This window comes from Physella acuta, unplaced genomic scaffold, assembly GCF_028476545.2.
Source record: "Physella acuta isolate Inbredline_101_S28 unplaced genomic scaffold, ASM2847654v3 ptg000540l, whole genome shotgun sequence".
In the NCBI taxonomy this organism is placed as follows: Eukaryota; Metazoa; Mollusca; class Gastropoda; family Physidae; genus Physella; species Physella acuta.
Genome location: NW_026732059.1, coordinates 77,238 through 221,416, shown reverse-complemented (window position 1 = coordinate 221,416; position 144,179 = coordinate 77,238). Strand labels below are relative to the sequence as shown.

The 144,179-nt window shown below is 34.4% G+C and overlaps 5 protein-coding genes, 3 long non-coding RNA genes and 1 other non-coding gene across 10 annotated transcripts; 5 read left to right on the top strand and 4 right to left on the bottom strand.

Annotated features, from left to right (window-relative positions):
• Positions 1–12,825: 12,825 nt before the first annotated feature.
• On the bottom strand, positions 12,826–15,649 carry LOC131945923 (ficolin-2-like). Its single transcript, XM_059306556.1, has 4 exons — positions 15,601–15,649; positions 14,723–14,908; positions 14,373–14,516; positions 12,826–13,424 (listed from the first exon to the last, which is right to left on the bottom strand). Exons 1-4 carry the CDS (start codon positions 15,647–15,649, stop codon positions 12,826–12,828), a joined length of 978 nt encoding a protein of 325 aa, XP_059162539.1.
• An 8,183-nt stretch (positions 15,650–23,832) lies between these two features.
• LOC131945922 (tenascin-R-like) lies at positions 23,833–29,618 on the bottom strand. The gene is made up of 6 exons (XM_059306555.1): positions 29,609–29,618; positions 29,306–29,491; positions 28,894–29,037; positions 26,729–26,884; positions 24,651–25,175; positions 23,833–24,062 (listed from the first exon to the last, which is right to left on the bottom strand). Exons 1-6 carry the CDS (start codon positions 29,616–29,618, stop codon positions 23,833–23,835), a joined length of 1,251 nt encoding a protein of 416 aa, XP_059162538.1.
• Positions 29,619–40,268: 10,650 nt separating this feature from the next.
• LOC131945921 (allene oxide synthase-lipoxygenase protein-like) lies at positions 40,269–49,369 on the top strand. The gene is made up of 15 exons (XM_059306554.1): positions 40,269–40,778; positions 41,230–41,274; positions 41,487–41,612; positions 41,960–42,057; positions 42,297–42,429; positions 43,003–43,098; positions 43,370–43,466; positions 43,901–44,018; positions 44,238–44,330; positions 44,666–44,726; positions 46,611–46,716; positions 47,280–47,377; positions 48,157–48,307; positions 48,813–48,996; positions 49,255–49,369. The coding sequence occupies exons 1-15, from the start codon at positions 40,269–40,271 to the stop codon at positions 49,367–49,369; spliced, it is 2,031 nt and encodes a 676-aa protein (XP_059162537.1).
• A 19,747-nt stretch (positions 49,370–69,116) lies between these two features.
• Positions 69,117–73,533, top strand: LOC131945915 (uncharacterized). Its single transcript, XM_059306551.1, has 5 exons — positions 69,117–69,184; positions 71,234–71,294; positions 71,760–71,876; positions 71,979–72,128; positions 72,370–73,533. Exons 4-5 carry the CDS (start codon positions 72,014–72,016, stop codon positions 73,305–73,307), a joined length of 1,053 nt encoding a protein of 350 aa, XP_059162534.1. The 5' UTR covers positions 69,117–69,184; positions 71,234–71,294; positions 71,760–71,876; positions 71,979–72,013; the 3' UTR covers positions 73,308–73,533.
• Positions 73,534–76,616: 3,083 nt separating this feature from the next.
• Positions 76,617–78,718, top strand: LOC131945933 (uncharacterized). 2 transcript variants are annotated; one of them, XR_009387644.1, is made up of 6 exons: positions 76,617–76,694; positions 77,033–77,131; positions 77,316–77,439; positions 77,545–77,679; positions 77,931–78,385; positions 78,650–78,718. It is a non-coding gene; the product is annotated as an uncharacterized LOC131945933 (long non-coding RNA). The 2 variants fall into 2 exon arrangements; XR_009387645.1 differs by lacking the exon at positions 76,617–76,694 and adding an exon at positions 76,705–76,854.
• An 8,003-nt stretch (positions 78,719–86,721) lies between these two features.
• Positions 86,722–87,561, top strand: LOC131945918 (uncharacterized). Its single transcript, XR_009387642.1, has 3 exons — positions 86,722–86,781; positions 86,949–87,047; positions 87,216–87,561. It is a non-coding gene; the product is annotated as an uncharacterized LOC131945918 (long non-coding RNA).
• A 5,123-nt stretch (positions 87,562–92,684) lies between these two features.
• Positions 92,685–95,355, bottom strand: LOC131945919 (uncharacterized). The gene is made up of 4 exons (XR_009387643.1): positions 95,319–95,355; positions 93,123–93,181; positions 92,934–92,983; positions 92,685–92,812 (listed from the first exon to the last, which is right to left on the bottom strand). It is a non-coding gene; the product is annotated as an uncharacterized LOC131945919 (long non-coding RNA).
• A 1,153-nt stretch (positions 95,356–96,508) lies between these two features.
• Positions 96,509–124,070, bottom strand: LOC131945920 (uncharacterized). Its single transcript, XM_059306553.1, has 7 exons — positions 124,034–124,070; positions 115,763–115,812; positions 104,084–104,301; positions 100,759–100,873; positions 100,012–100,157; positions 96,854–96,930; positions 96,509–96,617 (listed from the first exon to the last, which is right to left on the bottom strand). Coding segments are annotated over exons 1-7 (717 nt in total). The 5' UTR covers positions 124,036–124,070.
• Trnah-gug (transfer RNA histidin (anticodon GUG)) lies at positions 111,850–111,921 on the top strand. The gene has a single exon. It is a non-coding gene; the product is annotated as a tRNA-His (tRNA).
• Positions 124,071–144,179: the final 20,109 nt, after the last annotated feature.

Genomic DNA, 144,179 nt, shown 5'->3' with positions numbered 1-144,179 from the left:
TCGTTTAAAATCTTGAAGGTCGGGACTGTGTTAGGTTTGTGTACTGGTATGTCTTGCTGTAGGAGAGCTTTGTATGGGTGAGACGGTGCGTGTAAGCGTGTGTTTCAGAGTGTGTGTTTCAGAGGATGTGTTTCTTGGTGTATGTGTTTTGTTAAGTGTATTCCACAATGTATGTGTTTCAGAGTGTTCCAGAGTGTTCGTGTTTCATATTGTGTAAGTTTAATAGTGTGTGTGTTTCAGAGTGTGTGAGTCAGTGTGTGTGTTTCAAAGTGTGTGTGTTTTAGAGTGTGTGTGTTTCAAAGTATGTCTTAAGAATGTGTGTGTGTTTCAGAATGTGTTTCTGAGTGCTTGTTTCTTAGTGTATGTGTTTCTGAGTGTGTGTGTTTCAGAGTGTGTGTGTTTCAAAGTATGTCTGTGTTTCTGTTTCTCTGTGTGTGTGTTTATGTATGCACACAGGATATATATGTGGAGAACGCTTGAATGCCCACGCTTACACAATGTAACCCTCTAGGGTTCCTACAATGGCTGGCGAAGTTGTGTAGGTGCTAGTAACGTGTGGAGATTCGTGTAACGCACCTTGACACCAGCCGTCTACATTCCATTGCCTACGTTACAAGCCTGGCGACTCTTTATAAATATATGATGTTTTAAATACAAGAATTGAGTATACGTTGTGCGTCATTACGTCTAATTAACTACACACCCATTTATATAAGGTAAGTAAAAATTTATGTTTTCTTAGTTTTCATTCCAATACTTTGTTAGGTATACAACACGTTTGTTGAGAAGCTGAGAAATCATTAAGACTCATTAATAAAATTGTATCGGTTAATTTAAAAATGTATTAGAGGCTTAGCGACCTTTCTCGGCGTCTGGGACGTAATTTCAATCCCTTCCCTCCCATTTCTATATTTAGTTATTCCAGTCTGTGAAAAAGCGTCCCTTCCGACCCTCCCTAGTGGTGAAGGTTTGTGTCGCTCCCTACCAATGACAATGCTATAACATTTTAGTGTCACACCATTGCAAAATCAGCGTGTGAAGCCATGTAGTCGTTTATTTTCGTAACTTTGACTGTAGCTAATTCCAGACTTCAGTTTAAAGTTGTGATAGATTGATGTTTCTATTAAGGATACACTGACGATAGAGCCACGCTGATGTTTATCTAGCTTTTATTCAGCCACCATGACAGAACAGGAAGTCACATGACATAACATATACAAGGGACATCACTCATAACAACATTATAAATATAAGACTAATACACGAAGAGTGAGTTCCCTTGACTTCACAATTCTCAATATATTACATCCCTTTACCCTTAGTAAACAACAACACAGCTCTCAATAGAACAAATGATAGTATCCTAAAATCACCAAATATATTGCAACATGAATATTATATGATTTGAATCATTTGGTAGATTACATCCTTACAAACAAATGCACAATATGCCACAACATAATTAAGATACAAAACAATGATGTCACAGTCCTCTTAACCTTTAACTTCAAAGGTCTAACTTATTTGGGACTTTGATTGTCCTGTTTGACCTTCTCAGTGGCTGTTGATTTGGTGACTCAAGATTCTTCCCATCTGGACTCTCTAGCTCAGGAAGTCCAGGATCTAAATCATTAATTCCAGAATTTACATTTTCTGACTCTAGAGTACTTGGTTCACTCATATCAACAGAACTTGGTTGTGGAACAAACTGAGTTGATGTGAGCTGGTCAGATCTGGTGGGATTGACAGATTCACACTTATTATCTTTATAAGTTATTTTTAAATGGTCTGCATGTCTACGGACAATAAGTCCATCATTTGTTTTTACTTTATAAGACACAGGTCCTGTATATTAAACAATTTGACCTGGCATCCATTTTTCCCTTCTCCCATAATTTCTCAGATACACGTTATCGTTAACTCCAAATTCTCTTTCAATGGATGTTTTGTCATGATTTACTTTTTGTGTATGTTGATGTTGGGAAACAGACATTTGAACAGTTGGATGTAGTAGGTCAAGGTGAGTTTTAATTTTCCTACCACACAGCAATTCGCATGGTGCAACACCTGTTGTTATATGAGGAGTTGTGTGGTATTTGGCTAAGAACCTGTTTACTCTTTCCTGGTCACATTTAGCTTCGTCTGTTTGGTATTTACTTTTGATTTCCAAATACCTAGAAGTTTAAGAAGTATTTGGCTTGTTAATCAATTTTACATGTTTATCCTGGGATGTTTTTTCCTGATATAATGGAACTATTTTTGAATTGGCATCTGAAAGTATTATGCTATTATTCAGATCCTTAACTGACATAGATTTCTTTGATTGATCGATTTTCTCAGGTAATCTAATAGTGCTTTTTGGTAACCAAAAATACTGTTTAAAAGTAATATCCTGGACCATATCAATTTGCAACTGTGATCCAGTATTTGAAGTGGGTGTATTAAATGGCAAAAATCTTTTTTCTTTTGATGTTACCCTTTTAGTTTCTGTAAGTGCTAATGATGTTAGCAAAGTTGTTTGATGATCACATTCCTTCTTATTTAATGTATTCTCTTTTAAAGCATTTGAAATTGCCATACCAACGTAATCATTTATCAAGTTACAAATACTTTGTTTAGGCAACTCTGACTGATAATGGACTGCATCTTCTCCATCTTTTATATTATCTTCACAAAGGTTTTTATTTCTCATTTTATATGGCCTTAAATCATCATTCACTGACTTTTCAGGCCAACCATTCTTACAGTACTCATATACTTTTAACAAGCACTCATCTTTTTGTGTTTCTCTCTGAACAGCATTCACATTTATATTGGAGTTATCCATGATAGTGAAAAGAACAAATACATCTTCTGATACATAACTAAGGCTTTGGTTTTTTAAAGGCAAACGACTAAGACTATCTGCACTATTCTCAGATCCAGGTTTGTATTTCAATTCATAACTGTATACGGCTAGTGTGATAGCCCATCTTTGAATCCTTGGTTAGGCATGCTCAGGCAGGGGTTTGTTTTTCCCAAATAAACCCAGCAATGGCTTATGATCTGTAAAGATGGTGAACTCCCTACCAAACAAAAACTTGTGAAATTTCTTAACACCAAAAATGATGCCTAGGCCTTCCCTATCTAACTGAGAATAATTTTTCTCAGCCTGGTTCAAAGATATACTGGCAAAAGCAATGGGTCTGTCACCCGTTTCATCTATGTGGGATAAAAATGCTCCTACACCGTCTAGTGAAGCATCACATGTTAAGATAAGTCTTTTCCCTGGGTAATAGTGAGTTAGTAAGGTGTCAGAAGACAAAGCTTCTTTTGCTGCATTAAAAGCAGCATCTTGTTGTTTACCCCAGTGCCAAGTTGCATTTTTCTGCAGCAGCTTTTACAGTGGTGATAGTTTACCAGACAGATTCCCTATGAACTTCGCATAGTAATTTATCAAGCCCAAAAAAGCTCTTAGCTGTTGGGTATTTTCACGTTTGGGTGCTTCTTTAATGGCTTTTGTTTTCTCAGGTTGAGGTCTGAGACTTTGCTTGCTTAAAATATAACCAAGAAAACTAATATCTGTCAGCATGAATTGACATTTATCTTTGTTTATCTTTAAACCCTTTTCACCAACTATTTTCAAGACTTTATCAAGTGTTTTAAGATGTTCAGTGTCATTCTTACCAGTTATGTACACATTGTCAAAGTAAACACAAACATTTGGAATATCCTTAAAAGTACTGTCCATGACAACCTGAAAAATTCCAGGGCTAGATGATATACCAAAACATAGTATTTCATATTGGTAGAGTCCTTTATGTGTGTTTATTGTCGTATAGACTTTTGAATCTGGATGCAGTTCTAGTTGAGTGTAAGCATGACTAAAGTCTAATTCAGTTAATGTGTCTCCTCCTGCTAAATTCAAAGAAATGTCCTCAATGTTAGGAATAGGGTACCTATTTAGCTCTATTTGCTTATTCAGTGTAGCTTTATAGTCTCCACAAATTCTTACAGAACCATCCTTCTTTAACACTGGCACAATGGGCGTTGCCCAATCGGAATAGTCTACCTTCTTTATGATGCCATTAGATTCCAATCTATTTAGCTCATTTTCAATTTTATCCCTCATTGCATAAGGTGGAACTCTAGCTTTGCAGTATCTTGGATTTGTGTCTTTAATGCTTATCTTCACTGTCCTATCATTTAGTAACCCTGAACTACCAAAGACACCTTCATTTTCAGATACAACTTTCTCTGTTGAGGTAAAACTAGATTCTCTTGCTTTGTTCACTGAAAATATACTCCCCCAGTCTAACTTAAGATCAACCAACCAGTTCCTACCTAGTAATGGTGGTCCATTTCCTTCAACCACAAGAAGAGGAAGTTTAACACTTTGACCATTATAGCTTACATGAACCATACACTCTCCTATCACCGGAACATTGTCACCTGTGTATGTTGTTAGGCACTTGTGACATGGTTGTAGAGGCACTGATCCTCCTGTGACAGCGTCAAAGTCCTTCTTAGTGATGACGGTTAGAGATGCTCCAGTGTCAAGTTGGAAGATGATGCTCTTACCGTTGATACAAATTAGTACATTGATGGGAGCATGACTTGAATTCACAGAGAACAGGTTGAACTCCGGCTGCGAATCAGTTTGAGCATTTTCACTGGTAGAGTGGTTCATTGGTTGGGTTAGGTTGTCTTGGTGAGAGTTAACATAGTGTTGCCTTTGGTTGCGGTACTGTCCTGACTGGCTAGATCTAGCAACAGACGAAGACTTTGCAAAGCAGGCCTTGGCAATGTGACCTTGCTTACTGCACTTATAGCAAGTTGCTGACTTGAACTTGCATTGATGAGATGCATGGGGACCGTTGCATCGATGACATTTTTGATAATTATTACTAGATTTAGATATAGGATTTGAACGTGCAGGCTGTTTAGCAAGTTGAAATGCTCTGATGGGGTTGGTGTTTGTTGACTAACCTGCTGTTTACTGCATGGATCCCTGAGGGTGCTAGAGATCTCGCCGCATCGGATGACTGCTGGAATGAAGTTGCAAGTTGTATTGCTTTTTCCAATGTTAGATCTGACTCGAGAAGCAACTTTCTTTGAACATCAGGGTTGTTTACACCTGTCACAAACTTTTCACATAGTCTGTCGGACAGCGTGTCCCCGAATTCACAAAATTCACTTAGATGACGTAAAGCAGCAACATATTCTGATATTGATTCGTTTGGTTGACGAGTCCTACCGTCAAATCTGGCTCTACACAGGAACTTTTATGGTGCGGGCGCATGGTGGTCTGTTAGCAGTTTACTCAGCTCGTTAAAGCTCTTGGTAGCTGGACTAGCTGGTGCGCATAAGTCCTTTAATAGCCTAAATTGTTGAGGCCCTATGACTGTTAACAAAACAGCTCTCTTTTTGGCTTCTATCGTCACGTCGTTAGCTTCAAGGTAAAAGCTTAACCTATCTAGATAATCATGAATAGTTTCGTCATTCGAATTAAATTCTTTTATCTGGCCATACAGCGCCATTATCCTAGAAATACTTAGCCAATATGCTCTAGCAAGCTTCTTTTTAAGTAAGCATGTGCTCTTTCTAGTGGATTGATTTATCCTCGTCGCCAATTGTGATAGATTGATGTTTCTATTAAGGATACACTGACGATAGAGCCACGTTGATGTTTATCTAGCTTTTTTTATTCAGCCACCATGACAGAACAGGAAGTCACATGACATAACATATACAAGGGACATCACTCATAACAACATTATAAATATAAGACTAATACAAGAAGAGTGAGTTCCCTTGACTTCACAATTCTCAATATATTACAAAAGTGAGCTTTTAAATTAATTTTTCTACGCCTTTAAGGTTCGGCGCCCAGAACGGCCGCCCCACCGCCCTCCTCTAGCGACGCCACTGAGTTATGCATTGCCTAATTTTCAAGCCTGTATTTCATTACTTAGTCAGTGAATACATAAATACTATTTTCAGCTAAAACCTTTCATAATAGTATGAATATTCGCAATTGTTGAAACTGATGATGTTCATACTGTTCAGATTTTTATACGGAGGAATACCGTTATACGAATGTAAAAAAAGTGTGAAATATTAAACAATTTTTGCCACATCTTCACTATCTGTAAATAAATTGGGCCTTCGTCCTATCACATATGTTAGTCCTTAGACTGACACACCAACCTTGTTGTCTCACACTCACTTAAATATTGATGTAGTCTGCTTTTTGTCTTCTTAGATTGTTTGATTTAAACAAAAAACAATGTTACATAATGTTAAAATCATTTGAATATACCATATATTCTTATAACTACAATAGAAGTGATAAATCAGTTCCTTTGGTACTAAACATGGGATAACTATTACAACAATAACATTTTTGCGATCAATTTTTTTCCTTTTCGTGCGCGAAACACGCAGGTGGGTGAAGTAGATTTTATCTGTTTTCAAAATTATGCCCAAGCTACTTGGTTCCCTAACGTAAGTCAGGTATCGGTTTGAGCAATGTGGATTATTGACTCGCTGGATCCGAACTCGATACCTTCGTGTTGACCACCTTTAGCGATAAACTAATTTAATATTCAATAAAAAGCAGGGATGATATAACCATGTTCTTCTTACTTTTACTTACATTTCAAGGTGCCGATACAATATTTCTCGCCTGTGTTTTGAATGTTTGACCGCTTCCGGTTACACCATACACCTTTGTAAGTACTTTATTTAATTGTAAGAAACATATTGTGTTCTTCTTTAATTAAATAAATGTTGTCCTTCTCTAGTTCTATTCTAATGACAGTTCCATCATAAATATTGTCATTATGTAGTTTTACGCTAATGACAGTTTTATCATAAATGGTGTAATTCTGTAGTTCTATTTGAATGACGGATCCGTAAGAAACGCAATTATTGTGCAGTAGCTCTATAGTAATTTTAGCGTCGAAACACTAAAACAGAAACCCCTAAGACTAACCTGATGGCCAGCAAAGATATGTCTGACCAATGTACAGGTAAGTTTGTTAATTATCTGCTACTCTTAAAGAAATATTGGCATGAATGTTTCTTATAAGAGGATATGCTCAATACAAAAACACTAAAATTCCAAGTTTTTTGTCACAGTGGATTTCTTGCACTTTTGGATACTTTGTTCATTTTGTATTTTGAAAATAATAACTTTAATGAGAATTTTTTTAAAATAGGATTTAAAATACCATTTTTATGACCCATATGTAAAAACAGTTTGTGTTATTTTATCTGCAGGAAACGTCCTAGATAATTCAGATGACCACAACAGTATGTTCAGTGATGAAGACTTATCAACATATTTCACAGGTAATGTCCTCTTATTTCTGTTTTATGTACAAAAAAAAAATCAAAATGAAAAGATATTTGAATGTGGCTGCTCAATAGTTTGGTGCTAATGAAATGCTTATGTTGAAACATTTTGTGGTTTTTGTTTTTAATTCAATATGGTGATGGTTGAGATAGTTGTGACATTTGGAGGTTTTAGATAGTTTTCACATTATTCTATGTTTTCGATGTTTAACAGCTGACAAATTATTTGTAGTAAATGATTGTATGTATCTGCCTTATCAGGTACGCATGAAGTACAAGAATGTCTTGAAGGTCAAGTTGAGTCTGACCTACACACTCTCAAGACAAACTGCAAGAAAAATCCTGGCCACGACAAGTTCATACCTGTTAAAAATTTATCGGTTCAACATTTTCCTCCCGGTTACCATGCCAACGACATGTTTGACCTCACAAAAGCAATTGCTGACCTAACGGTTAGGCTAGCTGTTAACTTCACCAGTCCAGACAGACCAGAGTTTCTACCAGGCACTAACGATCCATATCCTTGCTACAACACAAGGGGACAGAACTCACTGAGGACAGGGACTGGGATGGTGAGGGACGTTGCCAAGTACACAGAGGGAATGAAAAATGCAGAGTTGAACTACAAAACTTGTCCATGTCCTGAATGTGACCACTCGGACACACCCAGCAAAGTGTGGTGGCTGGTTAATGTGCAGACAGCCAGACATGTGGTTTTTGATGAGAGTGAGGCGAGAGAGTCCAGCTGTAGGTTGTGGTTTGATGATGATAAAAGTTCAGTGGTCAAGATTTATGGGTGGAGGGAGTGGGGCTCAACCACTGAGAATGATTGGTGTTTGCTGTATTATGTAACACATGACGTACATGTAGGAAATAAGCTGGAGGAGATGTTTGGCAGGTTTGTTGGTCTATGTGATAAAGTAAGGGACAAATATTGGAGTAATAGAGATGTGGACAAGCTGACCATTATAGTGTCACATCCTCATGGCTGTTCTAAGCAGGTCTCTTTAGGTCACTGGGTACACAGGCAGGAGGTTATGTATAGAGGGAACAGGTACGCGTACACAACTTGTACCTGTCCAGGTAGCAGTGGGGCTCCGGTATGTAGACCTGTGCTTCGCTGGCCTTACCACCCACACAGTGGCTCTAACTCTAGTGGATTAAATTACAGTGGGGTGTGGTGGGATTAACTCTAGTGGATTAAATAAAAGTGGGGTGAGGTGGGATTAACTCTAGTGGATTAAATTACAGTGGGGTGTGGTGGGATTAACTCTAGTGGATTAAATAACAGTGGGGTGAAGTGGGATTAAGACTATAGAACACAAGTGACTTTACTGGTGTCACATGAGGATATGTATATATGTATATATATATATATATATATATATATATATATATCAGAGGAGTCGCGAGGTGGGGGCGGTAGGTAGTGATCGCACTGGGTGACACCATTTAGGGCTGATACCAAGACAAGAATGTTGCAAAATAAATAGAAAAAAATGCTTTTTGCCAGTGTAAGGAATGATTAAATAGATTTATGAGTATTTAAGTAAAAAATATAGGATCCCGATAAGGTTGGTGATGAATCAATGACACAAAGCTGCTAACCAGAGGCGTAGCTAGGGGGGGGGAGGGTGCGGACCGCACCGGGTGACACCATTTAGGGGGGTGACACCAAGGCAAAAAATAGCAAAATATATAGAGAAATACTTGAGGGGGGGGGTGCAAATCGAAAACTTGAGGGAGGTGCAAATCGAAAGTTTGAGGGGGTGCAAATCGAAAATTTGTCCCCGGGAAGGGTCGCTACGCCTCTGGGGGTGACACCATTAAGTGCCGCACTGGGTGACACCCGACCTCGCTACGCCACTGCTGCTAACTATGTAGAAAATAATGTATAACGAAATATTTATTTAAACGAATGCTATGCATTGTGGTTTTTCGTTTTTCTATGAAATAGTAGACAAATTATTTAAAAATTATTACCTTAATAAGTTACCTCGCCTGTATATAGACCGAACGACGTATTCTTTGTTTACTTGTTCACAAAAAATGTTTTATATAAGAAAATATCGCATCTGGACAAATCTAACAACAGTAACTGTTTTTGTTCCCTTCAGTGTCGGTCAACGACCTCACAAAATATTAGGGGGAGCGTTCGTCAATTTATATATATATATATATATATATATATATATATATATATATATATATATATATATATATATATATATATATATATATATATATATACATCTCATAAAATGAGAATTTTACTCGCGGTCATTTTTTATCCCTAGGTATTTAACCACTGTACATCTGGCTATTTAAATAACTAAAAATAAAAACCCAGGTAACTTTTTACATTGTAAAAAAAAGTGTTCAGCACATAATATTTCGACATTATTACCATCAAGCTTAATCAATCTATATGGAATATTTTCTAATTGCATCTTTTAGACCGCCTTATTTGAAGTTTAAAATGAACATATTACAGTCGAAAAAAAGTATTAGATATATCCTTCAAATGTAAGCTACCACTTACAGTCATTCATGATTTGTAGTACTAGAACTTGATAAAGCTTGACTGTTCTTGTAAGTCAGTAAAAAAAAAGTTCAGAATAACCATGTTGATAGTTAGCGAAAAGGAAAGCAATGTAAAACATAAACAGGGTCAACTAGTGTGTCAGGTCACAACACATCATGAATCTCGTGTGTCACAACACACCATGAGGGGACGGCGTGGTCGAGTCGGTAAAGCTCATGGTTGCTAAACCGAAAAGGCTCGAGTTCGAACCCTCGGGCAGATGAGGCTCGTTAGCTGGGGACAGCTACTCTTCTAGGAGGGACAATTCCAAAATTAAACAACTGCTGCCTTGTAGTTTGTCCTTGGTTGGACAAAGGCTATGTAAGCAAATCCAAAAAGAAAAGCAGGCTGAAATCGGAGTCAATGGCCTCAATGTCGCATAATGAGTTGATACTTAATCCTTAATTGTGATGGAGGCGTGGAGGTAAAAGTTCATGGTTGATACATTAAAAAAAGTATCGAGTTCAAACCCTCTCGCAGATAAGGCTAGACCCCTTCCAATACTAAAAATTAAGAACGAAAGAAGAAGAAGACAACTGTTACGGAACAGTTGTAGGTCAGATTAGAATAGGTTAGAATAGTCTAGAACTAGGGGAGAGTGCGTGCGTGAGTGGAATTCACCCTACTATGTAGTTACCCTTGTATGTTTATGTATTGTAATCCCAAGGTCGAATGTAGGAGGTCAGTCAGCGGGTTAGTTGCTAGCGATTAGGACGAGGGCTACGCTTGAATGTATTTGAGACGGAATAAAAGTAGCAAACGAAGTCACGAGGCGTCGTTGTTTGTCAGAGACCAACCAGAACGTAACAACTGGTGGCCAGAATGAAATAGTAATAAAGGACTTGGGGGACGTTTGGCGGATGCTGTCCTGACGTTTGCCGGATGATGTCCTGACGAACGCAAAGCCAGAGAGCGCAAAGGGTAGACTCAAATTTCTGTGATGTTAAAGGTTTGAGATAGGTGCAGGAGTCACAAACAAGTGTAGCCAGAGAGCGCACAGGGTGGACTCAAATTTTTGTGATGTAGAATGGGTGAGATATAGGTAGGAGTCGTAAACCAGTGTAGCTATAGAGCGCAGGTTGACTCAAATTTAGATGTAGAATGGTTGAGATATGGGTAGGAGCTATAAACCAGTGTAGCCAGAGAGCGCACAGGGTAGACTCAACAATTGTGGTGTGGAAAGTTCTTAGACTTGGTACGATGCAACTGGGTGTGTATAATTTTTGTTTGTTTGTTACTTACACGAATGTAATGTGTGTGAAAGATTTATTGTGCAATACCTTATTACTTGGCAAAATGCCAGTGGCTTATGAAGATTTCAATAATATTACACTTAAAACATTCGTCTCTTTTAACGTCTCCTAATATTTGTCCTTGATCTTTTACATAGTAGCTTTGAAAGAAAGAAAAATATCCATTAAGAAGTTACAATTTTGTTTTTGTTTACCTTAACTACAGTTGTTACCATGTAAACAAATTGGTTAATTTAAATGTAGGCGACTGTTGACGTTTAAGGTGTCTAACCTAATTTGGCATTAACGAAAGCATAGTTCTGTAAGAGCGATCGATTAATTGATTTTTTTTTCTTTTAAAACAACTGTGACATCATCTTCGATCACAAGAACTTATTTCTACTTGAAACGATAGACCGTAAATTTCGAGTTCAATTTCCATTGCATTGTATTACCGACTCATGTACCGTAGTTACTAGTTTTATGTAGTTATCATTATTTTCAAACGTTAAATGTTGGTGATTTTAGAAATTAAAATTTTAGATAGGTTTATAGAAAAGTATAAAATATAATTTGACATTTTTATTTCCATTATCATAAAATATAAAAACATCCATTGATGAAAAACTTAATCAGTAGTGCTGATGAAATAGAGATCACACGTTTCTTGACCTCGATATATGTAGGGATGGTATAGAGGGCAAGATGCCCAGACGTCTTTACTTTCCTTAAAGTCAGGTGGTAATCCTCAGATCTTGGTGGACTCAGGGTCGTCATAAATTCAAGTACCTGCACCCAGATCTAGTTACAAGACCATTGGGCTACGGTCGAGCGCTGCACCGCTCCGTTAAGAATACATGCCACAGATGACCTTTATCTTTTTTTAAACATATTTCAGGTGTTTAATTAATGCAATGTTACAAGTGTCTATAGTATACACAATTTTAATAAAACTTTACCACTAGCAGTTGTGGTTGGTTATGGACATTTTTTTTAAAAGGTTTGACAATTCACATCTTTTTAAACCTCTATAAATTTTCTCATAAAAAATACATAAAAACGTACTATTGATTTATGTTTTTCATTGCAAGTTCTGCATTTCTACGTTGTTTTTTTTTAGCTTGATAGCTAGGATTTCTTTTTTAATACACATTTTTACTTTACACAATGTCAAAACTTAAGGGGTGGTACTACACTATCATTAATATATCCTAAAGCATTGCAGTAAACTAAATAAGTATCTAAATAAAATTAAAGAAACTAAATTGATTATCTTCAATGATCGTGATATATAGTGTTATAGTCACCCTAGCATAGTTATGTTATTTATAATCAATACTCAGGTTCATCTTAATTCTACGTGTAAGACCAGACAAATTTGATGTTTTGTCACACATGACAGTGATGATAACAATTAATGAAAAGTAGAAATCGATGTTCTTAAGGTCACACACTCGGATCAGCATTGCCAGATTGACAAACTAGCAGTTATTGTTTTCATTAATGTATTAATTAGATAGATATAATAATTTATTATGTAAACAAAATGAAGCAGTTGAATTTACAAGAACGACGAGGACAGAATTCTAATAATACAATAGTACAATAGTTACAGACACATTTGAATGTGTTAAACATTTCTAAATCATGTAAAAAATACATGCCAATATATCAAACATTTCTATACTTCATTTCGCTGAACGTTGCAACGTAGAGGGTTAACCATCTCATACCAGTGTCGTCGTTAACACCCCAATAGCCATTAAGATTACTGGTATGGCAGCCGTTATACCACCACGCTCCATGATATACTACGGCACAGTTACTGGTCAGGTTGTCATTATCCCGGTCAAATGTAGAGAACATCATACCATTGTGTATGGCTAGACCTTCCCCCGCATCTCCTGTGTAGCCACCAACATGTAGCCTGTAGCCGTCTGCCTCGCTAGAAATGTTGAAGCTGGAATACTTGGCGAAATAATTCTGCCCGTTAACGAACACATCCACTCTTAGTTCTGTTAGACGGTTTGACGTTAAGAGATAAATGTTTTCATTGCCCAGGTAAAAATTACCTGAACTAAAATCACCAAACCCATTTTTGTATTCCGCCCAGTTCCTGTAAAAATCTATAGTCCCAGAAACACGTCTTTGGAAAATGGTCCATCCTCCACCGTCTGTCACTGTGTCACACATGACTTGAAGTAGAGAGGTAAGGGTCACCACAGGTCGGGGGTCACTGCTGTTTATTCCAAGACATGTTTCAACCTTACCTGTTAAACAAAAAGACAATACGTATGTCACCATGTTTACTTAGTTCAGTTTTAACACTACGTTGTTTTGGTGAAAAGAAGGGGTGAGGGCTGCTTTTTGTTCAACAACAGTGGTCAAGAATTGTATGCGTACCGAGTGTATGCACATGTAATATATTAGTTATTATATATCCCTACCTGATAAAAAATAAAACAAAATAAAAATGTATACAATAGTTCGTATATTGTATCTGTCTCTTCAAGTTTCACGAACGCTTTGTAAAATATTCCGGAACGCACATACTCAAAACAGTTCAAAACTGCTAGAAATGTATAATTCTCATGGCAGTAGAGGTAGTTAAATAGTTAGTGTTTTCTTGTAATACCCAATTGGCGTAGTTAAACTTTAAGCGTGTGTGTGTATTATAAGTAAGCGTAGAAGTCTGTGGAGTTTTAGGTGAAGGTATAGGTTGGAAGTAAACGTAGGTTTTAGCGTAGTTTTAAAGTTATTTGTAGTTTTTAGTTTGTATGTACATGTAAGTTTATCTGTAGGTGTTAGCTTATCTGCAACTGTAATTTTACCTATAAGTGTACATTTATGCAGGTGTAATATATATGTAAGTATAGTCATATGCATTTGTAATTTTATCTATAAGTGAAAGTAAATGTGTAGGTTTTACGAAGGTGTATTTTTATCTGTGGGTGTAATTTTATGTAAGTTTTCGTTTTTCTCTGCAGCACATCAGTATATGTTCTGTTATCTTTTTTGCAATCACGCATTAAACAGAACTTAACTTAATCACAAGCTTTAACAAAACGTTGATTTATTATGTTATCACATGCTATCTCATACATTATACGTTTTAATATTTAAAAAAAATGATGTATCCGACACACGCTCATGTAATCATTGTGCAACGACGTACTTAGAAATTACAAAAATACAAAGAAATAAACCAAATATCTCACCCAAACAAAACATCAAGTCTCTATCTGAGATGGAACCATCAGACAGGACCGTGATGTTTCTGGTTGTGTTACAGAACTTTCCACTAGAGAAAATTTTTCCTTGAACTTTTTGTTGTGAAGTTTTCAATGGTACTAGCCAGGAACCTGTAAGATAAATTATGTAATGTATTATGTATATAATATTTATAATTGCATGTAGTCATATATATATATATATATATATATATATGTAGATTTATATTTAGATTATATTCATATATTGATATATACAAATGTATATAAATAATATTTAACTTAATTTGTACCATACTTTTCTCTACATTATTTTACTGCAAAACATGTGAACGTACCCAAGCTACAATGCCTTGTGGTTTTGTTGTAGATGTAGCTGTAGCACGTTTTCTTGGAACTTGAACAAAGATGGGCGCAGGACAAAAGGCTGACTTGGTCAAACTCTACATCGATGGGCAGCATGGTTACGTTTGTGTCATCAACAGCTTTATACTGGGTTTGTTGTATGCCAACAACACTATAAGCTATTTGTCAAAAATAAAATAGAAAAATCTACAAATACACGATTGAAATATGCAAATTATATATATATATATATATATATATATATATATATATATATATATATATATATATATATATATATATATATATATATATATGTTACGGTCAAAGCCCGAATTGCGGCCAAAGCCCGCATTGGCCGACCAGTGTGCGCATTGGCCGGATCTCATGACCAAATCTCAAAGAGCTTAGCACTGAGAGGGTATTTCGTACATTTGCCGGCCAATGCGCAGATTCCCCGCCCAAAGGACAAAATCAAGTTAAGTTTCGGACTTTGACCGGGCAATGGGAGGCGATATTTGCCAATGCGTGCTTTGGCCGTAATATATATATATATATATATATATATATATATATATATATATATATATATATATGTTGATTTTGCATAGCAGCTCCAATCATAATGACGTCCCAAAATTAGTACACCATCCATTCAAATGTCCATATTACAGATCTAGATGAACTCTACGTCCTCTGCGTTACGAATATTCACATCTAAAAAAGTAACTTGACAACACGTCAGTCAGGCTGTCGCTTATCATTGCTACCTTTATCGGACGATCCAACAAGTAATCGTAACAAAACTAACCTTGTGTGATGATTCATCAAGTTATTGTAATAAAACTAAGATTGTATTAACAAAACTAACCTTGTGCTACAATACACAGTGTAGTCATGACACATCTTGCCAACATCATGATGAAAGAGTGTTAGGATATCGATTTACCTCCCTTGTTCGTCTAATTCTGTATCAGCACCTAGAATTTAATTTGTATCATGCGATAATTGTATGATGCCTAAATAATAGAATCACCGTCTAACGTAGACAATCACAATAAAAATTAAAGAAGACAACCATTAATTGTTAACAATTTTAATTAGTACTCTGCAGAACATCATGTTTTATATAAATAATATATATATATATATATATATATATATATATATATATATATATATATATATATATATATATATATATATATATATACTGCGTTAGTAGCACGTACACTACGTAATGGCATTAACTGATAGTGTACATGACGTCTAGCTAAAGATAGAAGCGATTCATCGAGATGTAAACAAGAAAATCGTGTTTACTTTAAACAGAACACATACAAATGAGATAGTATCTGACTATAAATCCCGCGGTGTAGGGCTTTATTAAAAAAGATTACCCAGATTGTCCTTTGTCAGCTGGCTCGTGTAAAATGATTTTCCCCTCGGCCCACTGTTTTCCCCAACTACCTGTTTAAACTTAAGATGACCTTAGCTCATCTCATCCGTCTGGTCTCAATAATTGATCAGATTAGCATAGAACAAGAACCAAAGAGCTTATTCCTTTAGGCACTAAATGTTTGGATTATGTTAATATTACATTTACAATTATAAAATAAATTTAAAAAATAGGTCTCTTTCTATAAAACCAAGTTTTTTTTTCAATTAAATTATGATATTCATTTAAATGTGTATTTCTGATAAAGAACTATTAACAATGGAAAATGAAATAAGAAATCTGTATAAAATCTATTATTACACAATCCCAAATTGTATCCTTTGACTTACCGAGCGTCCGCGCTGCTTTTCTCGTGGGTGTCCGTGACGCGTGACTTATTTAATCGTTTAATTAGTGTGGATATGAATTTTCAATTAGTATTTTTTAAAATGGAAAACCAACGTTCAAATCCAAATCCGTCATTCACTTCATCTGAGAGTCATTTTAATTATCAGGTGATTTATTTTTAGTCAGTACACCGTCCCTTAGTCCACCCAACTCTGATGGGTACCTAACTCATGTTAGGGTAAGTAACGCGGCTGGGCATAGTGCTGACCACATATGCCGAGGTCACAGAAACAAGTGAACTCTATTTCACTTGCACCATAGACTGTCAGTTTTATAAGGGAACTTTACTTCTTTCAAGCACGAAGCTTATATGAATAATAAATTAATTAATTTCTGAGTTGGAAAATTAAAACAAAAAAGTTTTAATAACTGCCAAGGTTATGAACCCTTACCACTTGAGTAAATAGCTTGCGCGTTATCAACTTGGCTAGGAACTCTCTATAGTTTCTGGAAAATATTATGTAATATTTAAAAATACTATCCGTAATTACAGAATAAAATTTCGTTTTAATTAAATTGTATCCCAATTTAACCTATTACATTATAAACTAATAGAAATATCAAATCTTGTACCATTAAATCTATGGCCGAAAGCTAATCATGCATTAAAACTCAATTATTTATTGTGGTTTTTTTTAAATACAGTAGGCCTATTCTCCGAAATATAAGTCAATAAGCCGTTAAATTAAAAGACGAAAGCTCGTAATAGATTCAATCTTTCTCTAACAGCTGATACTTATCATAGCTGAATGAATCAGCAAATATAATTGCAATACATTGAAATCCTAAATTGTTTGATCAACTCAGTCATCGAGATAATCCTGTCTGATGATCAAAGATTAAATTCAATTATTTCCACACAATTTTTTTTAAGGGAATAGTTGAACATGAGATTGTATCCACCTCACCAAAACGGTAATCCAGCTATGGGGTTCACGAACATATACACATAGAGTCAGACACACTGACAAGCTTGTAAATCTGGGTTTCTTACCTACACCGGAGTGCATCAAACATCGATGTCTGTCAAAACGACTATATTTCTTTCTCTATACTCTGAATACGCGCAAGTAGGGAAACGAATTACAAAAAGCGTAGATCGAACTACTTTTACATTATGTAGCATTTGGGCTACAGTACGTAGTATTGTATTTAACGCTTAAAAAGCTGTCTTTGAGTTTCTTATTCACGCTGGAACCTATTTTCTTACGAACATGTTAAAAGATGTTCATGCAAAATTCAAGAGAATTTTTAATGGTACGCTCTGGATTAATTCGGTCTGAGAATCGATACAGTGTCGACTAGTGGATAAAAGAAAACACTCAAACATTCTACTGTGTTGGGTTCCCGTTGTTAACGTTTGTCTTGACGTCTTCTGACCCAGATATATTTTATTATGTTGTTAGACATTAATCCACTACTACGGGGTAGTTTTAATTTCATTTTTTTCTACACGTTTTAAATTGGTTCCAGTGAATGAACGAATGTGGTTATTCATAGTTAATACAAACGGCAACTCTCTCTTGACTTTAGAACTTGGACGGGCGTGGTTCAGTCAATACTAACATTAGCAATAAATAATTAAAAAAGAAAGAGGAATACATGTTGATTTAAATCGCGACGTATTGGTGGGATGGGTTCAGTGAGGAGTGATTATGGTTATGGTTATGGTTATGGTTATGGTTATGGTTACGGTTACGGTTATGGTTACGGTTACGGTTACGGTTACGGTTACGGTTACGGTTACGGTTACGGTTACGGTTACGGTTACGGTTACGGTTACGGTTACGGTTACGGTTACGGTTACGGTTACGGTTACGGTTACGGTTACGGTTACGGTTACGGTTGCGGTTACGGTTACGGTTACGGTTACGGTTACGGTTACGGTTACGGTTACGGTTACGGTTACGGTTACGGTTACGGTTACGGTTACGGTTGCGGTTACGGTTACGGTTACGGTTACGGCTACGGCTACGGCTACGGCTACGGCTACGGCTACGGCTACGGCTACGGTTACGGTTACGGTTACGGTTACGGTTACGGTTACGGCTACGGCTATGGCTACGGCTATGGTTATGGCTATGGTCTACGGGGCAAGTGAAGTGGAGTTCACTTGTTTCTCGGCATATGAAGAGATAGTGTGGTCAGCACTATGCCCAGCCGCCTTTACTTTCCCTAACGTGAGTTAGGTACCCATCAGAGTTGGGTGGACTTAGGGTCGGTCTACTGACTTGAACCTGGATTCTAACTCGAGAATTACGAGTTAGCAGTCTAGCTCTCTACCGCTAGACCACTCCGCATGTTTACCACTGTTATTTGAAGCGATTTGGCATACAATGAGACAGGTCAAATCAACCCATCACGTAACCAGAGAATCATGTGACATGAAATTAAATGTTGCATTTTAACAATCGATTTAACCATAGACATATAATTAAAGATCAAATTATTTCAATGTGTTAAACATATTTGCACTATTGTCATTAAACATAAATTAACTCGAATGTAGCTATTGATAAATCCAAATGTTACAATAGACGACAATAAGACCAACTGCGTATTTAGACGGTTGTAAAAGACAAACTAGAGTTAACTAAATACCTCAATGTTTGAATATATTTGTTAATCACATTTAGAGATCTACCAATAATTAGCTCAATGTTACAATTATTTTGTCACCACAAGCAGAACTCGGATGTTTGAAACCAATATTTATACCGAGACATGCAGCATTAAACAAAAGCTACACCTTGATGTTTGCATCAAACGGGTGTTTAAATTCAGACTTGTAACATTAGATTTCCTGGTTTGTCAAACATCTCTCCACCACAAATAATTGAGCCCTTGGGAACAACTTCTCTTCTGATGGCCTGTTACTCCATCACGATACAATTTGCCAGTTACGTTAATATTTTAAAACCAACCAACATTAGCCAGTGGCAGAACTAAAAAAACCAACACCCCAACCCGCAAAAACATATTTCGCACCCACTTTTCATATTAATTAATTAATTAATTAATTAATTAATTAAAGAAATAAAGAAATAAAGAAATGAATAAATGAATGAATGAATGAATGAATGAATGAATGAATGAATGAATGAATGAATGAATGAATGAATGAATGAATGAATGAATGAATGAATGAATGAATGAATGAATGAATGAATGAATGAATGAATGAATGAATGAATGAATGAATGAATGAATGAATGAATGAATGAATGAATGAATGAATGAATGAATGAATGAATGAATGAATGAATGAATGAATGAATGAATGAATGAATGAATGAATGAATGAATGAATGAATGAATGAATGAATGAATGAATGAATGAATGAATGAATGAATGAATGAATGAATGAATGAATGAATGAATGAATGAATGAATGAATGAATGAATGAATGAATGAATGAATGAATGAATGAATGAATGAATGAATGAATGAATGAATGAATGAATGAATGAATGAATGAATGAATGAATGAATGAATGAATGAATGAATGAATGAATGAATGAATGAATGAATGAATGAATGAATGAATGAATGAATGAATGAATGAATGAATGAATGAATGAATGAATGAATGAATGAATGAATGAATGAATGAATGAATGAATGAATGAATGAATGAGCGAGTGAGCGAGTGAGCGTGTGAGCGAGTGAGCGAGTAAGCGAGTGAGCGAGTGAGCGAGTGAGTGAGTGATTGATTGATTGATTGATTGATTGATTGATTGATTGATTGATTGATTGATTGATTGATTGATTGATTGATTAAGTAATTAAGTAATTAAGTAATTAAGTAATTAAGTAATTAAGTAATTAAGTAATTAAGTAATTAATCAATCTATCAATCAATCAAATCAATCAAATCAATCAAATCAATCAAATCAATCGTAAGAGTTTATTAATGTTATTTAGAATATTAGGATTGTAAGTTAGGGTGTTATATATTATATCTCCGCTCCAAACTTCTGTCAAACATACTTTAACCATTACAACGCGTTTTATCGGTGTAATTTAATAACAAGCGTAATCATTTCAAGTAATAATATAGTTGCTTGTGAAACGTGAACATGATATCGCAACATTAGACCCCACTATGAGACCACAAAACGATACTTTATTGTACACAACATAATGAAACAAAACTATTTTACACGATGAACATAATGACACAACAGAAGCAATACAACGAATAAAAGAACAGCGGCTATTTAAGATGAAACAAAATATGATAGCATTTGAATATTTAATTAAAATGCCAACATTCATTGATCGGGGAACAATTCATTTCTTCTAACAATTGTTTTATGCTTAAGAAACTAGACGATTGTGACACAATCAATCAATATTGAGACGCCACTAGAGATTTAAGGTCCTTTTTAAATGGAAATTTCTGTTAGTCAGCAATAAATTTTTGCCTCTAATTTGTCTCCTGCGTTCTCAAAACGCGTAATGTCCGCCTGCGAAAAAAATAGTTAATGCTCTACCTATCTTACACTATCAAAAATATATCATTGATATAACAATGAATACACGATTACGTATATTTATTACTTAGTAACTTAGAAAAGAACACTAAAGGGTAGACGTCATATAATAACTGTAGTGTGACATCGTGTGGACCAGAGAATTATGGGAGCTAGGCTGAGCCAGATCTTAGTGACCATATAAATATGTTGGCTGAGCTGATACGTATCTGATAAACAAGATGTGTTGACAGATCTGAGTTAAGCACATAAATGTGTGGGATATGATTTCCAAGATCTAATTGACCAGATAAGTGTTAGCAACACTTTGGCAGAAAGAGTGACCATTTAAATGTGTGGGATATGTTTAGGCTGATGTGAGTTTACCAAGCACATTTTTGAGCTGAGTTGATAAAGGCCTCGCCAACTATAATTTTCTCTTTTGAGGTTATGAACTGAAAACAAATCGTATTTAAGAAATTTAGAACATCGATGATTGGCGCATCGGTTCACTCAACCGTATTGGCTCCAGCGGAAACACATACTGCTGTTTGAATGGCAATAAAACTACTACCCCAGACTCGCTACAGCAGGATGCCCAACCAACGAATGACATCAGCTGCTAAACAAACAACAGTCTTACAATGTAGCATGAGTTTTGTATGTAAGTCATAGTACCTCATTCAATGCAGGTTTTTAATATTTTTATATGTATGTAAATCATTAATAAACTATTCACATTCTCATGTTAAACAGCTCCCTTAAAATTATTCATAGCATCCGGATAAACTGTTATAGTTCTTCAACTTTGCTGGTTCCACTAAAGTCTTTTAAAATCTTCCAAATTACCCCAGTAACTGTTGCATAGAAAAAAAAACCCATTAGATTTGAAAGACAGGCAAACATTCAAACAACTTCAATGACTTATTGCCCCACTATAGTCTAATAGTGTTGCACACAAAGGTCATTAAATAATTCTATACTCTGCAGATTCTTTTTTAAAAAGCAATTTATGTGTATAATTGTTATTAAAATAAAGCAAACTATAGAAGATCTTATCTATAATAAGTAATTTTTCGGGATGAATAATAAAAGTTTTGTTATGTCATTCGCAGAGACACTAATGTGGGTTTAAGACAATGTCTGTTGTGGGCTTGTCTGGAAGATTTTGTTGTCAAAGGGTGGACTGGCTGTGGCTAAGAGGCCTAGGAGATTTAAAAACGTGCCGTCAACAACAGGATTAAAATGTTCAATTTTAATGTGTTTTTATAAAAATGGTTTAATAGCAATTACTATTATACGCGCGTACTTTAAAATAATACAAATAAAATAAACAGTGCATGAAAAGTTTACTTTTTCCAAAACATATAAAAAATATGAAAAAAATGTAAAGATAATATAAAATACATATATGACATTTGAATTTTTTTTTAATAATAAACATATCAGAGTAGTTAGTGAGAAAGTCTTACATTATATAAAATGACACTATACTTTTAAATACATGTTCTTACTTTATATAAAATGACACTATACTTTTAAATACATGTAGGCCTATTGGGTAAAACAAAAAAACAAATATATTTAGTAAAAATTACGAAGTTGTTAAATTAAGTTACCATCAAAAAATACATCGATTTGCTTTTTATTTGGAAAAACATAAATACATTTCAAAATTTCAAATTTTAGTTCTTATTAAGTTAAATAGTTTACTTTTATATTTTTAGACGATGACATTTAAAAAAAAATCTAATTCATATTTTAATCATGTAGCCTACTATAATGTAAGAGGATATAGATATCCTATATAACATATATAAGTGTAATATATGATTATAACTATGCAAGATTTTATACCAGTAGATTTTCTAACATTTCAGAGGATACACCATAAAAATGTTGTTATAAAATTAATCAAGACATACACATGGCAAACACTACACTAGTAGTTATTTTTCACACGTTTTCTTTAAATTGCTTTCGCGTCTGTTTGTTTTTCCAATCAAATCTTGCGATCGAAATTTTGGGCATTTTCCAGTTAGCTAGCGCGCTGAAATTTTCAGGGAAGCTTTGTTTCCGATGACAATATAATATTCAATTATTATTATTACTAAATTGATCCATGGAAAACTTTTATTGATCATTTTTCACTCCTATTGATTTGTACCAAAAAAGGGACTTAACCCAGCAATTGTAATTTGATGAAAACAAGGTTCGGTACTTTCCTTCTTCAGGCTTACTGAAGGAGCGAGCACGCGATTGGCTGAGTAGTGGTCAAGCGGTGTTTGTGTACAAACCTATGCAAATCTGACTGATCAGGAAGTAGGATGTTGATGGTCGAATGGTTTGCACGCGAGGGCAAAATGGTGAAGGAAACGGCAACACAGAAGAAACGTCGATTTCATTTTTTGTCTTTTTAGTTTAATCAGAAAACGTGGGTTTTTAAAAACTTTTTTTATGATAATTATTTACTTTTGACAAAATATAAACTATAGTGCAATATAGAGCTATTTATACTTATCACTTTGTTTTTTATTGGTCAAATAAAATTATAAAACAAGCAGTTACACACTTCGACACAAGTATACTGAAGTTAAAATTCTGTCCGTGAAAATTAATAAACGTTGTCTTTAACAAAAGGACTAATGCGATCTCAGAACAATTGTTATTGATGATGTATTTTTTTTAGACCCGTGACCTAAGTTTCTGTCTATGCTTATTACTGTCGTTGATGTAATAAATGTTGTATTTTGAATGAATAAGAAAACACAAAATACATTCAGTGTACCATAATCACATTTAGCAAGGCTGAGGTAGAATACCCCACGTCAACAATGGGGATCTCATTTTGGATCTCAATGGGGATCTCAATGGGGATCTCAATGGGTATCTCAATGGGGATCTCAATGGGGATCTCATTGGGGCCACCGTTAGAAATACCACATTGCTTTTCTGTTTGCGTTTGGTAATATATTCTAATGGCCTGCCAAATTTCTCGTTTACAGCCTTCTTTATAACAAAAAATAGATACAATTGTTAGTCACACGACCGCGTGGATGGCGTGTATCCTGATACAGTTTGCAACCTGCCCCATTTTGCTGGGCGACCAATCAACTGGTACCAGTTACTATGGTAGACGCACCTGAAGCTCGGGTCAACCAACAGAAAAACACCTCAGGCAGAAGTTCTTTCAGGCATGTTTTCTAGGCAACTTCCCCCCATCTCTCCTCTATTGAATTACATTTACGAAGTGAAAAAATGAAGAAAAATATAATTTATTTTAGAAATTACAGAGTTTATCAATGTACCCCTCAAAAATGTCTCAAAGTAATAGTTCGACGTTTCTGATGCCTAATGTTTTAATGGACAAAGGGAAAAAAATATGGTTATAAATTATTTTTTTCAGTTAAAATAACGTGAAAATTATTACAACCATAAAATAAATATTACTAAGCCTGTATATTTTTTATACAAAATGATAAAAAAGGAACAGTATAATTAATGTATCAAAAATAAATAAATGATGTTAAATTGATCTAAATTTCATTTCACTGAATGATAGATCATTTTTGGGATACCAGAACATATCAGCTGTACCCCAAAGGCCGTTAAGATTAGATTCGCAGCAATCGTTAAACCACCAAGCTCCATTAATTTCAACAGCATAGTTTCTCATACTGTTATTGTCATTATCCCGGTCAAATGTTGTGAACTTCATACGATTGTGATAAGCTAGATTGTCCCTTGCATCTCCTGTGTAGCCACCAACATGTAGCCTGTAGCCGTCTGCCTCGCTAGAAATGTTGAAACTGGAATACTTGGCGAAATAATTTGCTCCATAGAAGACCATATCCACTCTCAGTTCTGTTTGACGGTTTGATGTTAAGAGATAAATGTTCTCATTACCCAGGTAAAAATTACCTGAACTAAAATCACCAAACCCATTTTTGTACTCCGTCCAGTTCCTGTAAAAATCTACAGTCCCAGAAACACGTCTTTGGAAAATGGTCCATCCTCCACCGTCTGTCACTGTGTCACACATGACCTGAAGTCCAGAGGTTAGGGTCACCACAGGTCGAGTGACAGCGCTGTTGACACCCTTGCAAGAGTCAAGCTGCTGGACTGTAGAATCAATACAATTAGTTTATAGTATAGTTTAAATATTCAGTCTCCAACTTTCTGTAATGATGTGTATGAGACGTAGCGACCCTTCCTGGCGCCCGAGAACAAACTTTAAATTTGGCGCCACCCCCCCCCCCCCTTAATTATTTTTTATATTTAAAATGCACAAATGCAGCTAAACTGAGCTTTTAATTTCTTTAACCCATTTCGGCACTCCCCAGGGTCGGCGCCCGGGGACATATGTACCCCCCCTCTCCACCACCCCTCGCTACGCCTATGCTATGTATATAATTTAATATGTAGATAGAATTTCGTTGACAATACCTTTGAAAACGTCGTCATCATTAAAATTAATTACGTTAGACTATTTTTTACCACATAGTTTCTAGACAGTTGTGTAGACAGTTGTGTGCTTAAAATTTTCATTGGATTACACAAGCAAAAGATAATGTATTATTTTTACTATCTCGCATCGAAGTCAAAGAGAAGATATTCTAAGCGTGCTATAAATTCAAATTGAAATGTTAGTAAACAGTTGTTTCAAGGCAATAAATACAAACCGGTGCTGAATAGGAAAAATATCGCGTTATAGCTAATATGTTGAAAAAATACTATTAAAATAAAAATGTTAAAACACTACGGTTTATTGAAATAAATAGAATGACACTTTTTTAATTCAATCCGTACACCTTGGTAGTATATACTTTTACAGTTTTTTTTGGCCAAATAAACTTCGAACGAAGGGTTTTTGGGGTTTTGTCGCATTCGAGCAGATGCCCGTTCTGGCATTTGTCCTTCTTGCAAGCGGCTCCCGGGCAAGTATCTTCCGGGAATTTAACGAAGCCCTGTTGTCGCCCCCTCCTGTTCCCTCCGCACACATCCAGTGGTTTAAAGCTTTAAACTGAGTACAGTTAATAATAACGATGTTTATCAAGAGTCGGTTACTAATACTAAGTAGCTTTGTTTTCTCTATAGCAGTGGTTCCCAAACTGTTCTCGATTGGCAACCCCTTTTAATACAAAGTAAGTGATCCGCGAACCACATAGAATTGAAAATTTGAAATTAGTAAGTAAATTAATTAACACTAAAATAAGATGTATAGTATAATTTTAATTTTGATTATTTTGATAACTGTTTTAATGCGATGGGAGGTACTGAATGATATTTACTAGCCTCAACATCCGCGATTGTGTTTTTGTTAACGCCAACCTCATGTCATTTTCAATATTTAATATATTTTTTTGTTTTGTTTTTAATTGGTTAAATGTTGAAAATCTATTCAACGAAAGATAAGTAGAAACAAAAAAAAAACAACTAAATCTCGAAAGGCAATCAATTACACTTTTGGGTATGATTGAATGGTGCATACTACACCAAAACGGTGCGCATTTAACACGGCACGTGACGCGGAATCATTTCCTAAATTTAAGAATTCATATTGTAACTGATCGGCAATGCTGGCAACCACAAGGCAAGCAAAAAATGTGACCTTTGTTATTACTTCATGTGTGTATTGTATGTATTTTAAAACTTTAAATCATAAATATATTTACCTGAGGCTGTATTAGAGGTGCTCGAAGGCGTTAAAGTCGAGGTTGTTGTTGTTGGTGTATAAGTCGAGGTTGTTGTTGTTGGTGTTGAAGTCGAGGTTGTTATTGGTGTTGTTGTTGTTGGTGGTGGTGTTGTTGTAGACATCGACGAAGTGTTAACTGCAATGATATTTTTAAGTATAAAATGCTCATCTGATGTAATTATCGCTGTATATATAAATCAGATTAACATGTTCCATATTATTAGAACATGTGTATAATTATGTAACACATATTTATTTATTCTGTGATCTTTATTCATGTCTTTGCACAGTTCTTTAAACAGTCGGGTGTTAAGGGCTCCATATTTAATATAATTTACTACTTTTATTAGCAATGGAGTCGGAAGAGTCTTGCTGGCTAGGGCATACAGTAGAATCATGCAGTTAATCAACTCCCCAAAGTTTGATATCGATCGGATGAATGGTGTGAAACTGCAATCGACTTTTATTTTTTATATACGGTACATGGAGAAAAATCGCAACCTCCCGCGGCGCACCCTTGCGAAATTAAAAAGAATGTTTTTTACAGAACCCTTTTCTGGAGTGTTTTAATAAACTCCCCAAAGTTTGATATCGATTGGATGAATGCTGACTGCAATCAACTTTTATTTTTTATATACCGTATATCGAGAAAAAAAACAGATCGCGCCCTGCCGGGGCGCCACCCCTGCGAATTTGATTTTTTTTTGCAGAAACCTCCCCAGGAATATTCTCAACAACTTCCCAAGATAAGAGGTGTGGGGTTCGTGCGCGGACCTTTGACCACAGGTGCTTTGACCATAGGGGGTTTGACCATAGGGGGTTTGACCACAGATGTTTTCGCAGCAGAGGGCCTTTGATCACAGGCGGTTTGTCAACGGGTGTTTGATCACAAGCGATGTGTCCGCCATTAAACACAGGTAATTTTTCCATAAAGGGTCTTTGATCACAGGTGGTTTGTCCAATGCTGGCGTTTGATAATAAGCGCTTTATCCATATATTGTAATGATTTATTTTAAATGTTGTGTAATTATATTTTAAATTGCGGCAGGATATAATAATATGTTAATTCATTATATATAAATACAAGTCATCTAAACCATACAAGTATTACTTCTTTGACTGCACTGTTGGCATGTTTTTTTTTTATCCTTTCTATTTATGTATTTTCAAGTACATCTACATTTTTTATATGTGAAACTTGTTATATGTCGCATTATTTATGTTCCATTTATATTTAAAATAAATTCTATGAGGCCTAGCACCAGCCTTTATGTGGAGACTAAAATATCGTTCTTAAATTTTTTTAGTACGTTAAATTCTATTAATAGACTCCCAGAAAACATGTATAAAATCGTATTAATCGTATCACAAATTTAAATCAAATAACAATTTATAATATCTATTTTAAAAGTATATATTATGGTTAACCCCCCCCCCCCCCCTCTGTGGTCAAAGCCACGCTGTGGTCAAACTCCCTATGGTCAAAGCACCTAGGACCGTGGGGTTGCATAAAAGACACACACACATAGACACACATACATAACTTTATATATATATATATATATATATATATATATATATATATATATATATATATATATATATATATATATATATATTACACTGAGGTAACACGTTTTGTCTCTAAAGGCTCGATCAGCTGATCTTGTTACAAAAATAGCATAATAAACAGAACTATATATCATTGTTTGTTTATATGATATGATAAAAATGAAAGAAAGAGTATAAAATATGCATGTGTATACGTATCCGTATCTATATGCGTATATGTTTTCGTATCCGTATCAGGGGTAGACGAAGCTATGTGTATATGTATCCGTATCAGGGGTAGACGTAGCTATGTGTATATGTGTCCGTATCCCTATCAAGAGGAGACGCAGCTAAATGCGAAGGTTTAAGATTATTTGTAGGCGCAATCAAACTAGAAGCTAATTTTTTTTGTTGTACTGTTTCCTTAATTCTATTAAACTGCTGTCGATAGAATTATAACCTGTTTTAATATAATTCGAGTTTTTGTGTACATCATTTTAAGTAACTAAGCGAATTTGTAAGTATACATATTTTATTCCGTGTTTAATGTTTAAAATTTAAATATACCACCCGTACAACTATCTAACTTCTCACCTGTACAAAACAGCAAGTCTGAATCTGAAATTGAACCATCAGACAGAACCGTGATGTTTCTGGTTGTGTTACAGAACTTTCCAGTAGAGAAAATTTTTCCCTGAACTTTTTGTTGTGAAGCTTTTAGTGGGACTAGCCAGGAACCTGTTACATCAAAGTTAAAATATATGTTACCATGTATTTTCATCTTCACCAACCGCACGCGATTAGTTGGGTCGATGTAGACAAACACATTTAAAATTTATTAAATTTTTCGCAATATTTTATGTTAAAACATGTAAACATGAAAAATATACGTTTTCCCTGTTCCTTACTGGAAACACATAATTCTGCTCTGATTTATTTTAATAAATCTAGGCATACGACAAATATCAACTCTTTACAAAAGCCAGTATAAAACATGTTAACTCACCCAAGCTACAGTGTTTTGTAGTTTTGTTGTAGATGTAGCTGTAGCACGTTTTGTTGGAACTTGAACAACGTGAGGCGCAGGACAAAAGACTGACTTGGTCAAACTCTACATTGATGGGCAGTGTGGTCAGGTTTGTGTCATCAACAGCTTTATATTGAATTTCTTTTATACCGATGACAAATTGAGCTATGGAAGAAAAGCAAACTATTAAAAAGACATATACCGTGTGTGATGATACACAATGAATTCAAAATACATCTAATATTGTGTAAATATATAAAGTATATTTGTAATACGTCTTACCTTGTATCATGATACACAGTGAACTCAAAATACATCTAATCCACATGATGAAAATGTATGTAAAGTTATGAATTTTCCGCTTTTTCAATGATCGTTCATCCACTATTGTAGTAGCACTTGCACGAGATTTGTATCACAATGAGTTATCTATTCAAAGTATAAAAAAATTATAATAAGCTAAAATAGAGTTAATAAATAATTAATTGCAATACAACATTACTTTGTATTTGTCTTATACACGTTAAAATTATATACCTAACTAATACCTGACTAAAATGACTTTAAATGTAACATGAGTGCAATCGATAGAGCGCAGGACTCTGTTGAATGTATTGATACATCATAATCGTGAAGGGTTTATAGCTTATGTTAACCCTTTTAGGACCACAAGGAATGCACGCATAATTTCAAATATCTGTGCACATATTTAGTAGTAACATGACACGTAGATTTAAAAAATGTTAAAGGTTTTCTGATATCTTAAATAGTTTTTGAGATTTAGCATGGGAAATATATGTCTCTATGGTCGTCAAGGGAAAGTTATCGAAAATAGGTTGTGTTAGTTGTTATATAAAAATGTTAATTCGAAAGGTGATCAAACGTGTGTTTGTTGTTCTGGTACATTGGAAACTAAGAACATCAGTAATTAGAATATATGTATGTCTTTTATGAGTGTATAGTCATCTATGAATGAAGGTTTTAGAAGCAGTTACATGATGTTATGTAATATACGCGAATATGGCAGACATCACACGTATTGTTAGTGATGTTCTCAATCTTTTCCCTTGCCCATTGTGCATAACTACTGCGTTTTTCTACATTTAATTCATCAACTAGTGTTCAGGTTGGGAGGTTGAAGTGGACTTCTAGCCTCAACAACCAGGTCTTGAAGTGATATTTCTTTCATGTAATCCCGACATGGAAGCTCTCGCTATCATTTGCATATATTCAAGCTTTTTTTTGCATTATAGCCAGGCTTGAATTCTTGTTAAGTGTGCGTATAAAACGCTTTTTGTACTTGAAATCTATATCTTGGCATCACATTATCAACATATGAAACATGGAGATCAGGTTCCGTGAACTAGTAGTCTTCCAATTTAGAAGTGCATGGTATCCCATCACAAGTTTCAATCTAAAAAATCTACAGGTCTCTTGCGAATGAGTTTGAAAATGAATCACTTACTGTTTACTATTATCAATAATCAGAGCTACCAAACACTCAAAATATGCCAAATAACATTGGGATCTTCATTACAATCAACATCTATTGTAAATTTCCCATAACCATAGTCAATAACTTATATTTGAAAGTGTGTATCCAGAAGCTTCTAGTTGAAAACAATGTCTTGCTCCAGTCTCCTTTTTCAAATCTCACGGTGACGTTTGATTGTTCGTTGGGCAAATGATGTTCTATTGATGATAATGTAAAGTGTCAGCTTTGGGACTAGTACATCATCCCTCCCCCGTCAAATACCCACCCTGCCCTTACTTTGAGTAACACTAGGGTTAAAGTAACACGCCGTCTAAACTGGCCCAAGGGCTGTGTATCTTGTTTAAAAAGTATTTTTTTTTTTTAAATTCTACCTTAAGCGTTTTTTTCCAATAGGATAGGGCTAATCAAGTAAAATTATTTATTGATTTTGATAAGTGTTTGTTCACATTGTATACTTTTCACAACAGCAACTACCGTATAATAAGCTTTAATTATAAGAAGCGTGAATTCAAGTTAATAAAAAACATCATAACTTACCTTTACAGAACAAAGAAAAGATGAACCATAAGTAAACAATAAAAGAATTTTCTCCCCAGTCATTAAACATGAGCTTAGCAGTCCCAGAGACGTACTGTAGACACAGTGAGGGTGTTGTGTGGTGTATAAGGCTGGTGTTAGACGATTAGATATTAGTATGCTAAGGTAGGCGGGACACCGGCGGTTGGGTGCTCCAGCCACGTGACAAACGTATCTACGTGTTTCTCTAACGGGTGATTTTCTGTCGTAATATTTTCTTTGTTGAATTATCAATAACAGTAGGCGGGACATTCATGGCACGCATTTATACCGTGGGAGTTAAGACTATTTCTACTCTTTAGAATAGATTTGCATGTAATTTCGATGGTGTGGGAGTGTTGGTCAAATAATGTGTGGGCTTGTTATAATTAGAGTGTGTTACGTAAAGTGCGTCGTTGGGTGTGGTGTATGGAGTTTGATTTGACTTAATACATGTATTATAACAGAGCCACTTAGATGCCTGATCAACATGACGAGGCTTATTTGTCCTATCATGTGACTTGATCCTCAACATAACCTCATATATTTAGCTGATCACGTGATTCAACCACCTAGATAATTACCATCCCCGCCTACACATTGTATATTGTAGGATCTTTTATATTCAATTCAATGACCCTGGCCTTTGTGTGACGCCTCAAGTCGCAAAATTTGCTTCCTACTTTTGGCCGCTAAACCTCAGTCATGCAGATGTTTCATTTTTTTCCGGAAGTGGGGGCATTTTAATTTTTCCGGGGTGGGATGGGAAGTGGGGGCTGACACTGGTAAAAGTATATATTTTCTACATAAATTATTTCGTTCGGGGAGGGGGGACCGTAGGCGTTCTTTTGTGGGAAGGGGAGGTAGGGCTCTGCCAGCCTGCCCAAAGAGATGCCTGAAAGAAACTTTGCATGCAGCTCACTTTTAAAATTAGACGAACAAATTGCGTGGTAATGTTAGTGTCTGTATTTTTAAGTACGAGCCGACCCGCGGCGTATCATACGCAGCTATTTAGTTGTTTTATTTTCTACTTTTCAGTAATTCATTACTTGTGAATTCGACAGTACCAATGCTACCACTGAAAATATTTGCTATAAAATACTATCAGTTGGTCGTTAAGGACGATAATCCCCCCCACCCACATTTCCCCAACCCCTACCCTACCCTAACCCCCCCCCCCCCCCCCCCGTGAAAGCAGCCTCCTCTTAATTACCTCCCCTAAGTTTAAAACAGTTTCAAACTAAATTATCTGCCCCTAATAGGCGTCACTAAACCGGGCTGTACAATTGTAAACATTTAGCGTGAACCACAGCTCACCAGACCATGTGGGGGTTGGGAAGGTTGATTTGTGTCTAGTGAAGAACAGATGGGACTGCAAGGCGCGCTTGCAGCTTGTTTCCTAGGGTCTCCAAGAAGAGAATTTTATATATATATATATAGATATGTCGTCATTATTATTGTGTATTTCTTTGGGCATTGGCTTTTTAATTCAGTGGCGTCATTATATTGTGTCTTCTTTTCCAGCTTTAGATATGTCCATATTTCGTTTCGTTTTGAAACAGAATAGCCAAACAAATTATAGAGACGAGATAAATGGCCCGTTGAGGTTGAGGGGAGCAATACAACGGGCTCTAGGTTGACAGTGTCCGCAACAATTTCAATCCTCGCATCCTAAAAGGAGAAAAAATTCTGAAAGAAACATAATCTGCATGATTGAGATTTAGCAGCAAAAAGTAGGAAATGTGACTAGATTATAGAAGTTGGGTCTATGTTTAGTCTGTATGATCTACAAATGCGACCATTGTTCGTTTATATATATATATATATATATATATATATATATATATATATATATATATATATATATATATATATATATATAACAACAGTTTATTTTTCTAACAAAAAAAATCGTCTATTATTATTATTTTACGTACCTTAATATGAACTTCTAATGTTATCAAATTTATCCGAATTTCATTTTATTGAATGCCGACGTAGAATGTTCTTCCCTTATGATTATAGTTACAGCATTTGAATGTGTTTACATTTTATAAATATCTAAATTTCATTTCACTGAACGAGGCACAGTACATTAAACACCAAGTGATGCCAGCGCCATCTGTGTTGTGTCATTTACCTTAAGAAAATATTGATTTACACTACTCTCCATTTAACCAATAATTTTATATGTATAGACCCTAAGCTAACAAAGAAATGTTACAGTCCAATAATAATGAACGAGAAAAATTTCCAAACAAGATAAATTTCTTTAAGACCTGTTAAAGCGGCGTGTTTCTATAAACTAAAACAATCAATTGCTTACGATTATTGCAGATGAAACTGCATAGTAACATATATATATATATATATATATATATATATATATATATATATATATATATATATATATATATATATATATATATGTATTAAACTTTGATGTAACAGGTTTCTGGCTAGTTCCACTACACATTAAAAAGTTCAGGTAAAAAAGGTTATGTAACACAACTAGAAACATCATAGTCTTTTCTGATGGTGTGGTAAATTTGCTCTTTCAAGCCATACCACACATAATATATAGCCGCAGTAAGTTAAGTAAGAAGGGACCTCTTGCCCAACGAGACAACGCCTGCTTCCACCCCCTCTACACCTTTACATACACCTTGGACTATATTCTGCACCTTTGTCTACCCTTGGCGTTGAAATATCTCTTTCTGTTTATATTGCTATTTCAGTTGCAACGCCTGCTTTCATCCCCTCTACACCTTTACATACCATGCAGTTTGTCATAGTTAATTAACTGCGGAAGCACGTTTTACTTCTAAATTAAACAATAATCAAGGAAATCAAACGCGTTTACACTGCAAAAAGTAATACATTTTAACTACATATATAAGTAGGCCTATTATAAATGTAAGACAACTATGTCCCAGAGAAATTGTGGATGGTATAACTATATTGCAAAGTGTTTACTTGGTACATTCAATTGAATAGCTGTGCATAATATACCATATATTGAAAGTGGGTGTTTTATGAAACAAATGCAAAAACATGTAAAACAAGTATGCATTCATCATGTTAACTAATTTATCAAACTGAAATCAAACAAGATAACAAATGCACTATATGTATATACACATTTATATCGCATTGTCTATCTAGCGCCGTATTGTGACCGTTCTGACCACCTACATTTCTGTAAGTCTGTTGTTACAGCGTTGGTTCAGATTTAATTGTCAGGCTGTTCCTGTTTTTAGTAAGGTGGCCTATAGGCTTTATGTTATATTTTGTATAGCTTTCATACGCAACGTTATTGTTCATTTGAGCAATATTTGATTTGTTTACAGAATAAGTAATAGCTGTAGCTTTTAGTTTTATTGCACTGGTATTTAATCTGTCTATATATGAGTCCAAGTATTTATGATTGTCATGCGTTTTATTTTTGTGATCAGTGTCTGCGCTCACCTTAGGTTTCGTGTGGGTTTGACAAACATTGCAAGTCTTGTAATGGTAGGATACTTAGATACACCAGGCCACAAAAATGCTTTAAGATTTGAGCTTTCATTTTGGCCACGCCCACATGAGCTGACCGCTTGTTGCTGTGGGTCAGGTCAAGTACCACCTGCCGCAGCGGTTTAGGTACAGCCAATTGGTCCCACTCGACGCCCTGCCCGTCAGCGTACCGTCTCATAAACAGTCCATCGCTGTTAAAATAAAACTGAGAGGGTCCGTTTTGGTCCAGTTGAGTCTGAGAGTAGCGTTCAGCCTGCTGTCTGCATTTGTTTGAACTGATCAACAGACTTAATGTTTTGGACAGGTAGGCCTACAAATATTTAGTTTAATTTGCCTTCAAGTCATTTCACCGTATGATTCTGCTGTTAAATGATACTGTTAATTACATTTAATTACTTAATATAATGTACACTAAAACTTGAGTTATTTCAAAGCATGAATTAACATGATTAACTGTTTAATAGTGCACCTTCAAAACTGCCCGAGACTACACGACCCCGTCAATCCAACCCTACCAAATAGACCCCCGACAAAACAGCCTCGACAAAATAGCCCCGTCAAAAGGGCCCCGTCAAATGGGCCCCGTCAAATGGCTTCCGTCATATTGACTCGCGACGTATAGGCACCCAATAAATGGGCCCCACATATTAAACCTCCAGACAAACGGACTCTCGACATATTGGCTCGCGACAAAATGACCCCCGGCATCGTGGCTCCAGACAAATGAATCGTATGAGTACTAATGGCATAGAAGAAAACATTTTGTCCTACCTCCACAACCACTGTTTTGTCGGGTGCCAAAATCACGGGAGACTATTTGCCGAAGTTCGTTATTACAGGAGCCATTTTGTCGAGAGCTAAATTGACTGGAGCCTATATGTAAGGAGCTTAAATGACGGGAGCCTATTTGTCGGTGGCCTTATTGACTGGAGCCCTTCTGTCGGGAACAAAAAAATCCAAAAATAGAGACAATAACAACCAGTAGGCCTATTCATTGAAGAATCCTCAAACTCAAGAATCGGCCCAAGAACTTCAATTTAAGAAAAACTACAAGAGAAACATTGAAGAAATGAAAATTGTTTTCATTTTAATGTACCAATTGTATGTGATACTACGTATTTCATGTATTTTAATGTATTAACGTGCAACCTATCCACACAGAAAGTTCCGGACTCGAATCGAGAAAACTGTGTGGAAGGAAATTTGTAAAAAGTAAAATTAAAAAAAAAAATAGAATTGAGCTTTAGTATAAGATTTCCTTGTTTGTCAAAGCCCGTGATACTCAACATGGCGTCTCTTATTTCCCAATCAAGGGATGCCTACTTGTTTGCCCTATCACATGATACAGCCACTTAGGTAATTAGCATCCTCGCCTACACATTGTATGTTGTACAATCTTTTAGATTCAACGGCCCTTGAACTTTAACAGTCACATTGTGTCAATAAAAGATTGACTAATTAGCATGCAGTTATAATTAAAATGGATGAGTTTGAATACATAATAGTGATGCCTGAGCGGGGTATGAATAGTACTGAATTTGTAGAGCTTTAAAGCGAATTGAATCAATAAGCAAATATGTGAAAAGTGCAAAGAGCCTTAGTCGAAGTAATTTAGGATTTTTTTCACTCACACTACCATGTTTTAGTTGTAGGCCTATGTACACACACTGTTATGTTTAGTTGTAGGCCTATGTACACACACTGCTATATTTTAGTTGTAGGCCTATGTACACACACTGCTATGTTTTAGTTGTAGGCCTATGTACACACACTGTTATGTTTAGTTGTAGGCCTATGTACACACACTGCTATATTTTAGTTGTAGGCCTATGTACACACACTGTTATGTTTAGTTGTAGGCCTATGTACACACACTGCTATATTTTAGTTGTAGGCCTATGTACACACACTGCTATGTTTTAGTTGTAGGCCTATGTACACACACTGCTATGTTTTAGTTGTAGGCCTATGTACACACACTGCTATTTTCTAGCTACATATACACACTTTACAGTCTGGAAGAAACAATGCGGTGGAGAATTGTGGGATGGGACAGGGGGGGATAGATAGTGGAGTTGTTTCGACTGTACGTCTGATGTGGTGTGTTAGTGGGTTTAGATGTTGTGAATAAGAGTGTCCAGTTTGTTGTGAGATATCTGATTGGAGGGTAGTCAATGGGTAATGATATGAGGGTTCTTTTCCGTTGGATGTGGGCGTGTGGGGTGGGTTCTCATGTAGTGTGTGCGGCGGTAGTGTGGTGTTGTGATCATGATGTTAGGTTGTGTTGCCCAGGACGTGTTGGATACAGTTGTGTGGGGTTTTGTTAAACTCTGTGTGTGTGCTGTGTGATCCAACTATGTCGTTGGGTATGGTGTATGGTGTGAATGTATACATGTATTATAAAAGAGTCTACTCAACATGACTAGGTTTATTTGTCCTATCACGTGACGTGATGCTAAATATGGATTCATTTATTCACTTTGCGTGTAGTTGGATCTTGAATATTTAATGACCCTGACCTTTATATGACACCTTTAGTCAACATAGTTCGTTGCATTATTCACGGACATTATTATCAGATACATTAGCATCTTTCCTAAGCGTTCCCACGCAGTCATCACACTATCTCTGCACGATCAGTTTCAGAAGGCTGTTGCCGTTAGTCAGGTAATCGGATTACTAAAGCCAAATAACCTTGTGTATGTTACAATGTTACATTGCAATTGAGTATGTATGTTTGTTTAAGTATACACTGTAGGCAATGTAGACTTTCAAGGGTTATTGTTATGTGTGTGTTAGAGAGCTTTTGTATTTTGTTAATATCTGATTAGCTTATATATATATATATATATATATATACATATATATATATATATATATATATATATATATATATATATATATATATATATATATATATATATATATATATATATATATATATATATATATATATACGAACTGAACCGCGACGTATTATACGCCGCTATTAAGTTGGTTCTTTTTCTATTTTTAATATTTTGTGAATTTGACGCTACCAATGCTGCGACTGAAAATATTTTGCTGTTAAAACACTATCAGTAGCTAGTGAAGGACGACAATCCTCACCCTCACTTTCCGCTCCTTTTCCGCCTCCCCCGTGAAACAGCCATCCATGACGACAGTTTACGTCTTAGTGGTGTCTCGCATGGCCCCTGTGAAGAGAATTATATATATATATATATATATATATATATATATATATATATATATATATATATATATATATATATATATATATATATATATATATATATGGTACTGCCTGTTCGAGTGTATTTTATGCGTTCTTTCAATGTGCGATAAGTTTTTTACCCGTATGCGGTAATGGTCTTCATTTGTAGACGGCACATTCCAATCGACTTAAACGAACTTCCAACTCCACCCCCTCCAATTCCAACCGCACAAACCGTCTTGTAATTTGACTCCAACTGGCGCTAAGGTAAGCTGCTAGTAACCGGTAGTTGTACATTGTGCAGCGGAGGGTGGCCGAGGTATTTGGCTGACACGGTTGGTAGACTCACGAGGTCACAAGCCCGTCCTACCTTCCTGCACTGGTTAGTGTCAGGCCTTGTATCAAGTGCAGTTAGATCAGTTTCAAGGTTGTGTTTTTTATAAATCGTCTTGGTATTTCTTTTACAACGAATATATAGTCAATTGAAGCTAAAAGTCGTACATTGATAAATGATCAAACACTTCAATTGTCTTTGTTTTTTATCAATATTAAAAGTACAACGTGACATGCAACATTGTAGACGTAGGCCTACTGCTGAGGAATAGATTGATTAGAAACGACAACATGAGGAGGGAGAAGTCCTGTTATGTGTGGATGGGACTTTCTAGTTGTAATGCAGGGAGGATTAATAAATGCTACTACATAATTAAAAAAATTTGAATCTAATATGTGGGGCATACATTATACGGAAACAACGTATACTTGTGTGGTGCTGTTTAGAAAGGTGCATTGAATATTTAAAACGACATTTTAACATAAAAAAAATTTAAGGAATCACAGGTAGGCCTACAATGTCTCTAGTGCAAACCCAATCAGCGCTTCATACTACACATGCTGCTAGCACCGCTTGCTGATGCTGCTAGAAATATTAATAACAAATCTAGCTAAAACGCATTTAGCTAAAATAGTGATAATACCTCCAGCTACAAATACAGTTCACACATTGAGCACACATATTAATGCCTCAACCTCTAGATAAGTATATCGTCAATCTCTAAATAAGTACCTATATCATCAATTTCTAGATATGTATATCATTAATTTATAGAAACGTATATCATTAATCAATAGATACGCATATTTTCAATCTCTAAATAAGTATATCATCAATCTCTTGATATTATATCATCGTGTGCTAGATGTAAAATGAGCTGAATATCCGTAACGTTATACCTACTAGTTCAGTTATCCGTATCAACTGTGCGATCTTTAATCAATCCAACCGTAACGGTTACACGAGTTTTAATCGTCTGGTCTCAGTTGTTCTTGTCAGATAGCTGGCGTCTCTAGTGTGTAAATTACTGTAGGTCAGGGTCTTTCAATACTAAAAAAATCGATTTAAATGTTACAGTCATACTTTCAATACTAAAAGACATCGATCAGAATCTCGGATCATTCCTGTGTTAATACGACTAATGACATTTCATCTCAACAGTATTTATTTACATAAAATGAAATGACCAAATAAAGAAATATTTCTTTCGACTTTGTTTGGTCATTTTGAGGCTATCTACAGTTTTTTCCATTGTTTCAATTATTGTTGTCATCAAACTTTCGTTGTGGATTAAAAGGAAGAATAAAAAAAAATTATTAAACAGAAACAACATCCGAGTGGTACTGTTAAAAAATATTCCCTGTTTTTACGAGAGTTTACCGTAACTGTACACATGACTTTGGGTAAAGGTATGACCTCGTACCGATGAAACTGGGAGACATAAGGTGGGCGATCGATTCCACCGCCCACACCAACTAAGACTTGTGTATGTGCATCGCTGATTTTCTACCTCGTGATATAGTATGCTACCCCCCTCCCCCCAAATACACCCACGCATTAAACATGAACACTGTATGCTTCGCTTGGTCTTATCATCCAGACTATATAAGCGTCAAACAGTCTGCTGAAGGTGACATCTAAAAGATATTTGGTGCAACACGGTCACTAAACCAGTCTTCTCGTCTCTCGTTGATATAATTTTCTACACTGAGGTCCTAGCAACTGTTACAACAGTTTGTTAGACAATTGTTTAAAAACAAATCTGTTTCTCAGTCGCACCGATTGATTTTCCAAGATTCAAAGTGTCCACCTGTGACAAAACGCCAAGATGGAACGTGATAACAAGCCTCTCTTTGTCGTCATCACCTACACCGGAAACAGAGACCTGGCTGGCACCGATGCTACTGTAAAACTCCAACTCTTCGATGACCGCAATAACTCAACGCCACCCATTGACCTCAGCCACACATTTGTCGACGATTTTGAGCGTGGGAAAATTGACACGTTTAAACTCCGCGGCCAGGACACGGCCCAGCTATCGAGAACATCGAAGATCACAGAACTAGAGCTGCGTATAGAAAACTGTGGGGTGCTCTCAGATTGGTACGTTGATAAGGTTGAGGTCCAGAATCTTGAGACGAATGAGACTTTCCTGTTTCCGGTGTTTCGCTGGATCAGGAAAGGCGTTGTGTACAGGATCCAGCACCTGGATACAAGCCTGCCGCAGGGTCAGCCCAAACCTGTGGGGGATGCCAGGAAGGCGGAGCTCAGGGTCACGAGGAGTCTGTACGAACTGGACCAGAAGCTCCCTGCCCAGTTCCCTGGTGGGCCGTGCCAGGTAATCTCTTTGTGTGGTTAACATTCCTCGTACATTTGTGCTTAGTTACCCATTAGTAAACCTCCTTACGTTTTCACAATATAGTGAATATTCTGACGTGATCAACATTAATTATGTCGTAAGCTTAATCACAATTGATAGTTCTGTACTTGGTCACCATTTAGTGAACCTTTTTACGTGGGTACCCTATAGTGAAAATTCTTAAGCGGTCATCCATTAGTGAATATTCTGACGTGGTCAACATTAATTATGTCTTATGTTTAATCACAATTGATAGTTCTGTACTTGGTCACCATTGATTATGGCCATTATTTTGTCAGCATTGATTTTAATGATCACACTAGCAAGATCTAACCAAAAAAATATCAAAATTATTATTATTTAATAACCTTTACAATTTGCACATAATCGAGTTTAATATTAATTGGTAGCTTTATGAACTTTTTTGTAGGTCAAGAAAGTCCCACAAGAAGAACATTTTCAATTGGAAGAAATGGTAAGTATTTCAATATGAGTAAACACTAAACACACTGAAATAATTAAGGAGTTGTTAGTTACTTAAATAATGACACTATTTCTTATTTTAATCCTATACGTTAACATCCTACAGAAAATACGTATTTGTTTTATTTAATTCGAACCGTGGTCTATATCTTTTGCGTAAAGCCAAAGCTGTTTCAAATAATCTCTTATATTTCTATATTTTAGCTAACCATTGGAAAACAAGCGATTAAGCTGAAAAAGACAGCAGACTACACTAAAGCGCTTAAACTTGACATCAAGTGTTTGGATGATATCAAGAAAATTTACTCTGGAGATTTCAACATACCAGAGGTAATGTGTTTAAAATGTGTTTATTCTGTTTATATTTATAAACTTTTTTTTTACTGTGGGGTATGTGAGGTGTAGTTAAAGCTATTCAAACCTGGTGCTATCACTAACTAGCGTAAACTCCAGACTTTAGTGAATTGCCATTGTAACCATAGCTTCTTCCAGGCATCTGAAAAGTCAACCCCCCCCCCTTCCCCCGCCCACGCTCCGAGAGAAAGAAATTTGGAAGAAACACTTTATTGAAAATACCTAGAAATATACTTTTACAATTTTAGGGAATTCTTAGTGTCTCATTGTTTTATTCATTAGTTAGTAAAAGTTATTGCATTTAGCTTAATTTTTTATTCAAGCGAGCCTCGTTCTGGAGAAGCGACGAATATTTCGCCATGCAAAGAGTGGCGGGATTAAATCATTCAATAATTGAACTGGTCACGTCCATTCCTTCAAAGTAAATAAACATCACATGTTTTAAAATAATCTTCATGTTTTAATATTAGATGTCGTAAGAGCCACTGCTAAAAGTATTTAATAAAAAAGAAACGGAGAACACATTTCTAATATTTATTATTGTTATTTGAATACGATTTTTTATAGCATTAAAAAAAAGCACAATTAAGTAATGATGTATCTTACACTCTGATGTTTAATGTTTATCCCCCCCCCCTCCGCTCCCACTTTACTCAACAGGTTCCCAGTAACAGATGACCTACTTCAACCATTCCTGGAGGGTCTAACTTTAGCTCAAGCTCTGGAGAAGAAACGACTTTTTATGTGTGACCTACATCTTATGGATGGCTTACTGTTGAAAGAAAATAGAAAAGTGAGGTCGATATAATGGTTACAACATGCATCGTTTTAGACAAAGAAATTAGATAAACGTTCAGACACAAATCTTACATCATGTTATGTCAGACACAAGTATTATCACCTGTATTTTATTTTAAAACATGCTCCTAATATTACGTAGATAGTACTCTAGCTGTGCGCACCGATTTAAAACTTACATTACATTATGACTTCATAATGACTTTAAATATTAAGAGAATCATGTTTACATTTTTTAATGTTCTATTTTATTTTTTATTGTTAATATTATATGTATTATATACATTTCAAGTCAAGTTCCCTTTACAAACCTGACGGTCTATAGGGCAAAGTGAAGTAGTTCACTTGTTTATGAAGAGATAGCGTGGTCAGCACTATGCTCAACAGCCTTTACTTTCCATAACGTGAGTTAGGTACCCATCAGAGTTGGGTGGACTCAGGGACGGTCTACTGACTTGAACCCGGATTCGAACTCGAGACTTAGCTGACTTACAGGTTAGCAGTCCAGCTAAATTATATATATTTATTATTTATATATTGTTTTTTATATCACAATCGACTGCTGTAGCTGTGCGCGCCAATTGCCCTCTTCTTCCTAAACACCAAGAACACACTCAGACCTGTGGCCATTCAACTGAATCAGAGACCTGGAATTGACAATCCGGTAAGTGGCGTCATTTTACGTTTCATTCGGAAAGTTGTGGCTGTTATAGACGTAAAAGTGTTAACGATCGCTAACGACCACTGCAGAGTTAATTTACAAGCGATGAGATTTAAAATTCATTACATAATAACTTCAAAAGTTAAGAGAATCACATAACATGTTTTTAAAACTTTCACTTTTTAATACACTAAGCAATACACAGCACCACGTACACGTTACCCAAGTTTTCTAGCCTGGCTGTAATTTTAATGTGTGCATGATGTTTGCTTAGATTTTCACACCAGGATGCCCAACTTGGACATGGACACTGGTCAAGATGTGGTTCAACCACGCGGACGCGCTGTACCACCAGGCACTGACACATCTGGGTAAGTTTTGATTGGCCTGCATCTCTAGATCTACAGGTGATACATAGGTAAGTTTTGATTGGCCTGCATCTCTAGATCTACAGGTGACACATAGGTAAGTTTTGATTGGCCTGCATCTCTAGATCTACAGGTGATACATAGGTAAGTTTTGATTGGCCTGCATCTCTAGATGTACAGGTGATACATAGGTAAGTTTTGATTTACCTTCATCCCATCACAAGTCATACAGGTGACACAGGTAAGTTTTGATATACCTGCTTTACTAGATTTGGAGATGACACGTGTTCTATTGACATGTATTTATAACATATATTATATATTTTTGGTAAAATATATTTACATTGTGTGTGTACCCCAATATACCCCCTGTGTGCTGCAATATTCACCCACCTGTTGATTGTGTGTGTACCCCAATATACCCCTGTGTGTTGCAGGCTTCACCCACTTGTTGATGGAAGGATTCTCTCTGGCGACACATCGTCAACTGTCTGTATCACATCCGGTCTTTAAGATCTTAGCTCCACACTTCCTGTACTTGCATGCCATCAACAGGTACAAAGAGTTAAACAACTTGCACTTTAAATATTTTTTATAAAACATGGCGTAAATGTTATCTTTTTTTAAATTAGTCATCATTAAGTAACGATGAAAGGATATTTATTTTAGTTAATTTTCAAATATCGTTCAAAGATAAGTCTCAAACATGAATTGATTACCATGACCGTTAACTGACTAATGACTTCACCTGTCTGTTCTGTTACTCTGATTTAGCCTAGCACTGTCTGAGCTACTGGATGATGGTGGGTGGGTGGACAAGACAACAAGCTACGGCAACACGGGGATGTACCAGCTCGTTGAAAGAGGGTCGGTGCTACAGATCTCATCTATACATACTTTATATATATATATATATATATATATATATATATATATATATATATATATATATATATATATAAGCACGACAACAGTTAGCTACGTGCTTTAACTTCGCACAGAGGCTTAACACATTAATGCTTTTTAAATGGGTTTTATTACCTAATTTTTACACACACTTCCATTTGATGATTTTTTTTTAGCACAACCACAACAGAAACAACTTTTAATTAGAGAGCGTGGGGTTTCATTACTAATATAAAAAGTATTATCGCAAAAGTTTATCAATAATTATTCTATTCGTTGATTTGTTTTGATTTCAGCTTCCAGCAGTGGTCAGTTGAACAACACGGGCTGTTACATAACGATTTGAGACGTAGAGGGGTCAGTTGTATGATACATTTCTAGTCATCATTTGATCATATATATGTATGTAATAATTTATCTGGGCTTTAGAGATGGAAGTAACTATCCTAATATATAAAAGCCCATGTGCGCACTTCTCTCTGTCAGCAATATTTTTGGCAACGTCGTCAGCCTGTTCAGCGATAATTGGAGAACTTTGAGATACGGACTTTTTTTTAGAATAATATAGTGGACAGTATAAATGTATAAATTAAATTTTAATTAAAGAAGGATAATAAAAATAAAGACATATTTGAATGTAAATCAGATTTAACTAAAGCGTTTATTGTCGTTGCAGATAATATGAAACAATGCTGTCACATAAAAGAAAGTACACAAAACTAATGTGTCATCTTCCAATTTTAAATAATATAAAGAAATGAACGATTTGATTCAAATTTGATTTAGGTCTACTTAACGAGACGTACGCCAATAATGAGTTTATACACTAAACTATTTCAGGCCTTGATTATTTTATATAAATCTTTGTTTGCTTGGCTAGTATTTGGCTAATTTCATTTGAAATAATAGGGCCTATTCGCGTAACTGAAGTTTCCTAAATACCCATTTTATTCATAAACTAAGCTAAGGTGCCTAAATAGCTGAGATAATAGTATGATAGTTACCATGCAGGTGGTACGGGTTCGAAGCACACTGAGTCAATCTTAAATTTTTTTTTTCAATTTAGATGTGAATGATAAAGTTGCCTATCGGAACATGGCGGGACAAGGGACAGGTGAAGTAGAGTTCACCTGTTCCTGTATTCTCAGCATATAAGCTATTGTGTGGTCAGACCCATGCTAGGCCGAAATAGGTGTTTTTAAAAGACAAAAAAACGTAACTACAATTGAACAGCCGGGTTTTTAACGACATCACTTAAATTTCTTAATTTTAAGTTTCTATTTTAAAATGTGACTGATTTTTTGGCTATTTAGTTATTTCTTTGCTTTGCCATTATTATCGTTCAACGTGTAGTAAAGCACATTGCGTTTCGACCAATACATTTTTTTATAAATAATTATAAAATATATTTCTCAAACAAGTTTAACATTTTTAAACAAGTGAGTTTAAAGATATCAATTGAGGGTTACCGATGAAGAAATGAAATATTTAATTTAAATATATAGATCTAAAACTAAATATAGAAAAACCAGTATCCGCCATTCCCCCCCCCCCTCCACTCTTCACCCGAAAGTTTTAAGTGCCGCTTCCCTAAGATAAATATTTAAATGATAAACTGGGCATCCTATACGTATGGAAAGAGCGGAGAGCTAAAATTCACTAGAATAGCCCGTGTAACGGGTACCGATGGCTAGTATGTAATAATTTATCAAGGTTTTAGAGATGGAAGTAACAATATTTTCTTTTTGTTTTTTTGTTTAATAATGTATTCTTTTCTTATGTCTATTCAAAAAACTTATTGTCCACAAGTCTGTATTGATACTCAAACTATGTGGGGCCTGTTGCATTACATATAAGTTAGTTCTTGTTGCAGTACATTAAATTAGAAAACATGCAATCTGAAGTATTTTATCATAAAATTACGAACGCGCCAATTGCAGTCTTTCATGATAAATACCAAACTCGCTAACTGAAGAATCGCATCATAAAAATACGAACTCGATAACTGAAGTATTTTATCATGTAGAGGGGGGTGGAAGCAGGCGTTGTAACAGAAATAGCAATATAAACAGAAAGTGATATTTCAACATTTTATCATAAAAATACAAACACGCTAAAGGACGTAATATATTATAAAATACGACCACGTTAACTGAAGTGTTTTATCATAAAAATACGACCACGTTAACTGAAGTGTTTTATCATAAAAATACGACCACGTTAACTGAAATATTTTATCAGGTGGATGACCCTGAGGTCCTACCTAACTACCCCTACAGGGACGACGCCACATTGTTGTACGACGCCATCAGTGAATATGTCAACAGCTACATAGACCTTTATTACAGTAATAGTTTTTTTTTTCAACAATGGATAAATGTGTTTTCTTAAATTATATTTTAATAAGTAGGCTTACGTATATTGTATTTGTATTATAAATATATACATATATATATATATATATATATATATATATATATATATATATATATATATATATATATATATAAATTAAAAAAAAATATATATATATATATATATATATATATATATATATATATAAATTTATATATATATATATATATATATATATATATATATATATATATATATATATATATATATATATATATATATATATATATATATATGTGTGTGTGTGTGTGTTTATATATATATATATATATATATATATATATATATATATATATATATATATTTGTATTCTAGTATGCTGGTGTGTTTGTCTATGGTTCACTATTTATTTTGTACCCTATCTAACTCTATAAAGAAGTTATTTAAATGCAATATTCACACTTGGAACTTATTTTGTTTAGCGACAAATCTCTACATACCCATTTTAAAAACTTATTTTCACTTTTTTTTTCTTCTTATACGTATCTTCACTAGAGGATAACGAGACACTCCAGGCTGACTATGAAGTTCAACACTGGGTTAAGGAATTGGCTGAAGAACGAAATTTTTCTGAAGGAGGAATCGGAATACTTGTATGTTCTCACCGAGTGTCATGTCTATGTATTGTTACACCATTAACGATTACATTTGCATTGATATTTGCCCATTCGTGGTCAAACATATGTACAAACCAGACCAACTTGCTCTATGAGGGGAGCAGGACGTTTTAACGAAAGACACTTGCCCAAATGGGACTAATATTCCGGCGAGGCATTTTTCGCATTCGGGCTAAACTGCCTTCAGTATATAGGGATAGGCAAAGTCAGAGCGATAAAGATCACGGGTGTATTACCTAAATGATGCTGGATTGCATGAAGTATGAAAATTAGTTTTAATTAAGAATGTTCATTTTTTTAGTCTAAAGATTAATTTCATAATTTAATTAGTTATAGCATTAATGTTTATGCTGCTGTTAGGTTTAGTGAGTACCTTTATAAATAAAATACACTACATTTTAACGAGTGTCTAATTATATTTCTTTTCACGTTTGTGCCCAAGACACATTGGGCAGATGGCGTAGAATTAATCTATTTCAATGACCTCGGAATACGAGGGAAAAATATGGCCAACGCTCTACCAAGTCGCATTTGTTTCACTAACGTTTCACAGCACGGTGTACTCAGTGACATTCAACTAATTTAAACTCGGATTCGAACTCGAGACTTACGGGTTAGCAGTCTAGTTCTCTATTGCAAGGCCACGACACCCCTAATGTGTAATTTAAAAACAAATAATATTTTCGATTAAACTTCACAAGCACAAAATATGTTATATTCCTAACGTGAGATTTTAAATTTAAACTATGTTTTAGGGTCTTCCAGTAAAGGGCAGCTTGACCAGCCTTGACCAGCTGAAGGACATCGTGGTGTGTATCATCTACACCTGCAGTGTTGGACACGCGGCCACCAACTTCATACAGTATGATGAGTACGGGTTCCCTCCAAACTATCCACTCACCCTCATTGGTAACCCTCCTAGCAACCCGGTAAGGGAAATAATCTGCTGATTGTTATGAGAAAAGTATGTGAGGTCGAGTGGTAGAGAGTTTAGTATCGAACCTGAAAGTAACGAGTTCCGATCTAGGTCTGTACTTGAGCTCTCTTTACACGGATGAGTACATGACTTATGTTAGAGAAAAGCAAAGGCAGCGAGGCATAGACTTAACACCCCTTCAATTTTCGGGGTCGCAGAATCTTATGTAAGTCAGTGAACCAATTTTTTTATCAGGCTGAAGATCATTATATTAAGTCAATGTCGAGGTCAATGAAACACGTAAACTATACCTCACCTGCTCTATTGGTCTTAGAGTTATAAAATAGTAGTTTAAATTTAGAAAACAAATTCAACTGAGTAATATGTATTGATATCACAATCTCTAAACAAGTTACAGGCATTTAAAAACCCATCAGTTAAACGTCTAATTACAATGCATCTGTTTGAAAAAGATGTTTCAATCTCTATTACATCACAAACATATGTTAAAGGACTTCGTGGCCACTGAGGCTGATGTCGTCAAGGCTTTGCCGGACATCGTCTCAATCATGGACTCGCTGACCATCACGAAAATTCTCAGCACTAAAAGCACCAAAAGCCTGGGATATTTTGAGGTCCAGTTCATCTACGACCCAAAAGCCATTGCTATAGTCAACAGGTGAGTTTAAAGGCAGCTAATGTGAAATTATTTTATACTTGGCTTTAATGTTTACCTATAGTGTGTAACTAACTTGAACGAGTATTTTCAATACGCAAGTTCTAAGTTACAAAACATGTGAGTTTCAGGACATCAATCAATAGTCTTTATAAATTACAGTACTAACTGAGTTTTAAATTACAAAATGTGTTTTTTCGTGAATAACTATCTAAATGATTCTAAATTAGAATTTTGTCTAAATTTCTTGAATGTCTACAGTTTTCGTAAGAGGCTGGAGGAAATCTCTGAGATAATCGACAAGAGGAATATTGAGAGACACCCGTCGTACAACTACCTGGACCCTAAGTACATCCCTAACGCAATCAGTATCTGAAGGGTCAACACAATAGGACAAACAACAAACGCAATAAGTATCTGAAGGGTCAACACAGTAGGACAAACAACAAACGCAATCAGTATCTGAAGGTTTAGCACAGTAGGACAAACAACAAACGCAATCTGTATCTGAAGGTTGCAACAATAGGACAAACAACAAACGCAATCAGTATCTGAAGGTTCAACACAGTAGGATAAACAACAAACGCAATCAGTATCTGAAGGGTCAACACAGTAGGATAAACAACAAACGCAATCAGTATCTGAAGGGTCAACACAGTAGGATAAACACCAAACGCAATCAGTATCTGAAGGGTCAACACAATAGGAAAAACAACAAACGCAATCAGTATCTGAAGGGTCAACACAGTAGGATAAACAACAAACGCAATCAGTATCTGAAGGGTCAACACAGTAGGATAAACACTAAACGCAATCAGTATCTGAAGGGTCAACACAGTAGGATAAACAACAAACGCAATCAGTATCTGAAGGGTCAACACAGTAGGATAAACACTAAACGCAATCAGTATCTGAAGGGTCAACACAATAGGAAAAACAACAAACGCAATCAGTATCTGAAGGGTCAACACAATAGGAAAAACACTAAACGCAATCAGTATCTGAAGGGTCAACACAGTAGGATAAACAACAAACGTAATCAGTATCTGAAGGTTGCCACAATAGTGACAAACACCAAACGTAATCTGTATGTAAATCGTGAAAAGTTCATTTAAAACAACAGCAACATCCCATACTGCTATCATTAATGTTAGTGTTTATTTTAAAAATATTTTATTTAAAATGTAAAATACTTCTATATCTCTATTATGTGCTAATTTCAAATTACAAAATGGACTAAAAAGATAAATATAAATACATTTAAAGATATACTTTTTTAGCTTATACAAATGTATACAGATAATTAACAATTATAATAATTTAAATTACAATTATTTTAATAATAAACAATAAACTCAGCAGTGTTTTTTTTAACTGATTTAACAACACTATATAATTTGAGATGATATAACCATATCCAGTACTTGCTATACTACTTTAATATGATACTTATCAGGTTCTTCTTTGTCTAGGGGTGTAAGTGCATAACACAGAATACAACATGTAGATAACTCTAAATAACACTGCCAAACAATAATTAGAAATTTTATATATATATATATATATATATATATATATATATATATATATATATATATATATATATATATATCAACAACAGTGAAATGATAATTGATGAAATGTTCTACTGTCGTTAGCCACGTCCACAGCCACATCCACAGCCACACTACAACTAACTGCTTCACACACTGCCACACCCTCTGACACCTCATGTGAACACTTCTCGCTTCATGTAAACACACGCAGCCAAGGGCTACAACTATACACAAAAAGAGGGTACCTGTCGTTCGAGCACACGACACAACACACACACACAATCAGGGGATAAGTAAGGGACGTAACACTACTATTATATCATATACGACACGTACTATGTAATTTGAGAGGATACAATTATAGCATACTATACACTACTACAAAATTTGAGAAAAACTCATCAAAGTTTGATGGCGATCGGATGCACGCTGTCAAACCAAAATCGACTTTTATTTTTATATACGGTATTTGAACATTTTTTCTTCGCAGAAACCTCCCTAGAAGTATTCTCAACAACTTCCCAGACATACATTGCTTATATATATATATATATATATATATATATATATATATATATATATATATATATACATACATATATATATATATATATATATATATATATATATATATATATATATATATATATATATATATATATATATATATATATATATATACATATATATATATATATATATATATATATATATATATATATATATATATATATATATATATATATATATATAGACAAGCGTACCCGTCCCCCGCGCGTTTTCGCGGGAATAGAAAAAGGGTTTCATCCATCCGTTACCAATCCTATATTCTTAGACGTGTGACTTTGTTTTCTAAAAGTGAGTTATTTAAATGCAAACAATGCCTGCGCTTGGATCATAAATATCGTGACACGGACTTACCTACACTACCGCATTAAAACCTTGAGTGTACATTAATCACTTACTCGAAATAATGAGGTAGAACACACTTCGGTGACCGCCCATGTTTCAGGGACGTAGAGGGGCGCTCTCAGGAGCCCCCCACCCGATTAATCTACCGCATAGGTGCCGCGTACGGCCCCTGGCTCCTTAAAACTAACAGGCGCCATCGTGCCAAATAGCATTCTGTGAAAAATTGTGCAGATTGCGTCATTCGCTAAAGTGACACAAATGAACAGGATTTTTTCTTTAACACGTAAAAAAATTATTTGACGTATTTTAAACATCAGTGTTAAAATAGTCTATTATTAGATGCTCGATCTCAATTTCTGATTGGATTGTCACAAAAAAAAGATGCTAATTGCATCATTCTCAAAGTGACGAAACTGTTTCGATTTTTTTACGGAAAAAATGAAACGTACCAATTAATAATCTAACCTTGGTTAATTTTCCTGATTATTAAAATACAACGTATTACATGCCCCTCAGCGGCCCATGTGAGCATTTGTGGACCGAAACTGAATTTTTTTTTTTTGCCGCCAAATCGCACCATACCAGGGCGCCGGCGGACACGCCTGATTCAATTTAGTGAGCGTTTGTAATGCCCCATCCTATCCATTGTCTATCACACTGTTTAGACCGAATCGCATCCTGCCGGGGGGCCGTCCATGCAAAATGAAATCCTCCTTCCAACCACCACCTACCCACCCCCACCCCAGAAACCTTCGTGGGAGTATTCATCAATTCGAATAAACTGTATCGAACCTCAATCGTCGTTTATTTTTATATACCGTATGTAGAGAAAAATCGCACCCTCGCGTGTCGCTGCCCTTGCGAAATTAAAAATTATTTTTATACAGAAACCTCAACCTAAAGAGTTCTAATTAACTCCCTAAAGTATGATGGCTATCGGATGAACGATGTCAAACCGCAATCGACTTTTATTTTTATATACCGTTATAAAGAAAAGTCAAATCGCACCCTGCCGGGGCGTCACCCCTGCGAATTTGAAAATGTATTTTAAGCAGAAGCCTCCCCAGCAATATTCTCAACATATTCCCAAAGTTTCATGCCTATCGGATGAACGGTGTAACTGCGATTCACTTTTATTATTTTTATATACCGAATATAGAGAAAAATCGCACCTTCCCGTGACGCCGCCCTTGAGAAATTAAAAATGATTTTTTTTTACAGAACCTTTCCCCTGAGTGTTCTAATGAACTCTCCAAAGTTTGACGGCGATATGATGAACGCTGTAAAACCAAAATCGACTTTTATTTTATATACCGTACATAGAGAAAAAACTCATCACGCCCTGTAGTGGCGCCGCCCCTGCGAATTTGCAAATTTTTTTTCACAGAAACCTCCCCAGCAATATTCTTAACAACGTCCAAAAGTTTCACTGCGATGTGATGAGAAGTGTAGTAATGCATAAAAGACAAACAGACAGACAGACAGACAGACACACTCATACATTAGTTTATATATATATATGTATAGATAGATAGATGACAACAAGTTTATTTATGTATCATTTCGGGCTCTGTCGTAGCTTCATCTTCATCTTCGCTTTGCTTTTCTGTTACATTTGCTCTTTTTTTTAAAAAGGTTTTCAAAGACTAAATCATTCATTCCTTTTAAATGCTTGTCGCATTTTGGAGATTCGCTTTTTGAACCCTAAAATGAAGAAACGTTTTAATTAATTATATATTTTAAAGATTTTTTACCGAATATTACTTTTTAAACAAAATTTAAAAATAAACTAAAAAAAAACCCAAACATTTATCGTTTTAGATGGAACAAAAAAATATACTTAAACAGAGTATTAAGTATTTGTAATTAAATAGACTCACAACATCTTTTCCGACATCTTGTCTGCGTACATTTTTAAACATGATGGATATATGATGGACGGATGTTAATATCATCCCTAGAATATTCACAGTCCCTCCGTTTTCCAGGAACATACATATTTCATAAAGAAATAACTGTAAACAAAAGTATATCATTTACTTTTACAGTAGCCATAGACCAAGGAAGATTACGTATCATCAATGCAACGTGCGTATGTGGAAGATACAAAGCATGAAAATAAATTAAATAATAAAGGGGTATTACATTGAAAGAATCACAGAGAGACTGAAATTAAAGGAAATATATATACACGTTTTTTGTAACGCAACTTAGAAAAAATAGTATACATAATTTAGTTCTGAAAATATTGAGTGAATAACATTTATTAAAATTTAAAAAAACCTCCATAAATGTATAAGCCTACATGATCTTATTTAATTTTTAAAATATCTAACCTGCTTCTAGTGCAATTTCTAAAGACGCCTCAAGTCTTTTCCATAAATTAGAGATGTCCTTTATGTCTTTGTATTTTGTTAGACTCTGTGAACAAAAAAAGTCAGACTTGGCTTTGAATTTACAATAAAGTTAAGGGGGGTAGGCTCCAGAAAAATTCAACTTCTTTATTAAAACGTTTAATTAATTTGTTTGTGAATATCTAAGTTAGGTACTTATACGAAGATATCTTTTTAAATATGATTGCCATGGTAACGGCGGCCATCTTGAAAAAAACAAGTTTTGTGGAGTTCTAAAGTTTCATAAACGAACATATATATCGGCCATATAATCATTGATCCTTCTTTTACTAACACAGAAAACACTCTAGATATTTTTTTTTTGAATTTTCAAAATTCGATATTTCGAAATTCCATTGAAATTAATGCTAAATGTAATAGTATTTCGCCATTTAAAAAAATCTTTGAAAATTGAAAACACATGTTTCTAGCGTATTATTCTCTTACAAAAACTAGTCAGATGACTCTATGAGTCCCTAGTGATTGCAAATATTGTCCCTCAAGTAAGCTAACTTATAAATACACAAATAAATTAAAAAAGGCTTATTATTTAAAAAAGTTTTTCCCATTTTTTTTGTTACCCTACCCCAACTAGAGATACTTAAATTTAATAATGGATCTTTCATAAACATGTAGTGGTATAGATTTTTAATTATATTTACATTATCGTATAGCGTAATTAAAAACCTACTTGACTTTCGGTATATGCTACATTATTCCTCCTGAAAAAAAAACATGAGTTTTTATTCATATATATGTAACAGGTGGTGTAAGTCAAGAATTAATAATATTTATACAGGTTTATTTTAAAAAGTGAAAACATGAAACGTGTATACGTAAATTCCAACAAAGACCTGATTCGAAACGGATGTTCCAATATATTTAACGTGGTTGAAGATGTAACAATTGTTTGTACTTATCATGATGTTAGGAACACCTTTCTATGCAGGTATCAAGCATAGGTAATATATTTCTCTTCATACTATAACCCCTTAAAAAACATGTGTTTAAAAAGTACTTGCGTGCCAGTCCCTTCGCGTAGCGTGGTCTCAGAAGAAAGTCCGAGGATAGCCCAGGGTAAATAGCACCCTGCCGGGGCGCTGGGGGACGCGCCTGATTGATTTTAGTGAACGACGATAAAACTACATCTTATCAATATTTAATCGCACTCTATAAACCACGGGTTCCCAAACTGGGGGTCGCGACCCCCAATCGCGAAGGGATTTCTGGGGGGTCGCCAACTGGTATACTAAACCTTAGCAATGAGAAAAATTTTAAATGTAATTGTTTAAAAATCTATACAAAGCTAGTCGGAGAGTTTAGGTATATTAGTATAGTAAATAAATGAAACTTATTTTCAAAGCAAATATGTAATGTAAAAATACATTTAAAAAAAACATTTTTAATAATCTTATAGCTCTAAAAGCAATGGCACTGAAACTCCGATCCTGTCGGGATATAGACTTTTGAAAAAAATCAATATTGGATAGCAAACAAATATGTGTATAATAAAGCGGTACTTTAGTACATAATAAAGAAACACCTGATTTATTGTCAAAGCGTAAGTTAGTCATCTAATTTAAGTAACATTTTATGTTTCATTACAATGTAATCAAGTCTGAGCCTGCGTACAATTTTCAAAATAAATCTTTTGGTAGAAGTATTTGATATTTTGCTTGAAAGCTTTTCCGACCATGACGGACGAAAGACAGACGAAACGAGTAAAGAAAATTAATTAATATGTGTTTTTTTTCAGAAATCAGAAATAGGGTAAAGTGCATCTTCCAGTTAACGGAAATTTCTCAAGATTTGTCAAATACAAAGCAGAGGATTAGAGTTTCTACGTATATGTAAAATGTCTTTAAATCTAACTAAAACAGTATTTAAGTTACAGGTTTTTGAATATACGAAAGCGAAATAAGTTTTTAAATAACAGAAAGCAGAATAAGTAGAAAGTGAATTATAAATTTGATAATAAACTTATATATGAAATGTCGTCAACCTATCTGTAACGATTCTCGAGTTATCTTGTTCACAGACAGATATACAGACAGACACACATACAGACCAATAGACATACAGACAGAGTTGTAATACATTGAAAATATACGTACCATTTCAAAATTTTAAAACCTAAAAAGAGATGCGAAATAACAAAACTTTTACCATATGTAGGCGTGCATTTTTATAATCTTCCGTCTACTCTAAAAAATACCGAATATTGCTCAATGTAGAAATACCTTACACATTTTTGTAAAGTAGAAAAAAAGTACTGCCATAGAAAGTAACACAGAAATAGAATCAGAAATATACATATGTTTAACAAAGGCAAAGGCAGGGCATAGGCATAGGAAAGAAAAAAGGAAAAGGTTTAAACTTAGGCATAGACGTAGGCATAAGCATAGACAAAGAGAGACAAAATGGTAGAAAAAAGCCTAAAAACAGGAAAGAAATAGGCAAAGAAATAAGTAAAGAAATAGGAAAAAAAAACAGGCAAAGAAATAGGCTAAATAAAAGGTAAAGAAATAGGTAAAGAATTAGGTAAGGCAAGGCATAGACAAGGCATAGGCAAGGCATAGGCAAGGCATAGACAAGGCATAAGCAAGGCATAGGCAAGGCATAGGCAAGGCATAGGCAGGCATAGGCAAGGCATAGGCAAGGCATAGGCAAGGCATAGGCAAGGCATAGGCAAGGCATAGGCAAGGCATAGGCAAGGCATAGGCAAGGCATAGGCATAAGCAAGGCATAGGCAAGGCATAGGCAAGGCATAGGCAAGGCATAGGAAAGGCATAGGCAAGGCATAGGCAAGGCATAGGCAAGGCATAGGCAAGGCATAGGCAAGGCATAGGCAAGGCATAGGCAAGCCATAGGCAAGGCATAGGCAAGGCATAGGCAAGGCATAGGCAAGGCATAGGCAAGGCATAGGCAAGGCATAGGCAAGGCATAGGCAAGGCATAGGCAAGGCATAGGCAAGGCATAGGCAAGGCATAGGCAAGGCATAGGCAAGGCATAGGCAAGGCATAGGCAAGGCATAGGCAAGGCATAGGCAAGGCATAGGCAAGGCATAGGCAAGGCATAGGCAAGGCATAGGCAAGGCATAGGCAAGGCATAGGCAAGGCATAGGCAAGGCATAGGCAAGGCATAGGCAAGGCATAGGCAAGGCATAGGCAAGGCATAGGCAAGGCATAGGCAAAGGCAAGCATAGGCAAGGCCAATAGGGCAAGGCATAGGCAAGGCAAGGCATAGGCATAGGGGCATAGGCAAGGCATAGGCAAGGCATAGGCAAGGCATAGGCAAGGCATAGGCAAGGCATAGGCAAGGCATAGGCAAGGCATAGGCAAGGCAAGGCATAGGCAAGGCATAGGCAAGGCATAGGCAAGGCATAGGCAAGGCATAGGCAAGGCGTAGGCAAGGCGTAGGCAAGGCGTAGGCAAGGCGTAGGCAAGGCGTAGGCAAGGCGTAGGCAACGCATAGGCAAGGCATAGGCAAGGCATAGGCAAGGCATAGGCAAGGCATAGGCAAGGCATAGGCAAGGCATAGGCAAGGCATAGGCAAGGCATAGGCAAGGCATAGGCAAGGCATAGGCAAGGCATAGGCAAGGCATAGGCAAGGCATAGGCATGGCATAGGAAAGGCAAGGCATAGGCAAGGCATAGGCAAGGCATAGGCAAGGCATAGGCAAGGCATAGGCAAGGCATAGGCAAGGCATAGGCAAGGCATAGGCAAGGCATAGGCAAGGCATAGGCAAGGCATAGGCAAGGCATAGGCAAGGCATAGGCAAGGCATAGGCAAGGCATAGGCAAGGCATAGGAAAGGCAAAGGCAAGGCAAAGGCAAGGCATAGGCAAGGCATAGGCAAGGCATAGGCAAGGCATAGGCAAGGCATAGGCAAGGCATAGGCAAGGCATAGGCAAGGCATAGGCAAGGCATAGGCAAGGCATAGGCAAGGCATAGGCAAGGCATAGGCAAGGCAAGGCATAGGCAAGGCATAGGAAAGGCATAGGCAAGGCATAGGCAAGGCAAGGCATAGGCAAGGCCTGGGAAATGCGTGAGCAAGGCATGGCAAGGCATAGGCAAAACAGAGGCAAGGCATAGGCAAGGCATAGGCAAGGCAGGGGCAAGGCAGGGGCAAGGCAGGGGCAAAGTATGCGCAAGTCATATGAAAGGTAGGGGCAAGGTAGGGGCAAAGTATGCGCAAGTCATGGGCAAGGCCTGGGAAATGCGTGAGCAAGGCATGGCAAGGCATGGGCAAGGCATAGGCAAAGCAAGGCATAGGCAAGGCACAAGTAACGAATAGGCAAGGCAAAGACATATTAACAATACATATTACAAAAAAAATATTATACTCGTTTTTATTTTTCAATTCCATATGCATCTGCCTTCACATGTGCTTGCTCATACACTTTATTTTATATTAGTAATTTAAATAAAGACACTATTTTATACTTACTGAAGTATATCATATATAATATTACCCTGGTCCCTGGTAGATAATATGCAATCAGGGGCCTTTGATTTAGCATGCTTTGCTTAACTAAATAGAATAAAAATCTGTTAATGCGCAATGTAATTACATTTGTACAAAGTATTTAATTTGTTATTATGGCATTTTTCGAAAGCGGAAGCCTTTAGTTTTGTATTTTGTTTAAAATTCATTCTAATTTTGTACAGAGTATTTGCTTATATATAAATACAATAAATGACCGACCTGGATTACGTAAATTATAATGTACACTCGCGTTGGTTGATTCCCAGCCCAATATATTTCTTGCAGAACATTCTATCTCTGGTAGGAAAAATAGATAATGTATATTGCTGTTTTGAAGTATTGCGAACAAAATATAATATGAGAAGAAAATTCGGCGGCTGAAGATTACAGAAATGTCAAAGTAAGTCACTAAGTGAACATGATAAATCAATGCGTCATCCTTAATACTGGTATAAGCTTATTGAGTTTAGACCTACCTAAGGGTTTATGTATTTGATATATGAGAACCAGATTTGTTCCATTACTCTTTGAAATTTCTATTCCGTCGACATATACGTATATTGAGGTATCAATTTCACTCCAGTCTACACGCTTGCAAGTACAATATACAGTTACTTGCTGTGCTTCAATATATGAACAATTTTCAAGGGATACCTTTGGATAATCTAAAATTAAAAGTAAATTATATAATTTCATGTAATGTATTTGAAAATAATGTCAAGAATGTACTTAAATGGTTTACCTAATGAAATAGATACTGCCGTTGTATGTTTCAAATGTTTCATCTTAAATGGATCTAATTGAGCTGGGTATATCGTCGCAAAGATCTCATATTGCCCCAAGCCAAGATTTTTTAAATGTATCATTTGTGTGCATAAGATCGTGCTGTTGGCGACATAGCTGCAGTCTACTTCTGGCGCTATTAAATCTCCATTCTAATAATAAAAACATGAAAGGTTATAACATATTTGCGCGTTTAAAATCTTAGTAAATATTAAAATTAATTTAACGCACCTTTGTGTAATGTACAGCTAATCTTTGTTTTAAAATATCCGATTCTGGTGACCTTGTGCAAGTCAAATTAAGACCATCAAAAGTTATCTGTTTCTTGCAATGCAGCAATGAATCTGAAATTTTGAATAGCATTCTACAAGTAAGTTTATGCAGTGGCATAATTAGTCATAAGTCATGGTAAATTAACGTTTTAATACACACAAACACATAATCACACACACATATACAAACACAAGTTTAAATTAAAAGAAACGTTCATATGTACCTATGCCTGAACCTATACTTATACTATATGCCTCTAACTACACCTACACCTACACCTACACCTACACCTACACCTACACCTACACCTACACCTACACCTACACCTACACCTACACCTACACCTACACCTACACCTACACCTACACCTACACCTACACCTACACCTACACCTACACCTACACCTACACCTACACCTACACCTACACCTACACCTACACCTACACCTACACCTACACCTACACCTACACCTACATCTACACCTACACCTACACCTACACCTACACAGACACCCAACTACACCTACGCCTACACATACACCTACACCTACACTAACACATACTCTTACACCAACACCGATATTCTTAGTTATTGCGATAGATATAAGTGCTGGTAAACTCAATGTTAACTCAATTTAACGCATTTACACTTCAACAGGCCAATACAAGGCTTATGAAAATATGGAATTGATCAATGTTTCGACATACCGACTACGCGAATGTATTTTCAGTAATACATATCTCGAAAAGCATTTTATTTCAAAAAAGTAGATAACTTTTCGTGGAAAATTTACTTTCAGGACGAGCTTAATATGTAGCAAGTTTTTATTCTTTCAAGCGCCAGTGCTTTGTATTCTACAGCACGATATTAGGAATATAATTCTGCAGACGGTTAGACAGTAGGCCTACTTACAGATAGTAATTGTTAAACACTGGCTTTAATAAAATATCAAATTTTAAAGGGGTAATCGCTGGTAAAAATAAACTCGTTAGGAATTAATTATTTTCAATGCCCTTGTTTTAAATTAATTAATATTCTAATGTAACGATTAATAATTAAATTGAGAAAAGTAATAAGAATATGCACACAAAATAAATATTACCTGCAAAAGTGTACAAGGATAAGAGTGCTAAAATCACAAGACGCATTTTTATTTAGTGTAGATGTCAAAAATGCGTAAAATAAGCTTTCCAAATGTTGATTTCTATTTAGAAATTTTTGTAGAAAAAATTATTTTTCAAATGCAGCTGTGTTTATAAAATAAAAATGATTTTATAATATTTTATAAAGAATGTCGAGGAACACGATAATTGTCGAAAAAACAATACTAATTTGGAGCATTTAAGAAAACGTAGATTACTCCAATAACACTAACAGTCCATCAGGCTCATGGTATATTTGCTTCCATTATGGTAGATATTCCATACAAATTTAGCAGGGTGTTATGTTTCTGGAGAGATCATTACTAATTGGGCAACTGGTTGATTTTAGATGTAGGAGTAGATGTATCCAATACATACCAAGCAATTCTGATAAGTATGGAATTAAAATATTTTGGGCATGTGACTCGTGTAACACCACTAAACGGGTGCCCATATTTTGTCAAAGAAAACTAAAGTTCCCTGCCAGCAAAAGGAAATGTCCAGTTATTTTAATTTTATCTAACAACTGTGCTCTCTGAGGTGCGAATTATTAAAACGTGTTAATATTCTATTATTTTATTACTAAAGTCAACTTCAATCCTGTTTGATATTTTTGTTACTCAAATACCTCCAGATTGTTAATTTATAGTTAAACTTTGAAAATGTAATACTATGACTTAACCCACAATGAGTAAAAACAAATATTTAGAGGCTAGTTTATAAGTTATAAATTATTTTTTCCATTCAAAGTTGTGTACGGGAGTGTAACACCCAGTTGCCAGGGACCGTATACAAAAATTTCAAACCCTCATAAAAAAATTTTTTATGCATATTTATTAAATTTACAACCTCTAATGTGTTCATCCCAACCACCTTATAGATGGGAATGAGGCCCAGAAAAATTTATAAAACGAGACTCAAGATATGAGCAAAAATATAGCGACTTCTGGTCGATTACACCCAGTCGCCGGGGAAAGGGTTTAGTCATCATACGTCTAGCCTATCTATACTGTCCACTACGGACTATTTTAAACTGTACACCGGCACAGTTATAAACTAGATCACACTTGACTGTGCTGAAAAGAAAATATACATCATCAGACAATCCTTAAAATATTTAAGATAATTGGCAACAACGTTTATGAATTCCTTATTTATTCTACAAAATTTCCGATGTTACAGGTCGAAAAAGAGCTTTCAGCTAAGTGTTAGCTATAAATAAATATTAATAACCTTCATGGCTGGGCGATTTCTTTTAAAGTTTTAAGTTCATAATTAGGCTAATTTAAAAACCTATAAAAAGTAATTAGTAATCTAACAATATAAAGATTGAGATTATTATTTATTTTAAGCATGAACCCTTATAATAAAGCAAAGTAAATCATATCAAATCTTTGACATTAAACACTAGATAATAATTTGATGAAGTATTGTCACATAGAAATAAACTGTATATTTTATATTACTCTCTATTTTGAGTGTGACATGCCCTCATTTGAAAAGAAAAAAATAATCAATTGTGTTCATTTAATATTTTCTCACGCGTCATTTAATATTTTCTCACGAGTCATTTAATATTTTCTCACGAGTCATTTAATATTAAGAGATACCAGAGCGAAAGAATTGCTTAACTAAGAATCGGAAGCAGGGTCGTCGTGTCTATCTGAAACAGCATTGGCTATTGAATATAGATAGCACATGAAAGGAGAAATATAGAAAGATAAATGAAAACTTGCTGAAGTTAGAGGTTGGTCAACAACATAGTTAAACATCTTTTATATATTTACTTCACTGCGTACACATATTTTACAAGATGTTTACATCAATTTATCAATTTTGATGTTCAATTCCTTGCTCAACTGTGATGTTACGAAGATGTGTAACGATGTTGACAAAAATATGTGCATTAATGATGTCACATAGATATACAATGACGATGTCACATAGATATACAATGATGATGTTTATGAGGCCATATGACGGCGATAATCATTAAAAAAGGTTTGCAAAAGTTTAAAATAGCATAAATTTAACCTATTTTTTTCATGTTACCATGTAAAGGAACTTGTTCCAAATTTTGAACTTTGGTGCTCTTATACGAGACATTACAAAACTAAAATAAAGAGAGCGGGTGTAATAAATTTAGGATGTGAAATAGTTCTAAATTAATCAACCACAATAAAACCATGAGCTATACACATTGTAAGCAAATAATATCAGGTAATGTTAGCCACTGTATGAAATAGTTCTAAATTAGCCAACCACAATAAAACCATGAGCTATACACAATGTAAGCAAATAATATCAGGTAATGTTAGCCACTGTATGAAGATGGAGGTTTTTTTACAGTCTATATAAATAGTCAGCTGGTGAAATGTTAGATTGATTTATGTTTCACATCAATTATTATTGTAAAGTGAAAATGCTTCACTGAATTTCGTATGATACGAGAATCAATATAAGAACAACTTTAGGATAACAACTGTGTTAAATAAAGATGTTTCGCTGCTAGACTAATCAGCACACAAAAAAGTTGTTACCTATATTATTGTTTGTAAAACAATTTAACAACACAAGTATTACGTTATTACATTTGAAACATAAAAAAGCTAGATTATGTTGGTGATATCAAAATACCAATATAGTATCTTAAACTGAAAAAAAATTAATGTATTTTTTAAAAAAGTATTAATGCCAATAAAAGACGTTTCCGAATAAGCTAATAACACGATAGCCGAGAGATGTTGTTTTTAATATCTTAATCGTACTTTAACAATCCTTATTGAGTTTAATATTAACAAAAATGTTATTTAATTTTATCTGAATAAAAGTTAGGCCTACATTAACAAAAAACTAATATGTCTGCAAGTGCTGGTATCACCGACAGTTATAATCAGATTTAAGAACGAAATATTTCACGATAAATTGTATGAACTTCATCACTGAATTTCAAAATACAAGTAACTTAAAAGTTTTTAAAATAATACAATTTGTCATGTAAAAGATATGTGTGTGTATAAATATTAATCAACTAGATTGCCTAGATGACCACAACAGTATGGCCAGTGAAGAAGACGTATCAAAGCATTTTACTGGTAATGCCATTTATTGAATGTGTATTTCGAACATCTTAAAAACATAATTACAAAAATACAAATGTGATTAGTAATATTGCTAAAATGGATTGGATTTAATATGATGTACTTATTAATTGTAAATAATTGTTTTATTTACCTGTACAGGTACACATGAAGTACATGTCTTGAAGGTCAAGGTGAGGTAGATCTACACACACACGTTTCTAACTATTAGAAAAATCCTGGCTATAAAAACTTCATACCGGAAAATAAGTTAAAAGTTCAACATTTCCCTCCTGATCACAAAGAAAAATAGCTATGTCACCTCGCGAAAGCCCTGGCTGACCTAACTGTCAGGATAGCCGTTAAGGTGACCAGTCCTGACAGACCAGAGTTTGTACCAGGCACTAAAGTTCCATATCCTTGCTACAACATCAGGAAACTGAACTCAACGCATATAGGGACTGGTCGAGTGGTATATGTGACCAAGTACAAAGAGGGAATGGAGTGGCCAACCTACAGAACTTGTCCATGTCCTGAATGTGACCACTCGGACACACCCAGCAAAGTGTGGTGGGAGGTTCTTGTGTTGCCAGCCATACATGTGGTTTTTGATAAGAGTGAGGCGAGAAAGTCCAGTTGTAGATTGTGGTTCAATGGTTGCAAAAGTTCAAAGGTCATTATAAATGAATGGAAGGTGGATTGGTCAAACACCGAGAAGGACTGGTGTGGGTTGCTATGTGCGACACATGAATTAGATATTGGGGATAAATTGGATATATTTTTAAAATAATGAATGATGTGTTGGTAAATGTGAGTGCCTTAGCGAGTTTCCTTTTACAGCGTGGTGTTTTTATCATATTGTTTAAGGTATTAATTTGTTTTTTTGTCGATGATATGCCTTATTTTTTACTAGCCGTCTCGGCCAGGCCCTGAGCTGGCCTATGTTAAAAACATATATGTAAACAAATATGGTAGTCCTCAAAAGGGTCTGCAATCGGAATTGCTTTTGGGGGCAATTTTCAGATATTGTATCAATAGCATTACTTATGTGTTCAGTTGGCACAAAAGCCAACGTATGTAGCATTCTGAGCTGGAGAGCTTATTAACTCACACATTGTTAAAGTTGTAGAAGACATAGACATGTTTTTTCTGCGTATGACATATATCTAAGATGTTGTTGGTGTCCGATCTTTTATCAAATACAACCAAGGCTGCTCTTTGAATTTTTGATTAGCATTCTTTTAGGTAGGAACTATTTGTTAATCGTTAAAATTAAACTAATTTAATATATTGTTTGGCTCCGTTGATATATATTATGTCCTTATTTAAAACTCAGTCGGGGGTTATTATCCAGGGGGGGTTGTGTCGCGGGGGGGGGGGGGTTGTCCAGGGGGTTTATGTAGGGGGGGTTGTCCAGGGGGTTTATGTCCAGGGGGTTTATGTAGGATGGGTTGTCCAAGGAATTTATGTCCAGGGGGTTTATGTAGGGGAGGTTTGTCCAGGGGGGTTTATGTCCAGGGGGTTTTTGTAGGGGGGGTTGTCAAGGGGGTTTATGTCCAGAGGGTTTATGTCCAGGAGAACCATAAAATATAGGCCGTATGTGTTTAATTTTCAGGTGTATGTGATTTGCATGAAAACTTCATGAAATGACAAAGTAAACTTTTATCACGCGGAAATCACAAGACAAAAAAGCGTGTATCATATAAAACCACATAGAATGACAAACTGAGTACCTTTGGTTAATTGATACAATTAGCCAATTATTACCTGAACGTCGACCCACATATTATTTGTTCTACTAACTCATGCATTATCTGGGTGTGATTAGTCTAGTCATGCAGTCTAAAGGTTAGGATTAGGGATAGGGTTAGTGTCAGGGTTTATGTCAGGGTTATTGTCAGGGTTAGTATCAGGGTTAGTGTCAGGGTTAGTTTCAAGCTTAGTGTCACGGTTAGTGTCAGGGTTAGTGTAAGGGTTAGAGTTAGTTTGTTATTTTGTACTGTAATATATTTAGTGGGGCTTAGGTTAGTGTGTTATGTTGTACTTTAATGTGTTATATGGGGCTTAGGTTAGTGTGTTATGTTGTCAGGGTGAGTGTCATGGTTAGATTCAGGGTTAGTTTTCAGGTTAGTGTCAGGGTTAGTGTCAGGCTTTGTGTTAGGGTTAGTGTAAGGGTTATATCTTCACAATGTTATAGTGCCGTCTACTGAATGGGCTGGGTGGGGTATCTCAAAAGGTAAAGGTGGAAAAGAAACATCAATAACACAGCAACATTTTATTTGGTTATGTGATTGGAGTAATACTACACGATTTCAAATTTTGTTGAGAAAATGTAACGCTAACTGGCTTTTACCAACTCATAATATATGTTCAACAACTTCCATGTCATTCGTGATACTAACTAGCTATTAAAGTGCATGACGTAAACATGGGTAATTCGCTCGTATAAACTGGGTTTTTAAATAAACTTCTAATAAACATTAGGCTAATATTACACATCAATACAAGGGGCAAATGTAGTTTAAAATTGTTTTGACTTAGAGAAATATTATAAGAAAAGTTTTGGTACACATACACCCAGCCCCTCCACCCCTTAACATACAAATATTTAATACTGTTATCTATGGCAGTTATATAAAAATAATGTTTTTAAAAATGTATTTAAAATGTTTTAATTATGTCTCTTAGATAATAAGAATTCGCTAGGCTACACAGGGATGAAACCAAGGTTTCAGTTTTTGCCGTACACGTAAACTCACAAGTACACCTACACACCAACGTCCACACCAACACCAACACCAACACCAACACCTACAATTACAGCTACACGCACACGTAAATAAATAAAGTAAGTTTCCTTTTCAAACCTGACGGTCTACGGGGCTAGTGAAGTAGAATTCACTTGATTCTGTGAACTCGGCTTATGAAGAGATAGTGTGGTCAGCACTATGTAGAGCCGCCTTTACTTTCCCTAACGTGAGTTAGGTACCCATCAGAGTTGGGTGGACTCAGGGACTGTCTACTGACTTTAACCCGGATTCGAAATCGAGACTTACGGGTTCGCAGTCCAGCTCTCTACCGCTAGACCACTCCGTCACGTAAATAAATAGACTTTATAAAAAGCGCAGACTAATAATCAGGAATATAAATCTTGAATTGATTTATGCGGCTTCATATGTATGTATTTTTTATATAAAGCTCAAATGGATTCTGTGGGGTGTTTTTTTTTTTATTTTTGTAATGAAACATACATAATAAATTTATTATATAAAGTTGAAATGGATTCTGTGTCTTTTTTAATACAATCAGTAATTAGTTGTCTGATGTAACGCTCAAGTTGATTTTGTAGAATCCATCTTCATCTTAATTTCCCGAGTGCGTTTCATTCTTGTGGATACTGCAGAGCTCTTCAGTGAAGAAACAAATGTCACAGTGGTAACACCGGAACACATGTTCCTCTGTGTGTTTCCTCGTATGGCGACTGTTTGCTCGACTGCTTTAAATTTTGTTTTTGCAGTGCAAGCATTTTGTACATTTCGGATGCTCATTTTCATATGTTTTATCTGATCTTCTTCGTTGTCCAAAACGTACCAGAAGAGCCCGCATCTTATGTCTTCTTGCTCTGTGCTTTCTTTGTTCTCGACGTTTTGGGTTAGTTCAGTGTTAATGATTGGGTTGATTGCTGTCTTTTTATTCAGTGTTGTCGGATTTTGGTGTCTTGAATGGTCTTTCGATTATCGGTGGGCGAGGTGGGGGCGGGGGTGCGGATCGCACCGGGTGACACCATTTAGGGGGGTAACACCAAGGCAAAAAATAGCAAAATATATAGAGAAAAACTTGAGGGGGGGGGGTACAAATCGAAAGTTTGAGGGGGGGGGGGGTGCAAATCGAAAACTTGAAAGTTTGTCCCCGGGAAGGGTCGCAACGCCTCTGGGGGGGGGGGTCGACACCATTAAGTGCCGCACCGGGTGACACCCGACCTCGCTACGCCACTGGGTGGGCTGTCGTGCTTTTTTTCCCTTTTGTTTGTTGTTGTATCGGAGTCCATCGTTCAGTTTTGCTTCTGAGATTCTGTTTGTGTTGGTACTGACTTCGTTGGTTGTTACTTGTCTAGAGGTGTAGCTGAGTCGATGTTTAGTTTACTGCTGGCGCTCTCTGAATGTAGCAGAATGGTTCACGCCGAATGTTTGCAATCGTCGAGCCGGGTCGAATCAGTGACGGCTATTAAACTATTTGATACTAAGGGGAGGTAACACGTTCTGCTTGATCTTTTAATTGTCGTCTGGAAACTGTCGTCACGGACGGCTGCTTTCACGGAGATTGAGGGAGTGGGGGGGGAGAGGGAGGGAGGGTGAGGATAATCTTCCTTCCCAAGCTACTGATAGTAATTTGTAGCACACAAAAAATTCTGTCGCAGCATTGGTAGTGTCGAATTTACAAATTATGATTTACTGAAAAGTAGGAAATAAAACTAAATCGCGGCGTATGCTATGTATTATTTATATTATAATACTTGTAACATATTATTTGCTAAAAAAAATCCCTTGTTTATTTTAGCGACCTTGTTTTTATTATTCTAATTGTATTATAGTTGTGTTATTTCTCTACTTCCACCGCTAGACTACACAGCACGCCAATAACACATTGTATGTGTTGAAACGTTTGACGTGCTCACGAGTAAGTCAAACAAGTCTAAAAATAGCAACAATTATTTTTTCAATCCATAATAAGAGTCACAATTGTGTATTGTTCTTGTCATAAAACAAATATGTCAGCAACTTTTGTTATTAGATCGTGTGGACGTGATTATCAGAAAGACACTAGCCCATAAGACATTTGCAGTAAGACACTATCCCGTAAAACACTATCCCATAAGACACTATTCCATAAGACAATTGCTGTAAGACACTATCCCATAAGACACTATACCATATGATACTATCCCATAAGACACTATCCCAAAAGACACTATTCCATTAGACACTTGCTATAAGACACTATCCCATAAGACACTATCCCATAAGACACTATCCAATAAGACACTATCCCATTAGACACTTGCTGTAAGACACTATGCCATAAGACACTATACCATAAGACACTATACCATAAGACACTATCCCATAAGACACTATCCCTTAAGACACTATCCCTTATGACTCTAGCCCATTAGACACTTGCTGTAAGAGACACTAGCCCAGAAATGCGATCTAGTTTATAATTTTGCCGCTGTACAGTTTTAAATCGTCCGTAGTTGACAGTATAGATAGGCTAGATCTGCAGTAATGTTGACCTATGATGACTAAATAAACTTTGATAAAACCTCAATCTACTCATTACTCATCATTGTCACTTATTAGAATTGTTATAAACAAGTCTAGTGCCCTGCCTGTCCACTAAAAAGATGTTGCTTTCATTGCCAACACACAACGGGATTTCCCGCTAACGTGTCTGTATTTATAACTCTCGCCTTACGTGGCACACAACGCCAGATTTAGAAACATTCAATATGGCTGCTACAAGACTGTCGCCAGTATAAACGTATTAGCATTTAGATCTAGTCACGTAAGTAATCGGAATATGTAAAATTTAACTTTCGACTTGAAACAGTAATAAAAGTAAAATCTATGGGATCAAAAAGTAGGGTTGCGTGCAGATGAAAAGTATTAATAATTTAAACTTAACACGTTTTGTTTCATGCTTTTGTTTGGTTGGTCACTGGTGTTTTTGACCCAAGAATGGTTTACTCAGTTTACTGACTGATTCGAGCTCGATACTAGATCTAGTCTACATTCTAGATCATTCTACCGTTAGGCTCCTTCTTCCTAGACAGACATGAACACATACCGAACTGACCAAAGACTGCCATATATTTTTATATAGGCCTACATACTGGCAAGACCATGCCATAGGATTATATCCTCACATATTGTTTCACATATTGACTAGATGACCCAAGTTTTACATCAGATTATCCGTCTTGTCACAATGTTAAGGTACCGAATAATACACTGGCTTATAGAAATAATGTCCTGTTAATTTCCTGTTTCAAGCAAGACATCATACCCTAGATACTAGATAAGCTCTACGACTCCCGTTCGCTGTGACATTTAGTCTGCTTATTAAAAGAATTATTGTTTAACTAAATCACTAAATCATTACAAATTTATCGACTAAATAGTGGTCGAGGCTATAAGGACCTGGGTCATATTAGCGACCGTTGCTAATTGGACACAGGCGTGTTGAAAAAAGTTACGACTGGCAATAGTCATAATGCTAATAAGGTTATTCCCAGTTAAATACTTTGGAAAAAAAAAATATTATGAATGTCTTCTTTCTTCTTCTTCGTTCTTAATTTTAGTGTTGGAAGGGATTCCCTCTGGGTACAATGACACGCTGTCTCTATTAGATTTTTTTTTACTGTAGTGAGGCTTGACAAAATCTAAATCTAAATATAATATGCTCACTGCATAGCTGGTATAGCTAATAAGTACACTAGCCTTAAAAATGTTAAAAGTAAAATACCAGAAATTCAGCTAAAATAAAAAAGCTACAGTACTAGATCTCTAGTTTTGTTGTACTGACAGCAACATAAAGTGTAAAACTAAACTAAAAATATCACTGTTACACCGTCAGGCTATAACATTTATTGCAAAAATTAATGCTCTTTTACTTCAGGTCATTAAGTGATGGACCTGTACTATCATTAGTAACAGCCTAATTAGCCAGTAATATTTTAGGAAATAATTTATTTAAAATTGCTCCAAAACTAAAAATTATTTAGTAATATCTTAGGAAAAAAACCTTTTGTAAATTATTGTAAAATAAATAAACCGGGAGTGATCTCCCCTAAACTTTCTCGAATATTCTTATATAACTTGGAATGTAGACATGATTTTTAATTACTTAAACTTTTAAAATAGAATAGAATCTCATAGAAAAAAACATTGCGCACCAAACAAACGCCGAAACAAAATGTGCATAATAGTGCGCAATATTATTACTACTTTAAAAATTTACATTAGTTTTTTGAGAAATCGGAAGTAGCGTAAATTACTACTTCCGGTCAACGGAAATTACTGAAAATTTAACAGAAGGTAGAGAATTAGATTTTTTACTTACATGTGAAATTTCATTTAGCTATCTGAAATAGTACTCAAGTTATAGGCTTTTGAAAAATTCAAAGTAGAAAAAGTACCACTTCCGGTTGTCGGAAATTGCTCAAAAGTTGATAGGGATTTACGATTTTGATATAATACTTATATATGAAATTTCATCAACCTAGCTGTAACGATACTCAAGTTATCGTGTTTACACACAGACACACAGACACACACACACACAGACATACGGACAAGATTGCAAATTTATGTTTTTCCGTATCAGTGAGGTGTAAAACGTCGAGATTTGTAAAAATCTCGATTTTTTTTTGCACGATTACAATACTTTCTCTATACTACGTATACACGAGAAAGTAAAAATCCTAAAATAATGACTTATTATTCAGTAGCTAATTTAAAGCTATTGTTGAGATATAAATTAACATGATTACAATTAATATATTTCTCTCATTAACTTTCCTCATTGGCATTTAACTTTTACGTACATCTCCAGGAAGATAAAACATTACTCCCTCTCCCCTGTGTGATCAACCTTTGACCTCTTCACTTTAACTGTAAGTATTTTATTTAATTATGAGAAACATGTTGTGTCATTCTTTAATTGTTCATAAATCATTGTATATAATGTCATTCTGTAGTTCTATACTAATAACAGTTCCATTATAAATGTTGTCATTCTGTAGTTCTATACTAATGACAGTGACATTATAAATGTTGTAGTGCTATGCTCATTACAGTCTCATCATAAATGGTGTCATTCTGTAGTTCTATGCTAATGAGAGTCCATAAAAAAAATGGTGATTATTATGGAATTCTATATTAAAGAAAGTTCCACTATATATGTTGTCATTTTGTAGTTCTTTCTGTGGTGTGCTGTCTATAGATCAAATATTAGTTTCTCTATGTAGTATGTTGGTCTAAAATTGTATATGTAGATAAGAAAGCTGACTATAATAGTTTGTAAAAATGCTTTGGTTGTTGATTTTAAATTATTTTTTAAAAAGTCAAAATATTTCTAGCTATTAAAGAGTGTTGAATGTGAAGTAAAGGTCAAGGTTATTTCAATCAATCAGCTGCCACAGTTGACCATAAGACTACAGTAAAGGCCAGTAGAGATCTGTCACATCAAGTTACAGGTAAGTTTGTTAATTATCTTTTAACTTAATCAAGTGTACAGCCATGGTTTAGTGCTGATGTAGACAATGTGTCAAATCTTTGTGGTGTGGTTTATTTAACAGAAATCAACTTGGATAGTCTAGATGACCACAACAGTATGGCCAGTGGAGAGTATAGTCTAGATGACCACAACAGTATGGCCAGTGGAGAGGATAGTCTAGATGACCACAACAGTATGGCCAGTGGAGAAGACATCTCAACATATTTTACAGGTAATGTCCAGTTGTTTGGGAAGATTTCTACCTTATTTTTAACAGTTTTTTGCTGATGAAGTCCTTGCGTTGGAACATTCTATAGTTTGAAATGTTTACTGGATGAGTATCTTAAGATGGTGATGGTTGAGATGGTTGTGACAGTTGGAGGTTGTAGATAGTTTTCATGTTTTATGTTTGTTAAAGTTTAACAGCTTATGAAATGTTTACAGTTATAAAATTGTTTTGTTTACTTGTACAGGTACACATGAAGTACAAGAATGTCTTGAAGGTCAAGATGAGGCAGATCTACACACACACCTGGCAAACTGCAAGAAAAATCCTGGCCATAAAAACTTTGTACCTGTAAATCAGTTAAGTCTTGAACATTTTCCTTCTGGCTACCATGACAACGATGTGTATGACCTCACAAAAGCCATGGCTGACCTAACTGTGAGGATAGCTGTTAAGTTGACCAGTCCAGACAGACCAGAGTTTGTACCAGGCACTAAAGATCCATATCCTTGCTACAACACCAGGGGACAGAACTCACTGAGGACAGGGACTGGGAGGGTGAGATGGGTGATCAAGTACACAGAGGGGATGGACCAGACATACAGGAGGACCTACAGAACTTGTCCATGTCCTGAATGTGACCACTCGGACACACCCAGCAAAGTGTGGTGGAAGGTTGATGTGGTGACAGCCAAACATGTGGTTTTTGATGAGAGTGAGGCGAGACAGTCCAGCTGTAGGTTGTGGTTTGATGAGGAGAATTGTCCCGTTGTCAACATTTATGGGTGGAAGGTAGGTTGGTCAGATTCTGAGGGAGACAAGTGCATGCTGTGTTGTGTGACACATGACGTAGATGTAGCTGATAAACTGGAGGAGATGGTCAAGCGGTTTGATAGTCTTCGTGAAAAAGGAAGTGACAAATTCAACATGGACAAGCTGACCATTATAGTGTCACATCCTCATGGCTGTTCTAAGCAGATCTCTGTAGGTCACTTCGTACACAGGCAGGTGGTGGGGGGTGGCTCGACCAGGTACACGTACACAACGTGTACCTGTCCAGGTAGCAGTGGGGCTATGATCTACAAACTGGGGTGGGGCTGGGGGTACGGCTCTAACCACCCCCACAGTGGAGCTAACACTGGTGGTTTAAATTATAGTGGGGTGTGGGCTGACTTATTTTTGTAATTGGCTGCTCTTTTCTACAATGTAAACAAACATGGCGTCTGTTGGATGTCTGTCTTTTCTAGAATGTAAACAAACATGGCGCCTGTTGGATGTCTGTCTTTTCTAGAATGTAAACAAGCATGGCGGTGTTGATTGTTGGCTGTTTTCTGTTTGACATATTATTGTTGACTAATTCTTTAAAATGTGAAATTAATTCTTCACCATAATAAAGTATAATTGTGATTTACGCAATACGTTTTGATTAAAACAATTCAAGGCCTCTTTTGACACGTCTTAGATATGACGCTTTAAAACGTATACACGATACGGGAGGCTGCTATCAACCTAGCAGAAAAAAATCCAGAACAAGGTCAAACTTTGCATGTTTTAATGAAATAGTATTTTGTTTTTAATGAGGGTAAAAACTATACTGGTGCTTTTTGAAAACCATTTTTTTAAATTATTAAAGTGGAAGGTACTAGTGAGACTGGGAATGTGGAAGGTACTAGTGAGACTGTGAAACTAGAAGGTACTAGTGAGACTGTGAAACTAGAAGGTACTAGTGAGACTAGAAAGGTGGAAAGTACTAGTGAGACTGTGAAACTAGAAGGTACTAGTGAGACTGGGAAGGTGGAAGGTACTAGTGAGACTGTGAAACTAGAAGGTACTAGTGAGACTGTGAAACTAGAAGGTACTAGTGAGACTGTGAAACTACAAGAAAGGTACTAGTGAGACTGGGAAGGTGGAAGGTACTAGTGAGACTTGGAAACTAGAAGTATTAGTCAGACTGGGGAGGTGGAAGGTACTAGTGAGACAGTGAAACTAGAATGTACTAGTGAGACTGGAAGGGTACTAGTGAGACTGTGAAACAAGAAGGTACTAGTGAGACTGTGAAACTAGAAGGTACTAGTGAGACTGTGAAACTATAAGGTACTAGTGAGACTAGGAAGGTGGAAGTTTATAGTGAGACTGAAACATGAAGGTACTAGTGAGACTGGGAAGGGGGAATGTACTCACTAAGCAGCTTGCAGTTTCTGTATTTATACTTCAGTCTTACCAGCTTAGATTTTCCCAATGGATAATGAGAAAAAATGTGTGACCTAACATTTTTTTTAAATTATCCCCAAAGTCGCTAACAACTCTGACCACTGTTTAGTATTCAGGCTACTATTGTCGTGTCTGTCTCTTTGATCTGACCATCTATCCCCCCCCCCAGTGCTACATAGAGCAATTTGTCTAATAGTTTTCTGCAAGTACTTGACCTTATAGGTGTTAGAAACAAACAACCCCCTCTTATAGATGAAGAGAAATGGCTACTGATGTTTCCAAGAAACTGCATGTATGGTTGGTAGGGAGCAATGTAATGGCGGAGTTGTACCTCCACATAGCTTGATACATAGTAAAAATAGACAACAAACGTTATCTTGCGTAGCTTTATCTTTTATTTATGTCAATAAAAATCTGGCATTAACTGTGATTTTGTTCGTAGATAATAAAATCACATGAATGTGCTGTTAAAAGAGCATTTGAAATAATCCATAGAATAATTATACAGTTTCCAAAGTTCAAGCTATATACATGCGATACAACTAGGCTGGAAACTTAACTTCGATTTGTGAATAATATGAACAACTAGGAAAACTATTTTCCATTTTTTACACTTTATTAAAACCAAACCTAATATACATACACATTTTAACAATAACTTCATTTATAAAATAAACAATGGTAATAACTAAGTGCTTGAAGATGAACGTGTATTGATCAATTTATAAAGCTGCATGTGTAGAAACCACGACTCTACATAATATCATAATCTTTTTTTTATACATACAAACAATGTTGTCTGAAATACTTCATTAAAGCACACGAATGCTTACAGACCTGACTCAAATGAAATATACTGTGATTTAGATAAACAGTGCGATGGATTTAAAAATGTTTTCAAGTAAAATATCGCAGTTCACCATCTAAATTCATCCCAGTTGACCGTATTAAATCATAATAGTTACCATATTTAAACATACCTAAAATAATAATTTTAGCATTGCAGTTTTTTTTCCACCACATTTAGACCTATAGTTTTATTTATCAATGAATAAATTGATCACAAAGATTGATTACATTCATAAACAGTGCTTAAAATTTATACTTTTTATGTTAGATTAAGAGTGCGAGAAAGACGTTCATTTTGTAATCATTTTTTGGTAAATAAATATAAACATATGTTATAGTGAACATCTGTTTTCCTTCATTTTGTTTGTTTTTGTAAATGAAATATTAATTTCTGCTGTTTCCCTTGAAATGCTTATCAAATAAACAGGAGGTAATTAAGAATATATTTTTTTAATTTTAAAAGTACAGTATTTTTTTATTAAGTAAGAGAAAAAAGGTCTACTGATCGATGTGCTTATATCTGAATATTACAGCAACACACATCTGTAATATCTTTATCAAGTGAAATGGATTAAATCTAAAGCAAACCGTATAATTGGTGATTGTCTATAAGGAGTAATATTAGCTTTGGAACATTACCATCGCTAGTACATGAATTTAAAAAGAAATTCTGTTATGTATCAGTGTTGAAAGATATTTAGTCATTTTCTATTTTAATTTTTGTTGAAAAATTAATAAACAAAAATTATATTCAAATCCATTTCAAATAAATCGTTTTCCACATACATTCATATTTAATGTAATAAAAAAAATCCTACAAACATTTCATACAAATCGTGCAAAAATTTCTATGATTTAAAATGTCTGTTACTTAATTTCCTTATACTTTTTAAACGGCCAACTACACGGTCTTTACTTGCTTAAGCTATTGCTTATTAGCAGGACACACTAAAAATGTGTGAGAATAACGAATTTTTTTCACCCACTTTAAAAGTAGCTATACACGTTGGCTTCCTTCAGGTTTTGTTTTCTTCCCCATGTAATTCACCACCTGGTTGGGACATTGCCTACCGTATTTTAACTAAATGGTTTCATTGTCTTAAATACATTAAGATAAGTGCGCCTAGTAAATCAAGACGCAAATTATAGGCAATAAGTTAAGAAAAGACGGATGTTGCCAAATTTCACACTTCTGGATAATAGTGGATAAATGTACCATTATAATGTGTTGCCAAAAAATAACAATAATAACAAATAGATAAAAAAACAAATCATTAAATATAATATGTTCGATACCTAGAATAGGGCAAGTGGAAAAATATAATCAATAAGATGATTTCGCGTTTTGTGAAGTGCTAACTAATCGGAAACATGTCGTAATATTTTTAACCTTTAAAATAACATTGGGAAATCCCGATATGACATGTTTTCTTATACAAATAGAAATTTTAAAACCGAAACCAAAAGTCTAGTGTAAACCTGTCGCCATTACAGCAAAAATTCTTTAGAAAAGTAAGTCTGTCCATCTGGATATGTTTTTATAATACGGTTGACAATACATTGATGTGTTAAATTTCTTTTTCATATTGAGTATAATCTCTCGTTAACTAGTCCAGCTACTGTGTGATGACATTTGACGTCCTTCACTGAGTTAACATTGTAACATCATAATGTAAACATTAAATTTTTTCAGTTTTGTAATTAATTATTTTTAAAAAAGGCAACATTCCAAATAGAATTAAAAATGAAACAAATCTCTATTTTACTACCCTCTAAATATTATAGTCTAAACTGCTATCAATTAGACGTACCACTTACTTAACAATTTTCTAAAACTTTATTTTTTTTAGATGAGACCAGCTTACCAGGTACAAATTATAACAACATTTCTAAAGTTTCTAGAACATCAAAATAATGTGTTGACTCCAGAACTAAATAAGATCAATGATGTAAGTTGTTAACGCTATTAAAATAAACACATACATGAAGTTTATACGATCATCGTGTTTAACATGTTGGATTGAAGGTGTTGGGGATGTACGTGTAATATAAATAGGCATAATGTTTTAAATGATATACCTATAGCACTTCCTATAGCATTTTTACATTTAATGATATCTTATTTGACTCCAGGTTATAAAGGAATGCAGCTGTTGGCTAACAGATACAGATACAAACACAAAATCATTTATAGACTTGATGCAAGGATTAGAAGAGACACATATGTCTTCATTGAGGAGTTATTCTTCTTTATTAGGTATATGAATAGATTTATATATAAATACTTAAAAGTAAGATAGATTTAAAAAAATGATCTATTATGTTTGAGGTAATTGTTGCGTGTGTTGTGTATGTACTGCAGAATATCAACGGGACACAACCCATAGCCCAGGACCAGCTGAATATCTCTCTAGTACTTTACCATAAGACAGTCACAACACAGGTGGCAGTTTTGAAAAATCACAACATGAATTAACAGATGGCAGTTCCAAATATGGTAGATACTTTATGTATATATATATATATATATATATATATATATATATATATATATATATATATATATATATATATATATATATATATATATATTTATATATATTTATATTTATATATATATATATGTTTGTTTGTGTGTGATAATAAAATTGTTATTTTTTATTTTATAACTTGTTTTGAACAACATAATCGTTATTTAGATGCGAGTGTTTATGTCTACCTAACTACTTACATATTATTAAAATCCAGTGACCATAGAAGAGTTCCAGTCTCTGCTACACAAGCTAGACGTCACTGACATGACAACTGGTTCACTAGAAAGAAAATATATCCAGATAGACGAAAATATCAACACAGTCAATGATAAACTCACACGTTTTGAAGGCAAGCTAAAATCTCAAGCAAAGAAATCAAAACAACAAAATAGAAGGGTAGAACAAATAGAGAAAAACTTGGATGTGTTGACAGAAAAAGTAGAAGAACAATATAACGCGACACAAAGACATTCTCATAACATGAGGCAAATGATGACGTCAATACAAGAGATAAATGAAGCTAGCTGTGACAACAAGAAACACATAGAAGAGTTAAGTGTGGTCACTAAAGGTCTGGTCAAGACAACAAAAGATCATGAAACCTCTGTCCAAGATATATCAGAAAGTTTGTCTAGAATGGATACAAAACTAACACATGGAGAATTAAAGGTATACAAGTTATACGTTATGTCCTTTCCAAATTAAAACCTTATAAAAACTAAACATTATTGTTACGCTACATTTGAATGAACCATTTAATTATATAATAAAAAGCTACCCATTACAAAATTATAGACAATCACAGACCAGTAACAACTAAATAAACCCCTTATTAAATTACATACCAATAACAACTATATTAAACCCTAATCAAATTAAAGACAACCACATACCAGTTAGAAAAAAAAAATTAACCCCTTTATATCTCCTCAGACTGCAGCCATGTGTCAAGTACTGGCTAAAAGATTTTCACAATTTGAGTCCTTACAAAATGTCTTCAGTCAACTGATGAAATCAAGAGAACAAAACGATGTTCAGGTATTTGATATATTAATTTTACATTAGGTCTTCGGATAAATTCAATTAAAAACTGGCTTTAATGGCGTTTTCCTTACAATTATATTGTTAACTTAGTTATTCTGGTATATTATAACTAAAGTATACTATGAATTAGTTTTATGCATTCCAAGTTAATGTACGCTCAATGTAGGTCATTAAGTTTATTTCATTTTTCTTCCAGTTAGCTGAAAAGCTCAATGCGTTGGGTGAGTACATCAGCAAAATGTGATACATTGATATATTTTTATACTAAATTATGCTTGTAAAAATTCTATCAAGTTTTGTCTTAGATCTAATAGTGTAATAATAAAGGTTTTACACACATACGATATCGTGTACCTTAAGCCTTCACTTACCTTTATAATATCATGGGTTATCAAAGAACAAATGGTAATGTGATCATTTCTTTATTTCCAACAGAAAGTGTTGTCGATGTAGTATTGCGTTTGGTGCCAGGATAAAAGATTATTTATTCCTCAACGCTGGTGATATCATTACAGATTTTAGTAAAATGTTAGGTAATACTGACGGATGTTTTCAGCCAACGACTGGAGAGTTCACAGTACCCACAGACGGACTTTACTGTCTCAGTTTTAATGTAAATACAGTATTCAAGGGTAATGCATCAATCATACTATATCGCAAACGTTTGTCAACAAAAACCAAGAAATCAGAAACACAAGAGCCAGCAACGTCGTCAGATTGTACAGACAAGACCTCTGGCTATGACGATGACAAAAACACAGAAGATTATATAGCTGAAGTTTGGATTAGGGATAAGGTCACACACGGGTCGTGTCTAGCAGTACTAGAACTACAAAAGGGAGATAAATTGTATTTTAAAAATGAGTCTTTCTAGCACGGATGTCACATTGAATGATTGCTCACTGTTTAGTTGTTTCCGAATTTGTTCCCAACCACGGATTAAATTCATTTAGAATCAATGTGCGTTTTCACAAACTACTTACGAGATTCACAGTTCTGGCATTTTTTGATCGTAGATCAAATTGTCATATCATTTTGTGTATTAAAATAATTGTTTATATTCGACATACCAACATGTGAGAGCCATATTTTGCAAAATTCGTTAAACGTTTTAATTTAATATCTGCAACTAGCCACAGCATTAGTTATGGTATAGTGTAAATGTGATATTTTACGATGTAAATCTCCGGCAAATCATGTTATCTCGCAGATGATTAGAATTTTTCATCTGGACATACCACTCAATTATAAGTAGCCTAGTGCTTATTTTCAATGATGTAAAAACACCTCACCTCTATATGAAGGTTCTATAAACTAACTAACTAGACTAGACGGTAATCGATTTCTTACGATAGTGTTATGTTAAATTAAATCCAGTAATGTATTCATGTGTTCCTTACAACTTTTTTTTTTAATGCATATTTTTACAAAGTGGAAGAAAATTGCTATTGGTATATTTTTAAATACTATTAAAATAATAAAGCATTTACCAAACTTAGCGTACATTTAACATTGATTTAACAAAATTAAATATAATTATTCGGTTGATTTAACTGAAGCTAATAATTATCATGAATTTAAAAAAATGTAATTTACGAGATATACTTTTAAACAAATATGTATTTTTTAAAAATAAACCGGGAGTGATCTCCCCTAAACTTTCTCGAATATTGTTAAATAAAATAACAGGGGATGGGAACTCGGGCTATAGACATGATTTTTAATCCATTTTAAATACTTAAAGTTTTAAAAAAAATTCATAAAAAACGTTTTAATAACAAGCTTTTATGTAATGATGCACTAAAAAGTAGAAAATAAATTATAGACTACTATTTAAATAACTATAAAGAAAAGCGTGGGTCACTTTAGTATCTATTGGATACCTTTACTAATGTTAAGGAAGACACCCACGCTTTTCTTTATAGTTATTTAAATAGTAGTCTATAATTTATTTTCTACTTTTTAGTGCATCATTACATAAAAGCTTGTTATTAAAACGTTTTTTATGAATTTTTTTTTTCAGTACTTTACATGTTTTATTTACAATAGAGTTACATGACTAAAAACCATTGCGCGCCTACTGAACATCACGTTCAGTAGGCGCGCAATGGTTTTTGAACGCAGCCATTACGTGATGGCGCAGCTATTGAAGGTGATGACGCGTGTGGTGTGGTTGGCTAGACATGCCTACTAATTCGGTCCAAATTTTAATTAATTCATTAAAAATCAATTAGGCATCCAATTAAGTCAAATTTAGTTTCAGATTGCATTGTCTTCATGTCTTGACCCACGTGCCAAATGTGAATCGTATCGGTCAAGTAGAACTGTCCGAATTTTCACTCCTGCGTTTCCGTCTGGACTGACGACAGAGGAAGTGAGTTAAATAAAAGCTTGTAAAAATAGAATAAAATCTCGTAGACAAAAGAATTGCACACCAAGTGAACGCCAAATAAAAAAGTGCATAATAGTGCGCACTATTATTAGTACTTTAAAAATTTACATTAGTTTTTTGAGAAATCGGAAGTAGCATAAATTACTACTTCAGGTCAACGGAAATTACTCAAATTTAACAGAAGGTAGAGAATTAGATCTTTTACTTACATGTAAAACTTTATTTATCTACCTTAAATAGTAATCAAGTTATAGGCTTTTGAAAAATTCAAAGTAGGAAAAGTACCACTTCCGGTTATCGGAAATCGATTGTGCTAAAATACTTATATAAGAAATTTCATCAACCTAGCTGTAACGGTACTCAAGTAATCGTGTTTACACACGGACACACACACACACAGACAGACAGACACACAGACATACGGACAAGATTGCAAAATTGTTTTTCCGTATCCGTGAGGTGTAAAACGTCGAGATTTGTAAAAATCTCGATTTTTTTTTTTTGCACGATTACAAGACTTTCCCTAATTTATTGTACATACCATCAAAATGTATATTGCTGTTAATAATTAATGTTAATTAAACTATACGTGCTGTTTATTTACATTACTGAGCCAAGCAGGATATATACATGATTTTGGACAAGACTTATTAGCAAAGTAAAGTGAATGTGGAAAATATTTCAGACTAAATTAATCCAATTAAATTATTATTCGATTCCACCCAACTTAAGTTTATTATGTGTTCTATACACGTTTTCAGTGTTTGCTGTAGGATAAAAACTTTTAGTCGAAGAGCAAGCGGCCTACGGGCAAGTGTCTTTCGGGAATTTGTCGTAGACCCGAGTTAGGGCAATAGCTATGGCAAGGGTTAGGGTAATTTGTCGCATTCGGGCATTTGTCGCATTCGGGCTAGTGTCCATTCGGGCATTTGTCGCATTCGGGCAAGTGTCCATTCGGGCATTTGTCGCATTCGGGCAAGTGTCCATTCGGGCATTTGTTGCATTCCGGCACGTGCCCATTCGGGCATTTGTCGCATTCGGGCAAGTGTCTTTCGGGAATTTGTCGTAGACCCGAGTTAGGGCAATAGCTATGGCAAGGGTTAGGGTAATTTGTCGCATTCGGGCATTTGTCGCATTCGGGCTAGTGTCCATTCGGGCATTTGTCGCATTCGGGCAAGTGTCCATTCGGGCATTTGTCGCATTCGGGCAAGTGTCCATTCGGGCATTTGTCGCATTCCGGCACGTGCCCATTCGGGCATTTGTCGCATTCGGGCAAGTGTCTTTCGGGAATTTGTCGTAGACCCGAGTTATGGCAATAGCTATGGCAAGGGTTAGGGTAAGGCTTAAACCAATGCCTATCGTTGGTTTTGTGTTAAGTTTTAGGCTGAGATGGATGCTTAGGTTTTGGACTTTTTCTTAAGGTTTGGATTAAGGTAATATAAAGGTATATTATTCTAGTTAGAGTTAGGATTCTAACTTGAGGGTGAAGGGTAATTTCCCGGGGGTAATTGACAGGGGGGTAATTCACAGGGGCTAAAAGCTCCGTGAGTAAATACGATGGGGAAATGTCCGGGGGGTAATTTCCCCGCAGTGGCGTAGCCAGGATCGTCTCAAGGGGGGGTTCCAATTTTTACCCGGGGACAAACTTTCGATTTGCACCCCCCTCAAACTTTCGATTTGCACCCCCCCCCCTCAAACTTTCGATTTGCATCCCCCCTCAAACTTTCGATTTGCACCCCCCCCCCTTATACTTTTTATATATACCGAGTGGTCTATGGGGGGGGATTATGACCCCTCCTAACCCCCCCCCCCCCCTGCCTACGCCACTGTTTCCCCGTGTGGGGGGTAATGTCCTGTAGCCCAGCCAACGTAAATGACAAAGTGTGTCACTCATTTGATGAATTGAAGAAGTTATAATCAGTAGTTCACCTTGTTTACTAGTTCGAGACTACTAGCTTTATTGCTGTAAGAGGTACATAATTTTAAGTTATTGCTGTTATTCTAAACATTGTGATTCGTAAAGAAATCATTCGAAATGGTACATGTCCTACATTAGTCATCCTAAATGCTCTATGTGATCCTTTAGTCATTCTAAATGCTGTGTTACTTTATTATTTCTAAATAGTTGACACTATTAAACCACAATATTGTAGGATGGTGTAAAAATTAACCACTTGGCCGAAATAGTTTAATTGCCGCTGATTTGCTCTGTTTACCTTTAACATTTTTCAACACACTTGGATTTAATTATGTCATGCTTGGCTGCACGAGGTGACCTACTGCCAACATAACTGGTGGTACTGCCCTGCATCGTTGCAAAAAGTTACTGTTTACATAAATTAACGGCAAACCTCGGATACAAACTTATCAACAACACGTCTAAATCATATAAACCACGCACTGCTCCACATATATACACAACGCAATGAAATTATCGCAAAAAATATAGGAATTACCGTAAGTAACCAAAAATTTAGTACCGTTGTTGACGTGTTATTGACGAATCAATACATCTTATTTTCTTTTGTAACAGCAGCAATTATCTATCTTTGCTCACTATTTTACAATTTGATTATTTCTGCTAGGGTTAACTTTGGCAATAGCTCTGTTAGGATCATTAGCATATGTTTCACATTTACATTTTAAAACCACTAGTACCTCTAGCAATCTCCGTATTTCTTGTGACGTTTTAGTGTGGTTTTTAAGCTATATGGGTGGTTCATCCTAAGACTCCATAAAAAATTTCTGAATTTTTCACAAGCTCTAAAACAAGTGTATGCTCGAAATAATTATTAACATTAAGAAATGTTTGCATACAAGGACAGATAACCGATGCTAGCTATTACTGGATAAGTCAGGTAAGCTGGTATTTTTCGTCGTTAAAAACTATTGACTTTAAAGGAATAAAGATAATAGCGATTTAAAAAACCAGTAACCGAGGTGTCGACTAACACTCATACACTAACATTTTCTAACTACAAACTTTGTATGGATACATTACACGTTTATTGTTAAATCTACCATATACGATTAGTACTATAATGTTCGTAACGTGTTGATTACGTTAAACGAAAATTGGAAATTTCGCATAACATTGAAAGAATAGAAGACTGAAATATGTTTTAAATTTTGTATGGGTATGTTTAGGTAATGTGGGATTTTGTCTGAGTGTGATGGTGCGTGTATGCAGTCTTGTATGTGTGTGTGTTGGTACTTCTGTATGTGTTTTCATGTTTGCAAGCGGGATAACTATGTTGAGAAAGTTTGAAGGCACATGCTAAGAAATGGTAACCGTGTTGTTTTCTTAAAATAGATGGGAAATTTGTCTACGTTATAAATAGAGTGACTTGTGTGAAAACGTAAATATAACATTCGCAGCAGCCGCGTCAACAGCCATTCGATTGTAAGAAGCCTAGCGACACTTTTTATGAAGAAAAAGATAAGACTAGATTTACTCCAATGCTAAAAGCATCAATAAATTAAAATAAATAATAATTTCGGTTAGAATCATATATATATATATATATATATATATATATATATATATATATATATATATATATATATATATATATATGTATATATATATATATATATATATATATATATATATATATATAAATATAAATATATATATATATATGGTGACAGGGCAAATGATCTCAAGGACAAAAGATACCAAGACAAAATATATCAGGACAAATGATATCAAGGACAAAATATACCAAGACAAAATATATCAGGACAAATGATATCAAGGACAAATGATCTCAGACAAAATATCTCATAAATATATATATATATATATATATATATATATATATATATATATATATATATATATATATATATATATATATATATATAAATGAATATATGTATATATATATATATATATATATATATATATATATATATAGGCCTATATAAAGCTCAGTCTGCCTGCAAGTGCCGTCAACATTCTAGTTTAATAGCATAACAATTAGGGATAAAATTTAGGGGAGATCACTCAGGATTTTTTCCGTATAAATTCTATATATATAAGCTACCGTATATAGATAGATACCGTAATTATTTGAAAAGTAGTGAGGAAGACGAAATTTACATTTTTAAAATCTTGAGAACTAACCATTTAAGAGGTTTACATCTAGTATCTAGGAATAGCTGTCAGAGCAAAATAAAATACAATGCTGATAATTTAAGCCCACCTCGTAAATTAGGACACCGGTCTTATTCAATTTCTTTATAACGTTTATCAGACGCATAACATGAATTTTGTAGTTCAAATTCAAATTGAACTAAATTATTTATTTCTCCCTAAAGCAATGTTACTCTAGCACTGTATTAACTTGTTGTAACTCTAAACTACATTAGTGTGTGTTACTCCATGACTTAAAAGACGGCATGTCACTACATATATCCTTCTACATATTTATTATTACTTGTGCATACCATTAATTTGTAGTATCATCTTACAGCTCTTACATGATCAGTAACATGGATGGGATTTCTACAAGTCATAATGGCCTAGATAACTTTAAACTGTTTCAGTGATATTACCCACCCCACAGTTAGACCAAGGGCGTAATCCTCAAAGTTGCTGGGAATTAGAAGAATATTTTTATTATAAGAAGTCTACGGATATAATCCAACCTGTTTCAATTGTCGTCCTTAAATAATTATTTGCCTTAAAGAATGTTGCTATTCATAAACAAAATATCCTAATTCAGTTTTATGAAGAACACACGACAACAGCTGAATGATTTTTTTAAAAAATAAATAAAGGTAAACATTTTTTAATTAAATCTTTGTTTTGTCCAAATTTTGTATTTGTTTGTTTGAATTTTCCAACTGTTCTTGCTAAAGTTTAGAATGATTGATGGAGGTGTGGTTTACATTTGTTCGTATCATAGACTGCTATTATAGAAGACTTAAACAAACATTATGTGTGGAGTGATTAATGGAGGTGTGGTTTACATTTGTTTGTATGTTAGATTGCTATGATAGCAGACTTAAACAAACATTATGTGTGAAATGATTGATGGAGATGTGGTTTAAACAAAAGGCGGCTCTTAAAGTTTTAATCATCATTTACAATTTAAGCAGCTCGCAATTATATATTTTTTAATATGAGTAATTAAAAACATGATTTGTGAATACTTTACTAAATATCGCAATTTTTTTGGTCTGTTCATTATAACATTGGCGTCGTCATCAGACATAAGAAACACTAGAATAATATCAGCGAAAACCACATAATGTATGCAATGACACCGTTTCATTTGATATTTAACAAATTAAACAGACTAATTAATAAAATAAAGAAAATTATATTTCCAAAGTAATTTCAAATTATCAAAAGAAAATCTAAATGTTCTGTCGAGGAAAACATAAATGTAGAATGCTTGAATTTAATTTGGCTAATTTAATCTCTAAAAATCTGGCAAGTCTCTGCGTAAACGTAATATCGGAAAACCCCGTTGTTACTTTGATTTCCATTGATAAGCTAACAAGCCAAATAAAACGACAAGTAGTGTTTTGTCGAATCGTCAAACAACAAAAACACGGAAATAACACATTCAAATAATTGACACTTCTATTCCTTCATTATAGAAGACATCACAATAAGGTAAGTTGTTGGTAGATTCTAAATGCGGGTCAAAATATATTTTATTTGATCGTTCTTCAGTTAAAAGATTAGGTTTTTGCTCGACTTTTAAAACTAATCAAATACAAGCAGTCGTCTATGTACAATGTATGTTGATAACATAAGCCTATGTTGTTGATTTTTACCAGATGCGACCATTGTATCAGGTACAAACTATTTCACGGCTTCTAAAACATCTGGACAGTCTGAGAGATGTTATAAATCCGATATTAATCTCGTTAAATCAAGTAAGACAAACACGGAATTTGTTTTTCTTTTTAAGGGCGACATTACTTTAATTGTTTACATTGTTATTTACACCTCAAATAAACTACTTTACTAATACAATATTATAAATTAAAAGTACGGCTACACATTCTTAATAACACTTTAATTAATTACTTCTATACTAACAGATAATATCAGATTGGAATTCTGGCTAAACGATGATAACAGCAAAACGTTTTCAGAAATTATGCTACAACTGGAGGACACAATAAGTTTTACATTAGAATATGTGTCGGCGTTGTTAGGTAGCCTACTGGGTAGAACGTTACAAATTTCTTCATGCTTTTATTTTTAACTATGCTTTATTAAAGCCAATGCTACTTCCAAAACTTATGATTGTTATGCTTTGTTTCAGTGAGGGTATTTGGTGTATTAGCAATGTAGACATTTTTATGTCGATTTTCGACATTGGTACCCGAATTTCGTTTGTTTTATTCTTTGTTTTTAATATGTTAATACCTTTAATATACTACACATAAGTCATCAATGAGCAAATATTTTCTTTAATTTGAATGAAATTTTGTACATAGTCAAATGTAATGAATTTTAAAAATAAAAATATTTTAAAAATTAAATTTTAACGCTTATATATATAAAATACATGTATATTTTATATACATGATTGTTATTATTATGTAGCTAATTACAACAGAAAAAAATCAATTATGTTCTATTTTTATAATTTATTGCATCAAGTATTAGACTCCTATTTTAACATGATTTTCAATGTTGTATCCAGTGACCATAGAAGTGTTCCAGTCTCCGCTACACAAGCTAGACATCACTGACATGACAACTGGTTCACTAGAAAGAAAATATCTCCAGTTAGAAGAAAATATCAACACAGTCAATGATAAACTCACACGTTTTGAAGGCAAGATAAAATCTCAAGCAAAGAAATCAAAACAACACGATAGACCAGGGGTCTCCAAAATACGGCCCGCGGGCCGGATGCGGCCGCGAGGTCCTTTCATCCGGCCCGCGGAGATCTTTTTGTTCACGGAAAAAAAATGTTTGTTAGAAGTGGCTAAGGTACTTTGACCAGAAAATTCAAAACAATTAGAAAATCTATATTCCGGCGCAAATACAACTACCCTCCGTGTTGCAGACATTGATGAAAACATTGTGACTCAAATGGTGAAAACTGCTAACAAGTTTCACAATTTTTCAATTGCAATGCATGAATCGCTGGACAACTGTTCCATGATTTTGGAACAAGTACATGGTAACAACTTGTAACCAGTTGCCCAGATGAACTGCAGATGGAGGTAATTGAATTGCAAGGCAGGCAAATTACTTCGTTGGAGACAAGTTCAAAAAATGGCGGGTGGGTTTTTGTGTTTGCCCAAGTAGAACTAACTTGACCTCGAGTGTGTTGTCGGCCCAACAGTGTTTCTTTCAGACTTTTTCTCCTGGAAGGCTGGTGGGGGCTGCATTTAAAATGTGTATATATTTCTATATAAATTCTATTTCTTTGGGTGGGGGGGGGGGGGGTCCTAGGACCTTTGACCACAGGTGCTTTGACCATAGGGGCTTTGACCATAGGGGGTTTGACCACAGCGGAGCTTTGACCATAGGGGCTTTGACCATAGGGGGTTTGACTACAGCGGGGCTTTGACCATAGCGGTGCTTTGACCATAGGGGGTTTGATCATAGGGGGTTTGACCATAGGGGGTTTGACCACAGGTGTTTTCTCAGCAGAGGGTCTTTGAAGATGAGAGAAACATATTAAATTTATATTCAAAGGTAATGTAACTAAATTTAAAAGTAGGCCTATATATTATGTAATATAGATATACAGCTAAGTAACATATAAATAAACCACTTTTAAAAGAAAATAGAGAACTGTTGACTAACAAATGCTTAAATATGTCTAGCGAGGCTGCTGCCTAATTAATTAATGATATACAGTCGGCTGTGTTTAAATTGGATTAAATGGCAAACACACATGAGAATAAAATTCAACTACAACTTCCATGACTTAAGGAGTATAAAAGTAGGATAACCTAGTTACACAACTGATATTGCAACTACAGTGCCTTTAAAATCTTGATTCAGTATGCTGTAATTTATCTTTAATAAACCCCTACACTTTCTCGAATATTCTTATATAACACTACGGGGGATGATAACACGGGATTTAGACATTATTTTTAATCAATAGTTTATTAATTAAACTTTTTAAAATAGAATCTCGTAGAAAATAAAAAAAGCAATTGCGCGCCAAGTGAATTGTAAACAAAATATATATAATAGTGATGAATATTATTAGTACGTTATAAATTCATTTTGGTTTTTTTTTTAGAAATCGGAAATAGCGTAAATTACTACTTCCGGTCAACGGTAATTAGTCAAAATTTTACAGACGGCAGTATATTATATTTTTTACCTACGTGTGAAATTTTGTTTATCTATCTGAAACAGTACTCAAGTGATAAGCTTTGAAAAACTAAAAGTAGAATTCCCACATCCGGCTACCGGAAATAGCTGAAAAGTTGATGGAGAACTAGACATTTGATATAAATACTTATATATGAAATTTCATCTTACTAGCTGTAACGTTACTCAAGTTATCGTGTTTACATATACAGACATACACACACAAACGGACATAATTGAAAAACCCAGTTTTTCCGACTCGAATACTTATAAAACGCCAACATTTTGATAAATCTGGTTTAGAGTTTTTGCCCGATGAAAATAAGTCCCCTATACTGTATGTAATGAAGTACTGAGGTCTAAAACAATAAAGACTCTCAAAATCTGATGTGATTTTTGTTTACGATTACAATACTTCCTCTATAGACCTACTCTGTATACGAGAGAGTACAAATGGCTTTAGATAAAAAAATTTGAAAACATCTCTCTCCTTACCCTTCACAATTGGCATACTATTGTAAACATGTCTGGATTATAGCGCTGCTTGTCTGGATCCATTATAATAGATATGTCGCTTTGTATTATGTTTGTATATGTGATCAGAGCATGTAACACTCGCAGATCTGACAAAAAACGCTAGCCTGATGTAATCGACTCATCTGTTGAGCAGTGTTTCTTCCAGACTTTTTTGTCCAGGGGGCGGGGAGCGCTTTAAATGTTCGGGGTGTGGGGCAGACTAAAGTTACTGGAGGGTGGACACTGTTAAAAGTATATATTTTCTATATAAATTCTAATTCTTGTGGAGGGAAGGGGTAGAATCTCTTCTGGGGGTATACCTGAAAGAAACACTGCTGTCATGTTTTATAAGCGTGGCAAATCAAAAACACATTTATAAAACTGTGAAGCTTGTTACTGATTAATATCCTAACATATTAAAATTGTGTTAATAATATGACACAGTAACAAAACTGTTATTTTCTTGGTATTATTCTTCACAAAAGAAAGATAAGTATGACACAAACAGTGAAATCTGAAACCTCACAAACTGGCAAGGACATCTATTTTTTTTTGTGAGCCACCGCTTTAATATCGAGGGGAGTCGTGTATGTCTCTGTATCGGTTTAATTATAAATTGTAGTCGCCCACCGTATCAAAGTGTTGGGAACCAAAGAACAATGTGAATTATACATCAATAGTGTACAGAAAAATCATACAGTTAAGCAATCTTGTAGGTCTTAATCAGGTCTTAAATAAGAACGGTATACGCTTGAGTAATCATGTATCATTCAGGGTAAGATAACATTCAGTAACCAACACACTTGTATAGATATGAAAAACCCGACAATGATTTCATCCGTTTCTATTTCTAAAATTCTAAAGAAAAGTTCACGGTAGACTACACTTGAATCAACCTGCTCTCTGCGTGTAGCTGGTGAATGTCTCGTGTATAGAACTACTTGTGTCTGATCTACTAGCTGAGGTTCATTATCACAAACGATCTGACCAGCGACGTAGCATACGCCGCTATCTGGTTGTTTTATTTTCTACTTATCAACAATTCATAATTTGTGAATTCGACACTACCCCATTCCCCCCCTGTCTCCCCCACTCCCACACCCCACCCAGTGAAAGCAGCTGTTTACAGACGACAATGAAAATATCAAGCAGAACTTAATATCTCCCCTTAGTTTCAAATCGTTTAAAAACTAAATTATCTTCCCCTAATAGCCGTCACCTTTTCGAACCGGCTCTACTGTTGTAAACATTCGTGGTGAACCGTAGCTCCCCTGTCAGGTGGGGTTGAGGGTGGTAGCTAAGCAGCGTGGTGCCTCGTATGGTCCCCATGAAGAGAATTATATATATTGAAGATGACATGTTAAAATATCGTTCTGATTTCCCCACATCTTGTGTATCACATATCCCTCAACAACATAATAAATTCAAAGCAGCCTACAATTAACCCAGTGAACACACTACCAGTCGGCCTAAATCAATAAGTTGACTGACAAGAATAACATGCAGACGTTGTAGACCCCAATAGTTTATAAGATTTGTATTGGGTCTAAACCTTAAAACACGTTATAGATTACCTTATGACCACAATTTATTAAGTAGAGATAAAACGAACAATCAGAAGATAAAAATCTTAAAATAACAGAATCGGATGCAAGGTAACCTAATGTAACAAAATGTTACAAATAATGTATCTTTAGATTTTATTAATTAAGTTAAATCTAAATAGTGATTCATAGTTTTAATTAGTAGTGTTTATCATAATGAATTATTGCTTAGAGTTTCTTGTAACAACAATTGCACGTTATGCACCTATAGATTATTCTTCCACCACAGCTGATCCATTTCAGTAGCGTAGCGGGGGGGGGCATATGTCCCCGGGCGCCGACCTTAGGGGGTGGGGGGCGCCAAAATGGGTTGAGGGGGGTGCAAATTGAAAGTTTGAGGGGGGATGCAAATCGAAATCTTGAGGGGGGGGGGTGCAAATAGAAAAGTTTGTCCCCGGGCGCCGGGAAGGGTCGCTACGCTTCTGATACATTTTTATATAAAACACAATTATATTTTTAAACCAATGTGTAAACATGAACAGTAAGCCAAGTGCATTCATTACTTTCAAATGTATTTTATTAAATGTAAAAAAAACATATATAGTATAGACGAAAACACCTTACAGAAAAGTTGTTCTACAAGACTGTATATCCAATGATTAATTACAACAATATCCATTTGAAACATCTATTGGAAAATACGTATTACATTAACATGGATACGTACAGAATACGGCTAAACTATTTAAAAAAAAAAGAAATGATCTAGCGGCTTAAAGAAACATTTATGAACTCCTAAAAATACAGCAATGAGACATTGGTACAAAAGCTAAATGGCTTACACATATTGTTAGCAAGTTATCCTACTATAAGCATAATATAAGACAAAATAACTATTTTGTTAGCATATAGTATATCTATAATCAAATTTAAAGATAAAATTTACTGCACTTATTCATTATTGTATAGCTAAATATAGCTCATTTACAATTTAAATTATTAAGACAAGTTTGCTATTACTAAAAAAATTGCTTTAAATAATGTGTTGATGAGTGAAATATTTGTGAAAAAATAATAAGTAGGCTATATATCTAAGACTTCCTTTATATATTAAAGTTGGCTTGCATAATCAGAAAAGCTAATAAATATTGAGCTTGAGAAGTTATTTTATGATTTCAGTTTACTAAGCTCAGTTGTTAGTTGACTAAAGGCGCTTATTTTACAGACTAAAATTCACTTTCTCGAGTTGTGGTCAAAGAAATAGGTAAGACGATGTGTGGAGCTTCCTGTAAAAACGAGTTGATCACATTTGGTAAATCTCGAAGAAACCAACAAAATATGAACCGGGATTAATATTGTTGAAAACAATTATTGTGCTTTAAATATAACATAGTTAAATATACTTACGTTAACATACTGTTATAAGTTCTTGGCATCCATGAATTCTTCATGCATAGCTGTAGAATTTATAATTAAGAGTAAAAATGTACCATTTAAAAATTGTGTAGGCCTATATGTTTTTAGAAAATTTATTTAAAGTGTAAATTAGTTAAACTACATAACATAAATGCAAAATATGTGATTGCTATAACATACATAGATCTACTTTATGATTGTTCAATTCAAATTTTTTCACGTCTCTGAGATGATCGAATCTGAAAGAAATAAATTGTACATCAATTAGTGTGCTTTAAGTTGCAGATAATTTCGCTGCTAACTAGCGCCTTTGCATCCCTTAGATTAGCTGCGAATTAAATGCAATATCCGATCTTATACTGTACATAGCATACATATTTTACAATAAAATGCCAATTTGAATTTATTTATCATTTTATACACATACGCGGTAAGTTATTAAAGCTTTTATTTATAAATACTAATTTGAGTGAGCGGTGCAAACACATTTTGGATAGAGATGCGATATTGTACGTAATCTTTTATGAGAACAGAAACAATGGTAAAAAAACACAAATCAAACATTATTTGAATCGAAGTTACCTGTAAGTCTCGAATTTGAATCCTTGTTTAAGTCAGTAGACCGTCAATGAGTCCACACCAGTCCTAACTCGCGGTAGGGTAAGTTAACGCGGCTGGGCATAGTGCTGACTACACTATCCCTGCATATGCCGAGGTCACAAAAACAAGTGAATTATATTTCTCTTGCACCGTAGACCGTCAAGTTTCAAGTTTGAAAGGGAACTTAACTACTACTTACTTTAAGTACAACACACCTGATTAAATAATTAGCACTAGTACAAATTAAGTGGAAGTAAGGCTTAGGCGTATTATTTGATTCTTAAGTAATATGTTGATGTATATCTATTGTTAAAATAGTATAAGATTATATAATGCGTTAAAACGAGTAATGTAGACATCATACTAAAATTTGCATCGCTAGGCCGTGTGGGGCACCGAATGGCGTAAGAAAAAAAGGTGCTATAAGTAAAGTATATATATATATATATATATATATATATATATATATATATATATATATATATATATATATATATATATATATATATATATATAATGTATATATATATATATAATCAGGCTGATGCAGTTCTATATACTTTTTTGAAGATAGGCACTTTTGTGCTAAACTAAATGAATTATAAATCTCCCAAAGAGAAGTTTTTGATACTTTTAATCGGCTAGCCATATTTAATATTTTATAGGTAGGCTATACTAAATTCAAATTCAAATTAGTAGATTAATTACTTAATCCATTGCAACAAATACCATATGTTACTAGCAAACGAATTTAATTGTTAGAAGACGTTTGGCAACTATTTTCATGGATGACGAAAAACATGAAAATGTGTCAATTCTTCCAGTTGTATTAAATTGTTGCTCATTGTTATTTCTTAAGGTTTCCATTATTCAGTTTAGTATCTTAAACATTTTAAATTGAAAAATTAACAATTTATAAATACATCTATGAATTTATTTTTAAATATACACTTTTGAATAGTATTTTCAAAAAGAAAAAGTCTCACCCAACTTTTTATTAAGATAATAAACCGGGAGTGATCTCCCCTAAATTTTCTGGGATATATTTATATAACAATACGGGGGATGGCACCTCGGGAAATAGACATGATTTTTAATCCATATTTAATTACTGAAACTTTTCAAAATATAATAGAATCCCGTAGAAACAAAAATTGCACAGCAAATGAACGCCAAACAATCTGTATATAATAGTGCGAAATATTATTAGTACTTTATAAATTCAAATGCGTTTTTTGAGAAATCGGAAATAGTGTAAATTACTACTTCCGGTCAACGGATATTACTCAAAATTTTACAGAAGACAGATAATTAGATATTTTACTTACACATAAAAATTTCATTTATCGGTCTCAAGTTTTAGGCTTTTGAAATATTAAAAGTAGAATAAGTTCCACTTCCATTTAATAGAAATCGCTGAAAAGTTGATACAGAACTACAAATTTGACATAATACTTATAATGAAATGTCATCAACCTCGTTTTTTTTGCACGATTAAAGTACTTTCTCTATACTATGTATGCGAGAAAGATAAAATGCGTGAACAAATATATACATTCATTTTAGTCATATTTCACTTGAAATGAATTAGCTTGGTGATGCCGTGATCGTGTATTTAAATGTCTCAAATTCTATTAAATCAAAGATTGCTTTAATCGGGTGATAGCTTGAAATAGATAACAGATAAGACTGTATAAACTAAGTTTTTCCATTACAGGCAATTTAATTTTTTAAATTTTTTAAATAAATAAGCTCATTAACCAAATTACAAAATACCTAGCACTGTTCCTATTTCTGCAGAATAATATAACCCTTCCTGCTTTCCAAACAGATAAAACCTCAGGTGGTCTAACCTGAAATAAAAATGGTGACTTAAATGTATTAGTATTAAAGTTTAAATCATGTTAACATATATCCATATACAATTATACAGGTATACGTATATATATATATATATATATATATATATATATATATATATATATATATATATATATATATATATATATATACATAAGTGTGTATGTATATAAATTTATATATAAATATATGTGTAAATAATGCTAAAAGTTTATTTAAATGTATATAATCGTTTTATCTCTTGGTATTTCATCATATAATCATTTAAGCATATACATATATATGAATATATATATATATATATACATATATATATATATATATATATATATATATATATATATATATATGTGTGTGTGTGTATGTATATATACATAGAATAGTACATATCTGTACTTATTAATATATTAGTACATAGATACATTTGCATATGTACATAAGGACATAAGAATATAAAAGAAAAATTGTATTCGTATATTCGTGAATTTTTGTAATTATAAATGGTTATATTAGAATTAAGGAACTATCGAAGTTAAAGAGTATAGATCAATAGAACTACAAAAGTAAACAACTACAAAAGTTTAGATGTAATTTGTATTTTTATGCTAATATAATGTATTTTAGTTTATATGAATGTGAATTTGAATTTGTATTCAAATAACTGATAAAAAGTGACAATATTACATGTTATAATTAAGGTATAGAAAACAACATATTGATATCACTTACATCAATGTCAGTTTCTGTAAAATAGATAGTTTAAGTTGCAAAAAATCAATTAAAACCTTTCTATTAAAAATGTATGTGTTTTTTTTTAAATAAAAAATTAATATATGTACTAAAAAGATCGTGGATAGCTATATTATTGATTTTTTTTTTAAATATGTATAATATTTGAGCATTTCAATTTTAGGATACATACGTGTAGTCATGAAACATAATAACGTACTTATATGATCAATAGATTTATAGTATTAATACATTGTAGACATTAAAATGTAATTTATTAGTAAAATTTTAAATTGCAATTTTCCACCCAGTTTTCGACAATCTTGATATTATACTTAGTTTTCAAATCAAATAAAAGTAGACTACAATCTACAAATTTATTCTACTATTGCATCAAGCGAAAATTTAATTTCAAATGCATGCATACCAAAATATTCAATGTCATCGACGATGTAAACCTTTTCCTTTAAATCAAGTTTTAGAACTCTGAAAATGAAAATTAAATGATATTAAATTTTGTTTTTAGGAATAAATTTAAAAATGCTGATTTGGAAAATTCATCTGCTAAACCGTAAATTATTTTTAAAATCTATTTTAAGATTATGAGTTATAATTTGCCAGATAAGCCAAATACAAATCGTATGGCTCTTTTTATATTTATACATGGAATCAGTTTTATTAGCATGGTTAAGATTTGAAATAAAAACATATTTTATGCATACTCTACATCCACCGTATGATTCATCATGAGCTCTGTATCATTTAAAATTGTTTCCATTGGCATTTTTGTATATGTGCGCTAAGAAAAGAAGAAAAAAAATTGATGAGAACAAAATTACATTTCTTTAAGCACAAGTAAATTGCTTATGCATTATCATTTTCCTATTGTATCACTTGCTTCAAAACAAAGACTAGATTCTATTACAAGTGAAGATTAACAAAAAAGGTTTACTCCAGAAGTCAAATTATTTTATTTATCAATACATATGTCTATTATGTCACTTCTATATTATGAATAGCAAAAGCAAGATAAAAATGTTGACTGTGAAATGATTATGTAAGTGGTAGCTGCAATTGACTAGTCGAAAGGTATTTACATTTTAGAACTTTAACGGTTTACATTGCTTTTCTACACATAAGAGAAGTAATTATCTACAATTACATTCTTCTCCTTCATGGTGGGACCTTTCGGGACACAACGCAAGCACGCCGAATCGCCACCTCCCCCGTTTTGTAGGCAGATCGCTAGCAATCCCGCCCCCACCCGTCTGGTGAGCTGTGGCTCACGCCAAATGTTTACAATCTTAGAGCCAGTTCCAATAAGTGAATGCTATAATGGGCAGATAATTTAGTTTTTAAACGATCTGAAACTACGGGGAGTTAATAACAAGTTCGGCTTGATCTTTTCATTGTCGGATGTAAACTGCTTTCACAAAGGTGGATGGGGAAGAGGGAAGGGGAGGGAGGGTTAGGATAATCGTCCTTCGAGAGCTACTGATAGTGTTTTAAAGCAAAATATTTTCAGTCGCAGCATTGGTAGTTTGAATTTAAAAATTATGAATGACTGAAAAGTAGAAAATAAAACACTTAATAGCTACGTATTCTGACGGCGCGGGCAGCTCGCATTTGTATAATTACAATTTTAGTTGATTCTTATAATTAATTGTTGACGAGTTTTCTTATACAAATACACAACCACATACATCAACGTAACATGGGTTCATTTTCATCAATTGGCTTGAACGTCTATGTAATCATGCTAGTTATTCAAATCTTTTAAAAAAATATATGGTAAACAAAAAATTATAGCTACATTTAGAATATATTAAAGCTGTTTGGGAACCATCTTTTTCCAGCATAACAAGGAAAAGTAAAACAATGAAAATCACAACAATTGTTTTCCATGATAAAATACACATTAGCGGTCAATGAGGTATAGCGTAGTAGTTTATTTTTATTAAGTCACATAACATCATTTATCATCTCAACACACTGACTACTAATCCAATCTAAATCAAATAAAAATTAAAACTGTTAGCTAAATTAATTTTAAACTGCTAGTAATTATTTGTTCAAATATATAAAGCCTTAATTCAACCGGAAGTCATTTTGTATGTATTTCACACTTTGTAAAATACTAGCCGTTTCGGCCAGGCCCAACACTGGCCTCTGTAAAAAACCTATCTGTAAAGGACCCAGATTTCTGTGTTTATTAAGGGGCATATACCTGGCAATGCCCGGATTTAGGAAATATATTAATTTTCGAATTAATCCTAACCACAACCAACCAAATCCAAAACACAAACACAAATATAAACATAACGCAAGTACAAACACTAACCCAAACAAAACCTCAAACAGAAATACAAACGCAAACCCAAACAAAAACACAAACACAAATACAAATGCTAACGAAAACGCAAAAAATAACGCAGATTATAAGTACAAACTTATATACAAATATAAACACAAAGTGCTCACCGTTTATCCCAAAATTGCATCGTACCGGGGTGCCAGCAGAACATCCTGATTCAACTTAGTAAATACTTTTAATACCCCAACTTATCGATAGTCTAGTGCACTCAATTAAACGAACGTACTCGCAATAGTGCTGAAGAAATTCCCGGGGCGCCAAATAGCTTTTTGTTTTGGCGCCGGAGGACGCACTGGATTCGATTTAGTGAAGGATTATAGTAACCCTTCTAATCCATAGCCTAGCGCACTGTTCAAAACAAACGTAGGCATCATAGCGCTCATGCGAAGGCCTGGGACGCCAAAAAGCATCCTTTTTGGGCGCCGATGGAGGCTCATGATTCAATTGAGTGAACGGCTATAATACCCAAGTTTATCCGCAAAAGAAAAAGATAGAAGTACACATAGAGGACATTTAGAAAGGCTTCTAAACTGTTATTTATTAAAAATAATATTTAGTAAACAGTACGTTCAGTGCATACTTTAAATAAAAGCCGAATTTATTTTTTTTACCTACCACATTGCACTTTATCAATCCATGTCAATTATGTAAATATTTTTTCCCAACATAAAAAAGTAATAGAAGGTATCCCCCCCCCCCCCCCCACATGCAATGATTTTTGTGAAGGGAATTATTTGTGTTTTTGTAATTTATCAAGGGAAGTAATTAAAACTAAATGACTTAAAGTATTAATTTTCAGACACAATTAGAATTTTTTGAAGGGTGATGCACGTTTGTTTAATGCACATTCCGTCTATTTACATTATAAGTTTAGAAAATGAAATGTGTTGTATAAAACCTTTAATATTAATTTTATAAATTATTAATTTATATAATGAACACTTTAGATGCATTAAGCTATGGCGATCAAGTCGAGTTTTTTTAAAACTATATTCCAATGTTAAAAGTGTCAGTCCGTCCGGCACCACATACAGAATTAAACTTTGTACATGAGATTAAACTTAGGTTGAAAAATGTTCTTTCTTCAAACAAACAATTCGAACCATTTGGAACCAGCTTTTCAAGCCTATTGTACTGAATAACGCAATCACCAACTTTTATCAACAAAACATTTCAGAATTGATTTTCTAAAGTATAACAATCGATTATATTAAGAAATTGACAATGACAATGACCTTGGCCTTGACCATGACCACGACCACGACCACAACCACGACTACGACCATGACCATGACCATGACCATGACCATGACCATGACCATGACCATGACCATGACCATGACCATGACCATGACCATGACCATGACCATGACCATGACCATGACCATGACCATGACAATATATATCTTGTTTGGTATTTAATAAGCTAAATGACTGAACAAGCAAACTTAAACTAATTTGTAATGACCACGTAATACTAGGATTTAAATTTGCTTAGATACAAACTTTCCAAATTCCTTGAACCGAGTAGCGGTAATCTTCCGGTACTACTATGTTAAGATTATCTATAAGGCCCTTTTCAAAAATAAAATAAAAAGTCGCTATTTGTCTTCTTGCCAATTGAACTACTCTTCTCAGAAGCTTTTGATCACCTGCAAATTATTAAACACAAACACTATATATATATATATAAATATATATATATATATATATTTATATATATATAAATATATATATATATATATATATATATATATATATATATATATATATATATATATATATATATATATATATTTATTTATTTATTTATTTATTTATTTATCTATTTATATATATATATATATATATATATATATATATATATATATATATATATATATATTAATTTAGTAAAACTAAAAGTGACGCATTGCTCATCAAGTTGTTCCGTTCTGCCTGAGTTCTTTTACCTTTTACAAATAGAATTTACAACAGCAAAACTACGGATAAATACTTTTTTTAAAAAGTTTACTGAGAGAGAATCATATTTTAATGTTCTAAAAAATTCTATTTCCTAATAAGTTTTATGTAGAGAGTGTATTAGCCCCAGTTCCCTTGTTTTATTTAAAAAAAACGAAAAGAACTAAGCGATAACACTTCGCCTTGCAGATTTTCTCTATGCTTTTAAACATTATATAAACGGTGCATGAGAACTTTTTAAATACACATATTGAAATAAAAATGAAATACATGAAACAGGTGATTACATACTTGAAATAATCCAAATTTGTGCAAAGTTTTTGTATTCACTACAAAATTGTCCAGCTAATTCAAAAATTTTTTTATCTGCACTATTTCGTTCTTGTGCCACCGTAACCATTCTTATCTATACAAAAAGAAAGAATTAGAAAATTAGATGATAATTAATTGTGTGTATGTATCTATGTACGTACTTATGCATGTATGTATACATGTTTGTTTCTTACATTATTGTGTTTTTCGTATATTTAATATATATGGACTCTCCACTATATATATATATATATATATGTATATATATATATATATATATATATATATATATATATATATATATATATATATATATATATATATATATATATATATATATATATATATATATATATATACTAGCTGCATCCCGTGTTCCGCCACAGTAAATCTTTTTTAAATGTACCAAGTTGGGAACAAAACTAAACACAACACAAAAGAACGCAAAAAAAGCAAACGAACAAAACAAACACAACACTCATAACATAAACACATATTAAATGCAATCATAAAGGCATTTGCTTACAATATAGCCCGTAGCTCCAAATCGCGCCCTTTCCGAGCGCCGGCGGACGCGTCAGACACAGTGAATGACTATAAAAGAGAGGCATAGCGACCCATTCCGGCGTCTGGGGACAAACTTTCGATTAGACCCCCCCCCCCCCCCTTAAAGTTTCGATTTGCACCTCCCCTCAGACTTTCGAATTGCACCACTTTTGATTTGAAATTCTTCCCGCTTAAACTTTGATTTGCACCCCTTTAACTTTCGATTTCCACCCCCCCCCCCCCTCCCCTCAAATTTTTTCCAACCCCTTTTGGCGCCCTCAAGGTCGGCACCCGGGGACATATGTCCCCCTCTCCCTCGCTACGTCTCTCCTATAAAACCCCCAGCTTGTCCGCAAACCGAAAGATAGAATAATAATTAGTAAACAATACGTTCAGTGTATACAATAAATAATAGGCAGTATTTAAAATATTTATGTTTTACCTGTCATATATCACTTTATCAATTCACACATTTTTCCCCAGTACTTTAAATTTTAAAAAATTACAATAGAGTTTCATAACTAAAACACTTGCGCGCCCAATGAACGTGATGACGCGTCTATAATAGTGCGGAATAGTTGATTAAAAATTATAAGTATTAAACAGTACGTTCTGTGAAAAAAATAAATAAAAGATTGCCTTTTATCAAACCATGCTAATTATAATATTCTAACAAACATTTCCTCGTACACATCCGCATAATTTGTATTAACATTTTGCTAATTATATTATTGCAACATTAATTCCTTCTAGGACGCCAGTAGATTTGCATTCACATTTTTTAAATTAGCGTGAGTTTAATTTATGTTTAAATTACCTCTTTTGTCAAAACTAAAAAAAAGAGGTAAATTAATTTGATGTTTCTACCCTCCTGTTAATATATTATTAAAATGTATCCACTTTTTCTAATAATATAAACGAAGATTATATTTGTCATTGATCCTTTTTGATATATTTAGCAATGTGCGTGTATTTAATATTTTCTTTACGTTATGCAATAGAGTAAAAACAGTGGCAACTTTATGTCGCTATATAAACAAAAACTGATCTGTTACTTATAATGAGACATTGCGATGCACAGAAAAGCACTGCATGGTGAGATGTTTTCTTTTATGGTTCCAAAATCTATAGCGATGACGGAAGGACTGACACACTACCTAGCCCACTATATTATATATATATACTAGCTGCATCCCGTGCTTCGCCACGGTAAATCTCTTTTAAATGTACACAACACAAACAACGCAAAAAAAACAACGAAAAAACAAACACAACACTCATAACATCAACACAATTTAAATGCAATCATAAAGGCATATTGTTCACTGTCTAGCCCATAGCGCCAAATCGCGCCCTTTTCGAGCGCCGGCGTCTGACACAGTGAATGACTACAAAACAGAGGCGTAGCGACCCTTTCCGGGGCCCGGGGACAAACTTTCGATTAGACCCTCCCTCAAACTTACGATTTGCACCGCCTCCCCTCAAAATTTCAATTTCCACCCCACCCCCTTAAACTTTCAATTTGAACCCCCCCCCCCCCCCCCCCGCAGACTTTAGATTTGCACCACTTTTGATTTGAAATTCCTCCCGCTCAAACTTTTGATTTGCACCCCCCTCTAACTTTCGATTTGCACCCCCCCCCTCCCCTAAAACTTTCGATTTCCAACCCCCCCCCCCACCCGCGGACATTTTTTCATACCCACTTTGGCGCCCCCCTAATGTCGGTACCGGGGACATATGCCCCCCTCGCTACTCCTCTCCTAAATGTGTTTTAGCAGTGTGCGTGTATTTAATATTTTCTTGACGTTATGTGAAAGAGTAAAAACAGTGGCATTTATAAAATAACCTCATGTTGTTATATAAACAAACTCTACTCTTTAACGTATAATAAGACACTGGGGTGCACTGAAATGCACTGCATGGTGCGATGTTTACTTTTATGGTTCCAAAATCTATAGCGATGGCAGAAGGAAGGAAGGAAGGAAGGACTGACACACTACTTGCCCGCTTAAATTATATATATATATATATATATATATATATATATATATATATATATATATATATATATATATATATATATATATGTATATATATATATATATATATATATATATGTATATATATATATATATATATATATATATATATGTATATATATATATGTATATATATATACGTTTATATATGTGTATATATGTAGATCTAATTAACTAACCGTCAAAGATTGCATTTCTCTTTCTTTGAGATTTCTTATTAACTCTTTGTACTAAATGCACGCTTTCTTATAATGCAATAGCAGTGTTAAAAATAATTTTGCAGTAACCTATTTAAAAGCACATGCCCGTGTGCCTCGGACAATGCGCAAAACATGCATTAATGAACGGCATTGCATGTTTGTAACGAATTTGCTTTTTCAATTTTTAAACCTTTAACCTGACATTTCTGATAATTTAGTATTTTTCTAATACCAACTTTCTGTCACATCTACAAATAGTCGTTCTATTTCAAACTTAAAAAAAATATGTGTAGTTTATATTCTGGTCACGGTCAGTCAAGGTTACAAGTCGGTCATTTTAAACTCGATAATTGAGCGGACTATAGTTTGCTCATTAGAAAGAAAATCAAAAGCAACCTTCGTTTAGAACAACTCCCTTGCATCGTACCTGCAAGTACCCGATCTAATAGGTGTGAATAGCAAACAAACAAATCAAACAAACATCTCCCATGTTACTGTTACATATATAGATAAAATTACCTTTAACCTTTCAAAGTCCTCTTCCTTTACATTCAGTCGATCAAAATTGGCTGCGCAGGCCACAAAAGTATCCACCTCATATTTAAGTTCTTCAGATATATCTTGTTTTGTGAGCATGAATTCATCAACTAGCTCTTTGAAACGTGCAACGGACTCGCCTTTTGGTATTTGTATGTTTTCGATATCCCAATACACTGCAACTTTGATTAATCCAGTATCTAATTATATAAAAAAAACATTTCAACATCTATATTTAAACATTTGTATTATATATATATATATATATATATATATATATATATATATATATATATATATATATATATATATATATATATATAAGCATTTTATTTACAACCGCATCAATCGAATCAATATATTCAAGAATTTGTATTTATATCTTTTGATCGTTCTATCGATCTATCGATTTATCTATTAATTTATCTATCTCTCTATCTCTCTCTATCTCTCTAACATCGCAACCTCTCTACCTCACTACCTCTCTATCTCTCTATCTCTCTATCTCTCTATCATCTCTCTATCTCTCTATCTCTCTATCTCTCTATCTCTCTATCTCTCTATCTCTCTATCTCTCTATCTCTCTATCTCTCTATCTCTCTATCTCTCTATCTCTCTATCTCTCTATCTCTCTATCTCTCTATCTCTCTATCTCTCTATCTCTCTATCTCTCTATCTCTCTATCTCTCTATCTCTCTATCTCTTTATCTCTTTATCTATTTACCTCTTTACCTCTGTATCTCTCTATCTCTCTATCTCTGTATCTCTGTATCTCTCTATCTTTCTATCTCTCTATCTCTCTATCTCTCTATCTCTCTATCTCTCTATCTCTATATCTCTCTATCTCTCTATCTCTCTATCTCTCTATCTCTCTATCTCTCTATCTCTCTATCTCTCTATCTCTCTATCTCTCTATCTCTCTATCTCTCTATCTCTCTATCTCTCTATCTCTCTATCTCTCTATCTCTCTATCTCTCTATCTCTCTATCTCTCTATCTCTCTATCTCTCTATCTCTCTATCTCTCTATCTCTCTATCTCTCTATCTCTCTATCTCTCTATCTCTCTATCTCTCTATCTCTCTATCTCTCTATCTCTCTATCTCTCTATCTCTCTATCTCTCTATCTCTCTATCTCTCTATCTCTCTATCTCTCTATCTCTCTATCTCTCTATCTCTCTATCTCTCTATCTCTCTATCTCTCTATCTCTCTATCTCTCTATCTCTCTATCTCTCTATCTCTCTATCTCTCTATCTCTGTCTCTCTATCTCTGTATCTCTGTATCTCTGTATCTCTGTATCTCTGTATCTCTGTATCTCTCTATCTCTCTATCTCTCTATCTCTCTATCTCTCTATCTCTCTATCTCTCTATCTCTCTATCTCTCTATCTCTCTATCTCTCTATCTCTCTATCTCTCTATCTCTCTATCTCTCTATCTCTGTCTCTTTATCTCTCTATCTCTCTATCTCTCTAACTCTCTATCTCTCTATCTCTCTATCTCTCTATCTCTGTATCTCTATCTCTCTATCTCTCTATCTCACTATCTCTGTATCTCTGTATCTCTGTATCTCTCTATCTCTGTATCTCTCTATCTCTCTATCTCTCTATCTCTCTATCTCTCTATCTCTCTATCTCTCTATCTCTCTATCTCTCTATCTCTCTATCTCTCTATCTCTCTATCTCTCTATCTCTCTATCTCTCTATCTCTCTATCTCTCTATCTCTCTAACTCTCTATCTCTCTATCTCTCTATCTCTCTATCTCTTTATCTCTCTATCTCTCTATCTCTCTATCTCTCTATCTCTCTATCTCTCTATCTCTCTATCTCTCTATCTCTCTATCTTTCTATCTCTCTATCTCTCTATCTCTTAGTCCCTCTGTCTCTCTCTCTATATCTAGCTCTTTATCTATATATCTCTCTATCTCTTAGTCCCTCTGTCTCTCTCTCTATATCTAGCTCTTTATCTCTCTATCTCTCTATTTCTACATCTCTCTATCTCTCTATCTCTCTATCTCTCTATCTCTCTATCTCTCTATCTCGCTATCTCGCTATCTCTCTATCTCTCTATCTCTCTATCTCTCTATCTCTCTATCTCGCTATCTCACTATCTCTGTATCTCTGTATCTCTGTATCTCTCTATCTCTGTATCTCTCTATCTCTCTATCTCTCTATCTCTCTATCTATCTATCTCTCTATCTCTCTATCTCTCTATCTCTCTATCTCTCTATCTCTCTATCTCTCTATCTCTCTATCTCTCTATCTCTCTATCTCTCTAACTCTCTATCTCTCTATCTCTCTATCTCTCTATCTCTTTATCTCTCTATCTCTCTATCTCTCTATCTCTCTATCTCTCTATCTCTCTATCTCTCTATCTCTCTATCTCTCTATCTTTCTATCTCTCTATCTCTCTATCTCTTAGTCCCTCTGTCTCTCTCTCTATATCTAGCTCTTTATCTATATATCTCTCTATCTCTTAGTCCCTCTGTCTCTCTCTCTATATCTAGCTCTTTATCTCTCTATCTCTCTATTTCTACATCTCTCTATCTCTCTTTCTCTCTATCTCTCTATCTCTCTATCTCTCTATCTCGCTATCTCGCTATCTCTCTATCTCTCTATCTCTCTATCTCTCTATCTCTCTATCTCTCTATCTCTCTATCTCTCTATCTCTCTATCTCTCTATCTCTCTATCTCTCTATCTCTCTATCTCTCGATCTCTCTATCTCTCTATCTCTCTATCTCTATATCTCTCTATCTCTCTATCTCTCTATCTCTCTATCTCTCTATCTCTCTATCTCTATATCTCTCTATCTCTCTATCTCTCTATCTCTATTTCTCTCTATCTCTCTATCTCTCTATCTCTCTATCTCTCTATCTCTCTTTCTCTCTATCTCTCTATCTCTCTATCTCTATCTCTGTCTCTCTCTCTATCTCTCTATCTCTCTATCTCTCTCTCTATCTCTCTATCTCTCTATCTCTCTATCTCTCTATCTCTCTATCTCTCTATCTCTCTATCTCTCTATCTCTCTATCTCTCTATCTCTCTATCTCTCTATCTCTCTATCTCGCTATCTCTCTATCTCTCTATCTCTCTATCTCTCTATCTCTCTATCTCTCTATCTCTCTATCTCTCTATCTCTGTCTCTCTATCTCTGTATCTCTCTATCTCTCTATCTCTCTATCTCTCTATCTCTCTATCTCTCTATCTCTCTATCTCTTTATCTCTATCTCTCTATCTCTCTATCTCTCTATCTCTCTATCTCTGTATCTCTCTATCTCTCTATCTCTCTATCTCTCTATCTCTCTATCTCTCTATTTCTCTATCTCTCTATCTCTCTATCTCTTAGTCCCTCTGTCTCTCTCTCTATATCTAGCTCTTTATCTCTCTATCTCTCTATTTCTACATCTCTCTATCTCTTTATTTCTCTATCTCTCTATCTCTCCATTTCTCTATCTCTCTCTATCTCTCTATCTCTTTCCAGCCGATCAAACATAATTTTCTATGTAAGACTCGTTTAAATTATCAATGACAGAGTCAATGATAACTACCGCTCTCTTGTGTATTTCTCTCGAGAAACTCAGTGATAAAGCGTTAATAGTTATAAAGAGAGAGAGTTTATCAAAACGGAAATAGTTCAATTGGTTTAATTAATTAAGCGTTAAACGTAATTATTAATTATTAATTTCTTGGCGATTGATACAATTGTTTAGGGACAGTTAAACTATTTTTCTTTCAAATATAGAACCTCGATCTTTGATTTTAATGTATTAATAAAAATAAGATTTTTAAAAAGATTGTTAAAACAGGCTTTTTTACTATATTATTTGAAAAAAAAACCTATTGAATATAATATATAATTTTAATTATTTCTCATTCTAAACGAATCTAAACCTATCGAATATATTTTTATAAATGCAAGGTAATCTTTTATAGGACCTACATGATTAACTTTTCTTCTAATAATAAAAAAAACTCTTAAAAAATAAAAAATATTAATCCTACAAATATTAGAGTAGTCTCCCTAGACAGTTTCTATTCGAATGTATTTTGTGTTGATTTTCATTATGAAATACAGTTGACTTTTTAAACTAATTATATAAGAAAACAATCTATCTCTGTGTATATTTATTTTTAAAAAATATTATTACAATACTTAGAATAGGTGTTTCAGGTTAAATAGCAATTATTAATTTTGTTCTCTTTCTAAATCTTTGGCTATCGGGTTTTTAAATTTAAGATTATGAACACATTGACTTGACGAAAATGATTATATACACTTAAATACATAATAAAATTTTCATGTATTAATAAACCTACACTTTTTTTATGCACACATACAAAAAAAGAATATTTTAGCGGCAGGTACAACGTCAAAAACAAAACAAAAGGAAACTCCTTTATACTGAATAGTTCTACCTAACAACAAAAATGTAAATAAAATACTTAAAAAAACGTTTTTCTTGTGGACTAAAAAGTAGAAAATAAATTTTTCTTTTGTGCTTCCTCGAGCTGTGCAGATTCTTGTGATGACTGACAAAAAACGTGGGTACGTTCACCATCAAATTTCCCGACCCATCTGCCCGACCCACGTATTTTTATTTTCTCCTTTTTAGTCCGTTGCTACACATGAAAAACGTGGTTTTTAAAAAAAGTTTTTTATATAGTTTATTTTCTACTTTATCTAATGACTTGATTAAGTATGACTTGACTAAGTGTTTATAAATACACGGACTAAAAATCTTGAGCGACCAGGATTCGAACCTGGGTTGTCGCGGCCACAACGTGAAGTACTAACCACTATACGATCACGGCCAGCTCGCTCACATCGATTGGGGCCAAAGTAACTGTGTCAATAGGCCTCCAGATCTATAGAGATCTACAGATCCTTTCAGATCTATAGAGCCAGATCCTTTCAGATCTATAGAGCAATCAGAAATGGGCTAATTTTCGATGTCAATTTTAACAACAAACAAACACACACGAAGCTGAGTTAATAAAAACGTGTTAAAATACATAGTCCTCGAGCACACTAGCACATACATATATACATACGAACGTATGTGTGTGTGTAAGTAGGATGTGAGGTAAGCAGACATGCGGGGTGGATAGAAAGCAGTTTGGCAGGAATAACGGCAGGTAGGAAAGTAGGTAAGTAGGCAGCAGCGCAGACAGGTTAGTAGATAGGTAGGTAACTAGGCAAGTAGTTAGGTATGTAGGTAGGTGGGCCTAGGTAGGAAGGCGCCTCACTCGGTATAGTGAGCGATTATAGTAGCCCATCATATTCATAGCGTTTCGCAATTATTAAAACGAACAAAGGTACCATAGTACTCACGGGAAAGCCCGGGGAGCAAAACCGAACCCTGCCACAGGGTATTAGCAATAGCTTCTCAAATTTGAATGACAAACGAATGAAATCTTTGGTAATGCTTAAACAAAGAAACCCACATATTCGTTTATGAGGCATGGGTTTGTCGACACTACCGCCTAGACACACCAAGGCGTACTGTATGAAAGCCTTGCGTGTACTTTAATCAACCTCTGTAATAGTGAGGTAGAACACACATCGGCGACCGCCCACGTGTTAGAAACGCGTACCTTAGCGCTCCATGGAGCCACTGGTTATAGTTCCGCAGGGGCGCCCCATATTCGGTTTAATTATCAAATGTCGTGTGCCACCGTGTCTCTATTGTAGGGTGCTCTTTAAAAAGCAAGTAGGCGATCTCGGTAGAGCCCGGGGCGCTCACTGTCGCCAACTTCCAGAGCGCCGGCGGGCGCTCATTATTCTACTTAGTGAATAATTATAGTAGCTTATATAAACCGTAGTGTCTCCCGGGAAAGCTCTTGGGACACTCAATCGCCGGAGAGCTGGGGGATGGACCTGATGTAGTTTTACCACTGAATCTCAGAGGCGTAGTGACCCTTCCTGGCGCCTGGGGACAAATTTTCAATTTGGCGCCCCACCCCAACTCCCGCGGGGGGCAAACTTTTAATTTGGCGACCCCCATATATTTTTTATATTTATAATGCAAAACTGTAGCTAAAATGAGCTTTAATTTTTTTTCCAACCTATTTTGGCGCCCCCTAGGGTCGGCGCCCGGGGACATATGTACCCCCACCCCCTCGCTACGCCTCTGCTAAATCTAGTATTACCTATGACCGCAATTGATGAAATAGAACATCTGGATTCCCCTCTGGGTTCTGGGCTCATAATCGTATAATGAGAAAAAATTGCTTCGCTTCCTGCCAGGGACCCAGGCACCGACTGATGAGGGCGCCAAAAGGGGTAGGAAAAAAAAAATCCTTATTCTTCAGTTAAATTTAAGAAAATAGATGTATACATTACTGATTTCCTGAATTTTTGTATATATGAGAGTGTATGTATGGATTGGCGCCTTTTTGCCAGCTTTGAATAGTGTTGGCACAACATTGATAGTTCGCCCTGGGCGCCGGAATAGGTTGCTACGCCTCTGCTGCCTGCTAGGGTGCCGCCCTGGCAAAATAAAAAATAAACTTCCCACAGGAATCTCCACAGGAGTATACTGAAAATCTTCACAAACAGTGTTTCTTCCAGACTTTTTTTCTCAGGGGGGGGGGGGGGGAGGGGGCGGACTAAAATTTCCGGGGTGGGATGCGTGCGGACACTAATAAAAGTATATATTTTTTCTATATAAATTTCGTTTCGTCTGGGGGTGGGGGGGGGGGGTCAATATACTTTCTTCGGGGGGGGGGGGGGGGTCGATATACTTTCTTCGGGGGGGGGGGATCGATAGACTTTTGTCAGGGGGGGGGGGCTTTGCTCTCCCTTCCCCCGAAGATATGCCTGGAAGAAACTCTGTCCACAAAGTTTTATGGCGATCCGATGAAAGATGTAGTAATTCATATAGGACAAAGAGATAAACATACTTTCATTTCTATAAATATAAATAAATGTATACTTTAACTATTGTCCGTATACCCGCACCCGAAAACTTAGTCACAATTTTCTTTGTTACATTTGAACTCTTTAGGTTAATCAATATAAACAAGATGGAACAAGATGCAAGACAGTTGACCAAGAAATTGAACAAATAAAATTCACGTTATCTTTTTAATGTTTTTAGATATAGAGTAGTAACAGACTACCTACAGGTCCTAACTCGCGACGAGGTACACATTTGTATTAAAACACAGATCTAAGATATTTTCCATTTAGGTGGGTTTTCAGTACAGTGGTTTCTTAAGTCGTGGACAAGTGATTGCGATTATCTCTGTTGAGTAGCTATGTATTCTGTCCTACATTAGACATATTTGTAAATATCTGTCACAATATGGTCATAGAGATGATATAACAATAGTTTATCTTTGCGGACGACGCTAAACTTTGGCATCGACACCACGGCCTACAAGTTCAAATTTGGTCCTTCAGAAATGTTTGAATTCTCTAGATTAAAACTACTTTTTTATATAACACGTTTTTCTTAACTCAGCTTTGCGTTTATTTGTTTGTTTGTTTGTTTATGGGTTTGTTGTTAAAATTGACAACGAAAATTAGCCCACTTCTGATTGCTCTAGACATCTGAAATTCGGCATGCAGGCTATTTTCGCCTAACAATTTCAGATGCAATCATAAAAACTAGCAATTAGAGACCTAAATTAGCTTACTAAAATTACTCCCCAAGGACCCTAAAATTGAGGACATGATTTCTAAAGATACCGACAAGACCTGAGGCCTATTGACACAGTTACTTTGGCCCCAATCGATGTGAGCGCGCTGGCCGTGATCGTATAGTGGTTAGTACTTCGCGTTGTGGCCGCGACAACCCAGGTTCGAATCCTGGTCATGGCATTTGATGACAAAAAACGTGGGTACGTTCACCATCAAATTTAAAAAAAATTCGTGTCATCAAATGTAATCGCCTAACAATTTCAGATGCAATAATAAAAAACTAGCAATTAGAGACCTAAATTAGCTTAATTAAATTCCGCTCCTTCTCTGTTTAAAGCGTATCGGTCGCTCAAGATTTTTAGTCCGTGTATTTAAAATTACTTAATCAAGTCATACTTAATCAAGTCATAAGATAAAGTAGAAAATAAACTATATAAAAACTTTTTGAAAAATCAAGTTTTTCATGTGTAGCAACGGACTAAAAAGGAGAAAATAAAATACTTAAAAAAAAAAAAAAACACGTTTTTCTTGTGGACTAAAAAGTAGAAAATAAATTTTTCTTCCGACCCTAGGGGATCTACCAATGACTGCTCGTAGATTTTGTGCTTCCTCGAGCTGTGCAGGTTCTTGTGATGACTGTTCATATATTTGATGACAAAAAACGTGGATCGGGCAGATGGGTCGGGAAATTTGATGGTGAACGTACCCACGTTTTTTGTCATCAAATCGTTTGAAATAGAGATGTGGGAGGCTGGATTCATAAAAATCAAGTGAGTTGACGAAGCGTTGCCTACGCCTATGCTCCTTAGGAAACCGAAAATAAGGAAAGAAGAAATTAAAAAGAACTTAGAGCAACCCAAGAGGTTCGGCTAGTCTCAGAGCTTCGGTGGATGTTAAGGCACACACCCAACTCATAGGATCCACGATCAGATTTTGTCAATATGGACGAAAATGAAAACTATTAAGAAGGATTCAGTGAAGGCACATATGAAACTGGTAGGGTTCGGTACCTCCAAAAAGGTTAAACAACTGCTTTAGAATGCAAGTTTATTTAGTCTACTTTTGGTTGTGTCTTTAGATTAATTTTTTATATTAATTTCGATTATAGTGTATTACAGTTTTAAGTCATCAGTTAGGTTGAAAAAAGTTGTCGTTTTGTATCATTTTTTAACATTATTTAGTAGGTCTAGTGGACTGAACTACGTAATAATTGCAGTATTTGGACTTATGAAATAGCAATAAAAAAATTATCTATTCGACTTATGTTTTTAGCTCTTAAAATTTCGGCAAGAGTATCGTCTTCCGCCAACTGCTCCGACCGTATACCATTTTACTGATCGGATAGCGATTCAAGAATCCGTGATATTTAGTTCTCTTTAATACAGTGATCCAGGCAAGATGTAATGCAATCAATCAAAAGTATCTGATCTCTCACAATGAAGTTTAGAGAATCGTAAGAATCTTACAAAAACTAGTCGAGGCATTTTTTAACAAAACTAGCTAGTGCAATTATACTTTGTTTCTTTCCTAAGTGTTAAGAGTGTTATCTACTCACCAATCCAGCGAGAAAAGCGTCCCCCCACACACACTCCTCCCAACCATCTTGGACAACTTTTGAATTTGTGGAGCGGGTTTCTAACGTATCTAACTTTTTTTAAAAATGTTACACAATTCTACAATGCACGTTACTACAATTAGTTTCTTTCTGAGTGCTAAAGGTTGTCTACTCAGAATCCAGTGTAAAAGCGCCCCCTGCATCATCTTGATAACTGTCACTAACGTATTTTCCCACGTTTTCTTTAACTTGCTTTCGCGTCTGTTTTTCCAATCAAATCTTGCGATCGAAATTTCGGGCACTTCCCAGTTAGCTAGCGCGCTGCAATTTTCAGGGAAGCTTTGTTTCCGATGACAATACAACATTCAATTGTTACTATTACTAAATTGATCAATGGAAACATTTTATTGATCATTTTAGACCGCTATATATTTCTACAAAAAAACGTGGGGAAAATGGGACATAACCCAGTAATTGTAATTTGATGAAAACAAGGATCGGTACTCTCCCTCTTTTGGCTTACTGAGTAGTGTTCACGTGGTGTTTGTGTACCAACAACCGGAACAACTGTTGGCCAGTATGGGGGAGACGATATGGTCAAGTGGTTGGGCACACGATTGCTAACCCACTCGACACGGTTTCAAGGCACGTGTTTTTTAAGAGTTGTCTTCGTTTACCCAAAAAAAAGTGAATGCGAACAGATAAATCGATAGCAAGATTTTAATGCAAACAAACAGACAAAGACTAAAAAGTAGAAAATAATTATCATTAAAAAAGTTTTTAAAAAACCCACGTTTTCTGATTGAACTAAAAAGTAGAAAATAAATGCTATACGCCGTGATTTTCTTACAGTTTCTAATACTGTTGACTCTCTACAAGCTCCCTAATAAAAGTCAATAGTATTATCTAATCAATAGAAATATACCTTTTACTTCGGCGCCCCACGTTTTTCATCGCTTATAGTAGAGTGATCGCTTGCATTATTGTGATGTATAGCATTTATTTTCTACTTTTTAGTTCAATCAGAAAACGTGGGTTCTTAAAAACTTTTTTAATGATAATTATTACAATTAAACAATCGTACAATACGTTTTAATACAATTGGTTTCTTTTAACACTGGTAACGTTTATCGACTCAACAATCTAGTGTAAATTCTTCTGATTTAAGTCTCGAAAAAGCGCCCCCCCCCCCTTCCATTTAGGAAAAGCTTGAAAGCAGTTGTGCCTGTCACTGTTTCTTAAGAGTATATGATTTACAATAAGTAATCAAGGTTGAAAACAGTTAAATCAGTATGTAAAGGCGTGTAGCCATTACATTTCTCAACTTAGACAGTTTATAATTCAAAACTGCAGCATAAAATCAGCTCTAAAAATTGTTTTCACCCATTTTGCGCCTCTGGACATTGTGGGTATAAACCTTAGGTAAATATTAGCGTAAAGTTTGAGTAAAATGTGTGTTTAGAAATCGGTTTTAATTTTGATTTTGATGCAAGTATCAATAAAGTCGTAGTTATAGATTTTTCTGTTAGTGTTTATCCTAGTATATAAAAGCACATGTGCGCACTTCTCTCTCCCTTCCCCTCTCTCTCTCTCTCTCTCTCTCTCTCTCTCTGTCCGCAAGTTTTTTAGGCGATGTGATCAGTATATTCAGCGATATATGGAGAACTTAAGGATGCGGACTTTTATTGAAAATAATATGGTGGATGTTATAAAGGCATAAACAAAATTTTATTTAAAGAAGAAAAAAAAACATATTCGAATGTAGAAATACATTTTTAATTATGTACCCGGAAAATTGTTTATTGCTACAAAAAGAACGCAATTAAACAATGACGTCGCACGCCACATGTTTAAACTGCGGAAAGAACACAAAACTAATGGCGTATTCTACCAATTTTAGAATATGAAGAATGAAATATTTTATTCAAATTTGATTTAGATCTACAGATCTACTTATCAAGACGTAGCCTACGCTATGAAGTGTATTACATTTTCTGGGCCAAAATTAATACAAATTACTTTAAAAAAGAAAATAAATATCATTGAACAGCCGGGTTTTTAACGGAAACATTTAAGTCTCTTGATTAGCGTGTGCAATTATTATGGTGCTTTGGTTCTTCCAATAAGTATTGGTACCCTTTGTTATTTTAAATTTTAAATAGAGTTTTTAGATATTAAGTTATTTCTTTGCTTTTTCACTAATATTTCAAGGTGTATTGTTGCGGTTTTGAGCCATTACTATTTTATGATTATTTTTTTTCCAAATACGTATAACATCAAACCAAAATAGGCCTATAATTCACTTTTAACGGGTACCGACTGCTACTAGTTATATAATAAGATATACATGTAAGTGCTGGTGTTTTTTTAAAATATAAGCGTGGTATGTATGTGTAGGCCAATACGTAGTAGAAAGTTTAGTTGCAGTTTGAGTGAAATTAAGTGTAATAGTAATCATTTATCTACCTGTATTCGGGTGATCAGCTTCTATAACTGGTGGTATATCTGCTCGCTCCCTGCAAAATATGTTTAAGCTGATTTTACATTTTGTTTTTTGAAGCTTAATATGTAAATGCATTTCAATTATGAACAATAGTATAATATTTCCCGTATGGTTTTTATTTTGTCTTTGCATTTATTATTTCCATATTTATTTAATTTCAAACTTGAACAGGCAGGTAGTTTTCAACGTTAATCGTATCCGATTTGGAATATATTTGTGGATATAAGTTTTGTAATTATATGAGAGCCATTAAGAAAAAAAAGATATCCACTGAATCGTCTCCCTCAATAAAATGTGTATTTGATTTATTACTCGAAATACATTAATTAAATGCTTCGTTTTGGATATAATTTTTCTGAATTTGTCAACACTTTTTATTTTGAAAAAACACGTGATTGCTGTGCATCTTAATATGTGCTAGGCTATTTAATTAAAAGTACGCTGCTAATCAAATTTTTTGAATGTCGTGACCAATAGCAGATTATTTGCGTCCATGTTCATATGAGGTTTTCGTGTTCACATCAGAGGTCTAATTTTTAATTATATTTAATGCCTGCTATTTTATATATTTTACTAATTAGTTGTCAATAACACGTTTTTTAATCTAAAAAGTCTATTTTAAAATTAATCTCAAAATATCAAAATATTAATTCGTAAGAAAATAAATCAATCTGGAGGTTTCGCAAGATGGCTTAAAAGATGGCATACACAAATCTGACAACAGAAAACTGTATTTACTTTGCCCAACAACTCTTTCTTATTCGAATGTATTGTGTATTAACAGTGTCTCTTATAAATATTAATGTTTCAGGGAAAAAGATACCTTGATGAAAATGTGTGCAGTTTATTAATTTATTAGTATTAAACTTTTACTATTACGAAAAAATAATAATTGTTCTTTTTACTGAAATCGTAATGGCATCTGTAACATGCCCAATTTAACTCACCACTTCCATTTACGTCATATTGATTCTACCTATTTAAAAAAATTCAATTACTTGTAACTAGATGCTTAATCTTACTTTGCCACGGGAAACCTATTTTAAATGTACAAACTTGGAAACAAAACACAACATAACACAAACACAAAAGAAAATACAAACGCAAACAATAACTCAAACACAAAGTAAACACCAACACAATGCAAACACCAACACAATTCAAACACAAATGCAAACGCAAAAAAAACCACACACGAAAATACAAACGCTAACGCAACACAAACACAATAGAAAACGCAAACTTAACCAAAATGCAAACGCAAACAAAAAAATGCAAACGCAAACACAACACGCCTAACATAAAAACTACTTTTACGCAAGCATCAACGCATAGTGTTCACAGTCTAGACGAGGCGCCAAAGCGCTCCCTGCCCAGGCACAGGCGGACGCGCCTGATTATATTTAGTGAACGAGTATAAACACCCAGTTTGTCTGCAAACCGAAAAAATAAAAGTAAACTATTACTGATTACAAATAATAATTAGTAAACAGTACGTCAGTGAATAAAATAAATAAAAGGCAGTATTTAAAACATCCGTGTTTTAAGTACCATATTGTCTTTTATAAATCAATGCTAATTTTAATATTTCAACAATGTAATCTTTTGACGTCCGCGGAATTTACATTCACATTTTGTTTTTATTAGCGTGAGTTGAATTTCTTTTTAAATTACCCCCCCCCCCTGGCATAATTATTAAACATTATAAGTAATTATTTTATATACCCTACTGTTATTAAAATGTACCAACATTTTCAAAGAATCTAAGTAAAAATGTTATTTGACATTGATCCTTTTAATACGTTTTAGAAATAAGCGTGTATTTAACATTTTCTACACGTTATGCGGAAGAATAAAAACTGGCAATTATTTAAAAAAATGAAGTCGTTATATAAATAAAGCTATTCAATTATATATAATTGGGATGCAAGTAAAAAGCACGTACATGTGTGTTAGTTAACTTTTTATGGTTCCACAACATAGAGCGCTGACGGAAAGAAATATAGACAGACACACTTCCTCAAAGAGTTGTCAACGAACGTTATTGATCTTTTACACAACATTAAAGGATAAAAATAAGCCCTCGTTTTCGTGTTTTTATTATTATGAACTACAATTTAAAAATTGAAGGTACATATAAAGTATATATATATATATATATATATATATATATATATATATATATATATATATATATATATATATAATTAAAGTAAGGAATCACTAATCTAATGCATTTTATTTTTTCCATTTCCTTCATTAGCACTTTTGATCATTTTAATGAACGCTTTGTAGAGATAAATGTGCAAAAGCTAGGTAATCTTGCCGAACATTGTTGTCTAAATTAATACATAAAAATGCTAAAAGAACTATTTTATAACTAACATACAAAATTTACATCTATAGATCAGTTAAAATTATAATAGCCAAAAATTAGATAGGCATTTAGCAAGAAGAAAGCACACATGTGAATAGTATAATAATAGATTACATTTAAAATTATTTCCCTTTTGAAACAGGCGGTCAATGGAGCAGATGAAGTAGAGTTCACCTCTATCTCTTACCCTGGTATTGGGGCAGGTAGTGTGCTCTTAGTTTTGTCTAGTCGTCTTTAGATTATTTTACAAAAAATAGCTCCAGCTTCAATAGCTTCTCTACAGTGAAACTGTGGACTTCGTGACGACTTTTTATAGAGTAAGATATGATGCACTGTAGGCCACTATGAGAATTAAAGAATCAATGACTATCTTATTTAATTAATACAAAACGTTTAGACCAATAATACACGCAGTCTACAGTTCAAATACTGTAAATGAAATTTTAAAAATACAGGAGCTGTGTGGTAGTGTTATTTACCTTCCCGCTACATTCTTTAATATATTCTGTTAAAAAAGACATCCTTTTATAATTTTAAAAAAAAAAAAGTATGTTGCTTTTTCTGGTGGCAGTGAAAACTACTGCTGATTGAAAAAAAAATTATTAAACAGTGTTTAACATTTCATAATAAACTGTAAAATATTATTTTACATGACAACACTGGATTTTAAAGAGAAATAAATGTTTAAAAAGCAGAAAAAATGCTTATATTTCATTTAATTAAATGTTTCACACATTCACAATTCTTTTTATTTAAAAAAAATAAGTACGGATGTTGTACTTTTCCAGTACCGTTATCGTTTTATGCTTTTAGAAATAACTATACTGATGACCCTTTAATTGTTTTAAGCATTTTCTACATTTTGAAATCATTATTGACCTAAAGTGCGATTAGTCAACTAAGTTAACATGAGTGGAAACGTATCTAATTAAGATATATAAAATTAACCGACCTAAGAGACTATGGCTCTGAATTAACTTTAATCGACATATGTGTAAATATCTTCTTTTTTGTTATTTAAACACAATCAGTATAAATAGTATAACATTTGAAGATCCAAACAAATTAACGTTTAACACAATGTATTGTATACTGCCCATTTTGATGTAGAATTAGCAGGTCTTAAAAATGTTAGATTCAATCCATATTATACTAAAAGTCACTATTGTTTACTCTATGTACACGTTTGTCTGAAACAAGTGAACTCTACTTCACTTGCCCCATAGACCGTCAGGTTTGAAAAGGGAACTTTACTTGTCTGCATTGCTTGACCAGTGCAGACGCACTATGTGTATAAATGTAAAATATATCGAGAACAATGATATTTTTTTTTTATAAAAATGCTTGGCACATATTTATTTATAGACGCTAATTAACTTACTGATTTATTCATTAGTAAAAACACCACTTTTATTATACAATATAATAACAAATACATTACTTATTTACTTAATTTCCCAACAAACATGACTTCCACTGAAAATAAGACCATGTTACACATTTACAAATGTAATGTTCTATAAAGCTACATTTTCCGTTAATGATAAGTATGTTTGATTTTATACATTTTTTATATGATACGCTTCGTATATTATTTATTTAGAGAATACAATTAAATTATCTAGAGAGCTGCCGATAAAATAGATTTAAGCCATTTTTAGCCTCTCTATGAACAAGTATAAGTGAATTCTTCTTAGATGTGGGAGACTAACTTTTTATGATGATGTGTAGTTGGGTGATGGAGGGAAAAGATAAGATCGTCAAACAAGCGTGACATAATTTATGGATGAAACCCCATCCTCCCCCCAGAAACCCACATTTATTCAGGATAAAGGGTAGTCTAGTTTCTTTTCTATCTGAATGTGTGTTCGACGATGTTGAAAGTAATTATTTCATCTACACCTTTGAAATCGTATGCCTGCTGATCTTAAATCATAAAAGTTAGATTTCTTAACATCGTGTCTTTCGTTATTATCTTCTTGATTTGTTTCATCATTTTTTTCTTTTTGCTGCTTCTCTGTCATTTTTGTGTGTGTTATTTGCCTCTTCGTGTGTTTTAAATACGTCCAAGACCTTCCCGTGTTTGTAAAATTCCGCAAGTTTGATCGCGTTCCATCCATCCTTTTGTTTTTTGCTATCTGCTCCCTTTTTCAACAGCAGACCCACGATTTCATTATGACCTTTACTTGAAGCAATCATTAAAGCTGTCCACCCCTTGGAAGTTTCTTCGTCAACTTTGCATTTAGGATCTTGTAGTAATCTTTCAATTACAGATTTGTTTCCGTGTTTAGCAAAGAGGTGTAACTCTGTTACATTTTGCCTTCTTAAAATGCTTTCTCTACTCTCCAGAATTTTTTCGCCCATAATTGGTGGGAATTCGTCTTTTTAAAAATGTGTATGTTAAACGTCTCACCGTTTACAATACAAAAACAAAAGATAATCTGCTCTGCTAATTAATATTTGTTTCTTTATCTGAAAGAAAAAAAAAACCAGCTGAAAAAAAAACCAAATTTAAGCAATTGTAGGCCAATTGGTCTTAAATATAAATTAGAAGAAACGCGTGACCACCACAAAACCTATAGCGTTAGAGATTTCTACGTAATTTAGTTTCTTTTGCTATGAATACACCATTTATAGAGACACGTCTCATTACCTTCACACATCAACTATTTTATAAGACAGAAAGTTTTATTTACAAAACAATACTGAGTTATAAGAACAGAAAAAAGTAACGTGTCGAATGCAAATGAAGTCTTACTAGCCTGAAATACATTTTATAATTTAAAATTTAAACAAAAGAAAGAATCTAATCTATCTTCTATATATATAAAGCAATGTATGTGTGTGTGTCTGTGTGTGTATCTTTTCTGCATTACCACACCTCTTATCACATCGCCGTGAAACTTTGGGAAGTTGTTGAGAATATTCCTGGGGAGGTTTCTGCGAAAAAAAAATTTCAAATTCGCAGGGGTGGCGCCCCGGCAGGTCGCGATTTGTTTTTCTCTATATACGATATATAAAAATAAAAGTCTATTTTGATTTCACACTGCTCATCCGATAGCCATGAGACTTTGGGGAGTTCATTATACCACTCTAGGGAAGGGTTCTGTAAAAAAATATTTTTAATTTCGCAAGGGCGGCGCCACGGGAGGGTCCGATTTTTCTCTATATACGGTATATAAAAATAATGAAAGTGAATTGCAGTGACACTGTTCATCCGATAGGCATAAAACTTTAGGAAGTTGTTGAGAATATTCCTGGGGAGGTTTCTGCGAAAAAACAAATTCAAATTCGCAGGGGTGGCGCCCCGACAGTGCGAGATTTGCTTTTTTCAATATATGGTATATAAACATAAAAGTCTATTTTGGTTTAGCATCGTTCATCCGATAGGCATGAGACTTTAGGGAGTTCATTATACCACTCTATGGAAGGGTTTTTGTAAAAAAAAAAATTAATTTCGCAAGGGCAGCGCCACGGGAGGGTCCGATTTTGCTCTATATACGGTATATAAAAATAATAAAAGTGAATTGCAGTGACACCGTTTATCCGATAGGCATGAAATTTTGGGGAGTTCATTATAAAATTCTAGGGAAGGGTTCTGCAAAAAATCATTTTTAATCTCGCAAGGGCGGCGCCACGGGAGGCTGCGATTTTTCTCTATATACGGTTTATAAAATTTCGGTTTCACACCGTTCATCCGTGTACCTTGAAACTTTGGGGAGATGATTAGATCACTCAATGGTAGGGTTCTGCAAAAAAATATTGTTTAATATTGCAAGGGCGGCGCCCCCGGGGTGGGGTGGGAGCGATTTTTTTCTCTATACACGGTTTATAAAAAATAAAACTCGGATGCGGTTCATCCGAGTACCATGAAACTTTAGGGAGTAGATGGGAATACTCCCGAGAATATTTCTGCGAAAAAGAAAACTAAAGTTTCTTATGGGCGGCGCCATATAGGGTACAACTTTCGTCAATACACGGTTTGGCGCCCAGAGTTTTAGAGCAACTATGTTTACCCTTGGCATCCGTTAATCGAGCGTCCTGCATAGCGAGTAAGGAGTACTACTATATTCAGCGGAAAAAGAACAGGCTTCTAAAAATAACTTTGTAACGCGAGGAAATCCTTCTGTACAGTTTCGTAACCTTGCGAAAGATGAAAAAATAACTTTTTGAATATGAGGAGCCTACTGTAGAGTTTCTTCTCTTTGCAAATGATGCAATAAGCATCTATTATTAGACAATCCAGTCAGAAATTGAGATCGAGCATCTAATAATAGACCATTAGTAACGATAGCATATTGCATCAGTCACACTGATTTTTAAAACACGTCAAATATTATTTTTACGTGTTAAAAAAAAGAATAAAATCCTGATCATTTGTGTCACTTAGCGAATGACAAAATCTGCATCATTATTAACAGGATGCTATTTGGCCGATGGCGACTGTTAGTTTTAAGGAGCCAGGGGTCGTACGCCGAGCCTATGCGGTAGTGTAATCGGGGGGGTGGGGCCATGAGAGCACCGCTCTACGCTCTGACACAGAGGCGCTCACCGAAGTGTGTTCTACCATATTATTTAATGTACACTCAATGTTTTAGAAAAGTAGCTCACGCGTCTAAGAACATATAATTATAATTAATAACGCGTTGGTGAAATCCTAATATATTTCGTCAAACGTTCTTCTGTCGCCGCGGCAACGCGCGGAGGTCGGGTACGCTAGTGCTCTTATAATTTAAACTGTCTAATGCGAGGATTACAAATGAGTGGCTCATCTAAAAGTAGTTTCTTATTTTTGACTGTCATAACGTTATCTTTTTGTCCCTCTCTCTCTCTCTCTCTCTCTGTATATATATATATATATATATATATATATATATATATATATATATATATATATATATATATATTTATATGTATCAATTTATGTTTATATGGTGACATAACAAATTATCTCAGGACAAATATCTCAGGACAAATGATCTCGCGGACAAAATATGCCAGGACAAAATATCTCATGGTAAAATTTCAATAGTATATACGATAATTTTAGTTGATTTGAACATTAGTTTATTGTCATATGAATCTGATTACTATATTTGATATTGTTTATAGACCTTGGTGGATTAATTTGAGCTAGAACAAATACTATAGTGTATTGAGGATAACATGTTAGAAAATACGTTTATGTTTGTGAGGAAGAGGTATTTAACCTGTAATTTTAAATTTTACCCGTGATTTAAGGTAAGAAACATGTAGGGCCAGGATTTTGTTTTTATTTTTTAGCCCTGTGTTGATGTCAAGAGACAGTTAACCCCTGTTGTGTTGTTCATGTGACCACCCGTAATATGAGTGTTGACTGTGACCAAAGGCGTTGTTTGATCAGGTTGAAGACCTTTTTACTTATGTCCTGATCAGGCGGCCCGTGTTCAAATTTACTTTACGGTCAAAGCGCACCTGTGCCGTCCTCCGACGCCCCAGCGGTCAAGTGACCAGGTGGTGCTAAGACTCCTGCATTAGTACTATGGCGCTTACTTTCATTTTAATGAGTAATATTTGCTAGGGGCAAAGTTGGCTGCTACATCAGATGCCATACGAACATGTGTGTCAGCGTATTGTATCCTGCATAAGTGGATACGGCTACTACTTAAATTATCAGTCCAGCTGCATTAAAGATCTCCACCAACGGCCGTGTGATCCCGAGCGCCCCGGCTCCCATATAGAGCACTCTTACTATGTAAACGACAGAAACCTTCAACAAATAATTTTAACCAGTGGTTGCACCCGTCACCCACATTGTAAAGTAACCGGCGGATATATATATATATAAGTCTCGTAATAAGGAGAAGAAATTACTTACATAATGTTGCCGTGCAATGTTGTTGAATATTAGCTCTGTAAAAAGAAAATTCCCTTTTAAAATAAATTGTAATATAAATTGTAAAAAAACAGACATTTCCTAAACGTTAATTAATTTTTATTGCTTCATTGTTTTACAATCACAGTATTTAAAAACACGATGTCTCTTACAAACATATATTTCTAAAACAAAACACATTTTTTAAATGTGAACGCTAAAGTATGAAATTATACTTTTGTAATTTGCTACCTATAAGTAAAGGAACGAAACTTTGTTATACCAACGTCTACATAGAAGAAATCAATAACATCAATGGATCAGCTATAGGCTATCGACCTTTTTATTCAGTTGTTTTTTCTCACGCTTGCAATAAACGTGCTACTCCTTGCTTGGTGTTAGAATCATGTCATTAAAATTAATAATAGGCTGGACTTAATTACGATTAACTTTACTACTTTCAAAGTATTTGTGCATTTCCAATCATAAATAGATATTAGGTTTAATATTAACATTAATATTAACATTTTTGATTAATTACGTAACTAGAGCGCGGCTCTTGTGACTACTGTTTAAAGAAGTAAACGTTATTTGGTTACTTTATCAGAAAAGCATTTTTTTCAAATAATAAGGTAAAGATCCTAATATATAATTCCCCATGTGCGCACTTCTCTCTCTCTCTCTCTCTCTCTCTGTCTGTCCGCAAAATATTTTCGCCGGACATCACGTCAGAAACGTCAGCGATATATTAAGAACTTTATACGGACTTTTGTTGAAAATAATATGTTAGATGTTTTAAATGTATAACCACAATTTTATTTAAAGAAGAAAAATAAAAATTAAAGGCGTATTCGAATGTAGAGAAACAGTATTATTTATGCAACCGGAAAAGCATTAATAGATGTGAAAAAGAACACATAAAACTGTGACGTCACTATTGCTTATACTTTAACTAATGACGTCATCTGCCGTGTTTAGAATTAAAATAAATGAACTATTTCATTCAAATTTGATTTAGATCTACGTACACTATGAAATGTATACAATACAATTTTTCCGGCCTAACCTCATAAAATTTATTTTATTTATTTGGATTCTAGATCTAGATATTCTAGATTCATCTATTCAAATAATACATTTCTATACTAAAGTGTTTCAGGCCTTAATTACTTTATTGAAATCTTTGTTTATCTATGCAATTTGCTAATCTCTATAATATATAAAGCAAAGTTGTCGGGTGCCCGATAGGGTACTTCCCGGCGCCGCAGGCGCTTCAAATTTGGCAGGATCTTGCTTAGGGGCGACAGAACACGGGGGCCGGTTGGCCGAAAAGTCTACGATGATGGGGTCAAAACTGACCTCGACTGACCGGCGCCTTATATGAGCTATACATCGAAAAAAATGTCCACGGAGGAACCTCTTCATAACTCCTGAGGTCGTAGACCGACCCTCGAACGAATTAATTAAGCATTCAATATCTCAATGTTTTCGAAAGCCTATGCGAAGCTGGGCAGCATGCCTAGTAAATACATATTAGTTCTAGTTATATAGGTGCGATAAATATATAAAGTCGTTCTAGTTTTTTTAAAATTAGAATGTAGGCTATATGAATGTATTCCCAAAAAAATCTATCCACATAAACTATGTTATTTTAAACATAACTAAATTGTTTATAGAGTGTGTTGTTTCATTGTAAGAAACAAACTCGGACTTGAAACAGTGAGCTCATAATAATAACTATTATAATTAAAAAAAGAAACAAATAAATTTAGCATTTATGTCTGTTTAAAACATTAAATACTTAAAGTATACACCAACAAATAACAGATTTTTTTACTTAATCTCCGATAGTAAAGTACATTACAAGCCGCTTCTATCGTAATGTCTATACGATACCGTTTGTAAAGAAACAACTTTTAGTTTTAGCGTCAAGTAATTTACTTTAAAAAATCGTCCGCTAAATGGATTTGTACTCTAGTGTATATCGCATGGCTGCATGCATATACATTTTTTTAATCATTGATCCGTTGATCAATACATTATATAAATAATAGCATTAAAACATATTTGAGCATATATTCTTTTGAAAATATCTGATATCATATGTAAAAAAACAACATTAATTTGCAGCCCTACCTCACGAAGTGTTTGTAATTTGATCACAGGATATGAACAAATACATTATAGATTGTGTTGTTAGGAAGGCATACATTTTTATTAATAAGTACACAATACGTAAATAGCATGTTAATAAAATAAACGTGTAAAATAAATAGTATAATGACATTAAATAAACACGTACCAACCATTCAAATCAAGATATGTTTAATGGTGAATTAGTTAATTGAAGTCGTAAAGATATACCTAAGCTCCCCCATTTTCAACCTGTTAAACTAGTAGTGTTCCTGGTATCTGGAAACTGAACTTTTTATTTATTGTTGTACTTTAACGTTGGGTAGGAAGTTAGGACAAAATGGCTTTAACCACACCTCTATTAACCCACTTATTGTGTTTCTTGTGAAGATATAGTGATAGAAAAACTAGAAATCGATATTTAACACGTTCTTGTCAAGAGGCTCCCTTAAAGAATTGTTTTCTAACTTCACTGTGGCTCCGTCGAAAGCTATTACTAACGACCAGCAGCACGTGAAAACAGCATTAGGTAGAATGAGCAATGCACACATTCCAAGCGTTTGATTAATGGGCAATCAACAATGTTCTTTGAAAATATCATTGATCTTTATCGAATACAGTGCGCACCTCTCCTTAAAGTCTATTGAAAATGTTGCCAATAGTCACAATGTAACAACGGCACCCCCTTCGATTACATTGATAAAACATTTCAATCAACGTGCTGCACGTATTAGACGAATCTACATCTGAATTGGCAGCATTAGAATACGTTTAAATTTTAGTTTCTACTGCATCTGAAACAAAGGCGCACAATGCGTCGTAGATACAGGGAGAATTAAGTGAAGGAGATTTTTTTTTCACACGTTATATCTTATCTCAAAAACTATATACAATCGTATAAATAGGCCAATTAAAATGGTTTAGTTATTGTTATCGTTATGGTTGTAGTAGTCGTTTCCCTTTTTTCCTGTTTTCCTTTTTCCTTATCATCCTTATCTGATGACATAATATATATATATATATATATATATATATATATATATATATATATATATATATATATATATATATATATATATATATATATATATATATATATATATATATATATATATATATATATATATATATATATATATATATATATATATATATATATATATATATACTAGGCATACTGCCTAGCTTCGCATGGGTTTACAAAAAAGTTGATTATTTGAATACTTAATTATTTAGTGATGGCTGAGGTGTGGAGTGCTTGAATTTAAACAGTAATGCTAATTTTAGAGAAAAGGTTGGAAAGTTCGAAATGTATGACTAAAATGAAATTACAACTACAGGGGTTCCATACTAAAACAAATACTATACTTTGTCATTTTCTATTACTGTTTAAAATAGCATACAATTATTTGAAAAATAATTATTATTTTAAAAGGCTACCTCCCTTGAAAATGGACCGAATGACGAAAGTCTTTGTTTCCTTTTTTTTAAAACAAACAGTTGCTATGCTTATATAAGAAAATACGATATATGAACATATTTAACGACTACAATGGCTTTTTCCGACGGGTATAAAGATTTTTTTACCCTCCAGGGTCGGTCTACGACCTCAAATAATATTAAGGGGATCGTTCGTCAATTTATTTATATATATCTCATATAAGGAGAATTTCACTCGCGGTCCTCTTTTAGCCCTGGTCGAGGGCTTTGAGTCTGACAAACAGTTTTTCCATACGGCCTAGTCATCTATAGAAGTGTATGCAAAACATTAGCATGATGTACAGAGGATACGTAACCTAAACATTGTGTTGAAAATTCCGTTTTCCCCATAAAATACAAAGATTATATAGGGAAATAAAACTAATCAGTTCTGACCCTTTTACGAAGTTTTCCTAGATATGCCGAGTTTTTTGTGACACCCCTATGTGTTCTCCTGCCACCTCACAAAATATCAAGGGGGGGGGGGTCGTCGGAGGACATTATTTTTCGTTATATAGCTCACATAAGGGGATTATCACTCGCGGTTTTGTTTTAGCCCTCGTCGAGGGCTTTGAGTCAAACCGACAGTTTTCCCTAAAGGTCAAGTCAATTAAGTAAGAGCATGCAAAAAAAAATAGCCAGATGTAAAGACGGTGAGTGCCTTAAAATCCGCTTTGAAATCACCCTCTGTTTTTCCAATAAAACAAATATTATATAAGGAAATACGACTGGTCAGTTTTGACCCATTTACCGAATTTTCCGGATATGGCGAGTTTTTTGTGACACCCCAAGGCGTTCTCCTACCACCTCACAAAATTTCAAGGGGGGTCGTAGGAGGTAATTTTTTTTCGTAATAGAGCTCATATAAAGAGAATTTCACTCGCGGTCACTTTTTAGCCTTCGTCGAGGGCTTTGAGTGAAACCGATAGGTATGCCCTACGGCCTAGACATTTACCTAAAAGCATGTTAAAAATTAACCTTATGTACAGAGGGTAAGTACCCTGAAATCCTTTTTGAAAGTACCCTATGTTTTTCCCGGACATGGCGAGTTTTTTCTGACACCCCTAGACGATCGCCTACCACCTCACAAAATATCAAGGGGGGTCGTTCGCCTTAAAATATTTTTCGTAAAATAGTCCATATAAGGCGCCGGTCAGTCGAGGTCAAGTTCGACCCCCTCTTCGTGGACGTTTCGGTCAACCGTCACCTGCTCTCGTGTGCTATCGCCCCAAGGCGCCACCGTGCCAAATTTGACGTGCACCTGACCCTTTTGCTTATATATAAGCCTTAAATATATATATATGCCCTTATACCCTAAAACTCCGAAAAATATTTTTTTTAGTGTGATAGAAGAGAATCGCACTTAATACCAAGCCACAGTACTTTTTAAATTCTCGTGAAATAAATATGTATTTTTCCTAATTTGGTATTTAAAATCATTAACGGGAATTTTTTAAAAATACATAAACCAACACGACACCATAATCCCCAAACCAAACACCATCAATACCATCCAGCTCAAATCATAACTCACCCCCTGTTATAATGTGACTTACTCGGACAGGGTCGATGCTTGCTGGCAGTTGACGAGCAATGTACGACGATCCAATAGAGAAATTAGACACGTCGGCGTTGATATATTTCTTATTTTATTGTATACAATATACACGACTAAATCTTACTACATAGACGACAGACATTATAAAGACATATACACCCTCAAGCGACAAGAACAAAACAAAGACTGACTTCCACTATTTGCCCTAACAACTAAAACATACTATCCCACGTCACATCCTTACTTACTTTGTCACGCATTTAGATTATTTTATTAATTCCACTACACACATACTCTCAAACTCATTTAATACAAAAAAGTCCATTCACAACAGTCCCTTACCACACGACAATACCCATTACAAAATCTAGGCTAACCCAAAGCTCATAACATAAAATAGACCCATCCTAGTGACTCATCAAACACCAGTCACATTCACAATAAACAAACGGCACACATACAAAAATATAACACAAGGATAGTTCGAAATCCACTCCACCTCACATAGTATGACACCATGAACGATACCCCAAACCAATGCCAAACAGCCCCGGTCAACACAGTCCCAGGGAATGTTACCCAACAACCTGAACCAGAACATCGGTAGAACATTTATTATAAAAAATTTCATAAAAACGTTTAATAACAAGCTTTTATATAATAATGCGCTGAAAAGTATAAAATAAATTATAGTCTACTATTCAAATAACTATAAAGAAGAGCGCGGGTCACTTTAGTATTTATTGGCTACCTTTACTAATATTTAAGAAGAGACCCACGCTTTTTTTATAGTTATAGTATTCTATAATTTTGTTTTATCCTTTTTAGGAAATTATTACATAAAAGCTTGTTTTTAAAACGTTTTTTTATTAAAAATGTTATTGAACTTTACATGTTTTATTTACAATAAAGTTACATGACTAAAAATTATTGCACACCTATTGAACGTGATGACGCCCTAATGTACGTGATGAACGACAGCCTGCTAATTTGTTCACATTTTAATTAATTCATAAAAAATTATTTACGCAACCAATTAAGTCACATTTTATGTCATGTTGCATTGTCTTCATATCTTGATCGACGTACCAACTACGAAACGTATCTGTTAGTTAGAAGTGTCTGCAATTTAGCTCGGGCGTTTCGATCCAGACAGACAGACTGGTAATGCAAGACACCTACTGAGCCAGTGATGTCCGTAAAGACAGAAAACAAGTTATTTTCTTCTAAAGTGGATTGGGATAGTCCTATAGTTATTCTGTGGGATTACTAATTTTATCATAACTGAGCTAGCTAAAGCAGATTATGTTTGTTTTATATGAAACAATATCAGTTCATATTTAACGCTATTTATTTTAAAAAAATATTTACTTAATTCTTATCAAATACCAATATATTGAAAAGCATAATGTTAGTTGCTCTTTAAAAACTGGGATATTTTGTAAATTGTAACTTTTGGCTCTTCTGTCTAAAAGGGTTGCTGACCCCTAGTATAAGTGCATTAGTTTTTTTTTGTAAAAATCCGTTTTATTTTGTCTCTGCTATAAGACCTCTTAAACACCAGTCGGCCAAAAGAATATAATACTTGAAAGCTTTGTATGTTTATTTTTATGTTTTTTTTTTGGTATTTATTTTATTAATATTAAATATATTTCCTTTTTATACAATGCCATTCTTTAGTAAGTACTTTATAAAAATTAATAGTTAAGTGAAGTAATTGCTTTTAAATTTGTTTAGTACAAATCTATTAAAAGGAGCTCATGAGCACCCCTATTTTACTATTTAAAAGAGGTGCTCGTAATATATGGGGGCCTAAACAATTTTTTTGCGGGGTGACCTTTTATTTCTAGTTCCTCCACTGGGTCTGGTGTTAGGAATAGAAACAAATTGATGGTAGATCATAATGCATATTACTTAAATAGCAATTTTTAGCGTGTAGGTAAGAAAAGTCTATGTAATCATACTAATTTTTTTTTTTTTAAATATGGCAAGCGATAAAATTATAGCTACATTTTCAAAAATTAAAGCCATTAGGAATCATCGATTACACGCATTTTCATATTTTTGTCTTGAACATAAGCCGTTGAACATAACTTTGAATTATTGTATAAATTTAAATATTTAATAAAACCACTCTCAACCCCACCTTGAACTTAACTGAACTGGGCAGGTAGAGTAAAACGACGAAAGTCATAACATTTGTTATCGATGAAAAATACAGACAAGACAATCCAAATAAACAAAATGGCGAACATGGGAATATTTACAGTTCGATTCAGATTTTAAAAGTTCATTTGTATCCCGTTTGATTATAGTTGGCTTTTTTTTTACTTTCTCGTTTGATATACGAAGTGTAGAGAAAGTCTTGTAATTGGAAAAACATAATTTCGCAATCTTGTCCGATTGTCTGTATGTGTGTGTGTGTGTGTTTGTCTGTAAACACGATAACTTGAGTACCGTTGGGACCTCAGTATATGAACAGATTATGTTGTCAGACCCATGCTCTGACGAAGTCAGTGTTTTTATAAGACAAACACGTCTTTTTGAATGTGGGGTCTGGTTATTTCGTGATGGTTAGTGACAGACGTGATGTCATTTATGGATGACCCCCGAAGCCCATAGTTATCTAACTAGATAACGGGTAGTCTAGTAAAATATATCATCATGCATTCTTCTTCTAATTAGCTTGTAAATTGCAAGAATAATAACTGCCAATGCGTCAATTTGGCAAGCCTAATCTACAGATGGTATTGGTGCTATCTTTAACAAACTAGTATCAATTCTGAAAATACGCATTGCCTTGTGGATAAGTACAAACAATAATTTTAAAGTATAAATATTTTCACAAATAATAGTTGCGAATATATATTATTGATTTTTGTTTTACGATAATGTTACTTTAATTAAATTGTTTCCTGTTTATATAAATAAGTTGATTGCTTTAGAACGGCGGGAAAATACATCTATTACGCTTTCAATATTTTAAGAAAATTGTTTTAATACATATGATATCATCGTCAAATGTTTTAAAATTAAATAATCCATTTACACCAATGGAAACTGTAATTAGATTAAGAAAATTACCGATTGCTACAACATTGCCATTCAATTTTAATTATAATAACAGCAATGATTTAAGGCGATAGATTACATTAATTAATGTACATTTTATTTATTAAATTAATTTACATTTTATTTAGAGTAATAAATTATTTGCTGTAATGAAATACTTTACTCAGTTACGCTTGAGTGAATTTTAAAAGCTTACAAGTATCTACTGGGCAGTATACATTTTTAAACACAGCTGGGGCCAAATGTAATGTAACGTTGTTGAATTATAGAACCTGTATGACATGAGATCAGTAGGACATAGTACCAGAATAACATAGGGCAAGTAGAACATAAGCCAAGTAGAACATAGGGCAAGTAGAACATAGGGCAAGTAGAACATAGGGCAAGTAGAACATAGGGCAAGTAGAACATAGGACCAGTAGAACATAGGGCAAGTAGAACATAGGGCAAGTAGAACATAGGGCAAGTAGAACATAGGGCAAGTAGAACATAGGACAAGTAGAACATAGGGCCAGTAGAACATAGGGCAAGTAGAACATAGGGCAAGTAGAAAATAGGGCAAGTAGAACATAGGACCAGTAGAACATAGGGCAAGTATAACATAGGGTAAGTAGAACATAGGGCAAGTAGAACATAGGGCAAGTAGAACATAGGGCAAATACAACATAGGACAAGTAGAACATAGGGCCAGTAGAACATAGGGCAAGTAGAACATTGGGCAAGTAGAACATAGGGCAAGTAGAACATAGGACCAGTAGAACATAGGGCAAGTAGAACATAGGGCAAGTAGAGTCTTGAACCTAGAATATATGTCCAGTAGAAATTAATAAAAGCTTAGGCCTACATCGTTCGTTAAGTGGTACGGTGGTCTGTCTTATGTAATATTTATATAATTCTTATGTACAAATATGTACATGATAAAAAATTCCTAAGCAATTCCTTGACAGGTGTGTACTACATATATATATATATATATATATATATATATATATATATATATATATATATATATATATATATATATATATATATATATTTATTTATTTATTTATTTATTTATTTATTTGTTTATACATAACTAGAGTAGTTACAAAAACAGAGTTATTGGTTGTTAATAAGGACAAGGACTAGTCCAAAACTGAACTGAGTAATTTATAGTTATTATGAAACTGTGTTGTTACGCAGTTGGTGTTACTAAAAAAGAGTTTGACTTGTAATCTTAAAGACAAATGAAAAAGCTATTAATCGAGACTATGCAATAGATGGTACCGAAAATGTTTAGTTTGACATTGAAGGCAACACAGCATGTACAGCTGGGTGTGTCTGGGTGTGTGACCTTCGTGAAAAGTTTTGAGGACATTGGTCCAGTAGATGTGATTTTTTTTAGTAATCGGAAATATCGTAAATGAAAGCTTCCTTTCACTGGAATTAACTCAAAATTAAGAGACTTCGTCAACATAACAGATTGAAAGACACACATACATACAGACGCGATTTTTGTTTTGAAATTTCAATTTTGATTTTTTGCACAATTTTCAGTACTTTCTGTATACTTCGTATACGACTAAGTAAACATAGATCTAACATTTATACGGCGCTTATATAAAATTTATCGGTTCTTTACATCAATGTAAAATACAAGCTCGTTTGGTTACGATTATAAAATGCGCTTTAAATGTATTGTTATCACAAATATCGACTTATTCAATACTTGTATTTTATTAGCAAAATGTATGTCCATTCAATTGGACCTACAAGTTAGATAATTGTTTATATTACAATAGAAACAACAAACGTATACGCCTACCTTTAGAGATTTTATTTTTAATGGGGCATATCACAATGGTGTATTATAAAATGAACCAATTATATATCTGTACATTAAAATAAAGACATTTTCTATTCATCGCAGTAATTTTTATTGATTTTTTTTTTAACGAATAGTGGGAACTTAAATGAATAATAAATAATTATATCGATATGTTCTGTGTATTGATTTTAAATAGTCTCAATTATTCGGTCTAAATACCGAAACACTTAAATTACACGTCATGTTAGATGCAATTTAAATTGAATTCAGATAATATACTTTCTTTAATTAAACTTCTAAAATACTACTGTAAATTTAAAATAAAATATTAAATCAACAGAATAGGCCTACTTAATTAATTACTTAATAAGTCCACAAAGCAAAATTTACCTTACTCTGTGCATGCACATAAAAAAAATGTGTAAAGAAGTGATATGCGACGTGAATAAGAGTCACCTGTTTTATATCCCCTTAACGCCGACGGTTGCGAAAACGCGACATACCGATGTAGCGCATAGCATATGCGCATATGTACATTTATCCTACTGCTGCCGGTCGTTGTGTATTGGGTACATCTAGACGGTTGAATCGGTACCAATTGTCAAGTCGAAATTTATGACGTCACACTCTCTTGACTCACGCGCATCGTAATTGTTTTGACTTAATGAATTCAGCCTACTTACATTGATTATTATTACTAAATAGGTGGTCCGTTTTTATTACAAAAAATATGTATATAAACAGTATAATTCATATATAAGAATAATTTAGGAATTTATGTTCTGATTACGGTATGTCGCGATTGTACTTGGGTGCCAAGCAGGTATAACGAAATGTGATGCTTCTCCAGCTGTCAATTCTTCAAGTATGATTATAAATAAGTAAATGTTTAGAACATAGTCTTCGCCTATATAAACAAGTATACTTAGAACGTTACTGTCCATGCTGTAGGTATAGTAGAGTTCACCTTTTTCATTGACATTGGCATATGGAGAGAGAGTAAGTGAGTGAGAGAGAGAGAGAGAGAGACAGAGAGAGAGAGAGAGAGAGAGAGAGAGCGATGCTTGAATAATGTGATCATGCTGCTGGGTACAATATAATGAATTTAGCTTTGAAATAGCGTTGTAAAATACTAGCTAAACAACTACATAAATATAACTATATCAACGTGTTAAAGTTGCTGAGCTGAATGTATGTGTATTTGAATACTCAAGTTATCTACTATTTAAGTGTGTAGTTGATCACTACACCTATGACTGTACTAGGCATACTGCCTAGCTTCGCTTAGGTTTTCAAAAACATTTGATAATTTGAATACTAATTATTTGGTGATGGATGAGTTGTGGAGTGCTTAAATTTAAACAGTAATGCTAATTTTAGAGAAGATGTTGTATGTTCTTTAACATCCGCTTTCAGAGCAAGTATTTGAAAGTACGCAATTTATAATTAAAATGGAATTAGAACTACAGAGGTTCCATGAACAGTATATCTCATAATTTATATTACATTGACTTTTAAAATTGATTTTTTTTTTAATATTGATACGTAGCTTAATTAACAACTTATTTTTTTCTGAAACAAATGCTATACTTTGTCGTTTTCTGTTTCTGTTTAAAATAGTATATAATTATTTGAGAAATAGTTATTTAAAAAGGATTCCTCCCTTGAAAATGAACCGAATGACGTATGCCTTTGTTTACTTTTTTTTTTAAACAAACAGTTACTTTGCTTATATAAGAATATACGATATATAATCATGTTTAACGACTACAATGGCTTTTTCCGAAGGGAATAAAGTTTTTTTGTTACCCTCCAGAGTCGGTCTACGACCTCAAATAATATTAAGGGAATCGATCGTCAATTTATTTATATATATATATCTCATATAAGGAGAATTTCACTCGCGGTCATCTTTTAGCACTGGTCGAGAGCTTTGAGTCTGACCAACAGGTTTTCCATACGGCCTAGTCATCTATAGAAGTGTATGCAAAACATTAGCATGATGTAAAGAGGTTTAGTAACTTAAAAATTGTGTTGAAATTACCCTGTTTATCCCATAAAATACATAGATTATATAGGGAATTACAACTGGTCAGTTTTGACCTCTTACGAAGTTTTCCCAGATATGCCGAGTTTTTTGTGACACCCCAAGGCATTCTCCTACCACCTCACAAAATATCAAGGGGGGTCGTCGGAGGAAATTTTTTTCCGTAATAGATCTCATATAAAGAGAATTTTACTCGCGGTCAATTTTTAGCCATCGTGAAGGGTTTTGAGTGAAACCGACAGTTTTCCCTAAAGGTCAAGTCATTGACCTAAGAGTATGCAAAAAATTAGCCAGATATACTGAGTTAAAGTACCCTAAAGTCTGCGTTGAAATGACCCTCTGTTTTTTCCATAAAATACAAAGATGATATAGGGAAATACAACTGGTCAGTTTTGACCCCTTTACGAAGTTTTCCCAGATATGGCGAGTTTTTTGTGACACCCCAAGGCGTTCTCCTACCACCTCACAAAATATCAAGGGGGGGCGTCTTAGGAAATTTTTTTCCGTAATAGAGCTCATATAAAGAGAATTTCACTCGCGGTCACCTTTTAGCCTTCTGGAGGGCTTTGAGTCAAACCGACAGTTTTCCCTAAAGGTAAAGCAATTGACCTAAGAGTATGCAAAAAATTAGCCTGATATACTGAGTTAAGGTACCCTAAAGTCTGCGTTGAAATAACCCTCTGTTTTTCCCATAAAATACAAAGATTATATAGGGAAATACAACTGGTCAGTTTTGACCCCTTTACGAAGTTTTCCCAGATATGGCGAGTTTTTTGTGACACCCCAAGGCGTTCTCCTACCACCTCACAAAATATCAAGGGGGGGGTCGTCGTCGGAGATATTTTTTTCGTAATAGAGTCCATAAAAAGAGAATTTCACTCGTGGTCATGTTTTAGCCCTCGTCGAGGGCTTTAAGTCAAACCGACAGTTTTCCCTAAAGGTCAAGCCATTGACCTAAGAGTATTCAAAAAATTAGCCAGATATACTGCGTTTAAGTACCCTAAAGTCTGCGTTGAAATGACCCTCTGTTTTTCCCATAAAATACAAAGATTATATAGGGAAATACAACTGGTCAGTTTTGACCCCTTTACGAAGTTTTCCCAGATATGGCGAGTTTTTTGTGACACCCCAAGGCGTTCTTCTATCACCTCACAAAATTTCAAGGGGGGTCGTCGGAGGAAATTTTTTTCCGTAATAGAACTCATATAAAGAGAATTTTGACCTAAGAGTATTCAAAAAATTAGCCAGATATCCTGAGTTTAAGTACCCTAAAGCCTGCGTTGAAATGACCCTCTGTTTTTCCCATAAAATACAAAGATTATATAGGGAAATACAACTGGTCAGTTTTGACCCCTTTACGAATTTTTCCCAGATATGACGAGTTTTTTGTGAAACCCCAAGGCGTTCTTCTACCACCTCACAAAATTTCAAGGGGGTCGTCGGAGGAAATTTTTTTTCGTAATATAGCCCATATTAGGCGCCGGTCAGTCGAGGTCAGTTTTGACCCCCTTTCCGTAGACGTTTTGCCAAACCTTCACCGGCCCTCGTGTTCTATCGCCCCAAGGCACCTTTGTGCCAAATTTGACGCGCCTGCGGCGCTGGGAAGTGCCCTATTGGGCACCTGACCACCTTGCTTTATACATTTAGATAAATGAAATTTTAATATAATCCATACTGATGACGTCATAACACCCACCCTTCCATATCCGCCCACATAACTTCTGCGTCAAGCTATGAGATCATGTGTTGGAACAGGTTAGAATAGTTTCAACGACAGCTTCTTTTAATAAAAATGTTATCGTTAATAATGCTTTACAGCACGTCAAGCCCAGAAAATAGTTGCGTATAAAAATAGACGTCACACTCGTAGGGGGGAGGGGGGTCCGTAATTTTGTGACGATGTATGATGAGGAGGAGGGGTTCAGATGGTGTGACGTCACTTTTTTGCATTATAAAAAGCAATGTTAGAAATCGAGTTTTATCCGCTATTTCGTGTTTTAGAAAACGATTTTAATAAATCGTAATAGAAATTGATCAAAATACTCTATGTTTACAGAGTTCTGACAAGATTTTGGGAAAATATCGATGTTTTAAGAAAAAATCAACAGCAATTTTGAGGGGGGGGGTTGTAGGCTGAGGTGTGACGTCATTTTAGAGGGGGGGGTCTGTCTTTTTGTGACGATGTGTGACGGAGGTGAGAAAGAGAAGTAAAAATCGTCAAAAAAGCACGACGTCATTTATGTTGACCCCCACACAAAAACATGGCAAAAACCTATTTTGACAAATTAAAACAATTTTCAACCGTAAAGGATTTCAAACAAAACTTCAAGGCTTGGTACTATTATTTTTTTTAGTTTTACGGGTCAATATAACAATTTATTTATCTATTCTAATTAGTTTATAACAATATACCATAGTTTTTGTAGTATATCTTCCAACTTGGGTTTATTAGTAAAGAAGGCCCACACTGAAAGTATTGTACAAAAGTGAAGAATATAAGGACTTTAAAAAAAAAAAAAAAAAATATATATATATATATATATATACATATATATATATATATATATATATATATATATATATATATATATACATATATATATATATATATATATATATATATATATATATATATATATATATATATATATATATGTGTGTGTGTGTGTGTGTGTGTGTAGAAAGATTTCTAAATGAAGAGTAACATGCCGAGTGCAAAAAAATGTGTGATTACCGGACAAGAAATCCAAGCTGGCTTGAGATTAAAAAAAAAAAAAAGTAAAAAATATTTAATTTCAGTCTAAATGCAACCAACACCCTTTCCACACACAATACCCCTAACTACACAACTAAATTAAAATACCTCTCTACTGCAAAAGTAATTAAAATACCCCGCCACTAAATAAATACAAACAATACCTCGCCACAACACCACTATACACATTACCCCACCACTACACCACTTCACACAATACCCAGCCCTACCACATCACCAATTCACATTTGCATTAACCCGCAGTTACGTTACCTGTAAAATACTTCGATGCTTCTTCTTCTTCTGTGGTTTTACGGCTGTGGTCTTTTAGACTATAATCTTCTTCCTTTTTCATAATGCTGTGTTCATCTATTTTATCCAGGATAATTCCTGTTGATAAAAAAACAACATAATGATTTGACATAAGCTGATTGTCCAGAATGAACCAACAAAAAATGGCTTCATATTTCTTTAACGCATAAAACGGTTTGTAATATTTCTGATGACGATATTTAAATGAAATAATATAGTAATATAGACATGTGTTAGGGGAATTCCAAATAAAATACTGTTTTAAAATCAGAAATTGAAATTCGTGTTTTGTCTTATGTTACGAAAGTAATGAACTAAACTTTGGCCCCTTTAAATTGAACCTATTATTCCAAATTTAGCAGGTGGGTCGACACACAATGAAAATACAATGTGACACCAGATTTGACTAAAGTGGATACTAAATTAATTTTCTAAGAATTTATTGACGTTTCCGAATTAAAGTACTAAATGTATCTAGGTATTATACGCACACTATTTGAGTATTTCGTGCACAATTTCTTTGTATCTTCCAATTCTTTTTACTTTCTCGTATATACGAAGTATAGAGAAAGTATTGTAATCGTGCAAAAAAAAAAATGAGATTTTTACAAACCTCGACGTTTTACACCTCACTGATACGAAAAAACATAATTTTGCAATCTTGTTCGTATGTCTGTGTGTCTGTGTGTGTGTGTGTCTGTGTGTCTGTGTGTCTGTGAGTAAAAAAGGTAACTTGAGTACAGTTACAGCTACGTTTATAAAATTTCATACATATGTATTTTATAAAAATTGTAGATCCGTATCAACTTTTAAGCGGTTTCCGATTACCGGAAGTGGTACTTTTTCTACTTTGAATTTTTCAAAAGCCTATAATTTGAGTACTATTTCAGATAGATAAATGAATTTTCATATATAAGTAAAAGATCTAATGCTCTACCTTCTATGAAGTACAAATTTACGCTATTTCTGATTTTTTCAAAAAACGCATGTAAATTTATAAAGTACTAATAATCTTGCGCACTATTATGCACATCTTTATTTGGCGTTCGCTTGGTGTGCAATTCTTTTGAGATTGTATTCTATTTTAAAAAGTTTAAGTATTTAAAATGGATTAAAAATCATGTCTATATCCTGAGTTCCCATCCCCTATTGTTTTATATGAGAATATTTGAGAAAGTTTACGGGAGATCACTCCCGGTTTATTTTGCTCTCGAGTTTCACAACGTGACAGAGCGAAAATGTTTACAATTTTCCCAATGTTTTTTTGTTGTTGAGAAAATACATTGTGTTTAAAAATAGACACAATGGAATTCCTCGCTTCTATCTCCATTGTGCGATTTGTATAAGACAACAGGCCAGACGTTTTTGTATGTTGAAGGTTATCTTGACATTAAAGTATTGGTTCTTAACCCACAATAAAATAAGCTAAACATGTTCTGCCACATTCCAAGTAAATCGTCTTAAGTTAAAAACATTGAACAAAACATAAAAAGCTGAATAGTTTCTGTGCGTAGTTTGTGCAGTTTTATTAACCGTCAAGCCCCGTAACAAGTTTCTTTATTTAATTTTTTGAAAATTTTGCAACGATTTGGATAGGATTTGCTAATTTAATATATTAAATTAGCAAACTATTTTGCTTTGCCTTTATACCCACCTCACGAAATAAAATATGTACATAACGCCACAGGCAATCATATACTTACTCAACAATGCAACAACACGCATCCACATCTCAACCCCCCCCCCCCCTCCCCTTCAAACCACAACTAGCCACTTCTGATTATTTACTATCAATATCAGCTACCAGTACCCAGTAAATACATCGCTAATATCCAGTATCCAATTTCCAGACCCCATCACTGCACACGCAAAATCTTCCGATTTCTAACCTTGCCACAGCCTAAATCAAACGCACAATCTCAACTCCAAAGGACCTTCTTTGTAAACTTTCTATGTCATACGACATTGATAGTCTTTTATAACTGAAATGTTGCTTGTGCGTTAGAATATAATTTATTTTGCGTTAAACCACACATAATTTTCACCACGCCTACCATTAATCCAACTTGCCTATCTCTACTCCATATTCTCCAATCCCCCAACCTGGGTTAAATAGAGTTAATCTTCCCTCCACCAACCTTGTAATACTATGCCGTTTTGAAAGTAAACAAAATGTCCTTCCCCTACTCTGCACAAAGTGGTCAGAAAAATAAAATCAGGACTGCACTTAACTGCACTAACATTAAACGAAATTAATTACACAGTTAATCTATATATATAAAGCAAAGTGGTCAAGTGCCCGATACACTTCCCGGCGCCGCAGGCGCGTCAAATTTTGGTATGATGGTGCATTGGGGCGATAGAACACGAGGGCCGGTGACGGTTTGGCAAAAAGTCTACGGAGAGGGGGTCAAAACTGACCTCGACTGACAGGCGCCTTATGTGGGCTAGATTACGAATTTATTTTTCTCCGACGACCCCCCTTGAAATTTTGTGAGGTGGTACGAGAACGCCTTAGGGTGGCACGAAAAACTCGGCATATCTGGGAAAACTTCGTAAAGAGGTCAAAACTGACCAGTTGTATTTCCCTATATAATCCTTGTATTTTATGGGAAAAACAGAGGAATTTTGGAATTAAGAACAGACAGTCATATTGTAAAAAAGAAAGGAATTTAGAATATAATTCCAGTTAAGAGTATAAATATGTTATGCAGGTTTTCGGATCGACAGTTAAATGGTTATCTGGGTTGAGATTAACTGTTTGTTTATCCAGACCGCATTAAAAATATATGTATATATATATATATATATATATATATATATATATATATATATATATATATATATATATATATATATATATATATATATATATTATATATATGCATATTATATATATATATATATATATATATATGTTTCAAAAGATTATTTATATAAAAAACCTAAATTTGCCATATATGAATGACTAGCCGTCCCGGCCAGGCCCTGCTCTGGCTTCTGTGAAAAACATTTCTGTTAAAAACCATTACCTGTGTGTTTAGTAATCATCATAAACCCGGCATTGCCCACCCAAACCACAACCAACCAAAACAACAAAACGCAAACATAACGCTAACACAATTACAAATACAAACGAAAACAAAAACCTAACAACAAACCCAACCACAATCACAAACATCAATTCAAACACAAAGAAAAAACAAACAAAAAAGCAAACGAAAACAAAAACCTAACAACAAACCCAACCACAACCACAAACACCAATACGAACACAAAGAAAATAACAAACGAAAAAGCAAACGAAAACAAACCAAATCCAAACGCAAAACCAACCAGAAACACAAACCCAAAGAAAAAAACCACAAACGAAAAAGCAAACGAAAACAAACCAAATCCAAACGCAAAACCAACCACAAACACAAATACAAACACAAACCCAAAGAAAAAAAACACAAACGAAAAAAGAAAGAACTTAAACGAACCAAATCAAAACGCAACAACTAACGCAAACCCAACCTAAACACAAAGAAAACACTAACGCGAAAATAAACGCAAAGAGCTCACAGTCTAGCAGAATCGCCTGTTTCAGCTTAATAATCGACTATAGTACCCCAACTTATTCATAGTCTTTTGCACTCACTTAAACGAACGTAGGTGCCAAACCAAACGAACAATTATAGTACTCCAAGGTTATTCGTAAAATACCTACAACATTTGCACTTGATCAATCCCCGCTAATCATGTAATTATTTTTTTTTCTCAACACCAAAACAAAGTAATAAAAAGTAAATTATTTTCCACTAATGCAATGTTTTATAAAGGGAAGTAGTTATGTTTTCCTAATTTATCAAAAGGAATTAAGTGCTAAAGGACTAAATATAAATAATTATCAGACATAATTAGAATTTTTGTTATTTTTTTTTAAATTGTGTTTAATGAGCATGCCGACAATTATTACTATCAGTTTGCAAAATGAAAATTATTTCCCAACACTTTCAATAGTAATTTTTTAACTCATAAATTTAGAGTATGAGCACGATAATAATCTAACACTTACATCCATCTAAGTATGTCAACGACAAACTTATTACATACAGATTTGAGCTTTATATATTAGATAAATTAAACATTAACATGAAACGCACATCTATTTAGAATGCCCCACCATACAAAACATGAAAAAGACGCTAGAAACAAAAAAATAATAAAAAAAAACGAGACCTACAATATCGATATAATCATAACTCTAAACAAAATCCCAAAACAAAGAAATAGGACGGACCTAGAGCAAAAAGCAAGGACGGTAGCTATATATAGACATACTATTTGGAACAGTAGAATAAAAGCAAAACACAAGGTACAGTTCACGGGACACGTACTAGACTTGATTTATCGTAGACGACTCGACAATGACAGCACTCAAACACATATACCATAATTAGCAAAACCAAAACGTAAAGAACTTATTTCACTGCATTTGCCACCTGGAACGCCTAATCGAACCGACACATCCCCTTTACATAACACCCTCCCCGTTCCTCGCCCTTAAACCTCATGATCCCAATATCAAATTTCCCCTCATAATTGCATCCCCTTCGTACCCACGACCCCCACCGTTGTTTTGAAATACTAGGTTAAATACTGAAAATGATGTATTATCTTAATACATTTCAATCAACATTAATTAGACTCCCAACCCTCAACCCCCATGTCCCCACCTTGTTTCGCACCATTTATAATTTGTCCTTTAGTTTCTTATTGTTGATTTTTGTGTATTGTTTCATTTATACAGCTTACAAACATTGTAAAGCTATCATTTGTTACTATTTTAGTATTATAATATATGTAGAGAAAAAAAAATTAAAACACACGAACTCACACGCTGTAGATGTAGAACATCAGAGCGTTCAGGTCACGCAACATTGCTCCTGATGTGTGGGACACCGTACCCAACCAATCCCCACCCCCTTTCAACCCATG

Excerpts from the sequence above, each read along its gene's own strand:
- LOC131945923 (XM_059306556.1), bottom strand. The coding sequence starts at position 15,649 with ATGATGTTGGCAAGATGTGTCATGACTACACTGTGTATTGTAGCACAA. Across the intron at positions 14,909-15,600 it reads ACTGTGTATTGTAGCACAAG|CTTATAGTGTTGTTGGCATA; the intron begins GTTAGTTTTGTT and ends TTTGACAAATAG. Across the intron at positions 14,517-14,722 it reads CACAAGGCATTGTAGCTTGG|GTTCCTGGCTAGTACCATTG; the intron begins GTACGTTCACAT and ends TTTATCTTACAG.
- LOC131945922 (XM_059306555.1), bottom strand. Across the intron at positions 26,885-28,893 it reads AGACTTGCTGTTTTGTACAG|TTAACACTTCGTCGATGTCT; the intron begins GTGAGAAGTTAG and ends ATATCATTGCAG. Across the intron at positions 25,176-26,728 it reads CACCTCTAATACAGCCTCAG|TCCAGCAGCTTGACTCTTGC; the intron begins GTAAATATATTT and ends TTGATTCTACAG.
- LOC131945921 (XM_059306554.1), top strand. The coding sequence starts at position 40,269 with ATGGAACGTGATAACAAGCCTCTCTTTGTCGTCATCACCTACACCGGA. Across the intron at positions 40,779-41,229 it reads TCCCTGGTGGGCCGTGCCAG|GTCAAGAAAGTCCCACAAGA; the intron begins GTAATCTCTTTG and ends ACTTTTTTGTAG. Across the intron at positions 47,378-48,156 it reads AAGGAGGAATCGGAATACTT|GGTCTTCCAGTAAAGGGCAG; the intron begins GTATGTTCTCAC and ends ACTATGTTTTAG.
- LOC131945915 (XM_059306551.1), top strand. The coding sequence starts at position 72,014 with ATGGCCAGTGGAGAGTATAGTCTAGATGACCACAACAGTATGGCCAGT. Across the intron at positions 72,129-72,369 it reads CATCTCAACATATTTTACAG|GTACACATGAAGTACAAGAA; the intron begins GTAATGTCCAGT and ends TTACTTGTACAG.
- LOC131945920 (XM_059306553.1), bottom strand. Across the intron at positions 100,874-104,083 it reads AGGACTTTGAAAGGTTAAAG|ATAAGAATGGTTACGGTGGC; the intron begins GTAATTTTATCT and ends CTTTTTGTATAG. Across the intron at positions 96,618-96,853 it reads AATCATACGGTGGATGTAGA|AGTTCTAAAACTTGATTTAA; the intron begins GTATGCATAAAA and ends TTTCATTTTCAG.